The sequence below is a fragment of the Saccopteryx leptura genome, chromosome 2 (assembly GCF_036850995.1).
Source record: "Saccopteryx leptura isolate mSacLep1 chromosome 2, mSacLep1_pri_phased_curated, whole genome shotgun sequence".
NCBI classification, from domain to species: Eukaryota; Metazoa; Chordata; class Mammalia; order Chiroptera; family Emballonuridae; genus Saccopteryx; species Saccopteryx leptura.
In genome coordinates this window covers 93,376,709-93,520,887 of record NC_089504.1, presented here as the reverse complement: position 1 = coordinate 93,520,887, position 144,179 = coordinate 93,376,709, and the positions used below count along the sequence as shown (strand labels likewise).

At 42.1% G+C, this 144,179-nt stretch overlaps 2 protein-coding genes and 1 non-coding gene across 5 annotated transcripts; 1 reads left to right on the top strand and 2 right to left on the bottom strand.

Annotated features, from left to right (window-relative positions):
• Nucleotides 1-20,296: 20,296 nt before the first annotated feature.
• LOC136393053 (procathepsin L-like) lies at nucleotides 20,297-27,211 on the top strand. Of its 2 annotated transcripts, none has more exons than XM_066365717.1 (8): nucleotides 20,297-20,329; nucleotides 23,260-23,394; nucleotides 23,573-23,695; nucleotides 23,792-23,938; nucleotides 24,120-24,344; nucleotides 25,386-25,548; nucleotides 26,171-26,288; nucleotides 27,107-27,211. In XM_066365717.1, exons 1-8 carry the CDS (start codon nucleotides 20,297-20,299, stop codon nucleotides 27,204-27,206), a joined length of 1,044 nt encoding a protein of 347 aa, XP_066221814.1. In that variant the 3' UTR covers nucleotides 27,207-27,211. The 2 variants fall into 2 exon arrangements, with proteins under 2 accessions (XP_066221814.1, XP_066221815.1); XM_066365718.1 differs by lacking the exon at nucleotides 20,297-20,329 and adding an exon at nucleotides 22,667-22,746.
• An 11,133-nt stretch (nucleotides 27,212-38,344) lies between these two features.
• Nucleotides 38,345-106,284, bottom strand: ACO1 (aconitase 1). 2 transcript variants are annotated; one of them, XM_066368309.1, is made up of 22 exons: nucleotides 106,128-106,269; nucleotides 105,630-105,916; nucleotides 83,532-83,650; nucleotides 82,348-82,516; nucleotides 80,586-80,723; nucleotides 64,638-64,707; nucleotides 64,328-64,511; nucleotides 63,682-63,821; nucleotides 61,525-61,696; nucleotides 59,519-59,619; nucleotides 58,558-58,674; nucleotides 57,275-57,434; nucleotides 55,862-55,997; nucleotides 55,014-55,098; nucleotides 53,864-54,020; nucleotides 51,860-51,984; nucleotides 50,161-50,265; nucleotides 49,284-49,426; nucleotides 47,186-47,333; nucleotides 43,269-43,391; nucleotides 40,106-40,291; nucleotides 38,345-39,232 (listed from the first exon to the last, which is right to left on the bottom strand). In XM_066368309.1, the coding sequence occupies exons 3-22, from the start codon at nucleotides 83,626-83,628 to the stop codon at nucleotides 39,119-39,121; spliced, it is 2,670 nt and encodes an 889-aa protein (XP_066224406.1). In that variant the 5' UTR covers nucleotides 83,629-83,650; nucleotides 105,630-105,916; nucleotides 106,128-106,269; the 3' UTR covers nucleotides 38,345-39,118. The 2 variants fall into 2 exon arrangements, with proteins under 2 accessions (XP_066224406.1, XP_066224405.1); XM_066368308.1 differs by lacking the exon at nucleotides 105,630-105,916 and having other exon boundaries at nucleotides 106,128-106,284.
• LOC136396109 (small nucleolar RNA SNORA30/SNORA37 family) lies at nucleotides 101,115-101,243 on the bottom strand. The gene has a single exon (XR_010749528.1). It is a non-coding gene; the product is annotated as a small nucleolar RNA SNORA30/SNORA37 family (small nucleolar RNA).
• Nucleotides 106,285-144,179: the final 37,895 nt, after the last annotated feature.

Sequence of the window (144,179 nt, the reverse complement as noted above, 5' to 3'; positions counted from 1 at the left end):
ATACTATCACACTAGATTTGTTCAATCCTTTGAGGTATAAAACTTACAGGTAGGTTAAAGAATTATAAACTTTTTTCCTAGTGAATGGAAACAACTGAGAAAGATGCACAGAAGCATATACTTTCACAAGGACTGAATTTTAAATAGAAATCAAGACTCCTGCCAACAGCATTTTATCAAGGACAAAGCATTTTATCAAAGGATTGTTAGTTTGACTAAAATGTGATAATTTCAAAAACTAGCACCAACCAAAGTTATATGGCAAAGAATTGAAGATAGCAGAGTAAGAATAAGAACAAAATGGTTGGCCACGGTGTCTTTCTATAAAGTGTTATTTAACAGATTTTATATAAATATATGACACAATTTCTTGCTTAAATGGTCTTCTCACATATTTTTCTAGCATTTAGATATTTCTTGTCTTTCTAGATTTGGGACACATTTGATACAAAAAGAGTCTATGCTTTCTCCTGTGAATTGTATCACATTCCAGAAATAGAGGAGATGCCATTCTCTGGAGCGGCACTTGCTGCACATTCTCCCGTGAGGCTATTGCCTAAGGTGCAGGTGTTCATGGAGTAGCAGGTTTTCCCAACCTGTGCAATCTTATCAATCTGTAACCCAAGGGCAACTGTAAAACCATATATTAGAATATGTACTTAGATTTCTTGAATGATTGATTACATTGGACTGCATGGTATATTATAAAAAAAACCCCTCTAGTTATTTCCAATACAACATCCTTCAGTCTCTAGTTGTGTTTGAGAGAGAAAACCTTTTGTAACAGCAACCATTTAAAAATAAAAATAAATGAATTAATTTTTAAAAATTGTATGTGGTTGCCAGGACCATTCAATAAAGAAAAGGTAATTTTTTTTCAATAAATAAGGCTGGGAAAATCAAATATCCATATGTAAAAGAGTGAAATTGGGCCCTTAGCTGGTACCTGTGCAAAAATTGACATCACTGGATCAAAGACCCAAACATATGAACTAAAACTGTAAAACTTTAGATGAAAATATAGAGCCTCATGATACTGAATTTATTAGTAATCTTTGCCATAAGACATTAGAAGAACAGGCAACCAAAAAATACGTGTTTGATATGGTAATTTTTAAAAATTTTTCACCAAAGGTCATTATGGACTTCACAAAATGGTAACTCACTGAATTAGAAAAATATTTACAAGTTATACCCAATTTGAACCCTATGCAAAGCTGGTAGTAATGTAAGTGGTGCAGCTGCTATGAAAAACAAAAAAAGAAACACATAGACTTTGCATATCAAGTAATTTAGTCTGTGTCTGGGTATACACGCACAGAATTGTGAAAAGGAACACAAACACTGGTACTACAATGTGGACAGCAACATTGTTCAAAATAGTCCTCTGTGGAGAAACTCATATGTCCATCCAGGGATGACTTGAGAAATATACATGATACATTTACACAATTAATATTATTTATTTAAAAATAATGAAAATCCTGACACGTGCTAGAACATGTATGAACTTTGAGGATATATCATTAAGTGAAATAGCCTGGCACAAAAAGACAAGCATTACATGATTTCACTATGCGAGGTACTTAAAGTAGTCAAATTCATAAAAACAGAAAGTAACTATGTTTGCCAGGGGCTGGAGAGGGAGGAATGCAGTTATTGCTCATTGCAGACAGATTTTCAGTTTTGATGATGCATGTTCTGAATATGGATGGTGGTGACGGTTGACATCTATGTGAATATACAATGTCACTGAACTGTGCACTTAAAAATGGTTAAAATTGATATTTTTATGTTATGCCTATATCAACACAGTAAAAAAAATAATTGTGGTTCTAGAAAGTTTGTTAGTTTAATTGTAAGTAGCAAATAGTATACTTATATGCATGAACTATGATCCTATTTCTATCAAAAGAATTGAAAATTAGCATAGAAAAAAGTGATGTGGGAAGGGACAGAAGAATGAGTTTTAAAAAGTATTTTCTGTAATTAGTACAGATGTTTAGGTAATAGAAAAGAACAAATGCACAATATTTCTGGTTTGTGTTTCTTAAATTCTTAATTATATAAATTAGTATCTAATACAGAAATACATTTTCCTCCTTTTTAACCTTTTTCATAAAATATCCTTTAAATGCTTACATTAAATGTAAATCAAAGTAAAAATCATTGAAGTGAGGCCCTGGCAGGTGGCTCAGTGGATTGAGCGTCTGCCTGGCGTATGGACTCCCTCATTTGATTTCTGGTCAGAACACACAAGAGAAGCACCATCTGCTTCTCTCCCCCTCTATCTCCCCTTTCTTTGCTTCTTCCCCTCCTGCTGCCAGTGGCTCAGTTGATTTTAGCATTGCCCCAGACCCGGTTGCCGGGTGGAGCCCTATCCCCGTGCATGAGGAAGTCTGTCTCACTATCTCTCCTCCTCTCACTTAAAGAAAATCATTGAAGTAAAAGGCTAGAGATAATTTTTTAAATGAAATATCAAGAAAAGTAGGTCAGATGCTGAAGAAAACATAATAATCCAGGATGCAGAGAGTGGCGAAGTGAAAGCCATTTTTACTTTCTACCTTTTCCCATTTATTAGACCACATTCCTCTGTAAATGACCTCTTTCTGTTGATTTTGAGAAAGGCTTGAGAGGGACGAACACTTCCTGCCCAGAGCACACAGGAAAGCAATACAAATGCCAGCCCTCCCTGGACACCTACACAATGCGTCTCCTTTCCTTGCAGGGATTTGGGCCTTGACCATCACGCCGTGATCTGGGCATTGCCATTCTCCTCCAGGTTCTGCCCAATCCCAGCTGCGCCCTTCCCGAAACTGAGCATGATTCTGTCTGTGGCTCTGCCTTCTTCCACCCGCCCCTCCTTTGCTGTAGAAAAAACAGGAACTAGTAGACTAGATTACACCGTTCTCAGCCCTCTTGAGATTTTAACCAAAATCTCTAAAACTAAAATGACAAGGAAGGTTATGCTGAAACACCACTTGGGGCTCTCTGTGAACCACCTGCCAAGGGCATGAATTCGGACTAATTGGTTGATGTGGATTCTCTGGAACCCTCTGCAGCTCTGTTATGAGTCCTCCTAGCTAGTCACTTCCAGGTTTCACTAATGCAGGTAGGATGCCCAGGGACACGTTGGGACCTACTGAGCTTTGTCACTCAGCTGTAGTCCCAGCACTTGAAGGCCCCGCTCACAAGCCAGCATAGCCAATGAGGTGTGGGTAAGAGGTGGGGGTGGAGTTGAGCAGGCTGCTGCTGGTCCTTAAATGGGTGGCCTTAGGGCCCTAACCATGCATCAGAGACCAGAGACCGGTGGATCTACAGCGGCTCATTGCACCTGCACAGCTGCGTTGCCTCAGGTGAGCACCTGCAACATGACCTGGTTCTGTTCACCAGTCATGGGGGCCAAAATTCTAGGACCCCAGGAGGAACTGTTTCATGGCCTAGCTGGGCAGGGCAGAACAGCCTGACCACACCCCATGGGGTTGCTGTTTCCACTGTTCTCCAAGCTACTTCAGTATATGGTGGAAGAGGCAGGAGACAGCTGTGGGCAGGAAAGTAGGCTGCATCCCCCCTCCCCATCTTCCCTGCTGTTACACTGTCCTTTGCCCAAGCCAGTGATCTGAGCCCCAGAAGAGCCTGGCCCTGTTAGGGTGCAGAGACTGGTGTGGGTGTACATCGGGGGGAGGGTCTCGGGACCCATCATGCCAGGTGATCACTCCCCTGGTTTGAGGGAGGGAGTGTGAGAGTGGTGGCAGAAGCCAAGTGTGGGGGCAGCTGAGCTCTCCTGCCCATCCTTCCCTGGAAGGGTCTTTCAGAAAGATTCAAGAGTAGGTAGTTTGAAGGCTTCTCTCCCTCTGCTGTACAATAGTCCAGAAGAAAAGTGGTAAGTGGCCACCTAACTCCTAGAATCTCTGTCCCTACTTGGGATCAGGAGTCCTCATTAGTGAGGTTTTCCTGGGTCACTTGGTACTCATGGTAAAGACCTGGACCAACCTTTGCTTTGGTTCTTAGTTGTAGCCTCAAGATTCTGATCCACAAGCTCTCCTCTTACTCTTCTCCAAACCTAAATGATCCTTGCATATCTCTGTTTCCGTACCTAGAGTCCTTCTCCAGCTTCTTTTAATCTCAGTAGCTGAATCAAATACCTCAGCTTGGCCTCGTTGTCTCCACTCCTACGTTTGTCCTTCCTCTGCAGTCCTTGTATAAATGCCTGGGAGGATAAATTAAATGTTTTTACCCCACCTACTTTCTTTAGAAGAAATTATGTTATTTTTTCAGTAGGATTGGTATAATCAGACTCATTTATTTTTCCTTGCTAGGTTTTTAAAACATGAATCCTGCAATCTTCCTGACTCTTCTTTGCTTGGGAATGGCCTCAGCAGCTCCAAATCCCGACCACAGTTTAAGTCAACAAGCCGATCAGCGGATGGCAGCACCTGGAAGTTTATTTAACATGGTTGGTGACATATGAAACTGTTCAGAGGGACCCTGAGGAGACTGGTCCATGCTGTTGGGGATTTACAGCTGAGACTAGCTTCTTCAGGCTGACTCTTACTAAGGCCATAGCTTCATGGCCCCATTACTGACATGGTAGGGCACTCGTCCCCACTGTGTGCGTGCTGGGAAGAGCTCCCAGAGGCCTGGAGCCATGCCTGGCCGTGGTTTCCCTTCCACGCTGTCTGCAAATCTCCTTAATGCAGGCAACTTAGCTTTAAATGGAAATATATAAATATGACAGGTTATATGTTTGCTATAGATTACAGGTATACTCAAGAAGATAGTCACGAGCACCATTGGCAGTGTGATTAAAAAGTTCCTTCTGGGAGGACACCAAAAAGAAAAGAGTTTAATGACGGCACTCAATGCCCCTGGTGACATGGTGAGTGTGGCATGGATGACTAAGGTTTTCCTGTTTCCTAATCTTAATATTTTACCAAAATAATCTCTTACTTGACAACATCCTATTTCCTTTTTTTTGAAGACCAATGAGGAATTCCAGGTAGAAGATGAATCGACTCCAGAACCAGAAGCACAGAATGAAGAAAGGACCCTTATGGAGATCCCCTTCTATGTGGATTTCATAGAGGAGGACTATGTCACTCCAGCGATGAGGAAATAGCCTTAGGACATGCTGTCTAGGACATTCCTGTTCTACAGTGTGACAACTCTGCACTCGCCCAGAGTCCAGGCCTGGGATAAAAACCCAAGATTAGGGTTCCCATCCCACATTCCCACGTTGATGTTTCAGAAGCAACTTTTAATAAAACCACTTAGAATTGATCCCTAGAAGAGTTAATGTCTTTCATACAAACACCTTTGAAGCAATACATACTTGCTACCTGCTCTCTGTATCCTGTGGGGTGGGCTTGGGACCTGGGATGGAGGCGGCCCTTCCCCCAGCACTCTGTGCTCCTTCCCCTGCCCTTCCCCTCTCCTGGGATCTGTAAGTAATAAATCCTGTGACTTTGCTTCCTCTGTGTGAGTTCATTCAAACTGCACCTCCACTGAAAACAACCCCAGGGTTTGCACTTCTCCAAAGTGGGAGCTGGGTGGGTGCTGAGGGAGCCCCTGCTGACCCGTGTGCACGACGTGCGGCTCCTCACCCAGCAGCTCACACTCTGCATGTCCTTCCTGTCATACCTTGGCGCTGGGCCCAGCATGCCCCTGTGAAAGATCAGGTGTGACAACGTGCAGCAGCTCTCCCTCCAAGAGTAAAGCAAAAATAAAAAAAGGCATTATTCAGCCATAAAATGAGAAAACCCTACCTTTCGTGACAACATGGCTGGCCCCTGCAGGCACTGTGCTAAGTGAAATCAGTCTGCAGGGCAAGACAGATACTGTGTGATCTTTCTTATATGTGGATTCCCACAAACAAACCTACCATCTCAGAGAATATGAGGTCAAACTGTGGTTCCCAAGGTGGAGCTGGGGACGGGGAATGAGGAAAGTGGGCAGAGATTCAAACTTGCAGTGTAAGGTCAGTCAGTGTGTGGCTATATGTACGACATGACAACTGTAACCACAGCTGTGCGACGTTAAGGGAGTAAATCCTGAGAGACCTCATCTCAGGAGAAAGTGTTTTCCCATTATTTTATTCTTGTTTCCTGTTTTTGTGTCTGTGTGAGAAGATCATGGTAGCTGACTCTAATGTGTGATCCTGTCACAATATAAGGACATCAATCCATTGTGCTGAGTGCCTCAAACTAGTACAGTCACTGTGTCAATGACTTCTCATAAAACTACAATAAAACGTAAAAAGTTTTAAAAAACGGAATTGTGACCTCTCTAGGGTAGACCGTTGACAAATATGCAGTCTGCCATTATACACTGGAAGCTTTTTCATTTTGTTTCATGGTCAATGTGGTTCCCCTTGGGCTGTTAGTGCAGCTGGGGCCCTTGACAGGCAGTGTTCTGTACCATTCAAATTTCTCAGGGATAAATAATGTCTATGAGCTGGTAAACTGAGAGTGTCTCATTGAATAGACAACAGCTAGTTTTCCAATTTCAAACAGCCAATAGCATTTCACTTTCTGACGTACTTTGTAACAAACCTGACCTGGAAATATTTAATCTGCAAACTGTCTTGAACTCGTGTTGTGCATGAGATAGGTGGTATTGATCAAGTGTCCTCCTCTTTCTCTGTGAAAGGGTGAGTCCTGCAAATACAGGCCTCAGCGTTCTGCTGCCGATGACACCGAGGGCAGTGACATGAGTTCTCTCTCTGTGGATAGAAATGCAGCCAAGTGACCTTCCAGTTCTATAAACAAGGGAAGTACTTGTCTATATAAAAATTTAGTCAGAAAAAGTGGAAAGCCACCATATCATACAGCTAGATGGACTCTTTCCTATGTAGAATTCAATGCAGAATTTTTAGTGTGTGGATTTAATAGTTGTGTACTTTGTACATGCACAATTGTGCCTTATGTTTTCTTTCATGATTTTAAATGAGTCACATATACAATTGACCCTTGAACAACATGAGGTTAGGAGTGCCAACCACCCTTGTATTAAAAGGTTTGTGCATAATTATAACTTTCCCAAATCTATACTGAAAATGTACACATGATTGGAAGGAAGCCTTACCAGTAACATAGAGTTGATTAACACATAGTGTGTCTACGTCATATGTATTATAATACTGTGTTCTTGCACTAAGTTGAGGAAGAGGAAAGAAAATTTTATTCAGAAAATCATAAGGAAGAGAAAATACACTTATAGTGAAGTTGGCAATCAACAATAAACATGTTTAGGAATTGTATCAGAGAGTCTAGAGGGACAGGCATAGGTAATAACTAAATGTTTTATTAGCTTTGATAGCCCCATAACTTATAGAAAAATATTAAGAAAGTATGTTAATCATGTTCTTAAAGCCTGCGTAAAAAGCAAGTTACAGGAGAAATATTTAGAAGTACACTTTGCTTGCAATAATAGAAAATTATAGCTTTTTATGTACAAAACAATGAAAGCTTAAATAAAAATGGGTAACAAGACATCTAGTTTCTCATTTTTTCTTTAAGATAATGTCACTGATGCATGATTAGAGATATTTTGCAAAATCGTGGTTCTTTAAAAGAGCACCTCTTGTTCTCTCAATATAACTAAGTGCTGCTGTCCTATCGTTTGTCAAGCAGGAAGAGATAGCTGCTGGGTTTCGGAAAGAATTTGTTTTGCAAAAGGAATAAATGTCTTTAAGGAAGCTCTGACCAGCTCCCGACACCCAGTCTAATTGCATATAACGTGACTTGTAACTGAAGACACAGACCCCCTCTGGGTCCCCTGAACACCCTCCTCCCCCTCCCCCATTACTCCCGAGCTGCATGAAACTCCCTACTTTTCCTTTTGAGGGAAGATGAATTTAGGAGAACTTGCTCTCCCGTCTTCTCGTTTTGGCCAAATCAAATAAACCTTTGTCTATCTCCACGCTCTGGTGTCTTGGTGTTTTACTTCCTAAACTTCTGAGCACAGAAACCTGTATTTTGGTTGGTGATTCAGCAACAACAGTATTTATAGAAAAAAAAAAATCTCACTGTAAGCGAAACACACAGTTCAAATCTGTATTGTTCTAGTGTCAACTGTGTATTTAAATGGCTATACAATCTGATTTGGTATAGTTTTATTGATGTAAGAAACACTCAAGAATGCAGAGAATTCTTAGATTTTATTTGCTCCAAACTGATGGCAGAAGCCAGTAGCAAGATCTCAAATGCTCCAGAGTAGAACAGTTTTGTAGTTTTTTTATGCATTTGGAATTTAGGAGGGAACATAAGAAACTACATGGAGACAGGAAGGAAGGTGGGGATAAACTCCAGGATAGTTGCTCCCTTTGAGCATAGTCAGCTTTAGAAAAAGGGATCTGAAAGAGGTGTTTCAAAGTATGTTAACCTAGGTGCACAGGAACAGGGGCAGGGCTCCATTAAGGCAAAGATAAACCTTTTACTAAAATGAGATAGGCCTGGGGCTTGTCTGCACACCTGCCCAGATAGGAATTTAAGATCAGATCACTACTGAAGTTACTCTCCATAGAACCTTTTTTTTGTCCATATAAATAAATGATTAAAGCTAACAAATGAAGAAATGTTCTAACCCCCACTTCCACACAGACACCTTTCCGACCACACGAAGACCAGGTTCTGGCTTAGAATGCTGATCCCTTGCTGCTCCATGCTGTTCTCCCCTCCTCCTCCCAGCCTGGCAGCCCTGCATGTGGAGCCTCACAGCCACAGACCCCAGGACTCAGGTCAGCCTCCAGCCACACCACAGGGCACCGCATTGGGACTCACACAGGGAAATACCTCAAGGCATGAGCCAGAGTCTAGCTAACACCATAGTCCCAATTCTTCACTCTGTCAGTGGTACTACAATGCAGGCCTGACCATGGATGGACTTTCAGGCTCCTTTTCCAAAGAAATCGATATTCTCCCACAGTCAGAGAGAACCAGGAGCAAACTCATCATCTTCCACCTTCCCCGTCTGCATCAAAACCACAGTCTGCACTGCAGAGCACACACCCTTAGCTGGATGGAAGCATCCTCTTTACACAAGTGGGGACCCCACTCCCAGGCCTGCTTTGCCATCTGGTGGTCACAAGCAGGAATACTCCAACCAGCAGGGTGGGGAGAGATGTCTGAAACCTGGTATATCTATCTACCTCTGTGTCAAATTCTGTGTGTTCAGATTCTCCAAGGTTCTTAGTGAGCAGGACGAGGGATCAGCCTAAGGAAGGGGGTAGAAAGTTGCAGCCTTTGGGGAAGTTGTGAGTTCGCAATATGAGCTTCCTCCTTCGGTAGTGGGAAAAGTAACAGTGGCTCAGCTTGGGGAGATCAGCCATAAATCAGCGTCTCCCAGGATTTACCGCTGGAAGCAATGCAATGGTCCATTCAGATCAGAAGTCACACGGGAAGGAAAGGCAGGGGCTTACCTGTGAACTGCTCTTACATAGGTCACCTCATTTATACAACCGCCCTTTATTGAGCGTCCTACCTGAGCCAGGGGCAGGGCATGAGGGGTGGGGGAGCGACCGCTGATGGGTGCGGATTTCCAATTGGGTGCTGAAAACGCTCTGGAACTAGATAGCAGGGGTGGCAGTACAACACTGTAAATGTAGTAAAGCCTCTGAATTTGTACACTTGAAATGGTTAAAATGGTCAAAAGTACATTACGTGCATTTTACATGAATTTTTAAACACGTAATAAAGACACAGCCATGTGTATCTGCAACATTAATTAATAAAAATCACAACCCGAGAAGGATGCACCTGGGGTTTTGAATCTGAGAATTGGCACTGCAATTCGCTCAGTGCTTTCTCTCTTCCTGTGACTGACAGGTTCTCCTTCGCCGTGTTGAAACACACACCGCGGACTCTTCACGCAAGAACCTTGCCCCACCTGGAATCCAACTAAGCTGCACCGCCACCCGGGGCGGAAAACCTCCCTGTGGAAGTCTACCATGGGGGATGCTGAGGAGCTTATTCAGAAGATGCTGCCCACTGTGCCCCCCTCCCCAATCCACCTGCTCCGCCCTGCCCCTGGCTCCCAGGTTGCAGGTCGGCGCCTGCGCCCAGGCCCGTCTCCTAGTGTGTGCAACGTGTGTGCTCAAGAGTCAGTGTCGGGGATGAGCGGTGGCTCTGTCATGCTAGCTTGACCCTAGAGCTGACTGGATCCTGCTGCCTTGCTGGCTCCTGGGTGTGGTCGAGCCCAGCTGTGGGCCTTGTGTCCAGCACCTTCAAACTGCCTCGTGGATTGCAAAGGGGCTAACTCATGGGACAGACACGCGGTCCACAATTACAAGTGTGCAAACCACGCAATTGTGTGTGTTTTACTCGGGGACCCTGCCCTTGAGGACACAACGAGCGTGGGATAACCAGGTTCCAGACTGCACAGACCAAACGGCCCCCAGGATGGGTCTTCACCTCAGGTTTTCTCCTTGGAATGTGAGGGCACACCTGCCATATGGGAACACAGAGCGACAGCACTGGCTCCTGTGGAAGCACCATCACTAGTATCTTTTTGGGGGACTTGTAAACCTCTTCAGTGGTTCAGTGTTGGTGCCACCACTCACAGGGCCCCTTGTTGGGAAGCTGGCCGTGCTGGGCTCCCCCACCTACCTCACACACGATCATCCGGGACTCACCCCAGAACTGCAAGGTTACCTATTCTTCCCCAGGAGAGACACCGCAGTGAGCACGAGGACACTGTGCCATCTGGGTGCTATTTCTCTTGACCCTTCCCAGTGAGGGAATGACGTTCTGTGAAGTATAAATAGAGACCTTCAAAAAGTTTCTGAAACATTGACAATTGCGAAGTTTTGTGCCTGGATTCACTTCTTGTACATGATATTACAAAATTTAAATTTGGGGAAGAAATTATTACCAATGGATTTAAAATGAGTACAATTGTAATGTTGCTGACACACATTGTTAATCCTGATTGAGCTCCAACTGTGCCAGGACATGGACAAAATGTGGTGCATGTGACACCTCATTTCATCCACAGGAAAGCCTCACAGGGTATTTCTCTCACCGTTTTACTGAAGCCTTGGAGGGTCAAGGAGGCGGCCTGGAGTCACACAGGCGGCAGATAATGACGGATCTAATTCCCAAGCCATTGCTTAGTAATGATGCTTATAACCCTGAGTAGGGAATTTTTGAGCATGTTTTCCACTTTCTGCTGTCATTTTGGCTCATTTTAGGGATGTAAGATAGTTGGGACCTTCTCTGAAGGCAACAATTTTTCAGATTTAATGATTCAGTTCAGCTTATGTGTGTGGACCAGGCCAGCTTCTAGTTCAAGGTCAGTTCCTGGTGTCACCCCTAGAGGGAGTCTTTTCTCTCCTATGGTTAAGGTCAGTTACTAGGGTTTGAATCATACTGTTGGGGGTGGAGTAAGACTCTGTGTGTGTGTTTGTCTCTGTGTATTTGTGTTTGTGTATGATAGAAAGAAAGAGTAAGACAGTGAGGCAGAGAGAGATAGAGAGATCTAACCAGATCTGTGATCTTAAATTTTTATAAATCTAATTGGATATGAAGATTATGCCCCAGGAGCTCTTGAGCTAAACTGAAGGAGCTACAGTTCAGGTGGTATTTGGCTTCCCCTCAAGGAAGAAATCCTATGAGCTACCCAACCCTCACCTGTCAGGATTAATATCTCCATTTTTGTCGAGGCCGATTTTGCTCATCTGGAAGGATATGAAAGAATATTCTCAATAAATTGTGACACAGGATGGCTGGGTTACCAGCAATTCTCGCTGTGTGTGGTGGAGCCCTTCAGCCAGTGCTTGGCGAGGATACAGTCAGGGGGAGGGCCTGGGTGAGGATGGTAGAGATGTGTGACCCTTAGAAGCCTATGTTGCTTAACGCACAGGTGGCTGGTCTGTTCTAAGGAGTGGGTAAAGTTTCTATCTAAACAGTCCCTGGAAGAGAGAAGATTCATTTGCAGTTCAGAAGAGCCAGGAGCTCTGCTGCCAGCACTGAAGCAGGTCCTGCTCCTGCCCTGGAGTGGGGTGGGGGGGCTGGGGAGCAGGCAGGCCCTGGGCTGAGGGAGAAGCCAGCAGGAGGCAGAAACATGAGGGGCCTGGAGCCGCCCAGGCCTAGACAGGGCACTTCCTGGTCTTCATAAAACAGCATGAAGGGAGTCCAGGGAAAAGCAGAGCATGGCAGAAATCTGAGGTGCATGAGGCCCCCTGGGGAGACCAGACTGAGGGAGGCAGGGATGTCACGTGTGGGAGAGGTATGGTCCTGCGGAGGGGGTGGGATGGTGTTTCCTTGTTAGACCCCTGGGGAAAGGGCTCCCTGGAGCAGGGCTTCCAGGGAAGAAAATCTGGTTTTGAAAACAGCAGCATGGTCACTCCAGAGGGGCATTGCTAGTGCCTGGGGTCATGCATTTCTCTCCCAGCCCAGCACTCCGGACACTCCTGACCTCTGCTGGAATGGTCAGACCTTTTTTCTTTCCCATGAGCAATGTCCACATGGGCACATTTATGCCACTTAGACTGCAGGAAGGCTGTTGGCCTTTAGAAACTTGGTCTTTTGTGTTGCCCTCTCTTGACAGTGCTGAAGACTAACGGCTGAGTCACCTGCCAGGAGTGGGGACCAGGTAGTATGGGTGAAGTGAGGCCACCAGGCCAGCCTCTCAAGACACTTGATGTTCTCATTCACACTGCTGGTCTGACTGCCACACACACACACACACTCACTATCTGGAGCTGGTGTCACAGCTGCTGAAGAGTGGCTCTACCACAGGAAGGGAACACCCAGTGCAGTAGAGAAGCATGGTCTTGGAGCAGCTCGGCAGGAAGCTGTCCCCTGCTTTCAGCAGAAGGGAGCATCTGGGAGCAACTCTCCTCTGACCAGGGTGCAAGGGGTTCTTCATCCTGTCTGCCATGTTCCACCACCAGGGGTCAGGAGTTAGCAAAAATGTTTTCCTTGTATACTATCTCCCTGCAACTACGTCATTTTAGAATACTGCGTACAAACCCTGTCCTAACCTTTACCCTCCCCCCAAAAAACAGTCAGGGAGGTAAAAGAATGCCTATCATTGACCACATCTGAACAGTTCCCCATCAGCAGGTAGGATTCCACAGCCCACCTTGCTACTGAGACAAGGTTTGTTCTGGACAATAGTCATCCCAGACATAGGGTTCTTGGCACAAGAAAACAGCTAAAACCATTCTTGGGAAACGTAATAACTTTAGTCAGATTTGCACTAATATGGTGTGAGGAAATATACAAAAATGTCAACCACTTTGGCACTGACAGTTGAGTCATTTTTCTTTACATTTCTGTGTTTGCCAAGTGTTGTACCCAAACCCGCCCTCAGGTTAGACACTTTTTCTCCCCCTCTCTTTAACCTTTGTTTCTTTGGTTATCTCTGTTGTCCTTGTCCTCAGTCTGAAATCTTTGGTCTTTGAACAGGGGTTTTGTTGTGGGTGTTTGGATCACCAATTTTAAAAGTTAGATAACACAGGTGAAATGTTTATTTTTCTTAGCACCTTGCAATATATGTCATTATAACTGGTACCTGAAGGCATTAACTAAAGATTGTAATTCAGCTCACTAAGCCCCTCTCTCAAGGCATTTAGGGATCCCCAAACTTGTGTTAACTGAGTCCTTGCCTTGAACCAGACAGATGGACTGTGCCTTTACAATGCTGGTGAGGGTCTGCCATGAGAGACAGGAAGCCAGGAACCAGCATGACAGCAAGAAAACACTGTCTCTGCCCACACAGCTCTGGTGGGAGAGATAACAAGCTAGCCGGACATGTGATAGTGAGCAAGTTTTGGGGGCTGATTCTGGGGACACCTATGCTTTGTGCCTTGATCTATGAGACAGAAACACAATTCAGCTGCCCTCTTCATTTCCACCATTATTATTATTATAATATTTGTTAAAACAATTTACAATGATTATTACTAAAACATACTGAATTGTAAATGAACTAGTGATCCTAGTATCTTGCTACATAACCCCTGGCCCAGCATAAGCAACAGCCAGACTCAGTTTGCAGCTTGGCCTCACCTGGGCACCTCTGAGCTCAGTACATGTAGTAGCCACCAGCGGATCACTTTGTAGCTAATGCCAAGTGGCCTCGGGCAGAACACAGGCAGCAGCAGACCTTGAACTGCACCTCTTGGGAGGCCCCAGAGTCAGCACATTCAGTGGACAGCTTCAGATCACATCAATGAATTACCACTCAAATACCTCCAGAAGTGAAACACTTTAGGGGCTGACTCAGCAAGCACCTGAGCCTCTTAGAAGTACGTCCTGCTTTGTAGGGTGGGCCCTTGCACAGCTAATTCTCCATAGTCAAAGTTGGTGGTCACAGCCAATCCTTATGGCTGATTGTCCTGGGGGTAAATCCTTCCCATTGATGTGCCAATAGCAATCAAGTCTTAACTACAAGAAGAGGGTGTACACAGTCCACATGGGGATTGCGCCTCAAGTGTCTAGCTTGGAGGATTGAGGAGGCTGTGCCACTGGACCCTACAGAACACCTACTCAATTAGACTCCTCTACCAAACCTGAGAGACATGACAGCTTTGCCTAATACATAGAAAGAAATAAAAGGAGGTGGCCAAAATGAGACAAAGAATCACATTCCAAATAAAAGACAGAACAAAACTTCAGAAGAAGAATTAAACAAAATGGAGACAAGCAATCTAATAGATGAAGAGTTCAAAACACTGTTTATAAAGATGCTCAATGATTATTGTGAGAACCTCAACAGCATAAAAAAGGACCAGTCAGAAGTAAAGGATACACTAACTGAAATGAAGAATAATTTACAACAAGTCAGCAGAAGAGTAGATGAAGCCAAGAATCAAATCAGCAATTTGAAATATAAGGAGGCAAATAACACCCAATTAGAATGGCAAAAGGAATAAAGAATTTAAAAAATTGAGGATAAGGTAAGGAGGCTCTGGGACAACTTCAAGAGTACCAACATTTGCATTTCTGGGGTGCTGGAAGGAGAAGAGAGGGAGCAAGAAATTGGAAACTTATGTGAAAAATTAATGATAGAAAAGGTCCTTAAACTGATGAAGGACATAGATATACAAGTCAAGGAAGAGCAGAGAGTCCTAAACAAGATGAACCCAAAGAGACCCACACTAAGACACATCATAACTGACAAGGCAAAGGTTAAAGACAAAGAGAGAATCTTACAAGCAAGTAAACTTTTAGGAAACTAGCATAAAACTATCAGCTGACTTCTCAACAGAAACTTTGCAGGCAAGAGGAGATTTGCATGGAATATTGAAAGTGATGAAAAGCAAGCACCTACAACCAAGTCTACTCTACTCAGAAAAGCTATAATTTAGAATTAAACGACATGTAAAAAGCTTCCCAGATGAGAAAAACCTAAAAGAATTCATCACCACTAAAAAAGTATTATATAAAAAGTTTAAAAAAGATTAAAAATTTGAACAATAAAGTGGCAATAAATAGATTTCTATCAACAAATGAATCTAAAAAACAAAACAAACAAGCAAGCAAAACAGAAACAGATTCATAGATACATAAAGCATTTTGATGATTGCCACATGGGAGGGAGGTTGGGCAGGATGGGTGGAAAAGGTGAAGAGATTAAGAAGTACAAATTGGTTGTCATAGAATAGTCATAAAGATGTAAAGTACAGCGATGAGAATATGGTAAATAACATTCTGATTACTATCTATGAAGTCATATGGGTGTGAGATTTATTGGAATGACCATGCAGTAAGTTATATAATATTTAATCACTGGGTTGTACACCTGAAACTAATATAATAATATGTGTCAACTATAATTGAAAAATAAAAATGATTTAAAAATAAAAAATAGAAATAAAATAAAATGCCATATTATCAATGGATAAATTAGTCTGGAACCCACTGATCCATCTAATATTTCTGGAACTGAGACCACCAGACACCGCGAGCCTCTTGCTGTGATGTAATTAGGGGGCAAAAAATCTCACCAAAGGAATTCAAACTGAATTTTAAAAAGCCCCTAGATCTGGCCATTGGTTTTCAGAGAATTTAGGGCATATAGGAAATGAATAAATAATGCTGTGATAATTCAGTAAGCCAAATCTAAAATAGGGGAAATTCTATGGGACAAGCTCCTTTTCTTTCAACAAATAAGGAGCATGAAAACAAAACAAAACAAAACAAAAACTCAGGAGGAATTATCATAGATTAAAGGAGATTTAAGAGACATATCAACCAAATGCAGCACATGGGACCTTGTTAGGCTCCCGATTCAGTCAAACTAACCATACAATGACATTCAAGGAAATAACATTGGAAATAGAAATATATACTGGCTTATTGAACGATATTAGAAAATCATTGTTAATTTTGTTAGTATGTTGTGATTATTTTAAAAATCTTTATCAGTCTTAAAAAAAAGATTCAAGATACATGCTATAGCATGAATGAACTTTGAAAACATTAGGCTAAATGAAATAAGGCAGACACAAAAGGACAAATGTCATATGATTCCACTTATATGATATATCTGAAATAGGTAACTTTATAGATGCAAAAATTAGAACAGTGGCTACCAGGGCTGTGGTGAAGGGAGAATGTGAGTTATTATCAATGGGTACAGAGTTTCAGTTTTAGGTGGTGATAGTATTTGGGAGGTGGATGGATGGTAGTGATGATTGCACAACAATGTGAATGTACTTAAAGCCACTGAATTGTACACTTAGAAATGAAAAACATGGTCAGTTTTATGTTATATAAACTTCAGCACAATTTTTAAGAAATACTTAACTGTTGGATATATGACCAGAGATGCCTGTGATTTGCTTCAAGATAGTCTTCCCCTCTACTCCCCCAAGAGAAGTTGTGTAAAGAATAGATAAAGTAACTGACAAACTATTGATCATTGTTAAAGCTGGGTTATGGGTATATGAGGATATATGTGTGCATGTTTAAAATTTTCCATAAGAACTGAGGGGGAAATTAGAGAAGGGGAGCTGAAATCTTACACTATGAGTGGTCCTGCCTGGCTGCCCCAGAGCTTAGTGGGTGGTGGTCACCATCCTGCTGGGATGTGGCAGTGTAGAGGGATGGGGACATGCATGTGTCTGGACAGCCATTAGGATATCCAGGTCAAAACCTCACCCAGAAACACTTTGGGAAAACCAGCTGTACCCATAGCACAGGTGTAGAAATGCAACAGCTCCCTCCCCCACAACCTTGATCCCCGCTTGACACTCCTATTGCCTCCCTCAGCATAGGTGGCCTCATGGACCCCCCTTTCTCATAGTTCCTCTTATGTACTCGTGTGCAAAACTGCTAGTCAGCTATTTTATCTTACACCTGCAGTAAGCTGGCTCTGACCAACCTGAACAGGATGGTCACTCACCCGCAGAAGGTGAATTTAGTTACTATTTCACCAAAATTATAATTACATTTCATAGTGACTTGGACGGTCAAAATTTATATATATAAATTTATTTATTTATTTATTCAGTGAGAGGAGGGGAGGCAGAGAGACAGACTTCTGCATATGCCCAGACCAGGATCCACCTGGCAAGTTCACTAGGGGACGATGCTCTGCCCATCTGGGGCATTGCTCAGTTGCTCAGCAACCGAGCTCTTCTTAGCACCTGAGGCAGAAGCCATGAAGCCATCCTCAGTGTCCAGAGCCAACTTGCTCCAATCAAGCCATGGCTGCAGGAAGGGGAAAGACACACACACACACACAGAAGGAGAGTGAGAGAGAGAGAGAGAGAGAGGGAGAGAGAAATGAGGAAGGAGAGAGGAGGCATGGAGAAGCAGATGGGTGCCTCTCCTGTGTGCCCTGACTGGGAATTGAATCTGGGACATCCACATTCTGGGCTGACGCTCTACCACTGAGCCAACCAGCAAGGGCTGACATTTAATATTTTATATTCTGTTAAATTCCAAAAAAAAAGGCCCTGGCCGGTTGGCTCAGCGGTAGAGCGTCGGCCTGGCGTGTGGGGGACCCGGGTTCGATTCCCGGCCAGGGCACATAGGAGAAGCGCCCATTTGCTTCTCCACCCCCACCCCCTCCTTCCTCTCTGTCTCTCTCTTCCCCTCCCGCAGCCAAGGCTCCATTGGAGCAAAGATGGCCCGGGTGCTGGGGATGGCTCCTTGGCCTCTGCCCCAGGCGCTAGAGTGGCTCTGGTCACGGCAAAGTGAGGCTCCGGAGGGGCAGAGCATCGCCCCCTGGTGGGCAGAGTGTCGCCCCTGGTGGGCGTGCCGGGTGGATCCTGGTCGGGCGCATGTGAGAGTCTGTCTGACTGTCTCTCCCCATTTCCAGCTTCAGAAAAAAAAAAAAATTCCAAAAAAAATTTATACTAATTTGAGGATACAGAATCTCATCACTGTGAGTATGCCTACCCAAAGTAGGCAGCTTGCTCCCTACCTCTTTCCTTGTCAGGAGGAGGGTCTGTAGTAAAAGTGGGCTGTTCAAATGAGGATGTGAGTGTGAGCTGTATCATTATGGATGTACTGGAGCATAGCTCTTACTTCTGTGTAAGCAACATGATGGGTGTATGTTCTCTCCCAAGTCATTCCCTCTCACTCTTCTATTACCAGTATTTGGGTATAAACACACACACATTTTGGCCCTGGCTGGTTGGCTTAGTGGTAGAGCATTGGCCCGGCATGTGGAAGTCACAGGTTCAACTCCTGGCTAGGGCACACAGGAGAAGTGCCCAACTGCTTCTCCATCCTTACCCCTCTCCTTTCTCTCTCTCTCTCTTCCCCTCCCTCAGCCAAGGCTCCATTGGAGCAAAGTTGGCCTGAGCACTGAGGCCTCTTCCTCAGGCACTAGAATCACTCTGTTTGGAACACAGCAATGCCCCAGATGGGCAGAGAATTGCCCCCTAGTGGGCATGCGGATGGATCCCAGTCGAGAGCATGCAGGATTCTGTCTCTCTGCCTTCCTGCTTCTCCCTTCAGAAAAATACAAAAACAAACAAAAACCACACACACATTTTCATGTAGTTATAGCCATGTACATATATACACAGGTGTGGGGACTGGAGTGTGTGTGTGTGTGTGTGTTGTGTGTGTGTGTGTACTACTACTGGGCATATAAGTAGATAAGATAAAGATAGAGACACAGTATCATAATGAAGGTGTTTAGGAACATGGACAAGCAGATACAGATATAAGTAGATTATAAGATCTACAGACAAAAGGCATGAATAGAAACAGACACAAGCATACATAATGAAGATATGTTAGCATTTCATATGCAGATCCACACAGAAGCAGATCCCTAAATAAACAGATGATACCTGTCATGGCATGTCACCATTTCTACTGGGAATTCCTAAATGATAAGTAAAATTGTGTGATTGAATCTGGTGATGGTGTTTCACAATAGCCATTTTTATTTTCCTCTGTGGGAATTGGAGATGTCAGTGTGTGGGAATCCTCTAGAAATCCTGTGTATTTATGCTCTTATGAGTATTTTGCTGAAAATAAGCCTATGTATTATGATTTTACTCTGGAAAAATCCTACGAGACCCAGCTGAACCAAGGGTTGTTCTAGCTCAGTTTCCTGAGGTCTCTTGTGCCAGTTGAAGAACCCATAGTGAAGCTGAGACACCTCTGAGTGAGAGAGTGCCCTTTCCACTGGCCCTGCACATGGCTATGCTCAGATCCTACAGCTTGTAACTCTTAGTTGTGGTCACTGTGTTCCTCCTTTCTACCAGGAGATTTTCACTCTGGAAGTTTCCTGAGGCTCAGTGGTTCATTTGGTTCTGCGGGAAGGTTTTGCATCATCATATATTCTTGCTCCAATTCTGAGCAATAATTCCTTGAGAGCCATTTCTCACTTTCATGCTACACTTTACATTGTGGTCACTTCTGTTGGGTGTAGAGTGGATAAACTCCTTTTACAGTTACTACACCTTTATCTACTGGCTACATAATTTATATGCAGACTGTGATTTCTTTCATTCTGTAGTTTCATCAAGAATGCAAGAAAAGCCTGACCAGGTGGTGGTGTGATGGATAGAGTGTCAGGCTGGAATGCAGATGACTCAGTTTCAAAGGCCCAAGGTCACTGGCTTGAGTATGGGCTCATCTGGCTTGAGCGCAGGCTCACCAGTTTAAGCGCGGGGTCACTGGCTTGAGCGTGAGTTTATAGACATGACCCCATGATTGCTGGCTTGAGCCCAAAGGTCACTGGCTTGAAGCCCAAGATCACTCGCTTGAGCCCAAAGTTGTTGGCTTGAGCAAGAGGTTACTCCCTCTGCTATAGCCCCCCAGTCAAGGCACAGATGAGAAAGCAATCAATAAATAACTCAAGGTGCCGCAACAAAGAATTGATGCTTCTCATCTCTCTCTCTTCCCGTCTGTCTGTCCCTATCTTCCTGTTTGTCCTTCTCTCTGACTCTGTCAAAAAAAAAAAAAATGCAAGAAAAGGAACCATACTGACTGAAGGTATTACCTTGACTTTATTCTTAGAGGAGAGGACAGCATGAAATAAACTTTTGTTCTTTTTATACAATAAAATTAGCCTTTGTGGTGGAAATATATACATAGCTCTCAGTCACTTTTATTTAAAAAGAAGGTACTAATCAAATAAATTGGGCTTAATCACCCTCAGGGTGCCATCACTTTGCCTCTTTCTTATTATTTTTGTTTTGTTTTCTCTTAAACACTTCTAGAAGTGAGAAGTTATTTCTGTGAATTTCAGGAGTTTCTGTCCTGAGCCATGTCTGTGGATTTGCTGCATTTAGGGAGTTTTCTTGGTCTTGTGAAAGACATCTCTTTGGTCAGAGGTAGATCTCCCCTCACTGTGTACACAGGGCTGGTTTGGAGGAGGGTCTGAGAAGTTGCTTTGTGTTCTATGGTTGGTTCTGGTTTGCTTCTGAGAAACCTTTTTGGAGGCCCAAGAAATAGGCTCATACTGTTTTTGGCTGGGCTTGTGGCTTTTTTGAAATAACAGCACACTGGGGGCATGAGCTCCCAAGTCTGCAGGAAAGTCGCATATACACCTGGACAGAGGTCAGCACACCCCACCTCACCTGGAAAGGAGAGGCAGCCAGGAAGGAGGACATATATCTGAAATTATTCACTCTCTGTTCCCAGGCTTTGGCTATTGTTGAAAAACCCACTCCTAGTTGTCCTAATGGTCACTCACCCTGATGTCCTGAACATTCCTGATGCAGCTGGAGGTGAGTTTGGATGTGACAAAGGCATGTCACTGCTGAGAGAGTAAGGGACAGCCTCAGTCAGAGTCTTCAGCGAAAATACAACGGAAATCGTGTGAACCAGGATAAGGATTTAAAGAGATTAAAGCTGGGGGTGGGGGAATGGAAATTTAAGAAATGGTGGTGAGACAAAAGGTAAATCAGTTAAATAGATAAATGTTTAAAAAATAAATTTTTAAATTTAGAAATTAAAGTTTATTTTTAATTTTACAATGATTTAAAAAACCATTTCAAGTAGAAATTAGTGTACAAGTCCAGATAACCTGTGACATCATTTTATCAAAATAATTCCAAATATGGGCCCAGTCAGGTAGCTTAGTTGGTTACTGTTAGAGAATAATCCTGATATGCCAAGGTTGCGGGTTTGATCTCGGTCAGAGCACATACAGGAATCAACCAATGAATGCATAAATAAATGGAACAACAAGTAGATCTCTCTCTCTATCCCCTTCATCTTTCTCTCTCTCTAAAATTAATACATAAAATAAAAGAATTCAAAATACGAATAGAAATAGGTGATGTGGGACGTTACATGAGGTAATGATAAAAATTTATCTAAATTTTCCTAGAAGGTATTAGCAATTAAGTTATTATGTAATAAAAGAAGACAAACATGTATAATGTTTCTGATTTGTTTCTTAGTCTTAATTGTGTAATTTATATTTACTATATATATTCTTCTCCATCTAAAATATTTTTACACTGCCATTTATATAATGGTATTAAATGTAAGTTAAAGTAAAATTCAGTGAAGTAAAAGTCATTCAAGCAAATTTCTTAAAATCTCAAGGAAAGCTCATTTGTTACTGAGGGAAACATAGTAATAACACAGAGAGAGATGAGGTAAGAGCAGTTTCTACTTTCTGCCACTTTCCCTTTCATTAGACTACATTCTTCTGTAAATAACTCCCTCTGTTGGTTTTGAAAAAGGCTTGAGAGAGCAGATGACTCCCTGCTTGGGGCACACAGGAAGAGAGAAGTACAAATGCCAGCCTTCCCTGGACCCCACACGCCCTGTGTTCTGGGCATTGCCATTTCACTCGAGATTTCTTCCCAAACCCAGCTGAGCCCTTCCTGAAATACTGAACACACATTTGCCTGTGGCATCTCCCTTACTCTACTCATCTCACCTTTGCACGCTTAATACATTGGGACCACTGTTCTCAGCCCTTCTGAGATTTTTAACCAAAAAGTGTAGGACTAAAGGGCACTAGAGGTTACATTGAGAATCCACTGCGGGGGTAGTATCCCTGTAAGGGACCCCAAGTTTGCTTCCCCCCAGGGTCCACTTTAATAGGTATGACCAGCCCTGGGATCAGGTATGATAGACTGAGCCTTGACACTCACCAGGAACACAGCTCCCTTGTCCCGCCCCTGCAGGCCCCGCCCACAGGCCGGTTAAGCCAATCATGGCACGGGCAGGCGGTTGGGGCAAGGCCTTTCGGAACCTAATCTCTTAGTTTAAATCCGAGGCCTGGAGACCAGGACTCCGACATCGACATCGAGGTCCCTGGACCTACACCTATTGACTACACCTGTGCAACTAACTGCTCCTGCCACAGGTAAGCACCCAAGGACAGTGCCAGGAGTAGAGAGGGCGCCTTGGGAACCAGTTTGACTCAAGCCCTATGGGTCGAGGTTACAGGGGTCCCAGGAGGCAACGTCCCTGAGCCTGATAGGGTTTACACTGCAGCATAACCCTGTCTGCAGGGCTGCTGGCCGCAGCTGTGCAGCCCCACAGGCCATATGAACATCCTCTGGAAACTACTGGAGTGTGAAGAGGACTGGGACAGCCTTGCCGGACCCCGCCTGCACCATCAGTATTACTAGACCTTGGGCTGGTTCCCTGAGCCCTTGAGGAGCTGGTCCTGCCTGAGCATGGGAATGGGGGAGGGGAGGACCGTTTTCCTCCAATCCTTATCCTCATCCTTCCTCCACGGTCCTTGTGTAAATGCTTGCGAGGATACATTCAATGTTTTCACTCCACTGCGGAGGCTGTAACATCTCAGAAGAAACGAGGATGGCTTTTTAGAAGAATTGATCTAATCAGAGACTCATTTCTTTTCTCTTCCTAGGTTTTTATAATGAATCTTTCCTTCTTCCTGACCACCCTTTGCTTGGGAATAGCCTCGGCTTCTCTAAAACTTGATCACAGTCTAAATGAAGAATGGAACCAGTGGAAGGTGATCCATGACAAATATTATAACAAGGTTGGTAACACCTAAAAGTGTCCAGAGGGACTCCGCAGAGAAAGGTCCATGTTGGGAGTTTATAGCAGAGGGTAGCTTCTTGAGGCCGGCTCTTACCAAGACCGTAACTTTATAACCCCCATGACTGCCATTTCTTTCCATTTTAAATAAAGACCATAGCTTATCTCTCTGCCTCTAGAGTGAAGACGGGTGGAGGAGAGCAGTGTGGGCGAAGAATAAGAGAACGATTGAACTGCACAACCGGGAACACAGACATGGGAAACACAGCTTCACCACTGCAATGAATGCCTTTGGTGACATGGTGAGTGTGGCATGGGAGGCTCCATGGTTTGTGCTTCCTTCCCTAGTACTTTACCAAAATAATCTTGCTTGGCTACACTGTATTTGTTTTTTGAAGACCAATAAAGAATTCAGAACGATGATGAATGGCTTTCGAAAGGAGAAGCAGAGGAAGGGGAAAGTGTTCCGAGAAGCTCCCGATGCTGAGATCCCCCCATCTGTGGATTGGAGAGAGAAAGGCTATGTCACTCCTGTGAAGGATCAGGTATGACAGCACTCTCAACATTTTTCTCTCTGAAAATAAAGCCCAAATGAATTTTCAGCCTTTTGTGGTAGAATATGAAACAATATGCAGTTCACTAGTTTTTAAAATGAGTTTTCAGATGTATGGGCTGTTGTTAGTCTTGCTGTTAGTTTTGCAGACTGATTTTAAACTTTGTTTTTAGGGTCAGTGTGGTTCTTGTTGGGCTTTTAGTGCAACTGGTGCCCTTGAAGGACAGATATTCCGGAAAACTGGCAAACTTGTTTCCCTGAGTGAGCAGAACCTGGTGGACTGCTCTCGTTCTCAAGGCAATGACGGCTGCAATGGTGGCTGTATGAATTATGCCTTCCAGTATGTTAAGGACAATGGAGGCCTGGACACAGAGGAATCCTATCCGTATCAGGCAAAGGTAAAAGGTGCTTGTTATCGTGTTATTATTCCAGCTCTACTTTTGAAATTCAACACTTTTAGGGAAAAGAAATCTATTTCTGCAAACTGTCAGAACTATCCTTAAAATATATTAGCTTTGGACAGTTCTGTTAATATAGTTGAGATAGCTTTTTCTATATCTATGTTACATGATCTATGTTACATGGGGATGTATTGTACTTACCATTCTACAGAGTGTCTGTAAAGTCATGGCGCACTTTTGACCAGTTACAGGAAAGCAACAAAAAAAATGATAGAAATGTGAAATCTGCACCAAATAAAAGGAAAACCCTCCCAGTTTCTGTAGGATGATGTGGCAGCATGAGTGCATGTGCAGATGATGACGTAACACTGTGTATACAGCGGAGCAGCCCACGGCCATGCCAGTCGAGATGTGGACGGTACAGAGGAAAGTTCAGTGTGTTCTGTGGCTCGCTAAATTTGAATCCGTGACCAAAGTGCAACGTGAATATCGGCACGTCTATAACGAAGTGCCACCACATAGGAATAACATTACTCGGTGGGATAAGCAGTTGAAGGAAACCGGCAGTTTGGTGGAGAAACCCCGTTCTGGTAGGCCGTCAGTCAGTGACGAGTCTGTAGAGGCTATATGGGATAGCTACCTAAGGAGCCCTAAAAAAATCTATGCATGAGCCCACATCGAACTGCACTGAATAGGTATGAAACTGGGAGAGTTTTCCTTTTATTTGGTGCGGATTTCACATTTCTATCGTTTTTTGTTGCTTTCCTGTGACCCGTCAAAAGTGCACCATGACTTTACGGACACACTGTATATACAGTACAGATTTCTCCAGAGGGAATAATTTCTTATGATCAGATAGTGTCTCATTGAGTAGACACAGCAACTAATATTTTTAATTTCAAAATAAGTAACATTTTACTTCCTGAGATGTTTTATAACGAATTTGACTTAGAAATTATTAAGCTGACAACTGTCTTGAACTCTTGTTCCCCACAAGATGGATGGTAGTAATCATGTCTTCCCCTTTGACTTTGAAAGGATAAAATCTGCAAATATAAGCCTGAGAATTCTGCTGCCAAAGATGCTGGCTTCATGAACATTCACAAGCAGGAGAAGTCCCTTATGGCGGCAGTGGCGGCTGTGGGGCCCATCGCTGTTGCTATGGATGCAGGCCACTATAGCTTCCAGTTCTACAAAAAAGGTAAGCATTTACCTTTGGATAAATTTAGGCAGAAAAACTGGAAAAATCCATGACATACAACATTATTGACTCTATGGTGTGTAAAATTCAATATAAAATTCCTGGGTGTATGGATTTAACATCACTGTGCATTCTGGGTATGTAATATTTGTGCTTGATGTATCCATCTGACATGACTTGACACATACCTCCATGATGTTAAGCACTTCATAAATATATTTAAATGGTTATATACTTTGATTGATATAACTTAATTTTTTTTCTAATTGTTAGACCTTTCAAATATTCCAAATAATTTTACTTTTGTAATTAAACTGTAATTAATATTACTTCTGTAATCTTGAGCCAAGGGGCTCAAGTAATTTTGTGTTCTGTGCTGTTTCCTTAAACTGACATCCTAAAAGTAGAATGACAAGGTTTCAATGAATCGTCTCCTGATAAGTTGTTTACAGAAGAGATTTCATTTCTAGCCTAAGAAAAAAAATTTACTTTTAAATCTTATTTGGATTTCTGTTAATTTTACTGAACTTTGAGATGCTTCCTTTACCGAAGTCAATAGGCTGGGTTACTGTCATATATCACTAGGAGGTCCTCATCTCAGCATTGACTTTTATTTTCCCAGGCGTTTATTATTATCCAAAATGCAGCAATAAACATCTGAATCATGGTGTTTTGGTGGTTGGCTACTACTTTGAAGAAGCAGAACCCAATAACAATACATATTGGCTTGTCAAGAACAGGTATACAATGCCAAACATACCTTTATAGGCATATAGGTCCTTAAATTCTTGAGCACACTTCTGATAACTCAGTCTTTATACCAGTTAGGGTGAACACAGGCATATAAATATTTGATTATAGCATTGAGATGCTATCTCAAGCTTGCTAGGGTATTGATATAGTTTTGTACCATTGCAGTTCTAAATTTTAATTTTTTTCTAATTCTTAAACACGTATGGCTCCTAAGACTTTCCTTTTTCTTCCTTTAATTTTGTGGTTTTGTGGAAGGTTAGGGAAAAGAGTTATATGCAAGCTTAGAATTTAGCCAAGAACAAGAACAGCTGCTTCTACTGCATCTTTCTGATTCTATTTAGGATTCTGATGTTATTGACTGTTATTGTTAACAAACATAAATGTGTTGGCCCTGGACAGTTGGCTCAATGGTAGAACATTGGCCTGGTGTGTGGATGTTCCAGGTTTGATTCCTAGTCAGGGCACATAGAAGCAACCATCTGCTTCTCTGTCCCCCTTTCTCCTTCTCTCTCTCTCTCTCTCCCTCTCCCTCCCATAGCCATGGCTTGATCGATATGAGTGAGTTGGCTCCAGGCACTGAGGATGACTCCTTGGCCTCTGCATTATGTGCTAAAAATAGCTCAGGTGCTGAGCAATGGAGCAATGCCCCATATGGGCAGAACATGGCCCTGTACAGGGGCTTGCTGGGTGGATCCTGGTCAGGGAGCCTGTGGGAGTCTGTCTCTCTGCCTCCTCTGCTCTCACTTAATTAAAAATAATAATAAAATGTGTTGATTGTATAAAATAAAAAACCCTCTCTTTTCAGCTGGGGTACAGGTTGGGGCATGGATGGCTACTTCAAGATTGCCAAAGACCAGGGCAACCACTGTGGTATCGCCACCGCAGCCAGCTATCCTATTGTGTGAGATGGAAACAGAGAGACTTGAGAGAGACAGAATATCCAGAGGAGGAATTTTAACTCAAAACTAACCAGACCTGGTTGTGCAAAATAAAACATTTGAGTCGTTGAAGATCTAAGTTGTGGTTTGAATTCTGTGACATTTTACACTGGTAGAATACTTGTTAAATTACTGCTGTAAACAGCTTTAATGATTGACTTGCCTAGTTTGAATTATTATATATTACCTTTTCAGATAAAACTTAATTTCAAAGTAAAGGTCGAGTTTCTTTGTTTTTTAATACATTACTTTCTGTAGAATCAAAAATGTAATTGCTGGCACCCATCCTGTGTCCCGGCAGCACTGGCGCTGACGGCTCTAAAGGAGGAGCAGAGAGGACAATAAGAGCAAAGTGCAGGGACTTGGTGCCCTCTGGGGGTCAGCAAATGCCCCCAGCAAGAGACCTCTGAGCAAACTTCAAGATTTCATACTTGTCCCGTCTGGGATGGAGAAATGGGTTTCTCTTTGCTGCATTATATCATTTTTTTTTATAATAGCTTTTAATTATTTCTATAAAATAACAAATTTAGAGGTATATAATTTAAAAATTACAGAATTAGTAAATAAAAAAGAAGACTGGAAAACAGACCATCCTTATTCAACGGGTGGTATGGAGCTTCTGGAGCTTGGAGCAGCTTTGGCAGGAGAGAGTTGAGTTTAGTTTCAGAGATGTTAGGTTTGTGATGTCTGCAATATAGCTCATGCTGTCTTGCCTTCTCTCACACTTACGTTGCTTTCCTCTTCCTTTTTCTTTCACTTTGACTTAAGATTTATTCTATCAGCCTTCTAGCTGGTTTGCCTAACTCCACTCTCTTTTCCTTTCAACATCCATTACCAGGTTAATCTTCTTGGAGTACCAGTATTATCGTGTCAGCATTCATGTCAGCTCGAATCCCTTTGCCTTACAGGGACATAAGGCTCTTACCTGACACTCTGAGCCCTGCCCGCACAGTCTATTTATCGTTCATTTTACTTTCCACTCCTTACCTACTTGGGTCCTTTGATTCATTCACCTGTTCATTCATTCAGTGCTAGGCAGTGTGCTATGTGATGGGAACAGGGCATGGATTCTGGGCCATGGCCCTTGCCCTCATGGCATTTTGAGCCAAAATTACATAAGTAATAAAATAAAGCAACAGGGGACCGGAGTAAGTGGGTGGTGATCAGAAGGTGAGCTTCAGGCAGAGGAACAGCATGTACGAAGGCCAGGAGAGAAGAGTATGAGGACTGCCATTAGTCCTGTAAAGTGCAGGAAGGGGAGTGTCTACGGATGAGAATTGGAAGCTGGCGAAGCTGAGATCGCAGAGGACCATGTGAGTCAGGGTGGAAGTTTGGCCGAGGAAATATTCTCAAGGCTTTTAAACTGTGGGGTAGCATAGCTTCTCTTCTTTAACTTTGGAAACTGCCTGCTGAGCAGGGGTTGGATTGGAGGGAACAAGGCAAGAAGTAGGGAGACCAGTTAGGAGGCCATCATATTACCCACGAACAGTCTGACATGGTCTGAATTGGGCAAGTGGCAGAAGGGTGGGGAGACATGAATTACTCCTTCTTATTCCTTCCACCTCTAATGCTCTACTTCCACCTGTTCCCCAGCCAAACTCATTTCCAGATCGCTTATCCTATTTTTACATCTACCAAACTTTAAACATACTTGTTGATTCATCTAGTTTACTGCTGCCCACCTTGTTTGCAGTTGGAGTGATTAAGAATCATGTCAATGTCACTTGTCTGGGTACCAGTCTTTGCTCCTCTTATTAAAAAAGAGGTGCAATTTAACCCAGGAATATCACTCTTCCCAGTGAATTTTATTGTTCCGTGGCCTTCCTGAGGAGTCCTGGGAACTGGTCCTAGAGTAACTCACAGACTGAGTTGCTCGAGAGCAGGGCTGAGTCTTCGTTCTTCTATCTCCAGTACTATGCCCAAGCCCCAATGGCTGAAAAATCAGACTATTTCAGGAGGGAACTAGACTGTAGAGAAAGTAAGAGGGAAAATTAGAGGGTGAGGCACAGTTTAGCACCTTAAATGACTGCCCATATGATATAATGGAAACTGTTTTCCCCCTAGAAAATGTATCTTATATTCAAAACAAGGATTTTGGAACAGAGGAATATGTGAGTTCCATAGGAATGATGCTGATACGATAATACTGGTACTCCAAGATCAACAGATTGTTGCAGTTCAGAAAAACTGTGTGGTGTAATTGATGCTATACAAAAATAATGAGAGCAGGATCTTTTCCTTTTTTTAGATGAGGAGGGGAGATAGTGAGGCAGACTCCCGTATGCACCCCAACCAGGATCCACCTGGGAGCCCAAGTCTGGGGCTGATGGTTAAATCAACCAATCTACCCTCAGTGCCCAGGGCCAACACTTGAACCACTTGAGCCACTAGCTGCGAGAGGGGAAGAAAGAGAGAAGGGGTAGAGGGAGGGGAAGAGAAGCAGATGGTTGCTTCTCATGTGTGCACTGACTGGGTATCAAACCCACGACATCTGCACGCTGAGCTGACACTATCCACTCAGCCAACTGGCTAGGGCCTATCTATGGGATTTTTATATAAGAATGCCAGGTATAAATAGCATGTTCATGGAAGTTATATATAAATAATGAAGGATTAGAGATAATATGTATTTGTAAATATATATCCTTGGTATACTCAAATTACATTTATGAGGGTTTTTTTTCTATGTAGATCCACCAGATATAGATTAATGGGATAATCAAGAAAAAGCCTCAGTTGCTCTAACCCTATAAGCTTCCAATGTGTGGAGGGGGTCAGTGGGATGAGGCCAGTCAGAAGACTCTCTGAGAAGACTAGGCAGCTGCAAGAAGAGGTGGTGCAGCTGAAAAGTGAGGGAAAATCTTAAGGAACTTGGGCCCTTTTATGGAGTTGCTGTCAGCTCTAAGCAGGAGGAAGCTGATCCTTATACACAAGTTGGCCCCTCCAAACACACCCAGAAGACACAAACAGCGAATAGAATGGTAACTCCAGACGTGTAGCCCATGGCAGATTACAATGTCTGACATTAACCCATACCTGAAACCTGCTCTAGAGGACCCAGAACTGACATAACCAGTAGTGGGTGGCAGATAGAACTAATGCTACACTCAGCTACCCACACAAGTGACATACTCAAAGGAGTATAGCAAGCACCAGACCCTGCTGAGAATAACTACACCCCCTAGGACAGATATTGCACAGCATCTAATACATGTGATCAAGATTGACCCTTACAGCCAGCCAGCCTGAAGAGATAACTCCACCCATGAAATAGCCAATAGCATTCACCATGCATATACAACAGGAGGGTAAATATAACCCTCAAGAAACACTCTTAGAGCAAGGAGCTCGAGTGGCCTGGAAGTTAGTACCACTGAGCCCATCTTCTTAGTAAAGATGCCACAAAAACTTTTGGAGGCAGAGCAGAGCTACCAAATATGCAGACAAAATGAGAAGACAAAGAAATATGCCCAAATTGATCAACCAGAGAAATCACAAGAAAAAGAGAAATAAAATGGGAGTAACTGAACCACCAGACACAGAGTTTAAAATAATGTTATTAGGATGCTCAAGGATCTCAGAGTAAGAATGCATGATCATTAGTAAGAAGAGAACTTAGCAATCATTAAAAAGGACATTGAAACCATAAAAATGAACCAGTTAGAAATGGCAAATACACTCTCTGAAATGAAGACTACACTAGAAGGGCCTTGACCAGGTGGTGGTGCAGTGGATAGAACATTGGACTGGGACACAGAGGACCCATGTTTGAAACCCTGAGGTCGCTGGATTGAGCATGGGCTCACCAGCTTAAGCACGAGGTTGCTGGCTTGAGTGTGGGATCATAGACATGGCTCCATAGTTGCTGGCTTAAGCCCAAGGTTGGCTTGAGCAAGGGATCATTCTGCTCTGCTGTAGCCCCCCAGTCAAGGCACATATGAGAAAGCAATCAATGAACAATGAAGGAGTTGCAACAAAGAATTGATTCTTCTCATCTCTCTCCTTTCCTTCCTGCCTGTCCCAATCTGTCCCTCTCTCTGTCTCTCTCTCAAAAACAAAACTAGTTGTTAAACTAAACAAAACAAAACAACAACAACAACAAACACTAGAAGGAATCAACAGCAGTCTGGATGAAATGGATGACTGAATCAGCAATTTAGAGGACAACATAAATGTAAGCATAGAAGCAGAACAGCAATAAGAAAAACAGCTCAAGAAGGCTGAGAAAACTCTAACATACCTCTGTGACAACATAAAGAGAAACAACATTCGCATCACAGGGGTTCCTGAAGGAGAAGAGAACAAATAAGGGATAGAGAACTTGTTTGAAGAAATCATAGCTGAAAACTTCCCTAAACTGATGAAGGAAAAAGTCACACAAGTTCAAAAAGCACAGAGTCCCATTAAAGATGAACCCAAAGAGGCTCACACTTAGACACATCATAATTAAAATATCAAAGTTAATAGAAAAAGAAAGAATACTAAAAGCTGCAAGAGAAAAGCAATTAATTACCTACAAAGGAGCGCCCATAAGGCTGACATCCAACTCCTCAACAGAAACACTTCAGGCCAGAAGAAATTGGCAAGAAATATTCAAAGTGATGCAAAATAAGAATCTGCAACCAAGATTACTCTATCCAGCAAAACTATCATTTAAAATTGGGGGAGAAATAAAGCACTTCACAGACAAAACAAGGCTCAAGAAGTTCATTACCACCAAACCAGTACTGTAAGAAATGTTAGGGCAGCTGCATGGATAAGAAAACAAGACCTGTATTTATGCAGTCTACAAGAGACCCACCTTAGAAAAATAGAAGCACACAGACTGAAAGTGAAGGGATGAAAAAAATATTCCACAAAAATGAAAAAGAAAAAACAAAAAAGCTGGGATAGCAATACTTATATCTGACAAAACTGACTTTAAAACAAAGGGACAAAGAAGGTCACTAAATAATGATAAAGGGAGCAAACCAACAAGGGGATATAACCATTGTAAATATTTATGTACCCAATATAGGAGCACTTAAATATATAAAGCATATTTTGATGGACATAAAGGGCAAGACTGACAGCAATACAATAAGAATAGATTTTAATACCCCACTAACATCAATGGATAGATCTTCTAGACAGAAAAATAATAAAAAAACCCAGCAGCTTTAAATGACACACTAGGTCAAATGGATTTAATTGATATCCTCAAAACATTTTACCCCAAAGCAGCAGAATATACATTCTTTTCAAATGCTCATGGCACATTATCTAGGAAAGACAACATGTAAGGACACAAAAAAAGTCTCAATAAATTTAGGAAGACTGAAGTCATATCAAGCATCTTCTCTGATCACAATTGCATAAAACTAGAAATCAACAACAATAGAGAAAAATGTTCCTCCAAGTGTTTGAAACACTTGGAGGCTAAATAGCATGTTATTAAATAACAAATGGGTTAACAATGCGATCAAAGAATAAATAAAAAATTTTCTTGAAACAAATGAAAATAAACATAAAACAATCCAAAATCTATAGGACACAGAGAAAGCTGACCCGAGAGGGAAGTTCATAGCATTACAGGCATACTTTATGAAGCAAGAAAAAGCTCAATTAATCTAACCCTGAACTTAAATGAACTAGGAAAAAGAACAAGTAAAGTCCAGAGAAAGTAGAAGAAAGAATATTATAAAGATTAGAGTGTAAATAAATGATATAGAGGCTAAAAAAAATACAAAAAACTAATAAAACCAAGAGCTGGTTCTTTAAAAAGGTTAACAAGATTGATGAACCTTTAAGCAGATTCATCAAGGAAAAAAGAGGACCCAAATAAAATTAAAAATGAGAGAGGAGAAGTAACAACTGACATTACAGAACTACAAAGGATTGTAAGAATATACTATTAAAAACTATATGCCAAGAAATTGGACAACCTGGGTGAAATGGATAAATTCTTAGAAACACACAATCTTCCAACACTGAATCAGGAAAAAATCAGAAAACCTGAGAAGACTAATTGCAACAAATGAAATTGAAACATTATCAAAAAACTCCCGGCAAACAAAAATCTTGGGCCAGATGGTTTCACAGGCAAATTTTACCAACCATTCAAAGAATTAACACCTATCCTACTCAAGCTGTTACAAAAAATTCAAGAGGAGGGATGACTTCCAAGCTCCTTTAACAAAGCAAGCATTATCCTAATTCCAAAACCAAGTAAAGACACTACAAAGAAAAAAAACTACAGGCCAATATCCCTGATGACATAGATGCTAAAATTCTCAACAAAATATTAGCAAATCAGATCCAGCAATACATTACAGAGATCATACAACATGATCAAGTGGGATTTATTCCAGGGAGGCAAGATTGGTACAGTATCCACAATTCAAGAAATGTGATTCATCACATAAACAAAAAGGATAAAAATCACATGATCATGTCAATAGATGCAGAAAAAGCATTCCATAAAATCCAGCACCCATTTATGATTGAAATTCTCAGCAAAGTGGGAATACAGGGAACATACCTCAACATAATAAAGGCCATCTATGACAAACCAACAGCTAACATCATACTCAATGGGCAAAAATTAAAAGTAATCCCTTTAAGATCAGGAAGAAAACAGGGATGTTCCCCTTCATAAACTCTTTTTTTTTTTTTTTTGTATTTTTCTGAAGCTGGAAACAGGGAGAGACAGTCAGACAGACTCCCGCATGCGCCCCACCGGGGTCCACCAGGCACGCCCACCAGGGGCTACGCTCTGCCCACCAGGGGGTGATGCTCTGCCCCTCCGGGGCGTCGCTCTGCCGTGACCAGAGCCACTCTAGCGCCTGGGGCAGAGGCCAAGAAGCCATCCCCAGCGCCCGGGCCATCTTTGCTCCAATGGAGCCTTGGCTGAGGGAGAGGAAGAGAGAGACAGAGAGGAAGGGGGGGGTGGAGAAGCAAATGGGCGCTTCTCCTATGTGCCCTGGCTGGGAATTGAACCAGGGTCCCCCGCACGCCAGGCTGACGCTCTACCGCTGAGCCAACCGGACAGGGCTCATAAACTCTTATTTAACATAGTACTGACAGTCCGAGCCACAGCAATCAGACAGAAAGAAGAAATAAAAGGAATCCAAATTGGAAAAGAAAAACTCATTATTTGCTGACGACATGGCACTATACATAGAAAATCCTAAAGTCTCAGCCGAAACACTACTAGACCTGATAAATGAATTTAGCAAGGTGGCAGCAAATAAAATTAATATTCAGAAATCAGTAGCATTTTTATACACCAATACTTAAATGTCAGAAAGGAAAATTAAGGAAACAATCCCATTCACTATTTCAACAACAAAAAAATAAAGCAGCTGGCAATAAATTTAACCAAGGAAGTAAAAGACTTGTACTTAGAAACTTATAAGATAATGAAAAAGAAATCAAGGAAGATATAAACAAGTGGAATCATATACTATGTTCATGGATAGAAAGAATAAGCATCATTAAAATATCCATACCAGCCTGACGAGGTGGTGGCACAGTGGATAGAGCGTTGGACTGGGATGCGGAAGGACCCAGGTTTGAGACCCTGAGGTGGCCAGCTTGAGTGCATGCTCATCTGGCTTGAGCAAAAAGCTCACCAGCTTGGACTCAAGGTCGCTGGCTCGAGCAAGGGGTTACTCGGTCTGCTGAAGGCCCGCGGTCAAGGCACATATGAGAAAGCAATCAATGAACTAAGTAAGGTGTCACAAAAAACTGATGATTGATGCTTCTCATCTCTCTCCATTCCTGTCTGTCTGTCCCTATCTATCCCTCTCTTTGACTCTCTCTCTGTCCCTGTTTAAAAAAAAAATCCATACCACACAAAGCCATCTATAGACTCAATGCAATTCCTGTTAAAATACCAATGGCATACTTCACAGATCTAGAATAAATATTCCAGAAATTTATATGGAACCAAAAAAGAACCTGAATAGCCTCAAAAATCTTAAAAATGAAGAACAAAGTGGGTGGTATCATACTTGCTGATATCAAGCTATACTACAAGTCTACTATAATCAAAAGAGCATAAGAACTGGCGTACAGATCAATGAAACAGAACAGAGAACCCAGAAATAAGCCCATGCCTTTATGGAAAATTAATATTTGAAAAAGGAGGCAAGAGTATACAGTGGAGTAAAAACAGTCTCTTTAACAAATGGTGTTAGGAAAACTGGACAGCTACATGGAAACAAACTAGACCACTAACTTACACCATTCACAAAATGAACTCAAAATGGGTAAGTGACTTAAATGTAAGTCACAAAACCACAAAAATCCTAGAAGAAAACATAGGCAGTGCACTCTTAGACATCTCTCGTAGTAACATTTTTGCCAATATATGTCCTTGGGCAAGTGAAATAAAGGACAAAACAAATGGGACTATATCAAACTAAAAAGCTTTTGCACAGCTAAAGACACCATTAATAAAATAAAAAGACAACCTACTCAATGGGAGAACATATTCACCAATATGTCTAATAAGGGGTTAATAACCAAAATTTATAAAGAACTTGTAAAATTCAACACCAGGAAGATAAACAAATTTTAAAAATGGGCAAAGGACTTGAATAGACACTTCTTCAAAGAGGACATACAGATGGCCAACAGACATATGAAAAAATGATCAACATTACTGATCATTAGAGAAATGCAAAATAAAACTACAAACAGGTATTACCTCACACCTGCCGGAATGGCTTTTATTAATAAATCAATAAACAACAGGTGCTGGTAAAGGTGTGAAGAACCCTCCTGCACTGCTGGTGGAAATGCAGACTTGTGCAGCCACTGTGGACAGAGTATGGCATTTCCTCAAAAAATTACAAATGAAACTACCTTATGATCCAGTAATCCCACTTCTAGGAATATATGCTAAGAATCCCAAAACACTAATTCAAAAGAAGATATGCCCCCCATATTCTTTGCAGCATTTTTTAAAATAGCCAAGATCTGGAAACAACTCAAGTGTCCATCAGTGGGCAAGTGGATAAAAAAGTTGTGATACATTTACACAGCTTTGAAAAAGAAGGAAATCTTACCTTTTGTGATGGCATGGATAGGCCTGGAGATTATTATGCTAAGTGAAATAAACCAGGCAGAGAAAGACAAATATATGATCTTATTTATATGTGGAATCTAGTGAACACAATATACTGAAGAACAAAACAAAAACAGAGGCAGGATCCCAGGGAACAGCTGTCAGAGGGAATGGGGAAGATGGGATGGGATCAAAGAAAGTGAATGGATTAGCCAAATTATATATACATAAAATATAGATACAGATAATAGGGCAGCAATTCCCAGAGGGAAAGGGGGATGGTGGTAGGAGGATGAAGAAGCAAAGGGGGTAAAATGGGGACGGAAAGAGACTTTGCATAAGGCATGGGGGGCGTGATGTGGGGGTGGAGGGTGTTATATTGAGTGGGATACTTGAAACCATGTTGACACAACAAATTATAATATTTAAAAAATAGAACAAAGTAAACAAAAAATAAATAAAAATAAAAACAATTATGCTAAATGCAATGTGGTATAGTAGATCCTAGAACAGATAAAGGATACTAGAAAAAATGTAAAGCCTGTACTTTAGTTAATGGTAATATACCAATATTAACTTCTAGTTTTGACAAATGTACCATGGTATATAAGATGTTGGCAGGAGCGAAGCTGGGTGAAGGGTATACAGGAGTCCTCTGGGCTATATTTGCAACTTATTTGTAAATTTAAAATTATTCCAAAGTACAGTTTATTAAAATGATTATGAAGGTTATATAGTATAGAAAAAACTCCTAATGGTAAAATAATAAAAAAAAATCAAAGTTATAAATATGCTATAAGTATAGCACTAAGAAATAAAAGCAGCAATACCACCATCACTGCCCAGAAAAAATTTTAAATGTTGTACAGAATACAGGCTAAAGGAAATATACTAAAACGTATTAATATTTTGCAGTCAGACTCCATGGTTTTTCTCTCTAGGTACTATTTTATGTTTTCCAAAGTTTCTTTTGGGGTATTGGGTCATTTTTTAGAATAAAACAATGTTTTCTTTTTTAAAAACAATACATCTTCAGGTTAGCGTTCTATATATTTTTTTTCTTAAAACTTTTATATAAAAGATTGGAGAAGTCTCCAATGACAATAATTGGATGTAACTATTACTGCTGATGGAGGGGATGGTGCAGGGCCTGGCCTGGTTCAGATGAGGAGTCATTACTTTAGAGTTTTGTTTAGTCTTCAGAAAGCTGAAGTCTCTAACAGTCCAGTGTTTGAGCAGGAAGTGAGGGGACAGTGCTAAGTTACTGGACCTTCTGTATCTGCTTCTTTAGCTATAATGGGTCCTTTTAGTACCAATTTTGGTGATTTATTTCTTACTGAAAATGGCCCTTTTAGACTGTAAATTTGCCCTGTGATAGACTGTGTCCTCTCCATATTCATATACTGAAGCCTCTGCAGAGATGAGACCTCTAAGGAAATAATTAAGGTTAAATGAAGTCATAAGGGTAAAGCCCTGGTCTGATAAAATTAATGTCCTATAAAAAGAGACACCAGAGAGCTAGTTTTCTCTCCGTGTGTAGACACGCACTGAAGAAAGGCCATGTGAGGACATGCAAGAAGGTGGCTGTCTCCTAGCCAGGAAAGAGCACTTATTAGAAAAGGAATTGGCTGGAACCTTAACCTTGGATTTCTAGACTCCAGAACTATAAGAAAGTAATTTGTTTTATGTTCAAGCAGCCTCGTCTGATATTTTTGTTAGGGTAATTGGTGCAGTCTAAGAGACATGCCCTGAAACAACTTCAGTGATGGAATGAGCAGATATACTCCAGGACATGAAAATCAAAAGGTCATAATGTGCTCCCTACATGTACCTTAGTGCCTGCGAGCTCCTTGTCTGCTCCTAGGCGGGGCGGGGAACTTGCTGGCCCCTCAGCACTTCCATGTGACCCGCGGAGCACTGATGTGGTTGTGAGAACAAAAGGACTGAAAGGTCATCCAGGCTTCGGGAAGCTGGAGTCTGAGATTCACTCTGCTCAAAATAGCCCAAAACTATAGACACGTGCACAGCAGAATTCAATCCCAAAGTCAAAAAGTTTTCCTTGAAAATAGATTTAATTTTATTCAAATTAGAAATATTCTGTGTCTCTCTCTCCAAAACCACCTCCAAACAAAGTTACCCTCTTGACAAACGAAAAAAATTTTTCTGGGAAAAAAATTTTAAAGATAGTAAAAGAAAACGTCACATTTCTTTAATGTTGATCCATCAAAAGGTATATAATTGAAAAGTTTCAACATCCAACCTGTCCACAAGGTGTCCGGATCATTTACACCCAAAGAAAGGGGAAGTGGGGACAGTCGTAATCATTGATGTGATCTAAAGTGTGCAAAAGTTCATATCTTCCCACGTCAATTAACACTGATAATAGGCAAAGGCGAATGACCCTCAAGGGAAAGGTTTCACTGAGTGGAGGAGATCAGAGGAACGCAGAAGAGGGCGGGAAACACCTCCTAAGGAGATTTCTCTGTGTTCAGCTGACAATAAACAAGCTAAGAGTAAAAAAATCAACATTCTGTGATCAGTAAATTTAAAGAGGAGCTCAGTTCTTTCTGGCACTACTGGCATTCCCAACAGGCCAGTTTCAAAATTCTAGAAAAAGATAAAAAGATTAACAAAAATAGAGAATGTAGACACTGCAGATTCGGTGCCTAGACGAAAGGCACCAGCACGCCAGCGCTCCGCCTACAAGGCAGCGCCCTGCGCAGAGACGGGGCCACGGTCCGGAGCCCGGGCTCGGCCGGCGGACGGGTGGCGCTCCACACGCTCCCCGCGTGCTGCTCTCAGTGCTGGGCTCCTAAGGAACGAGGGTCTACTTGGCCATCTTGCGGATCATGTAGTTGAGAATGCCGCCGTTGCGGAAGTAAGTGAGCTCCACGTCAGTGTCGAACCTCATGACAGCCTCAAAGGTCTTCCCGGTATCCAGCTGCGACAACATAGAAAGAAGCAAAGGAGAATCACAGAGGGAGGTGACACCGCTCAGCCAGGAGGAGCCTGTGTCTAGCCTGCCCTCAGGCCTGGCCACGCAGAGCGCAGTCCGCACATCAGCACCACCCGCAGCGCCTAGGAATGTGCACCGTCCCATGCCCCAGCCCAGACCTGCTAGTCCCCAACAGACTCATATGAAAGGAAAAGCAGTGTATGCACGATAGAAGTGAGAGACTTCTGAGAATGAGAAATGGCCTCTCTGGGCAGCAGTGACTGGTGACCTTTGGGATGGTATTATCTAAAGCCTCTCTTGGAGCCCCCTGCAGGTAGAAGGGTCTTAGGTCAGCAGAGGTTTTGTTAAGGTTGTCCCTTAGGCGGCTGGCGCAGCTGCTCATCCAGAGACACACCTCAGGAGCTGCCTCTGCCTGAGAATCTAAATCTCCCCAGGGAACTTGGCACGGGCACTTCATCCTTACCTCACCTTGGGAACTGTCATTTTAGGTTAAGATTTAGGCATGGGGCGAGTGTGTCTGTTGTTCATATCATTATAATAAAAAGGGTGTTTATTACCTAATAATTGAGGAGAGCTTCCATCACTCTCCTCTTGGCTAAGTGAGATTAGGAGGAATGGAAGAAGGCTTGGAGGTAAGAATGGAACTGATGACAACTCTATGAATAAACAGAAATAAATAATAAATCAAGAGGTATCCTCCTCACTATGTTGTGAAGGCAGGTAAAAAAGATGCTAGCAGAACTCTTAAGTCTAATGCAGTTCTATTGTTTGTTTTTTTTCTTGTTCCAAAACTCACCAATTTGCTTCTAACAAGACTGTTTACAAACACAGGGTCCCTTTTAGCTGGCCCTGGCTTACCTTGACCTGGACTTTCATTTGCGGTTTGAGGTTTTCTGGGATGTTGATGGTGTATCGTTCCCGTCCTGTGAGACCCAGGGTGTCCGCCGTCTCCCCAGGGAGGTATTCGAGCGGTATCACTCCCATTCCGACCAAGTTACTGCGGTGAATGCGCTCGTAGCTCTCAGCCAGGACAGCTTTGATTCCCTGAGGAACCACGAAAAGCGTTTGGACACAGGTCTAATTTTTCTTTAGACTCACAAAAAGTTAACAGAAAGCTTAAGTCAAAACTCTTCTCACACCTAAATTCTTTATAAGTATCAATTAATTGTTTATATAAAATGTTACTCCCTTAGCTATAAATAACACAGCAGTCAGTATTAAATGATTGCCTACAAAGCACAGGTACTATATAAGCACCTAAATGATTTCTCTCATTCCCCTTCCAGCCCCTAGGGGGTGGATGCTATTATTGTTCCCTCTACCTGGGCAGTCAGGGGTATACAGTATCTGGTATTTTGAACCCATGCAGCCTGACCCCACACATCAGTCTGGAATGCAACACCTCTTAGCAAACTTTGAGTGTGACTGAAACCCACATCACAAAACAACATAAAGAAAATTCATTTCTTTTTTATTTATTTTTTGTGTGTGACAGAGGCAGAGAGAAAGAGAGAGGGACAGATAGGGACAGACAGACAGGAAGGGAGAGAGATGAGAAGCATCAATTCTTTGTTGTGGTACCTTATTTTCTCATTGATTACTTTCTCATGTGCCCCGACCAGGGGGCTATAGCAGAACGAGTGACCCCTTGCTCAAGCCAGCAACCTTGGGCTCAAGTTGGTGAGCCTTGCTTAAACCGGATGAGCCCGGACTCAAGCTGGCGACCTCAGGGTTTCGAACCCGGGTTCTCTGTGTCCCAGTCCAACATTCCATCACTGCACCACTGCCTGGTCAGGAAAAAAATTCATTTCTTTCCCTTCAATTCTATTATTGTAGGTGCATTGGCATACATGAAAGATCCAATCAAAAAACAGCTTATAGAACTTACTACAAAGAAAGTAATGATCACCTACTATGTGCTACTTTTATACTTCCTGTTTCAAGGCTCAAATTGTACTGAATATAATCTTGACATTAAACTTCCTTTAAGGTACATTTTATTGGTAATCTATAACTGGCATATATAGCAATGATCAATAAATCAGGATACTCAATAAAGTTAAACAACTCCATTATCAAATATTACTTAACTGTAACAGAATATTTAGATATCCCTAAAATGTCTCGATACCTAGGGTACACTTTTAAGATGCCCCTGAATCAAGGTCACTCAGGGAACTTGTTAATAATGTAGACTCTTGGGCACTACCCTAGATCTACTGCACGAGAACCTTATGCAGGGGGTGTGGGGCAGGAAGACAGTGGTTCCTGTGAGTGTTCTCATGGTTCATGAGAACCATGGCTATGGAGCAGTGGTTCTCAAACTTTGCTGCATATTATAATCACCAAGGGAGATTTTTAAAATCCTGACATCCAGATCTTTTCCCTTACCTGTTACACCATAATCTCCGAGGATGAGATCCAGGAATAGGGATTAAAAAAAAACAACTCACGGGTCTTTCCAAATTTAAAAACAAATTTATGGAGGAAGGGAAGATTCTTCAGGATAGTAGATATTTTGTATGGATATATGTATTATATATTTTTTGGGGAAGTGGGAATCTCTGTAAACGCCTACTATGCACATCTCTATGGATATATGTATTATATATTTTTTGGGGAAGTGGGAATCTCTGTAAACGCCTACTATGCACATCTCTAGCTCTGTATAAATGATGGTGCAGAGCTGTAGATACCACGGACCACAATTATCTAAACCTCTCCGAGTGACTTCGGCCCAGGACTGCTGAGTGGCCCAGGCTGGGCAGCTACAGAGTGAAGTGTATGGTGTCTGGGCAGCCGGGATTCAGGCACTCTGTAGAGAAGTCTAGGCCCTGGAGTGCCCTCCGGGTGCCGGTTCTCCTTACCCTCCCATAGATCTTAGTTGCCCACCTGACTGCTGCTTTCCTTGCTACTGTCAGTGCCTAGCTTCCTTCTTAAAATCCTGTCCTTCTTTTCTCTGGTTCTTTTCAGCAGTTCTAAAAAAGGCAGCCCCCCGACTTATTACTGAGTAATCAGAGGACATCTTTTTTTTTTTTTTTTTTCATTCCTACAGAGCAAAATGATTGATTAAAAAACCAAAATAACAGGTATGTGATATTAAAAGATTTTCAGAAGACTGGACAGTTGGGGGACTGCCTGCCAAACATCCACATTTTTACTGTACTTATAGATATCACTATCACTACTCAGTATTTCCCAAGTGCATTAATGGGGCTCGAGCCACATGTTATTTAAACTGACATCAGCTAAACACTTTTATACTACCCTGAGGATTAAAGCCAGGCAGCAGGATTCTTCTCGGCTTTCAGGGCAAGCAAATGCTCAAGGGGTCAGAGCTCTCTGCTGCCTGTCTGGCCCCTCCCACGGGGAAGCCTCCAGCAGGCCAAGCCCTGAAACGGCTGAAGGTTCTAAAGAGCATCCTGTCCAAATACAGAGGGAGCATCCTTCTATACTGAGCCTATAAGCAGATTTTCACAGGCAGTAAAAAGCAATTGTAGAAAGGGCTTTCCCTGACTTGATCCAAAGCTCAGGTTCCTTACTTCTTCCATCCCGTGAACCTGGCAGACAGATCAGTAGCAGCAGCAGCTCTTGATTATTCCTGAAGTTCACCAGGGAAAATGGCCTTAAATAAATTTGGGATCCTCAACTTCTGAGAACATTACAGAAACCATGACATTTTTCCCCATAATAAGAGACATACATACAACCTTTCGGATGTTATTTCAGCGATTGGACAGCTCCCCACCCAGCTGTTTTCCTGACACCCCCAAAGATCCATGGTTCCCAGGATATGTCTGATCTGAGGGAACAAGTTCAACTCCAGACTACCCTTCACTGAGAGAAGTGAAGCCAGAGCCACCAGAAGCAGGAGAGGAACAAACACCACACGCTCTTCTGAGCTTGCTCTTCCATGACGTCTTGGAAAGTTAACCATCAAGATTGCTCTCTGGGCCCCTGCCCAGCTTCCCTCCCGGTCCAGGGGGCAGCTGCCTTATGGGTTGTCCTACATCACACTCACCAGCAGGAAAGGGCCCTTGGCTGCCCAGTCCCGGGAGCTGCCAGAGCCGTACTCTTTGCCGGCCAGAACGATCAGGGGGAGGCCTGCCTGCTGGTACCGCTCAGCAGCATCGAACACATCAAGCTGAGGAAGAGAAAGGGAAGGTATTACAGACGCAGCAGAGGCACAGACTGGAGACACCGCCGGGGAGGCCTGGGGAGATGTGCAGGGTCAGAGGGTCTGTCATGAGCCAAGTCAACGTGAAGCCAAAGGAAAGGTCAGCCAATTGGATGTCTACCACTGAGCCAACTGACCAGAGCCAAATCTGGTCTACAGATTCCCCGTGAACTCCATCTGTCTGTATTTCCCAAATTGTATTTAATAGTCTTTTAACTGAAATGGCTAACTGCTGTCTTAGAAAAACATTAAAATCCTAAGGTATCAGGGGAAAAAGAAAGGTTAGATTTCTCCCTTTCTTTCATTGCTAAACTGTTTTAAAGCTTTTAAGGAGAATTCCACTTAAAAATCCTGGTTTGTGAAGGGTAGCAACACATGGCAAGGTAACATGTCTTGAAATTATATAAAATGCAATTTTTTTTTCTTTTCTTCTTTTCCAAGTGAGAGGAGAGAGAGAGACAGACTCCTGCATGCGCCCTGACGGGGATCCACCAGGCAACCCCCCTGGGGCTCTGCCCATCTGGGGCCATCCTTGCAACTGAGCCATTTTTAGTGTCTGAGGTGAAGGCTTCAAAGAGCCATCCTCAGCACCCAGAGCTGATGCGCTCAGAACCATCCTCAGAACCATTTGAGCCATGCCTGAGGGAGGGGAAGAGAAAGAGAGAGAGGAGGGGGGAGAGGGAGGGTGGAGAAGCAGATGGTCGCTTCTCCTATGTGCGCTGACCAGAAATTGAACCCAGGACATCGACATGCCAGGTTGATGCTCTACCACTGAGCCAACTGACCAGAGCCAAAAATGCAAACTTCTATTAGTCACCCTTCTACATGGAGGTCAAAGTAGAGAGAGGATAAACTGGTGGAAGTGCCCATCATTAAAGGACAGGGAAAGGCTAACACATATTTTTAGTAAATAAGAGAAAATCTCACAGAAATAGGTTCATTTATTTCTCACAGAAACTGAATATTCTGCTGAGGTGAGACTTTACAAAGACATCTGATGTCACTGCTGGTGGTACTGTAATTAAACAGTTGTTTTCCTTGGCTACTAGGTCAGAAAATAAAATCTCTCTAGTGAGTGTTTCATTTGAAAGGGGCTCTAGAAAGGTGTTTAATCAGACCCTCAAGCAAGCTTTTACAAATTACTATTTAGTTGGACTAATGGAGCCAGTGGTTAATGTCACATGGCATTAGCTAAATCTGGGTAGGGATCTGTATGTGTTCAGCTGGATCAGAGCTCATGAATATAAAAACTTAAAAAAAAACACACACAAAAAAAACAGTGAAAGCCTTCTCTGTCCAAATACCCTAGAGTCTTTCAAAGATCAAAAAGAAACATCCTAGCTGATATTTTCAGAGATATCTATTACTAGCTTTGGGTATAAGGATTTGGGAGTGTGTGTTTCAATGTGCTTTCAAAACTGTTGTAAAGCTGACAATCCCATGGCAAAGCAGGTCTTGAAACTCAAGACCAGAGGGACCATGCAGCTCTAGACCTCTGGTCTCCTGCCTGTTCTGTTATATGAGCCATGCTGAGGGTATCAGCCAGGTTATAAAGCAGGAGCTCCCCGCACTCTCCCCTCTTCTAAAGAAGACACCATTGTTTCTTGTGTTACTGTGCCTCTATATATTCTTGGTATTATGTTTAAACTGTCAGTTCTTCATTTCTCCAGTTTCATCCTATTTCCTAGATTGATGAGGATTTGGTTCTTTTAAGCACCACTTCCAAGGGTTCCCCTACAGATCCCCTCTCCCCAATCTCCCAATATAATTATGTCATATGGTGGGTATGTCAATATTTGGTGTTTGCATTATGATTGTGTAAATGCTACAGTATTTACAGCTGAGTTGTATAATGTACTATCGTTTTCTTTTCTTGGCAATTTAAAAACAATTTTCAGTGAAATTAATAATTTTCACTTTGTGTGTGTGCGTGTATGCTTACCTGTTTCTTTGTTCCTATCCATTAATTAATCCCCAATCGCTCTGCCTAAAGTATAAATCTTCTTTAAAGACATTCAGTTTTATCAGGCAATCTATCATCTACAAATCTTTCTCCTGGAGGTGACATCCCTGGAGCCCTCAAGACTGCTCCAGTTAGGCTGGTGGCTCTCTACATGGCATCCCTGTGACCAAGAAATCTTCCTCCACCACCGTCCCGGGGTTCCCAGAATCTCCCAGATGTCTCCTCTGACATTTTCCTCTATTTTGGTTTATTCCCTCATTTTGGCAGAACATATTCACTAAATAGCTTCCTGAGACATGGATTGAGGGATATTTTTAAAAAGTGTTTGAGTCTCTGATTATGTTACAATTTTAATTTTATTTGACTGGTAATATGAAGGACATAGAACTTTAAGGAAGACATCAGTCTAAGTTTCCAGTGTTGTTTTAGGCACATCTGCCCCCAGCATCTCTTGTGAAAGCTGTTCTTCCCTCTTGGAAAGTTTCCAGATCTTATCTTCATTCCTGCTGTTCTTAACGTCACAATGACATGAGTTGGCACGGGTCATCCTTAATCACTGCTAGGCAGTCAGTGGACCCTTCAATCTGAGCCTTAGATCTTGTAGCCGGGGAATGTCCCGTATGTCACTTACATCTTTGATAATTTCCTCTTTTCTCTGCAGTGTCTCTATTCAGTTGAATGCTGGACCTCCTCAGTTTAGTCTTTCATTTTTCTCATATTTCCTAATTTCTGCTTTGTCTTTCTGTTCTATAATCTGAGAGATTGTCTCAACTAAACAATTTTCCTTGTGAAATTTTTAGGTTATTTATTTATTTATTTACTTCATTTAAAGAGTTCTTTCTTTAAATAAATAAATAGCTAGCTAGCTCTTCCTTGCCCTCTGATTACAGCAATAGAAAACCATCTCAAACCCAGGCTTGTCTGACTCAAAGTGCAGGTTTCCCTCCCACCAGACCATTCCAGCTGTAACATGCCAACCGAATGGTTCCCTCTAGGACCCAAGCAGGCCTCCACAAGCCTCTGCGTTCCTTCTTTCCCTAGTTGTATGGTGAATTAAATTAAATGCTAATAAAGTCATAAAACAGCACTTTCTTGATAAATACCCTTTTTTTTTAAAGTAAGAAGAATGGATATAGTGAGGCAGACCCTTGCACACGCCCTGACCAGGATCCACCTGACAATGCCATCTGGGGCCAAGGCTCAAGTACCAAGCTATTTTTAGCACCTGAGGATGATGTACTCCAACAGAGCTATCCTCAGCACCCAGGGCCGATGGTCAGACCAATCAAGCCACTGGCTGCAGGGGGGTGAAAGGGAGAGGAGGGGACAAGGGAGAGAGGGAGAAGCAGATGGTCACTTCTCTTGTGTGCCCTGACCAGGACTCAAATCTGGAATGTCCATACAGTGGGCCAATGCTCTATCTACTGAGCCACCAGCCAGGGCAAAATACCCCCTACATTAACCTGGAATTTCCCCCTCAAATAGTCTGAACTCAGAGCATTTCAATCAGACTTTTAAAGCTGAACTGCCAGGAAACTAGATTTAGTTAAGCCATGAAGCACAATCTCTAAACAGGAAGAGGAGGTTTTCATAGTTCAAAGGGCAAAGGGCATCCCCGACAGTGATGGACTCTACACACATGGACACTTGCTTGGCAAGAGTGACTACAGGAAGCAAGAGGTAGGACGGGGCTGTGAAGAAAGAATAAAACCGAAAGGAAAGTGATTGAGTAAATGTCCAACCACCTAGAACCTGACAAATGCAGGCTTCTCGAGGAAGCAGATGGCACTGTACTCACAATTTCTCCAGAAGGCAGATGGATGGTCTGTGGTGCCTGCTTGTTCAAAAACTTGTTTAATAAGCGAATGTTGGCAAATGTCCCCCGGGCCATGATGGCATCGTTACCTCGGCGGGAACCGTAAGAGTTGAATTCTCGTGCAGTCAGGCTAATAAGGCAAGTGGGAGAGAAGCTAGTTTAGTGAACAGAGTGAAGAGTAAACTTAGCTTAAACCAAAAGAAGAAAACAAACAAACAAACGGGAACCTTGTTATTTCTCTAATCTATCAAGCATTGTTCTCCAGGGCAGAAAAACTATTCCCAGAGTTTCAATGAGGGCAGAGCGTGAGGTGAGCAGTGGTGACAAAGCGTAATTCAATGTTCTCCCAGGATCAACTTTCCATCTTATAAGTCTCGGTGGAAAAAGCAGGAGGAACTCTAATAAGACTATTTATTTTACTTATTCAGTAAGGTGCCCTATAAAGTTTCACAAAAAAAGAAAGTATTAAAAATGTACAAGAAAAAGAAGCAGAGACAATAATCAGGGTAACCCAGGCAGGTGGAGCCAAGAATGGGGGAAATAAAACATGTTCCATAAAGTGCCAGAAGGAATTGTAGAGTTGTCCCCAAGTTGCCAGGGCCTGACTGAAAGGGAAGACAACTGGCAGCACGATTTACATTTTCTTTTTTTCTTTTTTAAGTGAGAGGAGGGGAGATAGAGAGACAGACTCCCACATGTGCCCCAACCCAGATCCACATGCAACCCCAGTCTGGGGACAATGCTCTGCCCATCTGGGGCCATGCTCCCAACTGGGCTATTTTTAGTGTCTGAGGCAGGGGCTCAATGGAATCATCCTCAGTGCCCGGGGCTGATGTGCTCAAACCAACTGAGTCATGGCTGTGGGAAGGGTAGAGAAAGAGAGAGAGAGAGAGAGAGAGAGAGAGAGAGAGAGAAAGAGAGAGAGGTGAGAGGGGGAAGGGGGAAGGGAGAAGGGTGGAGAAGCAGATAGTTGCTCTCCTGTATGCCCTGACCAGAAATCAAACCCAGGACTTCACACGCCAGGTTGACGCTTTACCACTGAGCTAACTGGCCAGGGCATGGTTTACAATTTCATCAGCTAAAAATCAAAACAGTGCCACAACGGCAGAACAGCAACTTCTCTTGGCCCTGGAATCAGACAAACCTGGTTTGTGAGCTCCCCTGACAGTGAACGTTAGACTATCAGGAACACTTTACAATAAAGACAGTGACCAGGTCACTGGTCTGTTCCTTAAAATGCTAGGAAACGTGTGTGTGTTAACGTGATTTAAAGGTTAGCTCTAATTTGAGGATTGAGAGAATCTATAAATGGGTTTGAGGAGCAGGTGAAGTTATATTTGAAATGTTGTACATATGCACATTTTCCTGGGAGGGTATTGGCCTTCATTCAATTCCCCTAGAGTCCATGTCTCAAAGGGATTCAAACAATCACCAATCAAAAAAGATGCTGAAGTCTGTTCCTCAAATTGGCTCTAGACTCTGCTCCTGGGGAAGCTGACTCAGGAGGAGGGGATGGAACCGGGAATTTTTACCTCCCCAGACTAACTCATGGGAAGTCAGATTTGGGACTGACTTAGATTAATATGGGTATATTAGATAATGGGAGATAATACTGGTATGGTAACCTGCTAGAATCAGTACACGGCTAAAAGACTGGCGAAGGTGAGCACTGCTGATCCTCAAAGCAGTTCTCTGGAAGGAACGTGTCTGAAGCAGGGACAGCAGTGCATTTCAGGTCCTATCCCCGCTGCAAGTTTCGAGGGGAACCAGGCTCTGGCATGGGTTAAGGGCAGAGCCTTGTGCTTTAACTATTAGGCAAGCCGGGGTGGAGGTGACAGTTGAGCCTAATGAGTATAACACTTGCTCAAAGACGGTCCCCCCTCCACCTGCTGGGGCTCACGTACTGATGGATTCTCCCATGAAACATTCAAAGCAGCACACAGAAAGACTGACTGGTTTTCGAACCCCAGGGTGCAGTGAAAAACCACAATCTGATTCCAAAGAGACCAGAGAAAAGAGAAAAGCTGGCCTGTTCAGTTCACGTCTGCCTTTCATGTGTCCTCACCGCACTCACACTTACCCCCTGGTAGTTAAGTAGCGAGCCGCAGGGCTGTTTCTTGCAATATTTCCAGCAGGCGAGATGTGGTCAGTTGTTACTGAATCTCCCAAGTTCAACAGCACGTAGGCATCCACAATCGATTTAGGGGGCTGAAGGTCCAGAGTCTAGCAAAGAACACAACAAGTCAGTGCCTGCCCTGGTTTCCTCCAGCAAGTCACGAGAGAAGTCTCACAGCGGTGGTCCACCGACCTGACCAGGGGACAGCCTTACATCAGTGCACAGAAGAGTCCAGGTTTTTTTGGGTTTTTTTTCTTCAGTTTTATCAGAAGTGCTTAGAAAAGTAAGATGAATTTACTCAAAATAGTCACATCTTACCCCTGAAGGGAAGGCAAAATATTGGCACTGTCCCTTCAAAAGCAACAGGGATGCAGCTGCAAATGACATTCTCTCTTCACAGAACTCCTCAGATGCTGCGACGAGGGAATTCTGACTTCCCCACCACCTCCCCACAGGGACCCGGCAAGGGCAGCAAGGACTCCTTGTCAGCAGTTTCAGGGCAGATTCCCTTTGTCTGAATGGGTTTAAAGTTTAAAGATGGCAGGCCCTGGGAATGCTCGCTGGAGCAGTCCCTCAGACTTCACCGAGTCTACGTCCGGGGAGGGGGCACTTGGTCACCAGGGTGTCTCTACACAGCCACACACAACCCCTGCACAGAGAAGTGGTAGGCTCACTGCAGCCAAATATCCCAGCTTCCCCAAACTCTCCCCAGTATTACTGGCTTGAGTTTGTAGAGGTTTTAATGAAACAGGTAGTTAAAGCAAAGATGTGGGGTAATATAGATGTTACATGGAAAAGAACCATTTGAAGAATTCATTTTGTTAAAAATAAGAAGTCATACCAGGTTTTCAAAGAATGGTGGTGACTTAATATATGTAGATTTGGGATTCCAGTAATACAGCTTATCTGAGGGGGCTGCTAAGGCATTCCAGCTGTCATTCACAGTCTACAAAGAAGAAAAACAGGCTAATCACATTCTATCTAAGAAAAATTTAACACATAAACATAAAACATATATTCAAGCTAAGAGTATATTAAAAACCATTCCTATTCTAGCCATACAAAAGAGTTCATTTATACTAAGACAGTGTTAAGCTAAATAACAAAAATACATATGCATTGTGACACAGCCTGCAAGGACCCCACCCTCAGGGATTCAGACCCTAAAATGAGCCCTTCCTGCTGAGGGTGGGCTGAACCTAGTGACTCGTTTCCAAGATTAGGTTTTAAAGAGGCTATGCCTTCGATGTCTTTCATCCCCTCTCGCTTTCTGGCTTGCCTGCCCTGGTGGCAGCCCGCTGCCACGCTATGAGCTGTGAAGACTCACGCACAAGGCACTGAGGGAGGTCTCTGGCTAATGGTCAGGAGGAAGTGAGCCTCCTGGTCCAACAGCCTGTAAGGCATCTTATCCTGCCACCAACTACGTGTGGGTGCCCTTAGAAGTGCACCTTCCCCAGCTGAGTCTTCAGATGAGCTGCAGCCCGAGATGACACCTTGACTGGAGCCTTGTGAAGGCAGAAGCACCCAGTTAAAGCCACACTTGGATCCACAATAACTGTGACATAATAAATGCTTGCTGATGTAATCTATTAAGTTTTGGCATAATTTGTTTTACAGCAATATAGTTAATCCATATACTTTCAATTACAGCTTAAGAAATAACAACCCAGATTTGTACCTAAGTGGGAATTATTTACTCTTTGAGAAATGGGGAAGTAGACTCCCAAATCACATGACCATTGGATAGCAAATGACAGCTGTTTTGCATAAAAATTAGCTTAAATTCCCTCTACAGATCCAGTAACTCAGCCTCTGAATAAATGTACTAAATCCAGCACCGACCAACCTCCCAGGCCACTTCTCAATGAGCCACTTGTGGAAGGACACAGTACATGAGTGTGACCCTGTTTGACCTTTATTTCAAATCCAAGACCATGCCAGCAGCCTTTGGGTCAACCTAACTTAGAAACCATGGAAAGAATAGAACACTGAGCCCTATACATTTTAGCCCTATGTGTAAAATGCACAAAAAGTTATTTGTTTAAGCAGTTTGATGTTTTCTGAGTGGTTTTTATTTGTTTGCTTGTTTGTTTAAATATTTATTTTTAAGCATCCAAATAATTCTGAGAGGTGCACTCCACCAATTGATTCCACCTCAGTGACACATGAGTGACATGGTGGGGGAAGGCAGTGTCTTCAACCACAGTTGACACAACACCCCAGGGTGTCTGAAAAAAGAAGAGTTATGGAGAACTGACCAGGAGTCACATACAACCTGAGGCCTTTCTTCTTAAGGCTCCTGCCCACCTGTCCAAACCTGGGAACATCTGGGGAGTGTGGGGTCCATACAATGTCAGTCACAGGAGGAAACGGACTGAGAACCACCAGCCTGGTTCTCTGGAGAGGAGTAACAAACCCATCCCTTTCTGTAGTTTACACCCCCATTAGCCTCAAGGTCTGCAGAGAGGCCACAGGAAGCTGTCTCTTGGATTCCTGGGGGCGGGGTGGGGCGGGGCGGGGCGGGACAGGCAGGACCTCACCTCTATCTTCTGATAGACCTCCTTAAACATTCCCGGGATCACATACTGACGCTCCACAGCCTGGATCTCTTCTCTAGTCGGCCAGATATCTTTCAGAAATACCTGCTGTCCCTTTGCATTTACCCCTGGGAAAAAAAAGTGTTTGTTGATGAGTAAAACTTCATTTAACACCCCTTTGTCATTATTGCATAGAGTCACACCTTGTTCTTCCTGGGAGTTTTGTTCTATACAGTCTTGTAAACACTGTGGCAGTGGACATGGACTCCCGACCCGAGGAGACACAGGGCTGGGTGTCTGAGAGCCTCTGGGCACAATATCCCCGTCAACTGATCAGTATATAACCCTGCTTTATGTTTCCATTTACAGACACCTTATTTAATATACACTGTTGATGCATTAACACTGAACTCATTGTTGAAAGCCCTATTCTTGCCCTGGCCGGTTGGCTCAGCGGTAGAGCGTCGGCCTAGCGTGCGGAGGACCCGGGTTCGATTCCCGGCCAGGGCACATAGGAGAAGCGCCCATTTGCTTCTCCACCCCTCCGCCGCGCTTTCCTCTCTGTCTCTCTCTTCCCCTCCCGCAGCCAAGGCTCCATTGGAGCAAAGATGGCCCGGGCGCTGGGCATGGCTCTGTGGCCTCTGCCTCAGGCGCTAGAGTGGCTCTGGTCGCAATATGGCGACGCCCAGGATGGGCAGAGCATCGCCCCCTGGGGGGCAGAGCACCGCCCCTGGTGGGCGTGCCGGGTGGATCCCGGTCGGGCGCATGCGGGAGTCTGTCTGACTGTCTATCCCCGTTTCCAGCTTCAGAAAAATGAAAAAAAAAAAAAAAAAAAAAAAAAAAAAAGAAAGCCCTATTCTTTATGCCTGAATAAAGTCTATTTTGGCACAAGGCCCATCACAGGCCTAATGGGTTTAGGAACACTCTATAGCACATTAGCACCATATCTGGTCCCCAAAGGGAATGATAGGGACAAACAGGAAGGGAGAGAGATGAGAAACATCAATTCTTCGTTGTAGCTCCTTCGTTGTTCATTGATTGCTTTCTCATTTGTGCCTTGACCGGAGGGCTATGGCCGACAGAGTGACCGCTTGCTCAAGCCAGTGACCTTGGGCTCAAGCTGGCGACCTTGGGGTTTAAAACCTCTGCATCCAAATCTGATGCTCTATCCACTGCGCCATTGCCAGGCCAGCCTGAGGGCCATTTTCAACAGTGAAATCACCAACAAAAAGCACAAAAATGACCATGAACAGGATGCTATGTACAGGGTGACCACTAAAATAAGAAGGCAGAGGATTGCCTTGTTTGACTTAGCTGAGAAGGTGCACGCTGAATGACTCGCTGTTTCCCCTGCTCTGGGCATGCACATGAATGACCCTGGAGGCAAGATGAGCATTGATCTGGGGTAAAAATACATTTCAGTGAACAGGCCAATTTACAAGTATGGAATTTCCATATAATGAGGATCACCCGTACCTCTGGAGTTATAATTTCTTAAAGGCAGCTTGAAAAGGCACTGTTTTCATATTATCTGACTTGCTTAGAATGAATTCAAGAGGGGATGGGAAGCAGGAATACCAGAGGAAAGAAGACAAAGCACCATTTCCTCTGAAATGGGAGAAGTTCAACTATCTGGAATGCGTTCCAAAGGGGCTATATGGACAAGACCGGGCGCGTTCAGGGTGGTATGGCCATAGACAGGGGCTATATGGGAACAATGCCTATCGTTAGGTTAAAGCGGGAGACAGAAGAAGGAACTGGAGAAGAAGCGGAATATCAAGCTCTCTATTCCTTTTTATATTTCTTTGCCTTATGTCACCACTTCCCCTTCAGTAAATCTTCATTCACTGCAGTTGTCTTAGCTCTGTACTGGGGAATAAAGGACTCTCCTTCTCATGTTCCCTTGGAAGTTCCAGGCTTCGTTATTTATTAAGGAGAGTACAATTTTCTTCTAATGATATTTTCAAATTAATTGAAAGAAAAAATTGTGACCACACAAAACCTTACCCAATGGCTCTTTCTCAAAGTCGATCTTGATGGTTCCAGCAATTGCATATGCTATTACTAAGGGCGGAGAGGCTAAATAGTTGGCTCGGGTATTAGGGTGAACTCGACCTTCAAAATTCCTGTTCCCAGAGAGTACTCCAACAGCTACGAGGTCTCCCTGTGTAAGGCAAGAGAAACATCAGGGCATGAAGAAAAGAGATTGCCTAGGCTGTTCATTTTAGACCATTGGCCAAAGTTTTCCCATCATCGGGATGTAGCTCCTTCAGTTTCCCTGTTGCTGGTCCTCTCCTTTGTAGGAGAGCACACAGGCGTGTCCCTGTGACAGACGCTCTGGGTCAAAAGCCACAGAGAGACATGTCCAATGGTTTCTGCTCAAGAGAACACGTAGGTCAGAAGGGAACATCCTAGTTATTTTGCCTCCTGGGGCCTAAAAACAAGTGGAAAAGAATAACAGTTGAAAGCTAAAGGAATCCACACTGACTTACATTGATTCTATATTTCACACAAAACCCGTAAACTGGTATTTCTCAATGCTACAGAACTTAGGGGACAAAAATGAAGCCTAAAATGTAGTTTAGGTTCATGTGTACGCAGACTTCTCTGACTTGGATCTGGTCTTCAGATGATCAGGAACTAAGAGTTCTGGAGCCCTCTGTAGACAAAACCTGGATTTACTGAGCACTGGGGTCCAGGCTCTTTTTTTTAAGGTTTTATTCATTGATTTTAGAGAAAAGAGAGAGAAAGAAAGGCAAGGAGAGGAATGGGAAGCATCAGCTTGCTTTTCATATGTGTCTTGACCAGTCAAGCCCAGGACCTTGAACCGGCAATCTCAGTGTTCCAGGTCACCGCTCTAGCCACTGCGCCACCACAGGCCAGGATCCACACTAAGTCTTTTGTGACCATTCTCATACGATGCTCACAGTCTATGAAACAGGTACTAATATCATCTCCAGTTTAAGTTGTAAAAACTCAGGTAAAAGGAGGTTAATTAACTTGCCCAAGGTTATCTAACTAATAAGGTTAAGCTTGACTCCAAAGACTGCACATCTAACCACATCCCCTGCTTCCCTGAACCTTCTGAAAATTTTGGTTACATGTCACATGCAAAGAGACCACAGCTCCAAACGCCCACAGGCTCCTCTGTAATTACCTGCGTGATGGCTTCTACCACAGGTTCCGGCAAGGGCCCGCTGTTGCCAATGCAGGTCATGCAACCGTAGCCCACCACATCAAACCTAGGCGCCAAAGAGAAGCACAGGACAGAGATAATTCTCAGTGAGCCCCTCTGTGAGTGACAGCTCCTAGAGACCACTGATTTAAAGGGAGCAGTACGTCATGAAGTAAGTTTAGTCCAGTGCTGTTCCTATAAAGCTTTCATTCCTGGGAGCATTCTGATATATTATTCATTCATTCTAGACCATTCCATTAAGCTTTTTTTTTTAGTAACTTATAAAAATAAGTCTAATGGAATGATCTAAAATTTTTAAGTTGAAATCAGATACGCGGTTTATTGTCTAGTCCCTACTTTGAGTCTATAATCCCAAGGACTTCTGACTTTAATTATGCATGTGAATAAAATCTGTCATCTAAAATTAGGAATAATGGGGAAGTTGGAGAAACTGTATCTGGTAACAAATGACTAATCTAGCTGAATAATGAGGACATTCTTAGTAATGGTAAGTAATAATTTTTACATGAAAGGGCAGACTCTCGGTTGCAGAACCAATGCTGGCCTACCACATAGCACGTGCAGCACCACACCAAGGCACCGGCTGGATTTCAGCCCCTGCCCTGCCCTCCACAGGCATCCTCATGTGAGGAGCAACTAGCCCAAGTGGCCACTTTGTTGGAATGTAAGGGTTTAAGTGCACTCACCATCCGATACAGACTGTGCAGTTAGATGCCATCAGATAAGCTTACATCTGTTACAAGGTGCACACAAGATACGTATGGAAGATCATACAACAAAAGCAGTGGTGTACAAGAAAACTCCCTCACCCCAGCTGAGACAGATAGGGCATGACCCCGCTCTCCCGCAGGTAGTAGGTGACCACACCACTCCCAGGAGACAGGCTAGTTTTGATGTAAGGCTTCACGGTCAGGCCGGCATCCACAGCTTTCCTTGCTAACAACCCTGTGAAATGGGAAACACAGACATGGTGTGGGTGGCCGCCTACTCCAGGTACCAGGAAAGACACTGACATTTCAGTCTGAATTTCCTGCCACCAAAGCTCCACTCATGTTGGCACTTTCTGCTGCCTAATAGAAATCAAAAGCTCACTGGCCCAAAGTCCATTGACATGTATGCAGTAAATTTAAAATTAGTCTTAAAAATGAACATGTCTCTCTCTCTCTCTCTCTTTTTTTTTTTTCTTTTCTTTTAAAGAGATAAACTTAAAACCATTTTGGGATATATTATAGAATGAGTTTTTAGTTTGGGGAGAAAAAGCAATCTTCCTAATTATGTTTTATTTGCATAAAAATTATAATTGGAAGGGCCCTCTGAATAGAGTACTGGCTGGTAAGGAACACAGCCAGTCTACATGTAAAAATCCAGTCCTCGGATATTTCTGAACTCAAGAGCTCCTGGGCCACCCGACTTCTAGCAAATACAGGCAACTGCAGAGACACCAGGTGCTCTGTCTCAGGACGTCTCATGGAAGCAGAAAAGAAATGAGGAGTGGGGGGCTATAGGCAAGTTGGTGACTTGTCTTAAGGAAACTGGTTTACACCAGACACAAACAGCTTAGTTGGTGATAGATGAATACTTGGATAAAAGGACAAAGAAGGTTTTGCTTATACTCTGTCCGCTTCATAAAAGGCTGTTGTACCTCCGTGATCTATGGACACAAGAGGCACAAGAGAAACTATAGGGGATGCTAAAAAATTTGGAAACTAGAGACCCTATATTAATGAAACTCTGTATATAAATACTGACTACTTAACCAGAAATGCATACACAGCAGGTGGGTTCCATCAGCCAGTGCCTGAGCCCTGATTCAGATGCACTTGACAATACCTGTCAGACAGACTAAATTCCACTGTACAAAAAGGCCTAGTAGGGGTTTTACAGAGAAGAGTCTGGGACAAAAAAAGTTTTCTCTTCTAAAGTCTGAAACAAGATTCTAGACTTGACCAGAAATTTGTCTTTTTTTTTTTTTTTTTTTGCTGTCTTCAACTTATTTTCTGTATTCATTCTAAAGACTATTATGCATTATATATTCTACTTTAAAGACTTTGCTTGGACACTAGTTACTCTGTAAACATCTCTGGGACAATAAATCCCTACATCTGGAAAAAACAGGGTTCAGGGAACCATATGTAGAACTGAGGTAAGCCCCTGGATCATGTCTTGGGAGAGTTCCACCTACATGTCCACATGGCCACGAGGAGGGTTTCATATGCACTTACCTGCTCCTAACATTACAGACGGATTACTGGTGTTTGTGCAGCTAGTAATGGCAGCGATCACCACAGACCCATGAGCAAGGGTGAATTCACTGTTGTTATAGATAAACGTCTTATGGTCATTATGATGGTCTGGAGCAACCTGGAATCCTTTAAACCCTTGCTATAGGAAGGAAAAAGTTTGTGTGTGTGTGTGGGTGGGTGTGTACACACACACCCACCCACACACACACACACCCATACATATTCAAAGTTATCACTTTAAAAGAAGTAGAAATACTTTGGCAACAAAACATAAATATCTTGGCCAATAAAGTCTGAAATGCTACAGAGAAATTAAAGTTTTCTTTAGCTTTTAAAAATCTTTATAAACTGCAGGCATAATTCTGAATCTTACTGTGCTTTGAAACGAACAATTCCTTCCTACCTAAAAAAAAAAAAATGAAAATGCTAAAATTAAAAATTCAGTCTAAGTTAGCCTAAGTAGAACTTGATGACATTATTATAGAGTTTAATGAATATGGACTGAGGTCACTGATTCTAACCTGATGGAAATTTAGAAAAAGGTGCCATATTCAACTAATAGGGCAAACAAAGCATAGTTGAACCTTTGGTATGATGCTGGTGTCACAAGGATAAAACCCATCACACACCAGAGATGCTCATGGACCACCTACTGCATACAAAATGTTATACCAGGTACTCTGTGGGATAGAGGGGACTGTGACACATGTCTAATCTGCAAATACACAGTCCCTAAGGGATATCAAGATGTGTAACTAATATAAAGTGCCAAAAATATAAGTTAAAGAATATGGAATGACATCATCAAAGGGTTTCAGACCAAGTGCCAGGAAGGTTCAGATGAAGAGGAGCTGACTTTCTGCTCTGAGATCTGAGGCCACAATGTGGGAGGAGCTGACAGATCAGGACATACACAGGGGAGGAGACATGCAGGCAGGGAATGGAATGAACGGAAGTACAATGGCCAGAGAAGCCTGGGCAAGTAGAGTGAACAATGTGGTGAGAGTCATGTAAAAAGCAGACATGCTTTTAAAAAGGTGAGTTCAGTTATGCGCAGGATGATCAAGTGCCCTGAGGCAGCTGTCCAGCTCCTGGCTAATGGGGAGGCACAAAGGGCTTCAGGATGCAGAACCATCCTCGCTGCCAGGCTTCAGGAAGAGCCATCCTTGAGTGGGGGAAGATGAAGCCTGGGCACTAAGAAGCTGAGGATGGGGCAGGTCAGGGTTGGAGAGGATTTCTACCTGCCTCTCCTGGGCACTTACCTTGGCTCCAAGGCAGCTCTCAAAGTCCTTTTTCATGTCGGACACAGCGACTTTGTCCTGAGGCCTTTTGGGTCCGCTGCAGCAAGGCACCACTGTTTTCAAATCCAATTCTACCACCTGTCCTCCAAAAAGAAAAGGAAGTGTGGAACTGACATTACACCCACAAAGAAAACACATAAGCCATGCCAGAACATTTAAAACACTACGACGATAACAACAAACTAAATCACCACATTCAAAAACAAGGAAGTCAATGTTCTAACACTTAAGGCATGATTTCCAAAGATGAAGATGGTCAGTTAAGGCGCGTGGGACAGCAGGCAGCCTGGCCACCTCTTAGGAAGACCTGGCGGGCACTGTAGCTGCTGCCCAGTGTTGTCCACACATCCACCTTGGAAAAGAAGCTCACACATCCCTTTTATCTTACTTTAATTTAGTCTGAGGCGGGTTTTCTATTGAAATGATACATAAACCACTGTACTTTTTCTAAGATGATTTAGGAGGGATGCAGCCGTAAGTCCCCAATGCCAGGAAATAGGCTTTAGTGTAATGTAATATGAAAGAAGACGAGGTCCCACATCCAGTGGACCCTCTAATCTTGGCTGCTGAGAAAAGCATGGATTTGGTTTGCACCCTAGGATGTGAATGAAGAGTAAGTCACCGGATAAATCAGAAGTAACTGATATGCTTCTTTCCCCATCTTTAAAAATGATGAACTTTTAAATAGCTCTGGTCCTTCTAGTGAAGTTCTTCCAAGGTCCTCTACACAAGAGGAGCACGTCAGTTGTTCAAAAAGGGGAGCATAGCCAACCTGACCTCATGGCCAGGAGGACTGCAAAATATTATAGTTTTGTTATCTTTATAGTTCCTGATCTTTTTGATTTTTTAGCTCTGAACCCCCTGTTCTCCTGAGATGACTTCAGGAAGGGGAAACGCATGTTTGGTAAAGGCGTTCTCATACCTGGGCGAAGTCTGGGTCCTGAGTGGAGTCACTGAAATCGCGAAACATTCCCACAGTCTGAAGATATTTTTTAATGTTCTTGACCTTCTCTTCATCACGACCTAAATAGGCATTTTAAGAGGTAACAATAGATGTAATAGAGGTTAATATTTCCTGGTTAAATATAGACTCTAAGCTACTGCCTCTACCAGCAATTACACAAGTCGTATGCATTTCATTCACACACGACAGCTCTGCTGATACCTCAGCACTCAGGTGAAGAGTTCGACTTGCTGGCTGACCTGCTGTTTATTAGGGGCCACTAACTGATCTAAGAACGAGACTATAATTCTAATCTTACCTATAAGCATTCCCTTTTCCCTTTATTATGCTCCTTAATTATGAGGACCCCAGGTCTCCTAATGCCTCTGACCTCAACTGGCCATAGACTCTCAACATTCCACATTATTATTGTTAAAATAATAATCCACCCCAACTCCCACCACAAATCACCAGCTGTGAGCACTTCTTGGGTGCCCTGCACAGTGTGATAAACGTTTTGAGTGCATTATCTCAATCTCTAATCCTTTATCATCAACCTCATAAGAAAGCTACTGTTATCATTCTCATTCACAGATGAGGAAATGGTGGTTCAAGAAGATTAAGTAATGTTCCCACGGAAGACAGCTAATAAATGACAGAACCAGGATCCGAGTCTGAGTTTGACTCCAACGTCCAAAGTCTTAACTCATAATGCTGTATCACCAGGAATGTGACCCTGACTGCTTTGCATTTAGTCATAAGACCCTGGCTGTGGGAGTTAATTCTCACCAAATATGCCCATGGATATGCAGTCTACTCATTTTTTCTGACTGTCTGAAAGCTTGAATCTTGGACCCACAATATATTGTCATTTTTTGCTGGTTTGTTTCTTTTTTAACTGAATTGTAAAGGGCATCAGCTTTCATCTTGGGCCTCATCAAAGTAACTGCGCTTTATTAACATATTTATTATGACTTGTTGAGCCCACTGTTCATTACCTCCCATGCCATGCCCTCATAAAGATACACAGGAGAATTTTCTCTTAGGAATGAGTTCTACTTCTCTGAGGAGTTCCATTTAATAGATGCTTCAAAGTTGGTGCAAGGTCACTAAGTGTAGTGGCTGGATCTAGAGCCCCAGAAACTCACCTTGGCTCCAGGTATGCCAGGCAGCTGTCCCTGCCCCCTCCCTACCATCCCATCCCTTCTCTTCTTTAGGTTCAGTCCCTCAATTATTTATTTTGTCCTTTCATTTCTGTATCTTTTCCATTTCAAATCCTTTGAAGCTCAAGGGAGGTATCAACTAATCATTTTCTTTTTTTTTTTTTTTTTGTATTTTTCTGAAGCTGGAAACGGGGAGAGACAGTCAGACAGACTCCCGCATGCGCCCGTCAACTAATCATTTTCAATGTAGTTGTAGTTAGTAAAACTTTATTATTTATTTATTTTTCTTCTTTTCCAAGTGAAAGGAGGAAAGATAGAGACAGACTTTCTGCATGGGTCCTGACCAGGATCACAGCCAGCAACCCTCATCTGGGACCATGCTCGTAACTGAACTATTTTTAGTGCCTGAGGTGGAGGCTCTATGGAGCCATCATCAGCGCCCAGGGCCAATGTGCTCGAATCAATCGAGCCATGGCTGTGGGAGATGAGGGTGAGGGGGTACAGGAGGAGTGAAGAAGCAGATAGTCATTTCTCCTGACCAGGAGTCAAACCCAGAACATCCATATGCCAGGCCAATGCTCTACCACTGAGCCAACAGGCCAGGGCCAATAAACTAATTAAAAAAAAAAAGCTTTCTTATTACAATCTTAACTATATACTTCACGAACATTTTACTCAGGAAAATCAGGGAGAGGACTCGAGGCCTTATGAAGGGATGTGCACCCCGCTTTTACTGCTCCTATTTTAAAGGAAACACAGCCATTGCAGCGAGCACTGGAGGTGGATGAGAAGGTCCTCTGTTGTGCATGGTGCTACTCTTACCTGTCTGCACCAGGTACTTGATACTAACTTCATCGACCGGGAAAAAGGCAGCAGTTGCTCCATACTCTGGACACATGTTGGAAATCGTAGCGCGGTCAGCAATGGACAGCTGGGCTACTCCTGGCCCAAAGAACTCGACAAACTTGCCCACTACCCCAACCTGGCGGAGGTGCTAAGCAGAATGAAAAGGTCTCAAAGTTGATATAGCATATCTAAAATGGAGAACTATCACCTTATCATCACCTTGCAAATCATACAAACTAACCCTGTGAGTAAACAGAAACAGTAAGTTAGTTCAACATGTTTTTGATCACTTAAAAAAAAGAGCAAAACTTAAAAAGCAATGCCAACTAAATATAACCTGGTATCTTGGACTGGAGACTGAAACAGAAAAGCGACATTACTGAAAAAACTGGCAAAGTTTCTAGTTTGGTTAATAGTGTCATTCATAACAATGTCAACAGCTGTATTTTGATAAATGTACTATGGTCTGTAAGGTGACATTTGAGCAAACCAGGTAACAGGCTCTTTCTATAAATTATGTCAAAACAGCTCTTAGAAAAAAAAGTAACATGATAAATATAATTAACAATATTAAGAAAAGTTTTTTAAAATGATAAACACTCCTACTCTCTAATTAGATTGTTGGAAATGCCCAGAAATGCTAAAAATAAAATTCTTTTAACTCAAATAACCTGTATAATTATGTTAACCAGTGTCACCCTAATAAATAATCAATTTTAAAAATTATGACTTATACTAGTTGAGTAAGTAAATGACTGCTTTCAAGGGTATAAAGAACAAGTTTCTTAAATATAGGTATAAGTTAAATGTAACCAAAAGATCCAGACAGCCTGGTTCCTGTATCTTTCCCAAGCAAGCCACTAGCGAGGGCGGGAGACTTAGGGACTGACCTGGCCCTACAGGAAGCCAGTTCCATGAACTGTGGACAACCGCAGAGATGGGCTCTTTGGATTACATAAAATTTTGCCAAATTTTGTGTACAAGCCTTATATTATTTCAAATTTGAAGAACAATGCAGGGACATCTAAGATAAGCAAGTATGTTCAAATAAATCCAAATCCAAATTCATAAAGATGAAATCAAAGAGAAACTTTTTTTGGTCTTTACCAGTATAGTATCTATCCTAAATACCCCAACCCTCCAAACTATAATCAGAAAAAATTATAATAAATTTGTGATAATAAAAAAATTACTTTCCTAATAATCTTTCAAAATAAAACTGCCTTCTTTTTGCAAAGCAAGCAAATCACACAAAAAAAGACTATTTCCTAAAAGGATTAAAAAAAAAGAAATAAAAAGTTTTTTTTCCAATTTTGAGAAATATCTGTTACAATAATGTAACTTACAATACAGAAAAGAGAATTTAAAATGTCCAACATTATTCACAGGAAAAGTTTGTTATTTACATATAAAGAAGAACTGTGGGGGAAAATGTAATAAAAATGTAATTAGATGCATGGGAATGATTCTTCCAACCCCAGGATAGTGGTTATTTCTAGGAATGGGGAAGATGGCTTAAACCATTACCATACTTTTCGCTCCATAAGACGCACTCCCCCCCCCCCCCCCCAAAGTGGAGGGGAAATGCCCATGTGTCTTATGGAACGAAAAATACAGTATTTTATTAAATATTTTAACACACCATTTGGTTCAGAATATTTTTTATTTTTATTTTCCTTCTTAAAACCCTAGGTGTGTCTTACGGTCAGGTGTGTCTTATGGAGCAAAAAATACGGTAATATTACTTAAAAATTTTTATTTCTTAAAAAATATACAGAGAAAGCTCTGAAGCGTATGTGGCAAAATGTTACCATCTGTTAAATCTATGTGGTAGGCACATAAATGTCATTTTTAGCAGTACTTCTGTGTATTTGAACTATTTTACAACTTCAAAAAAATTTTGAAAGAAAAAGATCCATGCAGCAATCAACACAAGAGTAAAATGACCATAATTACCTAAGACTTAACCACAGAATTCTTCTTTATCTCATCTCATCTCATTTTAAACTTAAGTCATCAACATAGTTTTCTAGCATTTCCATAACATAGGAGATCAAGACAGACTCCACCATGTATTTCCTCCCTGTCTGTCACTGTGACTCTCCAAGCCCATAGAAGAGCAGCATGTGTTACCTTGGTAATGGTGAGCACAATGTCGGTGGATGTTACCAGAGAGTGGGGGTTTCCCATCAGCCTGTAGCCAATCACCTGGGGAAGAACCATGCTGATTGGCTGGCCCAGCATGACAGCTTCTGCTTCGATACCACCCACACCTGCAAGGAGGCATGATAAAAGAATGCTTTCATTATTTCTCACCGTATCCCTCAGGCATGACACTTAATTAACGGGTAATAAGCGCAGTTACAATGTTGTATGAGTGCAGAATTATGTTTCTAAAAAGATAATTACACTTTTTCTATTTCCCTCCAAGAAATTTTAATGTGTTTCTCCAAAGGTGGTCCCCAAACACCTGTATCAAAATCCCTGTATCAAAATCCCTGTAATTCCACATCAAGTGGACTAGGGTTCAAGCATCTCCATTTTTAACAAACACCACAGGTGATTTTCATGTTGTCCTTGATGCCTTATTCCAGTTCATTCTTCCAAACAAAGGCATGAGGCATTTTTCTGGGCACTGGAAATTCAGCAGTGAACAAAACAGACAAAAATATCTCTTTGATACTTGTGGTCATGCAAATTCACGCTCCTGGGATGTAACAGTACTACCATAAATTAAGATACGTGCTATATATAGCACAGCATATAAAAGAACACTCACCCCAACCGAGCACGCCCAAACCGTCAATCATAGTAGTGTGTGAATCTGTGCCCACGAGGCTGTCTGGGTAAAAATATCCATCCTGATCAAACACCACTCTTGCCAAATACTCCAAATTCACCTGGTGGATGATTCCTGAGCCCGGGGGAATAATCCGCATGTTGCGAAAAGCCTGAGAACCCCACTGGGATTGGAAGATGGAAAGAACACCGTGAATGCCCACGCACTTCTCTCGCTCACCTCCCTGGCACCTCGCCCACCTGCCCACACACATACAGAATCAACCAATGGAACTAAGCTCTGCTCATACCTTTAAAAATTCAAATCGTTCTTTATTTCTTTCAAATTCCATGTCTTGATTCTTCTGTAAACTGTCTGCCCTGTTGGAGATAAAAAACTAAATGTATAAATTTTAAGACTTAAAATGTTATTTGTCAAATTTATTGGTGATGAATAAATAAAATGGTAATTTTATCTGTAGTGGTATTATACAATATCTGGGTAGTATTATACATTCACTCACATGGGAAAGGGGAGCTAATGGGCAAAGGTAAAAAAGAACAATTATTATTTGACTAACGTGATTTTTATAATCTCTTTAAACATGGTGAGTAGGAAACATGAAGTGAATTGAAGTTAAAAGTAATTCAATCATAAAGTCAGACCCATAGGAACAGAATGAAGGCATTTATGATAACACAGCAGATGAGATATTTAAGGAACCCTTGCTTCCCTATTTCTTCTCATCCACAACCTGGCTGTAACACCGCCTGGGCTGAGCCATGTCTGGGCTGGCATTTTCCTCTGTTTATGTTGGAAGATAAGGAGCAAATGATGCAAGAGGGACAGGGATTTACAGAATCGTAATCTCCTATCTCTCCAACAGAGGTTCACGAGGAGGATGAAGCCACCCGATGATGTGTGTGAAGTCCAGACCGTATGCTGAGGTTCACTCAAAGTCATTCAATCCATCGGCAAGGACACTGGTTTTGACTCAAGGTAGAGTACGTCATTGTTGCGACTTCGCAGGTTTGGCACACAGAAGGCACTCAAACTATGTATCTCAGACTGAGTGAACATAGCAAAGGATAGTTAAATTAATGGCTAAGACCCAACTCTGACTTCATTAATTAACACTGACATTACTAGGAACCAGCCACTATTCTAAATGCTTTACATTTATTTTCTCATTTAGTCACCATAATAACCCTTTGAGTTAGGTGAAACTAATATCCACATTTTTTCAAAAGAAAAAAAAGTGAGACACAGAGGATAAGAAACTTGCTCAGGACCACACAGCTAGTAAACGGTGGAACTAGAACTGAAACCCAAGCAGTCTGACTACAACGTTGATGCTCTAAACCCCTGAGCCATACCTCCCTCCTGTAGCTGGTTACAGAAACGGTAGCCACAGTGGTGGTCGTGGTAACCACCACCAGAGTAACACAGAAGCTGAAGCGCAAGACTGTCACAGGGGCTAAGCAGTGCTTTACACACACAAACTCATTCGGTCACAACCCTTGACATAGGTACCACTAATACCTCAGTGTGTAAAAGAGGAAGCTGACACACAGAAAGTTTAGGTACTTTGTTCAAGGTCAGTTGTACGTAAATTATGGACCTGAACCCAGGTCGGATGGTCCCGGGGCCTCTACTTTAACACAAAATCTACTTCTCACCCGCCCTTTTACTTCACTTATTAATGGTACAGAGTCTACCTTGTGCCACATGGTGCTCAAGCAACACAACGGTGCAAAAGCAGCAGATGCCTTGGCCCCTGGAAGCTCAGAGCCGGGTGAGAGCTAAAGAACTCAACCAGGCCATTATAGGAGTGTGACTGTCAATGTCACGGTTTGGGAAATACACTGCGCTGCCAGAGCACTCAGACCGGGGTGCAGGAATGCCTTCCGAAACGAAATGACATCGATGTAGTCTGAAGGATGAGGGGAGCCAATGTGATAAGTGCATAGGCACTCTTTGTGAAGAAAAAAACTAGAGGCACTTATAACTTACTCTACAAAAAACACACTCAGTTTCCAAGCTGATTGTTTTTACCCCATCTTGTTCTCTTGATGTGACTATCCTCCAAAATAATATTAGTGGTTTTAATGGAATCAATCCCTGAGAGTGCCTCACATCAGGGGTCCACAAACTAAAGCCCATAGGCCAAACACAGCCCAACACCTCTATGTTTGGCCCTCAAGCCAAGAATAATTTTTACAGTTTTAAAGGCTGAAAAAATATATATGAACAGAGACAGTATGTGGCCAGCAAAACATGAAACAGTGACTCTGCAGAAAAGTCTGCTGATTCCTGACACGGAGAATGACTATCTACGAAGGTGCGTACGGGTTAGAGAAAAGCAAAGGAATAAAGAGGCCCTAGTATAGAGGAACAAGGCAGGATACCACTGCTGACCCCAGGCCAGCAGACACTGTGGACCAGGTGTAGCTATTCCTCAAGGTGTCATCTCCTCTGAGGGAGGTACACTGAGGGTTCCATCCTTCCAATGCCCACCTGTCCCTTCAGGTGCAGATCCCCATGCTCTATGTATCTTGGGCATCTGCATCAGGAACATCTCAGGCACCACAGACTCTATGGGCCAACCCTAATGGCTGCCCTTCGTTCCTACATCTTGTCTTCGGGACTGCCTGTCTTTATCTAATGACCTCCTGTCCTACCACTTAGCAGCTAGTCATCAAAGTCTTCATTCCAGAAAGCTTCCTCACTGGTTTCTCTGTCAGTCTCTTCAACCTATCTTTTGTAATGTCACCAAAATCAGTTTCCTAAAACACTGATCATAACCCATCCTGAATCTGCCAATGGCCTCCCACTTTCTAAATAATGTACAAATCTCTTCCTTTAAAAAAGTCCTTTAATCTGTCCTCAGCCTTCCTTTGTAAGCCCTCGCCTCTCCTCCAGTCCAGACTCTGAGCTTCAAACACAACACAGCCCCCAGCCTCCCCAAAGCCCCTTCCTCATGGCCCTGCACACTCTTTCAGTGTAGAATGCCTCTTCTGGCTCTTCTCTCTGTTATAAGCACCCTTCAGGTCCAGATCAACTGACACTGCTTAAAGGACCTTATAGCCCAAGTAAGGGTGATATGTCCCTTCCTTGTGGCTACTATATTTACTAACATCATTAAAGTTGTGTGTTTACTAATCTCATCTTATAAGCTGACCTGTTTCTTGAATAAATACTGTAAACAGTAGGTCTGCTTATTCTGAAACATATGCAGACCCTGCCTCTGGTGCCCCCATCACTGAGCACTGGTGAACCACCAAGTCCACTTTATCTTTGCCTTCTCGCCTACAGCACCAGAAGGGTATCAGAGCTTCTCACAACAGAAGCAGGGATGGAGCAGAACATTTACCTGAGATGCTGGCAACCTCAATTCGATATAAACAGCACATTTACAGGACAAGAAGTCAAAAGTGCTTAGCCTATTTTATGATATATTAATTTCAGGTAAAAAAAAACCTATTTACTCAAAAAAACAGAACATTGATTATGCTAACCTTGGCTCAATTACCTTAATTCTAGCTAGTGACATGAATAAACAGACCTACAATTCAGCACCACTGAGGCCTTTCCAAATTCACCCAATCTAGAGAGCTTTCAATAAGGGCTCTGAATGCAGTAGTCGCTCAGACTAAAAAGGAAAGTTTTCCTTAGTTAGAGAATTTGAATTATTTGGATGTATTTCCAAGTTTCTGAGTATACTATTTAATGGTACTCTAAAAATTCACAAACAGTATTTATAGAGGGGACAGTTTTTTCACACTCATGAAATCTGGTCGGAAATTGTTCCAATATTCTTGTTGAGACTTAAATGGTTATTTCTGAGATAACTTTGTAAAACATTACAATAATGGCCTAGTTAGATACTGAATTTATAAAGATGGTGGGAGGTGAATTAATATTATGTAAACCAAAGAGTTTAACTGAGGAAATTTCCTATCCTACCACCTCTTACCCTGTTTTTCTATTTCATTTCTGGAAACAAGCCCACAGCACAGTTTCACAATGGTTGAGACATTTAATTCCTTACAAACATGAGCAAAAAGACTGAGGGGTCAAACTGCAAAACCAAACTCAAGAAATTAAAATAAAATATCACAATAAAAACATTTCTAACAGGAATTTTCATTTTAATCACAAAAAATTAAAAAAGTGTTTGCTAGATTTGGATATCAATTTGGAATCTAAGTTTATCCCTGGACTTTGCTATTTCCAGAATAATGTATTCTGTGCTACAGTGGAAATGAAGAATGTTCATAAAAAAATTAAAAACCAGTGTTGATGGTTGTCAGGTTTTATAGAGTAAAAAAAGCACATTGAACTTGATGATAACCAACATTAACTGCTTAAGTCAGGAACCCTATGGATTGTGAGTCCAAAGACTTTAGACATAAAAGCAATTACAGTTCTTTCTCCACCAGCACTTTTACCTCCCAGGCCAGCAAAATGAGATAAATCCATCACACCAGTGAGAGTTTCCAAGAAAGATTAAGTTGGTCACGATTTTGTGAGGCTACTTTTTATTACTTCTGAAGTGTGACTTTAGGAAACATCATTAATCTCAAACAGGATAACATTTTGTGTATCTATTTTTAACTTTTCCTTTGAAATCAAAACATTAAATTAGGCTCATGTGATAAAAGAAAAACAAAATGTTGCCTAAGGACGGGTTTAGAGTCCCAAGGAAAGAGCTGGCAAGCATCCTGTCTGTTTGTTCCAAGAACTGTCAGTTGAGGATAAAGCAGATTTCTCTTTATCTTGAATTTATCTGGCTTGGATTCTGGCAACATGAATTTCAGAATGACCAGTGTCTACATTTCTTTTGAGGCTGCATGGAACCTGTTTAAATCCCCTAGGAAGCAAATAATGGTTTCCTTTACCCTTTGAATGGATCATTTCATATTATTAAATGAGGTTTAATTACAAAACAATAGCTTCTTATTGTAAAAATAAAGAACAATTACAGTCCCAGAAATAATTGCAGAATCCAACCTCACTTTCTAATCTTTTAATTTCTGCATAACTTTTCACCTAGCTGAGATCACTCCATATATGCAATGTACATCTGGCTCATTGAGCTTTATGAGCTAAGCAAGTTCCAAGTGTTATGTGGCATATTATAAACATAGCTGTAAAAGTTACCTAATAATTCACTTGAGGAGCATACTATAATTTAATAAATCATTCTCCTTCATTGTACATTTAAAACACTTCTAGATTTTCATTATTATAAATAATACTTTAATGAACACTCTTAAGTCATGAAGCTTTTTTCTGTATCTTTAAGGCTAAGCTTGGAAGTGGAAATCCTAAGACAAAGGCTATCACAGTTTCCAAGGCTCTTGATATCCATTGCTTTCATCATTTCTGAAATACAGTGCTATCGGCATTGTCTGTGTCTCCTTCATGACACCTTTATAATTTATAATGTTTATTTTCTAATCTTAACTATATTGATGAGAAAATATCTTAAAAATTAATTTTTTTTATGACGTATACAGTTGAAAAGGCTTTACATAGCGCTTATCATCTGCATTTTCTTTTACTGTAAAATGTCAACTTTGCTCATGTATTCAGTAGATTTTACTATAATTTTATATGGATTATACAGACTTTTTTGGAGGCGGTTGTAGATGTATATTTTTTATTTTATTAAATTTACTGGGGTGATATTGGTTCATAAAACTATATAGGTTTCAAGTATACAATTCTCTAGTATTGATACATTATCTATATATTGTATTGTATTGTATTGTGTGCTCACCATCCAAAGTCAAGTCTCCTTCTGTCACCATTTATTTGACACTCTACTAATCCCCCCACACACCCTTTGTTGATGAATTTGTTTATTTCTCATTTGTTAATTTGTTGCTTTCCATTTTATACCCTACATTTGAGTTAAAATCATGTGGTTCTTGATTTCTTCCATCTGATTTACTTCTCTTAGCATGATGTTCTCAAGATCCATCCATGTTGTCACAAACAGCAGCATCTCATCTTTTCTTATGGGTGAGTAGTATTCCATTGCAGATACGTACCATATCTTCTTTAACCAATCATCTGTTAAGGAACACTTCGGTTGTTTCCATGCCTTGCCCAACGTAAACACTGCTGCCATGAACATAGGTGTGCGCCTATCTTTAAGAGTAAATGTTGCTGGCCTGACCCGTGGTGGCGCAGTGGATAAAGCGTCGACCTGGAAATGCTGAGGTCACCGGTTCGAAACCCTGGGCTTGCCTGGTCAAGGCACATATGGGAGTTGATGCTTCCAGCTCCTCCCCCCTTCTCTCTCTCTGTCTCTCCTCTCTCTCTCTCTCTCTCTCTGTCTCTCCCTCTCCTCTCTAAAATGAATAAATTAAAAAAAAAAGTTAAAAAAAAAAAAAAAAAAAAAAGAGTAAATGTTGCCAAATATTTGAGGTTAGAGAGCCAGAAGACAGACTGCTAGGACATATGGTAAATTTGTTCTTAATTTCTTGAGGAACTTACATACTGTTTTCCATAGTGGCTATGCCAATTTATATTCCCACCAGCAATAAATGACAATTCCTTTTTCTCACAACCTCTCCACACTTGCTATTTATTGTCTTACAGATAATAGTAATTCTAATAAGTGTGAGGCAGTATCTCACTGTGTTTTTTTTTTATTTTTTTATTTTTTTTATTTATTTTTTATTTATTCATTTTTAGAAAGGAGAGAGAGAGAGAGAGAGAGACAGAGAGGGAGAGAGAGGAGAGAGAGACAGAAAGAGAGAGAAGGAGGGAGGAGCTGGAAGCATCAACTCCCATCTGTGCCTTGACCAGGCAAGCCCAGGGTTTCGAACTGGCGACCTCAACATTTCCAGGTCGACACTTTATCCACTGCGCCACCACAGGTCAGGCCTCACTGTGGTTTTGATCTGCACTTTCCTAATAGCTAGCTGAGCATCTTTGATATATCTTTTGGTCATCTGTATGTCTATTTGGAAAAAGTGTCTGCTCAGGTCCTCTGACCATTTTTTAAACTGGATTGTTTATTTGGTGTTGAGTTATATATGAGTTCTTTATATATTCTGGATATTAACCCCTGAATAGGGGATGTTATCTGTACTTATCTTCTTCCACTTGATTAACTGACTTTCATTTTATTGCTGGTTTCTTTTGCTGTACAGAAGCTTTTCAGTTTGATATAGTCCAATTCACCTATTTTTCCTTTACTTCCCTTACTTTTCAGGTCTAAATCATAAAATCTTAGAGCAAAGGTTCATAAGTTTGGTACCTCTGCTTTCTTCTATGTATTTAATTTTTCCAGGTTTCATATTTAGGTCTTTACCTATTTTGAGTTTATATTTGTGTATGGTGACAAACAGCAATCTAGTTTCATTCTTTTACATGTGGCTTTCTAATTTTCCCAGCAGCATTTATTGAAGAGGCTTTCTTTTTTCCATGTTTTTGGCTACTTTGTTGAAAGTATTTGGCATATACATGTAGGTTTACCTTTGGGTCTTCAATTCTGTTCAATCAGTCTCTGTGTCGGTTTTCTGCCAATTCCATGACGTTTTGATTATTGTTGTTTTGTAATATAATTTGAAGTCAGGGAGTATGATACCTCCAGTTTTGTTCTTTTTTCTAAGGACTGCTTTGCAGGCTATTTAGGGTTCTTTATGGTTCCATACAAATGTGACAATGTTTCGTTCTGTTTCCTTTCAAAATACCATTGGAATTCTGATGGGGATTGCATTAATTCTGTGTATTGCTTGGGATATGACCATTTTAACTATGTGGATTCTTCCAATCCATGTGAAATATCTTTCCATTTCTTTGTGTCTTCTTCAATTTCTTCAAATAATGTCTTGCAGTTTCCAGTGTATACACAGATCCTTCACATCCTTTGTTAAGCTTATTCCTAGGTATTTAATTCTCCTTTTACTGCAATTGCAAAATAATTTTTTTTTCATTTCTTTGTCTAAAATTTTATTGTTAGTACATAGGAACACAATGGATTATTATACATTGACTTTGTAGCCTGCAATTTGTATTTGTTTAATGTTCCTAATTGGTTTTTAGTGGAGTCTTTAAGGTTTTCATAAAGAATCATGTCATCTGTAAAAAAGTGACAATTATACTTTTTCACTCCCAATATGGATGCTTTTTATTTTTTTCTCTTGCCTGACTGCTCTGGCTAGGGCCTCTAGTACTGTGTTGAATAGCAGTGCTGACTGTGGGCATCCTTGACTTGATCCTGATTTTAAAGGAAAAGTTTTCAGTTGTTCATCTGAGTACATTAATTAGCCAAGGGTCTGTCATATATGGCCTTTATTATGTTGAGGTACTTTCTTTCTATACTAATCTTATTGAATATTTTAATTATAAATGGATGCTGTATCTTGTTAAATGCTTTTTCTCCACCTATTTATATGATCATATTATTTTTATCCTTTATTTTGTTAATGTGGTGTATCACATTAATCAGTTTGCTCTGTTGAACTATCATCATTACATCCTGGAATGAATCCCACTTAAAGATGATGTATTATCTTTTTAATGCATTGTTGTATTCAATTTGGTAGTACACTGCTCACAAAAATTAGGGGATCAGGAATATGCAGATACTCCTGTACTTTCAGCCTTTTGTATAGTGCATTTTCACCAATGAGATAAAAGTTGGTTTTGCATCTCAATTGCATAATCAAACAACTTTCTTTGACTTGTCGGCTTTTCTGATGTTCTTATTTAATAAAAACAAAAACAAAATGCTTTTTTTAGTTTCATATTCAATTTGAAATAGCCCCTAATTTTTTTTTTTAAATAATTTTATTTTTTTAATGGGGCGACATCAATAAATCAGGATACATATATTCAAAGATAACAAGTCCAGGTTATCTTGTTGTTCACTTATGTTGCATACCCATCACCCAAAGTCAGATTGTCCTCTGTCACCTTCTATCTAGTTTTCTTTGTGCCCCTCCCCCTCCCCCTTTCCCTCTCCCTTTCCCCCCTCCCCCCCCCCCCCCTAACCACCACACTCTTATCAATGTCTCTTAGTTTCACTTTTATGTCCCACCTACGTATGGAATAATGCAGTTCCTGGTTTTTTCTGATTTACTTATTTCACTTCGTATCATGTTATCAAGATCCCACCATTTTGCTGTAAATGATCCGATGTCATCATTTCTTATGGCTGAGTAGTACTCCATAGTGTATATGTGCCACATCTTCTTTATCCAGTCATCTGTTGACAGGCTTTTTGGTTGTTTCCATGTCCTGGCCACTGTGAACAATGCTGCAATAAATATGGGGCTGCATGTGTCTTTATGTATCAATGTTTCTGAGTTTTTGGGGTATATACCCAGTAGAGGGATTGCTGGGTCATAAGGTAGTTCTATTTTCAGTTTTTTGAGGAACCACCATACTTTCTTCCATAATGGTTGTACTACTTTACATTCCCACCAACAGTGGATGAGGGTTCCTTTTTCTCCACGGCCTCTCCAACATTTGAATAGCCCCTAATTTTTGTGAGCAGTATATTTTGTTGATGTTGCATCTGTATTCATCAGAGATATTGGTCTATAGTTTTTCTATTTTATGTTATCTGTGAAAAGTTTAGGTATCAGGGTTATGTTAGCCTCAAAAAAATGAGGTAGAAAGTACTACATATTCTTCAATTTTTCTGGAAGAGTTTGAGAAAAATAGGTATTAAATCTTTTTTGGATGTTTGGTTAGAATTCACTAGTGAAGCTATTTGGTCCTGGAATTTTACTTTTGATGGTTGCTTCAATTTCCTTAGTGTTGATTGGGCTATTTGGATTTTCCAGTTCTTTATGATTCAATCTAGGAAGGTTATATATCTCTAAGAACTTTTCCATTTCTTCTAGGTTATTAAACTTGGTAGCAGATAGTCTTCCTTAGTACTCTTGTATGGTCCTTTGTATTTCTGGGGTGTCCACCATAACTTTTCTTCTTTCATTCCAATTTTTTGTTCATTCGAGTCTTTTCTCTTTTTTCCTTAGTCCAGCCAGATGTTTGTCAATTTTATTAATCTTTCCAAAAACACAGCTCTTGCATTAATTTTCAATTGTCTTTTTCTTCTCTATTTCATTTAATTCTGCTCTAATTTTTATTATTTTCCTCTTCCTGCTGATTCTGAGCTTTGTTGGTGCTAGTTCTTTAAGATGAAATGTTAAGTTAGTTGGAATTTTTCTTATTTCTTAAGATAGGCCTCTAATGATATAAATTTCCTTCTTATTACCACAAAAGTTTTGATATGTCGTACTGTCACTCTCATTTGTCTCTGTGTTTTTTGATCTCTTCTTTTGTTTCTTGTTTGAGCCAGCTGTTGTTGAGTTTGCATGTTGTTTAATCTCCACATATTTGTGGTCTTCTCACTTTCTTTTTGCAGTTGATTTCCAATTTCAAAGCACAGTGGTCAGGCAATACGCTTGTATGATTTCAATTTTCTTAAATTTGTTCAGGCTAGTTTTGTGTCCCAAAATATGGTCCATCTTTGAGAATGTTCCATGTGCAATAAAGAAGAATATATAATTTGGTGTTCTGGATTAAAATGTTCTATAAATGAGATTATTTTCATTTGGTCTAATGTATCATGAAAGACCAATATTTCCTTATTGGTTTTGTTTGGATGGTCTATCCATAGCTATCAATAGGATATTTAGGTCCCCTGGAATAATTGTTTTTATTACTTTCTCTCTTTAGCTCTATTAATAGTTGCTTTACATATTTTGGTGCTGCTTGACTGGGAGTATACATATTAAGAAGTATTTTGTCTTCTTGATGTGCTTCCACCTCAACATTTGAAAGTGTCCATCTTTGTTCTGTTACCTTTTTTACCTTGAAATCTATTTTGTTACATATAATTATGGTTACACCTGCTTTTCTCTGGATGCTATTTGCTCAGAGTATCATTTCCATGCATTTATTTTGAGTCTATCTATACTTTTACTGGCATTGAGATGTGTCTCTTGAAGGCAGGAGTTTTTGATCCAGTCTGCTACTCTGTGCCTTTTTATTGGGAGTTCAGTCCATTTATATATAAGTGATTATGAATGTATGAGGATTTCCAATAATCATTGTATTTTTTGTTTTCTGGTAGTTCTGTCTCCACTGTTTCTCCCTTGTGTTTGTTATTTTAGTTTGGTGGTATTCTATGATGTTTTCTTGTTTTATCTTTTTGTATGTTCTAGATTTGTGTGTGTGTGTGTGTGTGTGTGTGTGTGTGTGTGTGTGTGTGTGGTTCCCATTAGGTTTACGTAAAAGAATGTTTCATATATATAGTAGTCATTTTTCTTCTGGTTGCATCTTATCTCCATAACCCTATGCAAATTCAGACCTTTAATTGTCTTCTATGTTTTTGTTGTTACAAACTATCCCTTTTTATGCAGTGAGTTCATTTCCAAATTGCAGTAGCTATGTCCTCTTCTTCTCTTTAAAAAAATGTCTCTAATTCTTTTAATCTTTATATTACATTTAAGTGTCTAATACCCTATTCTAAACAAAGATTGCAATTTCCTGCTTCTGTCTGCCTGTGGGTCATCTCAGACATGTCTGTCTGTTTCAGTATACTCCTCCAGTATTTCCTGCAATGCAGGCCTTTTGGTGGCAAATTCCGTCAGCTCCTGTGCGTCTGGAAAAGTCTTTATTTATTTCTCCTTCATATCTAAAGAATTCTGTTGGATATATTATTCTTGCCTGGTAATCTCTCTCTTTCAGAAGTTTGAATATTTGATTCTACTCTTTTTAGCTTGCAGAGTTTCTGCTGAAAACTTCAATAATTTAATGGGATTTTCTTTACAAGTTACCATCTTCTTCTCTCTGGCTGCCATGAGAATTCTTTGTCATTCTTTGAGTTTTAATATAATATGCCTTGGAGAAGGCCTTCTTAGATTGAGATAGTTAGGTGTTCTGTTAGTTTCTTGGGTTCAAGGATCCAAATCTTCCCATAGGTTTGGGAAGTTCTGACTGTTTTTTTGAATAGGCTCTCTGTTCCCTTCTCCTACTCTTCTTCTAATATCCACTATTCTTTTTTTTTTTTTAATTTTTATTTATTCATTTTTAGAGAGGAGAGAGAGAGAGGGAGAAAGAGGAGAGAGAGACAGAGAGAAGGGGGGAGGAGCTGGAAGCATCAACTCCCATATGTGCCTTGACTAGGCAAGCCCAGGGTTTCGAACCGGCGACCTCAGCATTTCCAGGTTGACGCTTTATCCACTGTGCCACCACAGGTCAGGCATACCCACTATTCTTATATTGATACTTTAGATGGAGTCAGATAGTTCTCATAGAGTCCTCACCCCTTTTTTTATTTTCAAATCTCTCTTCTTCCATCTGTGTCATTTCTAGATTCCTATCTTCAATGTTACTATTGTTTCCTCCATCTGTTTAGCTCTTTTTCCTAAGCTCACTAGTTCATTATTCATCTCCATTGAATTCTTCAGCTCCAGAATTTCTATTTGGTTCTTTTTTTAAGTTTCAATCAGTTTGGTAAAATACTCCTTTTTTTATTGATTTTATTTCTGAGTTCATTAAACTGCCTGAGTTTTCTTGTATCTTGCTGAGTTCTTTCAGAACTATGATTTTGAATCCTCTGTCATTTGAGTCACATATTTCTATGTCCTTATTTTCTGGAGAGTTTTCATTTTCTGAGTTGCCATGTTACCTTGGTTATTCACAGTATGTGATGGATTATTTCCACACGTAGGCATTTATGGGAAAGCAATCTGCCCTTTTGAAAGAGTGGTTTAGCACTTCTCTATTTAGCAGGTTGATTAGAGAGGTCTTTCTTTTGTTTTCTGGTTGGTGGCACTGATGTATATTTTTATTTTCTCCTGAACTGCTTGGGTTTTCTGGATTCCCTGGGAAGGTGGGTGTTCCACCTGAACCAGGTCACGTCAGTCTCAAGGCACCGCCCCCATGGGTAATGTGGTGGTGATGGTGTTCCAAGCTGGTGAAATCCCAGCACTGCATCTGCAACTAAATGCTGCCAGCAACACTGTACTGACGAGATGAGCTATCCCCAGGAGCCTCTGCTAGATTCAGCTGCCATGGGTCAGGGAGGGATGGCTGGAAAAGGCTAAGTAGTTCACTTGGGGTTTTGTTCTCCTCCCACTAATGGCAGCTGCCAGACCTTAGCAGTCAGAGGTCTGTATTGCCACCTGTCCATCACTGAGATTAGCAACAGTGTGCACCTTCTGCTCAGAGGGTAGTGTTTCTGCTTCTCCAGTTCTCAGGGCTGCAGATACTGTGCTTTGCCACTGAACACTCACTCCTACAGCTTCTGCTGGTGGCAGCTTTGAGCTATGGAAGTTGAGGGCAGTTAGCCAAGTTCTGTGGCTTTAGAGCCTGGCAATGGCAGCTGCTTGTCCACAGCTGCTGTACTTCTGTGTTCTGACTGTGCCCATTACTGGGTTCAGCTGTGGTGTGTGCTGACCACAGGCAGAAATGTTAATTGTATCCCTCTACTCCTCAGGAATGCAGTGTGCCCACTGTAACCTGATTCTCCTGCTCCCGAGATCCTCAGTGAGCTGAGGCTGCATCTGTGGCAACTCTGCTCTTCCCCTTCCCTCCTCCTGTTCGCTCTCACTCACCCACCTTCAGATGCTCCAATGTGTAGATCTTGCAGACACGTTTGTGTGTTAAGTAGAGGATCTTTGTTGAATTATAGCTGTTCAACTTCAAGGGGAGAGATCAGGAGGACCTCTCAAGTCCCCATGCTGCTGACATCACTTTCTATACACTCTATAAATTAAGAATATTAGGCCCTGGCCAGTGGGTTCAATGGTAGTGTCGACCTGGTGTGTGGATGTTCTGCATTCAATTCCTTCTCAGGCCACACAGGAGAAGCAACCATTTGCTTCTCCACCCCTCCCCCTTCTCTCTCCCTCTCTTCTCCCACAGCCATGGTTCAGTTTGACTAAGTTGGCCCTGGTCGGTGAGGATGGCTGCATGGCCTCACCTCAGGCGCTGAAATAGCTCATTGCTAAGCAATGGGATAGCGGTCCCAGATGGGCAGATCATTGCCCTTAGGGGGTTTGCCGGGTGGATCCCATTCAGCACGCATTCAGGAGTCTGTCTCTGTCTCTCTGCCTCTCACTTAATTTAAAAAATAAAAGATTATTATAACCCTTTGTCATATTTGTAGCAAATATTTTTCAAGTTATTTTCTGTTAAATTGGAAGTCATTAAATTTATAGATTTCTCCCCCATTTTTGTTTTATTTATTGCTTTAAAATTTAGGAAAGTCTTTCTCATCAAGACATTTGACACATATATTATTATTTTTTTTTTTGAGAGACAGGAGAGAGAGAGAGAGAGACAGAGAGAAAGGAGGAGCAGGAAGCATCAACTCCCATATATGCCTTGACCAGCAAGCCCAGGTTTTTTTTTGTTGTTGTTGTTGTTGTTAATTAATTTATTTATTTTTTACAGAGACAGAGAGTGAGTCAGAGAGAGGGATAGACAGGGACAGACAGACAGGAACAGAGAGATGAGAAGCATCAATCATTAGTTTTTCATTGTGCGTTGCAACACCTTAGTTGTTCATTGATTGCTTTCTCATATGTGCCTTGACCGTGGGCCTTCAGCAGACCGAGTAACCCCCTGCTGGAGCCAGCGACCTTGGGTTCAAGCTGGTGGGCTTTTTTCTCAAACCAGATGAGCCCGCGCTCAAGCTGGCGACCTCGGGGTCTCGAACCCGGGTCTTCTGCATCCCAGTCCGACGCTCTATCCACTGCACCACCGCCTGGTCAGGCGACACATATATTCTTGAATTTTCTCCTAAATTTTTTAATGGTTCAATTTTTTATTAATGTTTTAATTAATATGAACTGCTCCTTCTACCAAATTATTAATTTTCCCAGTATTATATGCAGAATCACTATTTCTTTGCTCACTGATAATTGATAAGCACTTTATCTAGTTATACTTCTAGGTTAAGATACCAGCCTTCCAGCAGGACCTGGCTGCCATCCCTGGTGTCATCATGCAGTTACTTCTACGAAATACAGAAAGTACTTCCCTTCACCCTGCCCCCCCCCCCCCCTGCCTTTGGACTTGATTGTGTCACTTGCTTTGATTAATGTCCTTGTGACTAGAAGTGACCCTATTCCAGTCCCAAGCTAGGCCTCCGTATACTGTGGGTTCCTGCTTGTCTTGCGAGGCTCTGTGAATAGCCGCCTTCTCCTCCAGCCTGGGCCGCAGCAGAGACACACCTGGCACGGTGCTGTCCCAGCTGCCCTGCAGAAGTGCAATGTCAGCCGTTCACCCACCTAGGCTGGAGGAAGCACAGCCGCCCACTGCACTCAGCTTAGATCTGTTGTAGATGTATAAGAAATAAATTCTTATAGTTGACTGCCACTGAGACTTGAGGGTTATTGGAAGACTTTTGGCAGGAAGAGTGAATCAAATACCCCAAACATTACAAAAAAGAACAAAGGAAAAGAAAGGCACAAGTATTAGAGGAAACCTCCATGGTGAGAAGGAGATAGCCTGATATAAAAATCACTTGGGATCAATAAAAAGAGTAAAGACCCAGTGGTTAAAACAAACAAACAAACAAAACCTATAAAGGCAAACATATATGGGGTTCCTTGGGTTACGACACAGTTTTGTTCTTATGACAGTGACGTAATCTGAATTTTGGTGTAAGACAAAAAATACCCTAGCCTAACACAAATGGAACACCTGCACTTTTAACAGTCCAAAATGGTGTAGGTAAGCGTGCTGGGGGACGCCAGCTCCCTCACTCATATACCGCATTACCACATGTTCTTCTGCCACACGCAACTAAACTAGTTTGCCCACGTAGTCCATAAATACGACACTAACGGCGTAAGTTGAAACACTCACGTCTCAATTTTTTTAAGTTTTTCTGGGAGTGAGCATCAAAAACTCAAAAGGTCATATGTTGAGACTGTCGAGAGCTGAGACCTACTATACTTGCATTGACAAACTCTTATCATAGAAATTCATGTGAATGTTTTTCACCCAAACTTTCGTTTAGATTTAAACACTGGCAGTTCATCCCAAGAAGTAAATAGAAAAAAGAAAAAGAAAAAAATTTTTTAAAAATATTTATCCCCACTTCTCAAAAAAAGAAAAAATCTTCACTGGAAAATCTATATTAAATCTGAGTTTTCCTAAATATAAGTTTTAAATATTTTTTCATTTATTTAACTATATACACACACAAAATAGACTTATACTATTTTGCACAAAGCAGAAAACCCCAGTATTCATCTTAATCTCTTACCTTCTATTGAAATCAACTTGGATGGAATGATCAATTACAAGGTCAGCAGGACAGACAGGGTTAATTTTCTCTGGATCTCCTCCTAATTTCTTCACTGCATCGCGCATTGCAGCAAAGTCAACCACAGCTGGCACGCCCCTGAGAAAAGAAGGAATTAAGCAGAAAGTAAATCTTTCAGACACGTGTAATTGAATTTTTCAGCTTTTGTTTCCATTGATAAAATTGGCAATGAAGCTCTCTTATCCGTGGAGCGAACAATGAATGGCTTAAAAAAGTAAGTTTCTGAGCACATTTCCTTGAGCATAAATCACACAGGTAGTAAGTGCCATGACTGGGGTAAGTCTATATGCATTTTCTTTATTTTAAAATTTTATTTATTTATTTATTTATTTATTTATTTATTTATTTATTTATTTATGCACTTCAGGGGGGTGGGAGAGAGAGACAGAGAGAGAGAAGAGGGGAGGAGGAGCAGAAAGCATCAACTCCCACATGTGCCTTGACCAGGCAATCCCAGGGTTTTGAACCAGCGACTTCAGCGTTCAGGGCGACGCTTTACGTACTGCGCCACCACAGGTCAGGCCTCTCTGTGCAATTTAATCACTGCATTAAAGTTAACATTCAATATGTTCTAAATGAAGAAACTGTGGGAAAGCTGGCGCTTAAAAGTCTCTGGAAGGCCTATTGCTGTGACTGTTTCCCAGTCACATGGTGGGCAGACAAAGCCCTGGAGAGGGCAGATGAAGACATATTTAACTTCAGACCAAACTTAAAGGAATGGATATAATTCAGATAAGTAGGCTGTGAACCAAAGTTATAAGTGAATCCTTCCTTTGTATTATATTAGAGTATAAAATTTGGGTGTTCTTCCCCTAGAAAAATAAAACTTGGTCTCTAGAAGAAATAAATTAACGTCATTTAAAAATGGAAAGATAGCACTATCTCAAAAAAGAAGCTGGATGGGGAGCAAAGATTCCTGTGAATAGCAGGATGTGAACTGAGGCTTGACAGCAACAGGTCAGGCTTTGAGGCCTACACATCACCCTGCAAGGGACTGCACATCTGTGTACAGCTGTTTGAAACCCGTCTCCCAGGGACAGGACGTGGGGGAGAAGATTCCAAGAAAGTACCACTCCCATTTCTTTCACCTCTCACTAGTATATTTTGGACTACCATCTTCAAGAACAAAACAATGTCCTTTACCACTGGAAAAGGTGGAATGATTACATATACCAGTTTGTAATTTATATAGTCATTATTTTGTTTGTTTGTTTGCTTTTAAGCTTTCTTTAAAGTCTGACAAGGGAGGCCCTGGCTGGTTGGCTCAGTGGTAGAGCGTCGGCTTGGCGTGCAGAAGTCCCGGGTTCAATTCCCGGCCAGGGCACACAGGAGAAGCGCCCATCTGCTTCTCCACCCCTCCCCCTCTCCTTCCTCTCTGTCTCTCTCTTCCCCTCCTGCAGCCAGGCTCCATTAGAGCAAAGATGGCCCGGGCGCTGGGGATGGCTCCTTGGCCTCTGCCCCAGGCGCTAGAGTGTCTCTGGTTGCGACAGAGTGACGCCCCAGAGGGGCAGAGCATCGCCCCCTGGTGGGCAGAGCATCGCCCCCTGGTGGGCGTGCCGGGTGGATCCCGGTCGGGCGCATGCGGGAGTCTGTCTGTCTGTCTCTCCCCGTTTCCAGCTTCAGAAAAATAAAAAAAATGAAAAAAAAAAAGTCTGACAAGGGAGAGAGAGAAGAGAGCAAAGTGTCATGAAGTGAGGCTCACGTGAAGTCCTGCAGGATGACGCGGGCAGGCTTAAATGGCACTTCTATGTTCTTGTGCTGCGTGACATTCCAATTTAGGATATTTTCAATGTCAGTTTTCTTCACCAAAAACTGGTCGCAGTTCCGAATGGCTGCTTCCAAGAGGACTCTGATAGAAAATGGTAAGCGTCCTAGGATAAAAAAGAAAGCATAGCATAACACACAAAAACCATGACACCTTATTATCAGCTCCTTAAAGCTGATCTCTCTATACAAACTTGATACAAGGCATCAGACTAGTCTTCAAAGAGGGTAAATGTAAATATGATCTTAAGTTTCAAATATGAACATATTCAATGGTTTAGGACACGTTCAGTATTAAAAAATATAGACTAGGCAAAAAATATAATATTATAGTTAATTCTTTCACAATAAATGGTTATCTTGCCTTGGATTCCATTAACAGGGTTTACCTTAAAGTCATCATGCAAGAAATCAGTGTGGATATTTACTGTATTATATGTTATCAAGTACACACACACACACACAGAGTAATACATATTTCTAATAAAAAGTAGTGTCTAAGAAATGAGAGAATAACTCCTTTACATTATTGTAATTAAGACCAAAGTACAATCACATACATCTTTCAAAGGAAATAAAACCCTAAATAGCATATATATAGTGTAGCTACCGGTAACTGGGATTTCTAGGATAAAACAATGGTAATTCATAAGAAAAACTACTTTGTTTATTTAGAAAGAAAATGTTCCATTCTGATACATGGAAATTAATCATCAACATTATCTATAAAAGACAAGAGTGTAAAGGTAGAAAAGCACAGGATTTGAAATAAAAGGATGTGTTTTTGTCCTATTTTGCTACCCACAGAGTTGTTCTTTGATCGTGTCATTGACCCTCTCGGGGGACTCAACTTCCTCAAGACTTCTGACACTATAAACATGATCTCTAGGGTTGTTATTTAAATTACATGATGCAGTATGTATGGACATTCTATACACTTTAAAATGCTATATGAATGCTACAGGTATATAACCACTATTACCAACTTTAAAATGAGCAATGTAAGATGTGAGTGTCTGTAAAGCATAATCCAAGATCAGAATTAATTACATAGCCTGATTATTATGCAAATGTGATACCAATTTCTGTCAAAGCATCTACATCACAGAGCCATGTACCTACCATATCTTGAATCATCCAATTTATTCAAATTGAAGAATTTCTTTCCTGGTTGTGCAGGGTCCAAAGGCTCAGCAAGGTAGGCAAATGGGTTGCTCATGGTTCCTGATGGACTTGTGTCCCTGAAAAGAAATGCGAACATTTAATTTCTACTCTCAAAGCTGGAACTCACTTATTTTGATGGGTGTTTGCCCTCTACAGCAAGTCTGGTACACACTCACTTCAAGAAATCACTCATCCTTCCAGGGGAAAAGGTGTGACATAAATGAATGGAAGAACGTTATAGTCTTAGCAAATAAACTGGGCTTCTGTGATGCGATTGTGCAAACTAGCATTCACCTCTCAAGGGAACATAAAATTCCAAAGTTCTTTCATCTTCTTTCCACAATTTTCTAACTTTCCCCACTGATATAAAATAGGAAGAAGGGAAATAAAGGCTGTGTCTCACGGTAACTCTTGAATATCTGAGCAGACCTTTGAGCTGGACCCATTTCTTGCTTGCTAGGAGGTAAGAGATTCATAGCAAGTGATATTATGCAACTGTATAAAACTTGAACTTTGGAAGTGGGGATTTAAAAGCAACAGCTTTCTGTTGTGAGTCTGTGCAGCATTTTAAATAAATGTGTTGGTTAGATTCTTCCTGACTCACTTTTGTATTTGATAACAACAGTGTTCACATCACGGAATCTTTAAGATAACAACGTGGCCCGAACCCCAGATATGTTTACAGGGGACTCTCTATCCCAGCTCTGGGAAGAACTTCTCATGTATCTTTTTTATAAATTATAAGCAGTGAGCAAAAGAGGACACTGTTCCTGTCCTTCACACAGATAAACAGTGATTTCAAGTAATACACAATGTAGACCTGAACTCTTTGGATGGGAGTCAGGAGACTTACTCTCTCTAATCTTAATGCCTGGGCAAAAAATCCTTTAATCAATCCATTCCCCAACAGTTTTTTGTTTTTTTTTCAGAGAATCAGAGAGAGGGATAGATAGGGACAGACAGACAAGAACGGAGAGATGAGAAGCATCAATCATTAGTTTTTTTGTTGCAACACTGTAGTTGTTCATTGATTGCTTTCCCATATGTGCCCCGACCGCGGGCCTTCAGCAGACTGAGCAACCCCCTCCCCCTCCCCCGCTCGAGCCAGAGACTTCGAGTCTAAGCTGGTGAGCTTTTTTGCTTGAACCAGATGGGCCTGCGCTCAAATTGGCAACCTTGGGGTCTCGAACCTGGGTCCTCAGCATCCCAGTCCGACACTGTATCCACTGTGCCACCGCCTGGTCAGGCCATTCCCCAACAGTTTTAATTTAAGGTAAGAATAATAACATTTCCCTGCTTAACCCAAGGTTTTCATGACCCATTTTAAACACTCAACATAATTTTGGGATGATACAAAATAATCAACATATTACTGTAAAATGGGAAAAAAACATATAGGAAACAATTATGGAGAAAAAACTTACAAACAGGCTTAATCTCCACAAATGGGCCCCTATATTCATAAAGACATAAAAGGAACTGCTTCCTTTAAGGACAGAGGCCCTGAATCACAATGGGGAGGAAGATTAAGTTTTCACTATATAACCTTTCATATTGTTTGCATTTTTAACTGTGTACACATATAACTTCTTGAAAACTCTTCAAAAGTTTCAAAGAAATAGATCTTTGCACACCTACTGTGTCTAAAGGCCCGCACTAGTTAGTTCTGGGGACAGCAGCTGGCTGAGAAGCACCCGCTGACTTTCTGGAGTTACCAGTGAAGGAGGACAGCCAGACACCTGGACGGGGACGAGAACCCAGGACAGAGAGGCTGCGGGCCGGGGCCCCTGCGGGGAGCCGATGCTCCCCCTAGTCCTGCGTGGCTCTGTCAGAGCAGCCACCTGTGGGGCAGAGGAAAGGGAACTGCTTCCATTCAGGCCCATCAACTGCCTTTTTTAGAAATTCTGAAATTGCAACGAAAGAAAGGCTAGCAAGGTGCATGGGAACATGCTAGAACTGTGTTTATGTAAGTATGTGTCCTAGAGTTACCTGGGGATCTTTCTTGTTAAATATATGTATTTCTGAGAGTCTTCCCTGAGCCACCAAATCAGAATTGATTGGGGAGAAAGGAGCAGAAGAAATCAGTCTTTTATCTTCCAAGTGTTGCTAACACCCCTGCAGTTTGAGAATCACTGCCGACACTGTGCAGTGCTAGGTAAGAAACACACTTACTTCACGGGGCAGCCATGTACCATGAAAGGGGAATGGAAAAAGGAATGCCTACATGGCCCAGGCAGGGAACCCACATAAGTGGGCAGGCTGCAGAGGGAGCGGGCGGCCTAGGCAGTGTATGCCCGTTGAAGGGGCAGCAGCCTCTGGCCCCAGCCGAGGTCTGCATGTAGGAAGGCTGGCCCACTGTTGACAAAACCATTTTTTTCAAGCGAAGCTGGTCATCTGGATTTTTCATGCACATTCTTGATTTATAAATGTTGGCAAGTAAATGTTGATAAACTACCACGTGGGCCTGCAACATGATGGCCAAACCAAATACGCCTGTGGGCCCTATGTGACTGGTCGGCCACCACCTGTGACCTGTGTCCCAACCTAACCTGGCAGATGTAATGGTCCAGAGGAATGGCAGGGTGACCAGACTGAGGACTCTATGGAGAGGGTGGATCGGAGACAGGTCCTGGGTGGGCAGCTGGACGGCAGCTGTTGAAATGGACAAGTAGGAGTGGACGGATTCAAAGCTGAAGAGGAAAAATTTAGAGAAAACAGCTGCTGAGTGGACAGGGAATCACATGGGAAGAAAGACACCTGAACTCCAGGTATGTAGGTATAAAAGATGTCAGGGCTATTTTGGAGGAAAGATTGTGGCTTTAGTTTCTGAGGAGAGAATGCATTTAAGATGAAGTGGCAACAAATGCAAGAGGTTTGTTATTAATCCCCACTAGAAATGAAGGCAGTCAGGAGGGAAAAAAACCTGTATGAATACACTATTTGGTAAACAACAGGCTAGCTTGTCTACAGAAAGAGAAGTTTCAAATCTGTGGGCTCAGAAAATGAGACAATCATCCACTGACTAGAATTCTGCAAAAGTAAATTTAAAGAGGCAATAATGCTACTATCCCTTTGATGCTACTGCCCCAGATTTAAATTTTCCACCCCTAACAGTAGCAACTAAGATGGTAAAACTGCTGTTTTGCCAGCCTGGAAAATGAATCAATACAAGAGTGTCCCTACTGCCAGGGGCCATGGGCAGGGAAGGTCATTTAGGTCTTTAAAAAGCTTGACATCACTGAATCACCCCTAGCGCTGTGTTCCATCTTACAGTAGCCAGCGGCCTCAAGTTTGGTGAAATGCTATGGCTAAACCAGTTGCTAAGTTGTACTGACATTTGCCATGATGTAGCGAGGATGAAATATGTCAACTTACTTCTCTGTGGCTTACCAATCCCATGGGTATAATTTTGGAAGCTTTACACAGTTCCTGCTGTCCATCTGACCCTACAAATCCAGGTGGTGTTTCAGGATGGCCCAAATGGCTCTTGTAGAAAATGCATCAGGTGCTCTGCTGTCTTCCTCCTCTTTTCCCTAAAACCTATATAACGTCTGGTTTCTCTATACATTAATGAAGCAAATTCCACTTGTAGAAGTTAGGGGAGGGAGGAACCAGGTACTGGTAACTAAGTACCAGCACACACCCAGTGCTGTACACAAACTTTCTAACTCTAACAACATCTCCATGAATTAAAGCATATCACTCCCATTTAACAGTTGAGAAACTGTAGCTCATGAGGGCATGCATCTGTAAGAGGCAGAGTGAGGCTCTGAACTCTGGCTCTTCCCACCCAGCCCCCACTGCCTCTCCAGGTGCTGCAGCTCCTGTTCTGAAGGTGATGCTGTCTAGAGGTCAAGAACCAACCTCAAGAACTGAAAAAATCCAGAAGTATCTAATAGGCCTAAGAAATCCTCCCATAAGTCTCAATTTTGAAATTGGAGTCACCTTTCCTTTTTTTCAAGGGTCACCCAGCACCTTGGTCTGAGCCAGCCATTGTTACATGTTCCTGCCACCCTTTACTGAGCCACAGGTCAGTAGAAAGAGCAGCAGCTGGGTTCTGACAACTTCAAAAAGAGATTTGTTTGGAAGCTGGGGAACAACCCCTCCGTGTGAGCCTAGAGAGTTCTGGAAATCAGAGTCACTCCTAGGTTCCACTCCTACCATGACCCTGGTCCCAAATGCCCTTACAGAAGTTCCCAGTGCTTAGTAATCCCAAGAGAAAGCCAAGCACAACAGCATTCCAAAGAGGCTATGAGGGGCAAGGCCTTCGGCTTGGGAATGGTCCAGATCCAAAGTAGAATGTGGGCATCATGAGTGCTTTCTCGACCTGCCTCACGCTGTCCGGAATCCTACCCCATCCCAGCCCTGAATAGTGCCACGGCTCCTGCTGACTCCAAAGTTATCCCAAGATTGGGCTTTTGTCTAGGAACCCTACCAACTGGCCAGGGAGCCCTGCCTACTTCCCACACTCACATAAAGCACAGATCGGGTTTCAATTCCTTTCTTTTCTTGTCCCCCATCTTCCTCTGTTAGACTTTGTCCTACATTTCTCTGTCTTATCTACTCCCCATTCAATACTGATAAAAGAGAAAGTCAGTGTGACTTTTCTGGGAGAAAGTGGAGTGCTATCCTTTTCCTTTTTTGGAAGGGGAAGAGTTAGTATTCACAGAAATATGTTTGGGATGCTGCCTTATCTCTTCCATAGAATGAGATGGTACTGCCTGAAGGGAAAGAAAAAAAAAATAAAGAAAAAGAAGGAAAAGGAAGAGAAGAGTGATTTTTAAACAGGAGCCGGGGAATGACACCTGTTAAGCATTGAGGTTGGAGCTCATTCAGAACCTGTCCTTCCCGAATTCTCTGACCGCTGACCAGTCTATCACGTCAGACATGCGAACAGTTCTTACACAAGAAGAATAAAAACAGACTCTTGCACTGTATCCAAAGTCCCTCACCATAACTAGTTCACCTGAAAGTCAAGACAATTAGTTTGTAGAGAAACAATGTCTTTCAAAGCTAAGCCTGAAATACCCAGCTAGGTGTAAATATCATGATCCTCACGGGTACAGTTCATACACAGAAGAGAGGGTGTGGGGAAGAAGAGTGCCCAACACCAGATTTTTAAGTTAAATCTGAAAATATACACAGACACGTAGATCTGAGATAATCAACAAATGAACCAGGCTCCCAGCAAAAAGGTAGAGAGAGTTCAGAGCTGGTGTTCCTCCCTAACTAAATGCAGTCTTGCTGCCAACTGACCTGTTGGCCTCAAGTTAGGACACTTGCAGGTTAGGACACCTGCAGGTGACTTCCACAGGCACCTCCCGCCATGCTCCTGCGGCCTGGCATTAACCCATCACAGCACCCAGAGACACGCTGACTTTAGGGGCTAAGGCAGCAGTGAGAGGGAATCAGGGAATATGAGCCTTCTGTCAAGATTCCCCTGATGAGGAAAGAGAGGCCCTGAAAGGAAAGTGACTCCCTGGGGGGGGGGGGGGGCGGAGGAATATGGGAGAAAATAGAGCTGATTTTCTATCCAATGAAAGGCCAATTTCCTGCAAGGGAAAAATAACCCTTAAAAATCCTTTATCAGCAGAGTTGAAAAACGTACCATGTAGGCATATCACAGCCTTCTGGCACTTCTGTGATTTAGTTCTATAATCATTTACTGAATCTTCCATGTGGTTCAGAATTACAGAGAACTGACTGATAGCTAAGCGTTGGGAAAACAACCTATGGTTAAGTTTTGACAAATGCCCTGGGTGACCACTTTATTCCAAGAGAGGCAGAGGAGTAAGGGTAAATCAATATATTAACATAAATATCAACCATAAAACTCCCCACTCAGATTCGACATAAGAAATGTGAACCACCTGTTTGGTGGTAGTGTAGTAGATAGAGCCTTGATCTAGGATGCTGAGGACTCAGGTTTAAAACCCCGAGGTTGCCAGCTTGAGCACAGGCTCATCAGCTTGAGTGCAGTGGTCCCAGCTTGAGCATGGGATCATAGACATGACCCCATGGTCACTAGCTTAAAGCCCAAGGTCACACTGGCTTGAGCAAGAAGTCACTAGTTTGGCTTGAATCTCCAGTCAAGGCCCATGTAAGAAGCAATGAATGAGTGACTAAAGTGACAAAACTCTGAGTTGATGCTTCTCATCTCTCCCTGTTCCTGTCAGTCTCTCTCTCTCTCTTATTCACTTAAAAAAAAAAAAAGAAAAAAAAAGTACCTGCCCAGGTGGTGGCACAATGGATAGAGCATCAGCCTGGGATGCTGAGGACCCAAGTTCGAAACCCCAAGGTGGCCAGCTTGAGTGTGGTTTCATCCAGCTTGGGTGCAAGGTGACTGTCTTGAGCCCAAGGTCATTGGCTTGACTAGAGCACACCATCCCCCCTCCCCCGCCCCTGCAGGTCAAGGCACATATGAGAAAGCAATCAATGAACAACTAAGGTGCTGCAATGAAGAACTGCTACTTCTCATCTCTATTCCTTCCTGTCTGTCTGTCCCTGTCTGCCCTCCCAACCCTCTTGCTTAAAAAATAAATAAAATAAAAAAAAAGTGAACCAAGACTCACATTGACAGTAACATGAAAATGTTTCACAAAATATATACAGTAGAATCAAATTTAAGACTCTTAGTATGTATTCATTCATAAACACATACCATTGTATGTGAAAATGCACATAAAAAAGAAAGATATAAAACTAATATTGATTATTCCTAAGTAGAATGAATACACCATACAAAATGGTTGTGGCTTTATCTTTTTATGTTATTTAACTCTGAATATAATCCAGATTTTATTTTCTATAAGCATGGGCTCATTTATTCTTTACCCTTTTAAAAGTGGAAGCAGCAGCCCTGACCAGATGGCTCAGTGGATAAAACGTCAGTCTGGTGCACCAGAAGTCATAGCTTCAACCCCAGTCAGGGCACGTAAGAGAAGCACTCAATGAGTGCACAACTAAATGGAACTAAGTGAAACAATGCTTTGATGCTTCTCTCTCTCTCTTTTTCTTCCTCCTTCTCTCTCTCTCTCTCAAATCAATGGAAAAGTTAAGAGCTGAAGCAGCCATTTAATTTTTGTAACTTTATTTATTGATCTTAGATAGAGAGGAAAAGAAAGAGAGAGAGGGAGAGAGAGAGAGAGAGGATGCAGAAATATCAATCTGTTCCTAGATGTGCCCTGGCTAGGGATCGAACCAGCAACAACCTTTGTGTATTTGGACTACACTCAAACCAACTGGGCTTACATAAATATCTTGAGAGGACATTTTATGTAGAAATGTATAGTGTCTCTTTAGAGTCATACCACATAGTGCTAGCCCAGGAAAAGGTCAAAATTTAAAATCTGAAGTATTGTTTCTACTGACTGTGTATCGCTTTGGCACCATCGTAAGTTGGAGAGAATCTGTATTTAGGTTGTTTCCAAATATTTACATCCAAACAATGCTGCAACCATTGTACACACACCTTTGAAGAGGTTCTTAATCCATTTCCTTAAAATAAATTCCTTGCTCTCCTAGAAGTTGTCGTACTTGGGGTGAAGGAATTTGCCCATCTCCCTTTGCCACACAGCACTAGGCGGCCAGGGGAAGGCTGTGCCCATTTTATGACTTTTGTCTGAAGCAGTGAATGGAGTTCCCTAAACCAGGCAACATAATTTCAGCTTTACCCTTCGCCAAATTGAGAGATTAAAAAACTAATTTTGGGTATTTCTTTAATTGTTAGTGAAGACACACACTTTTCTATCTGTCTGTTAGACATCTGAATTTCTTTCGTAAATTGCGTGTTTGCTAGACAGGCCAAACTAAGCGACACAAAGATGGCCTCTGGTGACCAAGTGTTCTCATCTCCAAGCAGATTTGACTGAGCTAATAATGTGGATGAGACACTAACCCTGGAGAAGCAAGGACTGTCTTTGGCTTCTCTCTGATTGATATCTTGAGACATACAGTCTATAAGATTCCCCTTTATATGAAGGGCACCCTAAAATCTTTAGGCAGCCTTAAAATCTGATGTACAATCTCACCCCACGCTCAGGTTTATTGTGAACCTAGTTGGATACTGCAATGTGAGTGGCCAATGAGCTTAAGTCACAGCAAAATCCCTATCTGGGTCAATGAGCTTTGCTATTTGTAATCCAGACTGAACACCCAAGCGCAGGCAGCAATCTTGCAAATGGGTTTGAGAAGGGTGCCTGACTACAGCATAGGGACGGTAAGTACACTGCTAAACCATCACTCCCCGTAGAAGACCATCTCAGACTCTACACTACACCCAGTGAATGCCACACAGTGAGGCTTATTCAGCACAGCCAGATCTGTAGAGAGTTTTGGAATGTCGACTGACTGTAGCTAAATACCAATGATCAAATAAAACAAGATTCACTTTTTCGGTTCTCTCTCCTGCCTATGGAGTATAACAGTCCAAGATTTAGCTGCTTCTGCTGTTGAGAGTTGAATTGTCTTCGGCTGCCTTGTAATATAAAAAAAGACAAAGATGTGAGTGGGCCCTATAACCAACCACAGGATTTCCATGCTCCTTTTGGAAGGAGCAGAGAAGAGGAATAACCCTGAACAGCTGAATACCGGTCAGTAATGAGGTGAGGAGGCCAGAGCTATCTTGGAGGGGAGGGTAGTGTGGGGAGTGTGCGTATTAGTTTCCAGGAGAGCTTTTATGGTTTGAAAGAGCTTTCAGGTAATTAGTTGAGAATCACTGCTCTAAGGTCTAAAGTACAGACAATAAATCCTCCAGATTGTTTGTTTAGCATATCTAAAGACACGCAAGAGTGGATTTTCAAAATCTATGCAAACAACAAAAAGAGGTTTCTTCCTTATTTCATATGGTTTACCCACATTTCTTCCTATCTTCTCACTTTTTAAATATACTCATCCTACATTTTCATGGCTGACAGCTCCTAAGTTAAACATCACTGCATCTCTAGAGTTTAATTCAGTTCACTATGAAAATTAATTATGGTTCAATTTTTGTTGTTTAAAGAGAAATTAATTGGTCCCACTCCTAAACTGACTGTCATGTATCTGAACATCATTCTACTTATAAACAACTTCTTGACAAAAGTGAGATTCCAAGGATGTCTATGTGAGTATAAACAAGACTGAGGTCAGAACCACTCAGGCCAGCAAGCCGCCAGAATTCATCGACTTGTTTCTTTCACAAAGTAGAGACCTAGGAGTTAGTTGTTTGCTTTATGAGATGCAGATGCATCTGGAGAACTGGAGTAACCCAGATATATCTGGGTTTTAACCCAAAAATATCTGGGTTTTCCCATAGACCAGATTACCTCTGGGATCCCTTTTAAATCATAAGACTTAATTTAAATGAACAAAAACAAAGCAAAAATCTCTTAAACATGAGACTTGTAACCAAAAGTTTTCAAGACAAGTGATACAAGTAAGCCATTGTCAGTTCCCATAGAGAATGAAAAAAAGTAAATAGCGCAGAGGAGGGTCTTGAAGAAAGAAATGGCTTAATAATGGTATAACCAAAGCCATCAACATATTTTTGTTTCCTAATTACCTGCATGGTGTGCTTTATGCTATTATAAACAAATAAGACTCTGCCCTCTATATCAGAAAGTTTTGCTATCACAAAACACAACGTGTCTCTTTTGGCTAAATTTTTAAGTTCATCTGTTTCCACTTCCTCTTCCACCTTATCCTGCACAGCTAACCAGAATGCTCCACATCTATTCCTAGAATTTTTTTATTTTTTATTATTTTTAAATTTTTTCTGAAGTGAGAAGCAGGGAGGAAGTCAGACAGACTCCCACATGCGCCTCACCTGGCAAGCCCACTAGGGGGTGATGCTCTGCCCATCTGGGGGATTGCTCCATTGCAACCGGAACCATTCTAGCGCCTGAGGAGGAGGCCATGGAGCCATCCTCAGCACCTGGGCCAACTCAGCTCCAATGGAGCCTTGGCTGTAGGAGGGGGAGAGAGAGATAGAGAGAAAGGAGAGGGGGAAGTGTAGAGAAGCAGATGGTCGCTTCTCCTGTGTTCCCTGGCCGGGAATCAAACCCAAGACTTCCACACGCCAGGCCGATGCTCTACCACTGAGCCAATCATCAGGACCCCTAGATTCTTTTAAAACAGCTTTTAAATGATTCGTTTTCATTTAGAATTAAACTTTATAACCTTTCTGTGCCTCAGTTTCTTAATCTGTGACATAAGATCAATGATCTAAAAAGTCCCTTCTGAGTGAAAAAAATTCCATGATTCATTCATTCATTCAATACATATTGATATTAACCATCTAATATGTGTCAGGAACTGCTTTAGGCATTGCGGATACACCCAGGAACAAAATTGGCAATGTCCTTGCCCTCACCACACTTCCATTTTAGTGGCAGGAGACAGACTAAACAAATATTAAATATACAGACAGAACGTCAGACAGTGGCCAACTGGAGGCATAAGCAGAATGAGCGTGGTAGGGAGTGACGGGTAGGATCATGTGCAAAGGCCCTGAGATTTGTCTGAGAAAGGCCAGAAGGCCAGAGTGAATGACTGAGTGCAAAAAAAAAAGACACAAGGAGAGCAGAGTAGGCCAAATTACAAAGTTTAAATTGTAGATTCCTAACATTGGAATTTGTTGTTAGATAAGAAATTAATTTGTAATATGAAAACATTAGATTGCCTTTAAAAAAGTGGCCACTTCCTTAATTTCTAACCCTTCTGTTTTCCTGAACTTCACTATTAAGTAACAGTGGAAATTTCCAGGATGTATCATAAAAATGACCATGACTCACCCGGCAGATGTTCACAGCCTCTATCAAAGGCAAAGGTCAAGATTTACGGAACGGGGGCAATGGCTGCGGTACTGTCTGATCCAGCAGCCCATTTATGTCTGGCCATACTTTATGGCCAGAAGTAGGAGCCCCTGCCTCTCTGAGGCTCCCCAGTTCCAGGCTCACTGGCCAAGACACCACAATGGCATACACAATTCCCAAAGGAGAAAGGCTAACCTGACCCATCCCCATTAAGCTCATTTTATAAGAACTGTATTAGCACAAACTCAAAAGAACAGAAATATTTGGCTAATAAAAGCTGACGTTCATAACAAGTTTGGTGAACTTGAGCATTTATAATTCTAGTGATGCACTGAGAAAAGGAAGTCCTCGTGGGGTCAGGAAACATGTGGCCAGGAAGTAAAGGAAGAAGCTGGACAGGCCCCTCAGAACCAGGCGTCCTGACCCAGCCCAAGCTCTGCTCCTGACCTCCTCCCTTTCCTCATTAGGATCAGTCCTCAGCTCCCTCTTAAAATGTGGGTCTCTTACCCTGAAGCCACCCCGCATCACCAGTGGGGTTTCAAAAATGACACCTACTCAGATCCCAACCCAGTCCTACTGCATCCAAGTCTTGAGAGCAGAAGCAGGGAGAACAGGCAACTGGAGCTGGCTGAAGCCTTACAGAGCAGGCTTAGCTGATACCCATTCTGTAAGATTGATTTCCTCAAGCTCCTGAACTACAGTCATGGATTCTTGGGCACAAACTTTTCTTTCTTTTTTAAATTAAAAAAAATTTTTTTAAGACTTTATTCATTTTAGAGAGAGAGAAAGAAGGGGGGGGGGGAGGAGCAGGAAGCATCAAGTCCTATATGTGCCTTGACCAGGCAAGCCCAGGGTTTCAAATAAGCAACCTCAGTGTTTCAGGTCAATGTTTTTATCCACTGTGCCACCACAGATGAGGAGGTCATGTACTTTTCTAACTCAAATTTTAGAAAAGAAAGGAAGAGAGCCACCACTAAAAGTTGGGTGTTGGGTTGCCAGAGGTCTCACAAAGCAGCATTTATCTCTATGAATTCACCAAATTTGTAAGGTCATCTACTCCTACCCACATCAGAACTGCTTGGACTCAAGGACGATGACTCATATGACAGTCCAGTCCCAGAAGCTTGAGGAATAAACCCACATATTTATTGATTTTCCAGAAGAAAGGCAACTCCCAGGAGGACCTGATGCTCCTGTCCTCTGACCAGTGTAGCTGTAGGATTAGGAGCTGTAATCTGAAGCCATACTGCACATGTGCTGAAAGAAAAAAATGGAACTCACACACAAGCCCACCAGACTCTGAAGTCCAGCTCTTATGCAACTACACACTAGTTCATCTCAGTGGTACACACATCACACAGTGGCATGACATCTATGTGCAATGGCCACTATACTGGGTCAAAGACGTGACAAGTAATGCTGTGGCATTAGACCAGTGGTTCTCAAAGTGTGCGCCAGGGTGCACTGGTGTGCCCTAGAAGATTTCCAGGTGCGCTCTATGGTATTCCAGAGAAATATGTGCCTGTTGGGGACCAAAAAACCAACAGGGTTTTTGGAGTTTAGAAATTTGGGGGACAGAGGTGTGGGGAATTGGCTGTAAGCTGACAGTCTGCCTAAACCCCCATCTCACTTGCCTGATTAGGTTGCAAAAGACTGTTAAACTGTGGTGCTGGATTGTTTACACTACCCCCCATGTTCCCTGGAAAGACTGGAGGCAAGTTTCTTCTATCCTTTGTTTGGTGTAAAGTTAAAATGATATTTTGATTTGCTAATGGCCTCACTTTGTCCTATAAATAAAGTAAGATGTGGTTTTTGGGCATGCTTTGTTCTTGCCAGCAGCAATTACAGGGCCCTCCAGACTCTGTATTTTCTTAATTCCACATATTTTCTTAATTCCGCACCATTCCCACTTGGGACCTGGAATTACTAGCTGCGCTGGTTCGCAGCATGTGCCCAGATATAAAAATAAATTACTCTATTATACCATTTCATTATGGAAATACCACTCTTTTTGTTAACCCATCATTATTATATTTATTATTAACATATCATTATATTATTTTTAGATAAATACTGCCAAATAAAATGGACAGATTTCTCAAAAAGAAGCTTGATATTGAAGAATCTGATTCTGGAAGTGAGCAAAAGTTAAGTGTAAATAAAATAGGACTTGAAGGCTGATGAGCAGAATTTAATTTATAGCATTTTCCATCACTTAACACTGAACAATACAATTGGATTAGAAACCCATTCATGGAAGCTTCAAGGATTTTGGTTTAACACTAACAGAAGAAGAAAAACTGGCAGCTATATCCACTGATCGCGACTGATGGTTAACATAAGGAATCGTCTCTTGAAGCCTTTTGAATTTCTATAAAAGAAGAATATGTGGCAATATCTAAAAAAGCTTTGACCATTTTACTACAATTTTCAACATCCTATTTATATGAATTAGAATTTTCTACCCTCAACACAATTAAGAGTAAAAAGAGAGGAATTCTTCAATGTATTGACAGGAAAATGAGAGTTTGCCTTTCAAATATATGCCCAAACATTGAAGAAATCACTAGGACACATCAGGCTCATGTTTCTCATAAACACAAGAATGAAACACTTAACACATTTGTGCCGGGATCTGCCGAATTTACTAAATCTTACTAAGAATGTATCTATATTTATAAAAAGATAACTTTTTTGTCATTTTTTAATTTTTTAACCCCTGTGTTTTACAAATCTAAAAAGGATAACTCAAAAATGTAACATAAAAATGTTTTTTAATGTCAGAATAAATTTAATTTTGTTGTATTTATTTCATCTAATTACTGTAAAAGCATGCTTGGACTTTATATTTTTTCTTTAACATTTGACTTAATTATTATAACATATTTTTCATAAATTTGTATATAGTGTGCCTACAATTATTTGTAGGATTTTAAATGTGCCCTGAATTCAAAAAGTTTGAGAACCACTGCCTTAGACCATGACACATCTGGTAGCTGGGTGTTGAAGACCAAAGACTGATGCAGATTCACTTATACTTTTGACATTCATGGATCACCAGGATAAAGGGATGCAAGTACCCCATGTCTCAGTGACGCCCAGGCTGTCAGTGACGGAGATGGAGGGTGCCAGGGAAGCCTCTAGGGCGAGGCCGTAACCTGGCATGGGAGGTGGTCAGGAAGGTACAGGCAACACCACACATGAGCCTTCCAGAATGACACAGAGGGGAGTCAGGGAAAGAGTACTCTGGGCAGAGAGACAGCACATGGGAAGGCATGGCAGCGTGCCCCTGCGGGAGTTTACAGGGCTCAGAGGAGAGAAAAAGGGAGGGCAGGGTCTGTACCTCGAGGGACTGCACAGAAAGGTCCAGATTTATCCTGAAGACAAAAATGCACCATTAAAGGACTCTTAAGTTAGAATCTTTAAGACCTGATTTGATTTTCAGAGATAACTCTTGGCAGCAGCGGGGACCGACTCAAGGGGAAGGATGCTAAACTGGTGTCAGGCAGGGAGGGAGGTTATGGTGCTATTACAGTCAATGTGGGGACAGAAAGCAGACACTATAGGTCCCAGAGAGAGCAAGGGAAGCAGAGTGAACTAAGGGTGAGTCCTGAAGAAAGAGAGGTCAGGATAGCTCTATGTTCCTCATCTAGGCAAACTGGCAGAGCCCATGACAAAGACAAGAACCTGATGTTGGTTTCAGATATGGTGAATTTGGGATGACGACATCTAGCAGGTAGCTGCATCCATGGGACTGGAGCTCAGGAGTACTGGGCCAGGACAGAAGTTCAGAAGAACAGCAGCAATTATCAGTCCTTATGCCACAGGTGCCACCTCATTCCATAAGCACTGAGCCCGATGACACATGCTGAGTGCCTGTGCAATGCCAGGCACCTCACCCACATTACTGCAGTGCAGTCCCTCAGCGACTCTGTGGGAAAGGCACCACCATCCCATTTTATAGGTGAAGAAATGAAGATCCAAGAGGTTAAGTAACTTGGCACGGTCTCGTAGATAGTACACGGCCAGGTTGGGAATCATGGCCAGGCTGGGAGTCAAACCCAGGTCCCCAATACCAGAGCTGACTCTCCTGCACCATGCTAACGCCCAATGGGCAGCACAAGTGATAGCATTTTACAATCACCCCTCACAAAAGGACTCGAATTAACCAAATGGATTTTAAACAATTAAATCTCACTTTAAAACAATCTTTACATATATGTAAAGGACATATATGAGGACTAGCTAGTTAACCCCCTATTTCACCTAAAATAGCCTTAACTTTGTCAAAATGTGTATGATAGATAACTAAAACAATGGGTTGGTGCTGGTAGTATGGACGCCACCAGCAATAAAAACGCAACTGATTCCTTATCTGAGGAAATAAGGGTTTTATGAAACATCCCATTCTTAGAACCAACCCTGAGGCTGGTCCTGCCCCACCTCTGTTACAGAATGTACTTTTGGGACATCTGCCCTAGCACAGCCCTAGCATAACACTGCCAGCAATGACTGATTCACTCCCTCTCAACCAAAAGTTTAGGAGGTTGCTTTCTTAGACAGCTTAGAAGAGGCAGCTTCTTCATGAACTAGACCACCATGTGGAGCATGCTTTCTAATTTTACAATAACAGTCATAAAAAGGATGAGAATGAGAAGGAATAATTTAGTCTTCCACAAACATATGTTTTGGGCCACACCCAGGTAAATCACACTCTCCAAAGATGGGCTTGCCCAGAGTTCTCCCGAGGTCAAGAAAAGAGAGTAAGGATCGCACCAGCACACATGCACTACTAGCCTTGCGAACTCATCAAAGGTGAATTAACTCTGAAAACAAAGACTAAAACAGAACGTGAGGAATCTGAGAAATGACTGGTTCAGAGTGTGACTCTTTAGTAGTTCTATGACATTAAAGGATACATGCTTACCTGCTTACCTCAGGAACCTGATATGTTTCCCAAAGACTTATAATGCTTAGAAAGAGTTTCCTGTCTTTGCACGTTTGCAATATCTAACCTCAAAGCCCCCTGGTTTCCAATCAACACTTGAAGTCAGACTGCCATTGTCTGCTGCAGAAAAGATTCACTTACCTCCCTAAACCTCAGTTCATTTCTTTGCAGATTTAAGGTGAAAATACCTGCTCTGCCCGGCTCACAATGTCTGCTGTGATAGCTCCACAAGGTAACAGATGAAGCACATGCACAGTAGGAACTTTACACCTGGGAGCTGCCACTATTCATGAGATTGAGACTCACTTACTTCATGGGGCAGGTGGGCCCTAAACGGAGCCCATTTCCTTGAAGATTCAAATCTACATTTTAAAACACTACAGATGCTCTCAAATACAGCCAGAGCCACCCACCTTATTTGCTGGGGGGAGAAATATTATGAAATCAGAGAGGACCTAAAGGCTCCATACATATATAATATTTGAAAAAAATGACAACAGACCATAAAGAAAAATATTTTCCTCAAAAAGCTGGCATTTTAGATTGGCTCAAATGGAAGATTCTTTTTTGTCACAGTTTTTAAAAATGATTTAAAAATCCTCACAGGTGAAACCAAATGTTCTTGGTCCTAGGCAGTATCTGTAAATTCTTCTTTCAATAGGATCCATTTCTTTTATGATTAAAAATTTTCCTCCATTTAACTTAATTGAAATAAACATAGCATCTATTTTTGAGCATCTCCTTTGCATGAAGCTTTGCTAAGTAGTACAGAAGATAAGGAAAACACTCCTTCACTTTAAAAAAAAAGGACAATCCAGCCCTGGCTGGTTGGCTCAGTGGTAGAGCGTCAGCCTGGCGTGCAGAAGTCCCGGGTTCGATTCCCGGCCAGGGCACACAGGAGAAGCGCCCATCAGCTTCTCCACCCCTCCCCCTCTCCTTCCTCTCTGTCTCTCTCTTCCCCTCCTGCAGCCAAGGCTCCATTGGAGCAAAGATGGCCCGGGCGCTGGGGATGGCTCCTTGGCCTCTGCCCCAGGCGCTAGAGTGGCTCTGGCCGCGACAGAGCAACGCCCCGGAGGGGCAGAGCATCGCCCCCTGGTGGGCAGAGCGTAGCCCCTGGTGGGCGTGCCGGGTGGATCCCGGTCGGGCGCATGCGGGAGTCTGTCTGACTGTCTCTCCCCGTTTCCAGCTTCAGAAAAATACAAAAAAAAAAAAAAAAAAAAAAAAAGGACAATCCAACCAGGAGACTACGGTAAGCACACAAGTCACTACAGTAGGATAAGAATCCTAGGAAAGGAAAGAGACAGCCCTAACTAGGGGAATGGAGCAGTGGCAAAGGAAAGAGGGGAGAGTGATTCCACAGCAGAGCAAGTGCAGCCACGGGGCAGCACAGCAGCAGCGCAGCAAGGGGTCAAGGTTCACTGGATGATTCAGCTGGGCTGCTGCCAGGGCAGAAGAGGTTGAAGATTTTGCTACAGCAGTCAGTCCATGCTTGTTATTAAAAAGACACAACAAAGAATTTTTTGTTGTTAATGTATACTGTTGAAAATCAAGATGTCAACTCCTGGCAGAGGTGGGAAAAGAAGTGAGTATGAAGAAGAAAGGTACACGTGGAACAAAATTGGCCAAATGTCCATGCTCCTCATTTTTGAAGCTAGAGGTTTCTACTCTACACTTCTTTGTACACCTGAAATCCTCCACTGAAAATAGCTAAAAAAAGAAATGAAGGCCAGTCGATCTAGGGAGATGGTCAGGTCAGCTAATGGTGCTAATCCTATAAAGAACTTTTTTTGTCCTTTCTCTTTCTGTGCCGTAGTGTGACAGCTGCCACTGGCACAGTCCCAGGGCAAGGATGCGATCAAGGGTCTTCTTTTAGCACCAGGTACCAAATCCTGGCCCTGCTGCCTTGGGGAGGACCTGTGAAAGTGCTGGTCTAATGAAGAACTGCCTAGCCTCTGTGCTGATTGGAGGGCCAGGCTGGGCGGAGGCTGCAGCCTCCACCCGGGAAGGAGACACAGCATAATGTGGCAGTGGCCTGTCTGCTGTCCGCTGTGCCTGTTCTTGGTTTCCCACGCCTCTCACTCTGCTCTTGCTTCCCCACTTCACACCGGGAGAAAGGGAGTAGCAGGGGTCCGTTCCTGGGCCAGCTGGTGGTAGGTCCATCTAAGAAAAATGAAGGCAACTGTGTTGTTCTCAGTGAGCTACGTGTTCAAGTAATTGTAGGGGGTATTTTTGGTTATGTCTAATTTAATACTTGTCCTATCAAATTTAATACCTGTTTAATATAGCTAGAAAATACTAATCAGTAAAGTGAAGCAAAGTTACAAACCAGCTGTGCCCCAGCCCCCAGAGGAAAGTACTGTGTCTGGCAGAGGCTGTGCCTTGGTCCACACATGTGCACACCCACACATACAGTTACCTGCTTTCTCTCCTCATAAAGACAGAAGCACAGGGAAACAGATGTTGATAATATGTTTTTAAATTTTAAAAACTACTTCCAGGTATTTTGTGAAATAGCATTTTACACCACCTAAGGGCTACATGATAGTTCACTAAAGAACACTTTAATCTAGGAATTAAGTCAAACAACACTGTTTAAAACAATGTTCTGATCTGAGAGGGCTCTCCCTCAAGATTATTTTGAGTTAATATAACTACTATCATATATACTTTTTGGAACCGTTATGTGACAATTAACATAATTGTTCTGGGGGGTTTTTGGGAGAGAGAGAGAGAGAGAGAGGGGGAAAGACAGTAGGGAGAGAAATGAAAAGCATCAATTCGTAGTTGTGTCATTTTAATTGTTCATTGATTGCTTCTCATACATACCTTGACCAGTGGAGCTCAAGCCAAACCAGTGACCCCTTTGCTCAAGTGAACGACCATGGGATCATGTTGATGGTCCCACGGCTCAAGATGTTGACCTCGGGGTTTCGAACCTGGGGCTTCAGCATCCCAGGCTGATGCTCTCTCCACTGCGCCACCACAGGTCAGGCAACATAAATTGTTTTATTGGGGGTGAGGAGGTGGTAGTAACATTCTTACTGGAGAAATAACTATTTTCCTTTTAAAAGTATAGGTTGTTGGGATTTTAGTTTTCAGTTTTGTTTTTATATTGTAAAAGCCATACATGAATGATGCAGGGTAGGCAGACATATGGTATTACAAAACATAACAAGTAAAAATCTCCAGTCTCCCCTGCAACCCATTCCAACCCAGAACTGGCTCCAGTTAATAGTTTAGTATGTCTGTCTTCCAAACATTTTTAAGTCAATTTTAAAATACATGGAGTATGCTATCACACATCCATACAACTTAGGTTCATATATAGATACAGGAATACTCATATATACATACATACATGTACACACCATTACGTATACAGTATATAATATATATACATATAACAATTTTCCTTTTTCTTTCTTTTTTTTTTTTCTTTAACATTTCCTTTGTCCCTACTCCTGGAGTCAGAACAGCTTGGAGATACAACTGATTTTTGCTTAAGAACACCCAAAATTCACACTGGGTTAGACTGCAGAGCCATCCATCCGGGTATTTCTGAGATGGCTCCAGACAGGCCTCCTCCTCCATCCACGGCCGTGTCCTCCTTTAAACAATCTACTATGGATTCCGCTTTGATTCAAACCCTTTGCAGTTGTCACTCCAGCTATGTCTATCATGGAGTTTCAAGTCCCTGGTAGTCATTCACTCATAAAGTCCTAAAGAATATCCTTTTCCTGAAACTCCCTCCTTGAAAAATGGTTCCTGTTCTGATATTCTAGGACAGGGGTCTGCAAACTGCAGCTTAGCACCTGTTTTTGTAAATAAAGTTTTACTGGAACCCAGAGGTGCCCATTCCTTTACATATTGTCGATGGCTGTTTAACAGCAGAGCTGAATAGTTGCAACAGAGACTGCAGAGCCCACAAAGTGTAAAAGACATCTGATCCTTTACAGAAAAGTCTGCTGATCCACGTTCTGGAATATAGTGGGGGAAAAAGCCTGTTTTCCCCCCTATCAAAAATCTGAAGAACTTGATTCACACACTCCATATCCAGTGTGTTTGTCCTGGCTAAAGAGTTTGCTTTGTATCTCCCTGGCTGACAACAGCAATGGTGTGCTGGTAAACTTTTAACAACTTGCTGAGAGTGGAGGAGCCCTGACTTACAGCATTTGCAGATTTGCACGGTGTAAGGATACCCATAATGGCTTACTTAAAGCTAAGAAATGTGATGACACTAAACACAGAACTGAGATGAAATGCAAACAAATGCTAGTGCAAATGAGCTGCAGCAAAACACTGGCTCCTTCAGGCATCTGCAATGTCCCAAACTGGGACATCAATGGCCCAAGTCCTCACTTTAAAGATGTATATATAGACTGAGGTTCAGAGAGGGAAAATTGCCTTGCCCAAGACTGGCCTAGTGACTGGGACCAGGCTGGAGCTCATTTCCCTAGAATCGGCCTGCCTCACAGAGATTGATTTCCTCCATAAAAGAGTGGAGAAAAGAAAGCAAAGGAAGTTCTATGCCACTCACGTGGTAATAAATGTTGATTTTATTATTATCTTCACAGTGTGGGACTCTGGCTTTCTCAGCACACGCTCTTTAGCACACATCTGGAAGGGGTATTATTCTGCACACAGGACCACGTTTCATGTGAACACCGACAGTGCACTGACTCAATTTACCAGCAGTTCCCTAACTGACCAGACTGTACCTTCTGGAGAGACAGGGGCCGCATCTGTTTCTGCTTACTACTTTTCCCAGTGTCCAGTGCAGAACTGGGCACTCAATAAGCAGGTGGTAAGTAGGAGGTCAATAAATATCTTTATATCAAGAACAGAGTAGGTGCTCAGAGATTAGATCCACTGGCTTCTCTGTGGACAGTGTAACTACAGATGCAACATACCCATGTGCTTGCAACATTTCCAAATTGTAGGCTGCAGTGTGGAGCGTGAGAGGCTCTATGGATGGAGGAGCAAAAGGGAATTCAGAGTAGAGAACTACTTTTCTCTGACATATATAATTTCTGTCTGGACTTGTGCTGACAGAACATGAACTCAAGGAAATAACCGAGTGAGGGTTCCCCCTACCACACATCAGGACGCAGGACAGTGCTTTCTGGCAAGGGCTGAGAAAGGGCCACTCACTGTGACACACTGCTGAGAGTGGAAAGTGCAAGAGCACCAAGACTGGGGAATCAGATTCCAACAAACTCAAGGCTACACAACAGCAAACAGAAATGAGAATGGAGGAAGCCAAAAGCATGCATACATCCCTTTCCATCCAGAAATAACTTCTGGTAACTCAGACAAACTCTTATACGCTTGATGCAAGATCCCAGTGGGCTCTTCTCTGAAGCCCCTGGTCCTATCTGACACATCACTGCTGCAATCTGGATGCACAGACAGGTCCACTTTGCAGGCACAGAAACAACCAGAGCCTCCTGTGAGCCTTTCTAAATTTGCAGGCCAGCAGGGCTCACCATCGCTTATGTGGGGTCCCAGCACTTGGTTTCCAAAGTCAGGTTAAGGCTGGTCCCAAATAGCAAAGGTTAACTGTTCACAGCAGGGGATGATGTGTGTTTTCACTCAGAAGAAGGATCACAAACATGAAGTAGGGTCAATCACTTAAGCCTCAAAAGCACTTCCCCACACCAGTGGTTCTCAAAGTGTGGTGTAGTGCAGAGCACTCTGGGAATCCACAAGTTGAAAACCTCTTTTGTAATAATACCAACGTGCTACCTGCTTTTTTCATTCTCCTGTTTTCAGGAGTTCACAGTGAAGTTCTCCAAGGCTACATGACCTGTGATATATTGCTACAGACTGAGTGCAGAAGCACATCTAAGAATCTAGCTGCCCACTGTGAAATCTGACATCAAAGAGATTTGCAAAAATGTACAATGCCGCTCTTCTCAGTAACCTTCTGTTTTGGAAAATAGAGCTACTTTCATAAAAATGTTATGGTTATCTATAATAGGCCCATAATTCTTTTTAAATGAATTAAGTATAGTACAAATTTCTGTTCTGTATGCTAAATACCGAAAGATAACTCATGTAAACAAAAGCTCCTCAGCATACTAATTTTAAAGAGGGTAAACGGGTTTTAAGTCTTCCCAAAAGTTTGAGTACTGCTATCCTAGAGGCTGTGCCCCGACGGCCCTGACCCCCAGGGGGGGTTCTGTATGTGCCATTCTGACGTGCTGGCCGGCACAGGAAAGGCAGCCCGTGCTCCCTCCTGGGACTTAGAAGCAGTAGTGTAGGCTGTGCCCAACCGGTCCACCGTCCACCTTCCACCGAGGGGTCTTTTCGAACCTCGTCCCATTTCCGTCTCCTCTCTTGGTTTGGACTGCCCAGACCGCCGGCACCTCGGGGAGTTCTTCCGATCGGGCCAGCCAACGCTCGGCGAGGCCTACCCGGCAAGGCCCGCACACCCTCCTCGGAGTCCGGACTGCCCGCTCCGCTGGCCTGCAGAGCTCGGCGAGGGATCGCCACTGAGGTCCGCACACCGGCGACGGGTCTGCGGGCGGCGTGCACACCCCGCAAAGAGGGACGAGGAGAGCGTTTCCAAGTCCCCGACCCCTGTCCCCGCGCGGCACGGCCTGGGGACAAGGCGAAGAGATCAGTCCCCAGGGAGAACGAGTCCCCAATTCCCCGCTCGGCCTTCCCGGTCTCCCGCCGCGGGCGCTCTGAGCGACTCGGCCGCACTCGGGGAGCGTCCCGGACACCGCAAAGGAGGCTCACGCCAACTGCGGGGACAGGGCAGCCCGCGCGCCGGCCCAGGGACGCCGGGTCGGCCTGGGCAGTACTCACCGCGGACGGCACGGCAGGGCTCGGACCGCCAGGCGGACGCCAGGCTGCGGGGCCTCTCCAGTACGCTGCGGGGAGCGCTTCCGTGAGCTGCGCGGTCCCAGCCACAGACCCCGGCGCGCTCCTCCCCCAGCCGCCTGGCCCTTCGCCGAGGGGCGGAGCAGGGGCGGGGCGCAGGGCCCGGAGCGGGTCCGAGCCGGGGCCCGAGGGGGCGGGGCGGAGGGCTGGCTGGGAAACCGAGCCGTGGCCGCAGGGGCGGAGCGGAGTTTGTCCCCGCGGAAGGGACTGCGCCCTTGGTGGGAGTGGGGGTTGCTAACCTGGTCGCGGCAGCGAGCAGACCAACTTCCTCTTGGGCCCCGGGTCCGTTCCTGCGTGCCCAGAACCTGGGACCAGGGTGACTTTAGCTAACTTTGGGACCTGGCGTGCGACTGCCCAGATCACGCTAGCAAGTGAGTCGTAAGGGGAGGGGAAGAAATGCAGCCAGCTTTTAAAAACGATTTGGCCTAGAGCACCCTAAGGCATCATTATTTGGCTGCTCGGGTAGGTGTGATGGTCTCACTCGTCCCCACGGCTTAGCCTTTGTTTCACACGCACACATCCACCCACCCCCTCCCAAATGCCATGCAAAGCATGCCAAATGGGCATCGGGTCAGGCTGTCAGGATAGAACCTCAATGTTTCCATGGTTACGAAAGCAAATTTTTTTATGTGTAATTTTTTTTTTAAGTGTGAAAACATTTTATAATGCATGCTATTCACCGGTCTTAAGGTAGAGACTGTCTGAGAGTTGACACTGTGGGCTTTCTTTGCAGGATTTGCTTTCAGTAGATTGGTTGGAGTTGTGCCCGCTTAAGCAAATGTGAGTCCAAAGAAGTGATTAGATCTTTTTAGATGAAAGGTGATGAGCTCTTCTTACCCGACTCATACGGAAAGTTATTGTAGTGTTTTGTTTTCAATATAATGTTATATTAGTTTCAGTTTCAGGCGTGCAGCATAGTGGTTGTAGTTTTCTATCTTGAGTATCTGAATAAACAGCTTATTGAATGAATAATAGCTAATACCGACTGCTACCAGTTACCATGCTCCTACTCTGCACAGGGTCCTCTGATTGGATCGTTACATCTTTCGTAATTCAGCTCTTCCAACTGCCCTATGAAGTGAGGAATATTACTGCATTTTGCAAATATGTAGTGTCCCGTAGCCAAGATTCAGTCCTCAGGCTTGTCTGACTCAGAAGGTCACATTTTTTTCCCATCATCATCATGCATGCAACACTATAAAGTACAGCTATTTAAGTTTGAAAAGGGATATTTACTATACGTATTTCCAATATGGGAAAAGACTTTCTTCCCACCCACTTTCTAAAGTTGTTCCATACATATTCATTGCAAACTTTCCTTGAGTGTTCACCATATGCCAGAAGTTCATGACTAACTCTGAAAAATAATACAGGAGTCCAACCCCTCCTTGGAAGATCGTGAGAGTAGGGGGACAACAAGAGTGGGTGAAACACTGGAGATAGGAAGAGAACACATCCAGCTAAATTTTTATTCTTACTGAGACAGCCCTTCAAAAAGCAAAATTGCTTTTTTGTTTTTAATTTTTTTTAGTGAGAGGAGGGGAGGCAGAGACAGATTCCCACATGCACTTAGACCAGGATCCACCTGGCAAGCCCACTGGGAGGCAACGCTCTGCCCATCTGAAGCTCTGGCGCCGTTGCAACCGGAGCCATTTTTTTTTTTTTTTTTTGTATTTTTCTGAAGCTGGAAACGGGGAAAGACAGTCAGACAGACTCCCGCATGCGCCCGACCGGGATCCACCCGGCACGCCCACCAGGGACGACGCTCTGCCCACCAGGGGGCGATGCTCTGCCGCGACCAGAGCCACTCTAGCGCCTGGGGCAGAGGCCAAGGAGCCATCCCCAGCGCCTGGGCCATCTTTGCTCCAATAGAGCCTTGGCTGCTGGAGGGGAAGAGAGAGACAGAGAGGAAGGAGGGGAGGGGAGTGGAGAAGCAAATGGGCGCTTCTTCTATGTGCCCTGGCCGGGAATCGAACCCGGGTCCCCCCGCACGCCAGGCCGACGCTCTACCGCTGAGCCAACCGGCCAGGGCCGGAGCCATTTTTTAGCACCTGAGGTGCAGGCCATGGAACCATCATCAGCACCCAGGGCCAACTCGCTCTAATCTAGCCATGGCTGCATGAGGAGAGAAGAGAGAGGGAAAGAGAAGCGAGAGGGGGAGGGATGGAGAAGCCCATGGGCACTTCTCCCGTGTGCCCTGGCCGGGAATGGAACCCAGGACATCCACATGCCAGACCAACACTCAATCACTGAGCAAACCAGCCAGGACCAAAGGCAAAATTTCTTAATGTTCAATGATAAGAAACATATAATATGAATAACTGATAATCCTTAACAGGAAACGATTAAATCAGAACTACGTATATAAAAGGAATTGAAATTTCTTAGTTAACACTGTGGCGAACACATGTGAAAGAAATAGTCCCTATATCATTCCACTGTTGTTCTTGGGAATGTCACCAGTGACAGTGTGAATGATTAGAGGCCACATGCTGAACCTGACAAGCTCCGGGAAAGCCTGCATGGTAGCCGTACAGACTCAGAGGCCTAAAGTAGCCACAAAAGATGATCTGAAATTAAAACTTTCCAACTAAAAGCAGTTCATGGCAGGTAGTCATGCCCCAGGGGAGGTATTTTTCTCTAACAAGGGTCAATGCTTACCTTAATCTAGCCTGTCATCTTGCATTTACAATACTTGTATTGTATTTGATAACATGCAGGTAATCTTCTTTTCCTGCTCCTCGCCCCAGGGTAAGTGTCCCACCAGGGCAGGAACCCACAAGTCCTCTTCTTGTTATTGTTATCATGTTAATTAACTATGAACTATCTATTCCTGCCTATGTAAAAGAAGTTTCAGTATTTTTTATTCAATCCCCTAGATTTCCCTGCCTTGCTTTCTCCCACCTTCCTAATCTATCACCAATCCAATCAATTTCTTATACTGTAATCCCCTTACGTCTCTGTATAAAATAAGTGGTGAAATTGCCATTTTCTGAAGCACTTTCTCAATTGAGATTTTGCTTCCCGGCAATGGTTGACAGTTTGGCTCAGATAAACTCATTAAAAATTCTTATGGTTTGGGAAAAAAAAATGTATTTATTTTTTACATTGACACATGCCTGTTACAAATGCAGCAGCGTCTCTTCTGTGCTTGTCCTTGCTGACTGCTCGGTGGTACTTGACACTGGTGACTAGCCTTCTCTGAAATTTTAATCTCCTTCTGGCTTTGGAGTGCTCTGCTCTCCCGATTTACCTGTTTCTTAGGTCCTTCTGCTCTCTGTACTCTCACTTGACTATGACTTTTGACACCGATGAGTTTTCTTTTCTCTCTAATGCCAACTCCCTGCCACCTGTGCCAGAAGCTTGCTGCATCTCCTTTATTGATCTTAGCCCTCTTCGGATCTCTATTTCCAGCCACTTGTGGGGCATCGCCAACTGGATGTTCCAAAGGCACCTGGCATGCTTCCCATCTGAAATGGGAATTCAGTATCTTCTCTATCTGCCTACCCCTTCTCCCCAGGCAGTTTTCCCCTCATCTTGAATACCACCTCTTGAACTGGGATCTCATGATGTGTTGTGAAAGCTAAACATCTAAGAGGTTCAGAGTTATATTGCTATGCTCATACAGGGTCTGCTTGATATATATTCATCATAACACAATATATTCTGCAAGTGGCCCAGAGTTGTGTATGTAATTTACTGACCTTCTGAGAAGGAGCCATTCAGGTGAGGTAAGGGCTCACCACCACAGACCTGCGCCCAGTGACAGAAGGGTCTTCAGTTGAGGTAACAGTGTCGTTTTTCCTAGCAGCCTCAGCACCAGAAGCTTCTGCTGAGAAAGGAGGGGTAGGCCCCTTCTTCCCTGAGAAGGAAGAAATGAAAAGAATACAAGGGGTAACTGGGTCAGCCAGTGATAAATTAACTATATTCCATAGTTAAAATACAGAGCAAGAATAACAGGATCTGTATGTACCTATGGCCAGTGATCTAGAAACTCCTTCTCCCTTGCTGACCCCATTGAAATTTCCCCTCCCCTCTCATTGAGTCCTGGGAAACCTTAAACAAAGAAATCACATACCCATTGCTTAGATACTGTAATATCCTATAAGATATTATATATAACCTGTAAGAAAATCAACTTCGGGGAGCCCGTGGTTTTTTTGTTTGTTTGTTTTTAAAGATTTTATTTATTCATTTTAGAGAAGGGGGGAGAGAGGGGGGAGGAGCAGGAAGCATCACCTCCCATATATGCCTTGACTGGGCAAGCCCAGGGTTTTGAACCAGCGACCTCAGCGTTCCAGGTCGACGCTTTATCCACTGCGCCACCACAGGTCAGGCGAGCCCGTGTTTTGAAGCTACAATCCCACGTGCTCTGCCAGCTTTCATAAATCCTACTTCCTTCATCAAGTTGTCTGGGTGTTTTTGTCCTCCTTTGATTCCTGCAAAATATGGTGCATTGGCCGGGAACCAAAGAGGAAAGATGCCCACAATTGGTGGATTTCAGGCATCCTGTTGGGGAGCCCCCAGCCGCCCTACAGATGTGCCAGCTGAGCGTACACCAGGGATTTCCCCCTATGGATGCCTCTGTAGGATGGGGGATCCCCTTCACCAGTCCCAGCAAGGACCAGACAACAAAGGAATGAGGAAATGAGGGCGCATGAGAGCCACGGTAAGGAAAACCGGGCAAGAGATGCTAGCTAGGGTCCTGACCCACTGGGCAGAAGGGAGGCCTGATCACCCTCCAGAGAGTCACCAATCGCCCTCCATAGGTTAGGAGCGGCAACTGTGCACCCTCCACAGGTGTGGGGAGTGGTCCCCACAGGAGTGGCGACTCATCACCCTCCATAGGTTGTGGGGAACGGGCCCCATGGGTTAGGAGTGGTGACTCATCACCCTCCACTGGTGTGTGGGAGGTTGTGTGAAAGAGAAAGAGCGGAGTGAATGAGATGGACACTGGCAGAGGGTTTTGACTCTCTCCCACAGGGCTGAAGCAAGTGTTGGGTCCTAAACCGTGGTTCTGTAGGGTGCCTCGTACAGCTAAGAGGCAGAATTGCATGCTGACATTTTATGTCAGCCTGCCATAAGCCAAGAGAGCCCGCCATTTCTGCGAGGGGAGCGGCTGGTGACAGACCGAAGGGAGTGGCGTCCCCTCTAAGTTTCCCCTCCCCTTTTCCCATTCCTTCTTGTGGTGTCACTTGTCTGTCATAGCAGGTCTGGGAAGTTCACAGGGAAAACCCATTCCTTTAGCCATGATGGTCAAGAATTTTAAGAAAAGGTTCTCAGGGTATGTCCCCAGGGAAGTCGAGGAATAGCCTGCTTTTGGGGTAGAATGGCCGACAGAAGGAAGCTTGGATAAGACTGTTGTACAGAAGGTATGGTAGGTAGTCACTAGAGATCCAGGCCACCCTGACCAGTTTCCCAATATAGACACTTGGCTTACACTAGTTTTGCACCCACCCACTTGGCTTAGAGGTCAGGCTTCTACAGTATTGGTCGCTAAGGCAGGGAAGCATTCCACCAGACCCAGAAAGCCACTGCAGCAGCCAAAGCCAGGAATGTTAACCCCTAGTGAACCAGAAGAAGCAGAAACTCTGACTCTTCCACCTTATGTGTCAGTGAGGCTCTACCCATCCATACCTGACTCTCTGTTCACCCCAGAGACTGCCACTGACTCAGGCCTGTCATTTCCATATTTATCAGGTCCTAGCATAGGCTCGCCCGAGCCCGAGCTGGAGGTGACTCCCACTGCACCACCAGAATCAGGCCCAGGCTCTCCTCCCCTAGCTGGGAGGTTTCAACTGGTGCCTAAGCCCCTAAGCCTAGGCTTGTTCTAACTCTTACCATTCCCAGAGAGGAGGAGTAGAGGGTTTTTGCTATTGCATCTGGGAAGCTGCCAAACCAAAAACTAATTCAAAAATACCCTGAAGTCTGGACTGAAGAACCCCCACCCCCACCCCCAGCCTGGCAATAAACCAAGTGCCAGTGCAGATAGAGTTAAAACCTGGGGCACTGCCTGTCAGCCAGAAACAATGCCCTGGTTCCTAGGGAAGCCTTGGAAGGAATCCAGGTACATTTACAAAGGCTCAAGGAACATGGCATTATTATCCCGTGCCAGTTACCCTGGAATACTCCTTTGCTCCCTGTCAAAAACTGGGAACCAATGATTATTGGCCAGTACAGAACTTGAGGGTTGTAAATGAGGCAGCAGTGACTCTACACCCAATGGTACCAAATCCTTATACACTCCTAAGCCTCCTCCCTGCTCAAGTCTTATGGTTCACTTACTTAGACTGAAAAGATGCCTTTTAGTATAAGGCTGGCTCCTTAAAGCCAGGAGCTATTTGCCTTCCAATGGGAGGACCCAGCTACAGGGCCTCAGGTGCAGTATACCTGGACTAGGCTCCCACAAGGGTTCAAGAACTCCCCTACCATCTTTGGGGAGGCCCTTGCTTGGGACCTCGAGAGGTTTCCGGCATAGGACATAGGATGTGTCCTCCTTCAGTACGTGGATGACCTCATGAGACTCCAAGGAAGTGCTCGAGGAACAGACAAGCTTTTACGCCATCTAGAGAAGAATGGATACAAGATCTCAAAGAAGAAGGCCCAGATCTGCCAAAAGCAAGTAAAATACTTGGGATTCATTCTCTAACAGGGGAAAGGAGGCTAGGGGTAGAACAGAAACAGGTTATTCAGAACATCCCAGTCCTTATCACGGGGAGATAAGTTAGAGAGTTCCTGAGTGCAGTAAGATTCTGCCATTTATGAATCCCCAACTTTGCAGTACTGACCAAACCCCTCCATGAAGTCACAAAGCAGGGAGAAAAGGAGCCCATGGACTGGGGGCCGGAACAGGACTGAGACTGTACCTTTCAGACTCTTAAAAAGGAATTACAAGTTGCCTCAGTGCTAAGTCTTCCTAATCTAGCAAAACCTTTTGTCCTGTATGTCTCAGAGAGGAGCAAGACAGAAGTGAGTGTATTAACCCAGGATTTGGAGTCATGGCCTAGACCGGTAGCCTACCTCTCCAAGCAACTAGATGGGGTTGCAAAAGGCTGGCCACCCTGCTTGAGAGCTCTAGCAGCCACCGCCATGCTGGTGCAAGATGCAGACAAACTAACTTTAGGACAAGACCTGAGAGTGTGGGTGCCACACGCAGTAGTGACTCTGATGAATGCCAAAGGACATTATAGGCTTACAAATGCCCACCTCACTAAATACTAGCGTTTATTATGTGAAAACCAAAGACTAGTAATAGAAGTGAGTATCACTTTAAATCCAGCGACACTGCTCCCTGTGAATGAGGGAAAGCCGCAGCACAATTGCTTAGAAGTACTTGACTCAGTATACTCCAGCTGGCCTGACGTGTTAGATCAACCCCTGAGGGAGCCCGACTGGGAGCTGTATGTGGACAGAAGAAGTTCCATCAACTCAAGGGGAGAAGCAGGCAGGGTATGCAGTAGTAACTCTAACAGAGACTATAGAGGTGCGGCCTCTACCCCAAGGTACTTCTGCTCAGCAGGCAGAACTGATTGCCCTGACTGGAGCCTTAGAGCTCAGTGAAAGGAAAAGAGTGAATATCTTTACAGATTCCTGTTTGCCTTTCTCACTCTCCAAGTGCATGGAGCAGTTTACAAAGAGAGAGGACTCCTAACTGCTAGGGGCAAAGATCTTAAATATCCAAGAGAAATTCTCCAGCTGCTGGAAGCAGTCTGGAAGCCAGAACAAGTAGCAGTGATCCCCTGCCAAGGACCCCAGAAGGGAGGAACGGTAGAAGCCCAGGGAAATGCCAGAGTAGATGCAGATGCAAAGAGGGCTTCTACCCTGCCCTACCACAAGGGTGCTATAGCTCCTCTCATCCCATGGGCCCTGGAACTTGTATCCGAATATTCCGAGGGAGAGAAAAGGTAGAGAAAGAGGGAGCCAAAGAATTAAAGGACGGCTGGATGCCACTGCCAGATGGTAGAGTTGTTGTTCCCCACCTGTTGGGCCAGCAGTAGCCCAGGCTTTGCATGCTGCCACCCATCTGGGACAAGAAAAGACAGAAACACTGCTAGGGAGATATTTCTATATCCCTCTCTTGGCAACCCTAGCCAGGAAAGTAAGCCTGCACTGCTCAACCTGCCATCAGAATAATGTGAAACAAGGACCTTCAGTACCCCCGGTATTCAGTCTTACGGGGCAGCCCCCTTTGAGGATATACAGGTGGACTTCACCGAGATGCCCAAGTGAAGGTTACCAGTACCTGTTGGTGTTAGTGTACATCTACTTAGGATGGGTAGAAGCCTACTCCACTCAGACTGAAAAGGCTAGAGAAGTAACAAGGGCATTGCTCAGAGAAGTAATTCCAAGGTTTGGACTGCCACTTCGGATAGGCTCCAACCATGGCCTGGCCTTTGTGCTAAGATAGTACAAGGGATAGCTCAAGCGTTGGACATCACCTGGAAGCCTCACATAGTATACAGACCTCAGAACTCAGAAAAGGTGGAACGCATGAACAGGACTCTGAAGTTAGGCTTAGCAGATTATGTCAGGAAACAGGTCTTAAATGGGTACAAGCTTTGTCTCTAGTATTGTTTAAGGTTCGGTGGACCCCTTCTAAGAACACCGCGTATTCACCTTATGAGGTGTTGTTATACAATAGGCCTCCCCCAATATTATGTAGCTTGCCAGGGACTCCCCGAGAATGAGGAGAAACAGAACTACATAGGCAATTAAAAGCTTTAGGCAAGGTAGCCGGTGCCATATCCAAGTAGGTGCTAGATAGGGCTCCCATCAGTTTGTTTGCCCTTGTCCATTCTTTTTCCCCAGGAGACCAGGTGTGGGTCAAGGATTAGAATCTACCTCCCCTCTGACCGAGGTGGAAGGGACCCTACACTGTGATTCTAACCACTCTTACTGCTGCCAAGGTAGAAGGCATACCTGCCTTGATTCATCACAGCTGGCTGAAGCCTGCAGCCCCAGAGGAAATACCTTTGTAGACAGCAGAAACTGACCCTGCCAACCCTTGTAAGTTGACACTGAGACAGACAACATGCCCTGCTCCAGCCACAAACCAGGAGCTGGCTGGTCCACAAACATCTGAAGCCTAAGGAATCTCGCTGTGGGGCTCCTTATAATTGGACTCTGGGGAGGAGGGAAACTGGGGCAGAGGACTGTGAACTGTGTATCTATGCCACCAAGGAAGGCCAAAAGGTCTCCACCACCTTGCTTTTCTATAGCTTCTATGAGTGTAAGGGAACTCAGAAAGAGACCTGTACCTATAATCAGACTCAATATTCAGTGTGTGACCTAGGGGATAACCAGACCTATGTCTATTATAATCCTACAAATCCTCCTACTACAACAATATTTAAAATAAAAATAGCAGCAGGAGGATGGGGAAATGGATAGAAGGACCAACAATAGCCCAGAACAAAGTTAAAGGAAACCCCAGTAGCCTTTTTGGGAGATAGTTCTCAGCCTTTAGTAGGTTTAAAACCCTTATAGGAGCAGTGTTATTACTCCTAGGAATTTGTTTAATAGGTCTGTGTTTGTTGCTACTATTAATAAACAGCATAAGGAACATGATAGAAGCCACAGTACAGCAACGAACTACGGCCCATGTATACCTTACTCACCACTATCAGGCCTTCCCCTTGGGACCAGATAAAGAATGTGAGACTCCAGTATAAAAGAAATTCTGAAATCTCAAAGGAGGGAATGAATAAGGAGGGACAAGCCCCCTCTTCCCTGAAAAGGAAGAAATGAAAAGAATAGAAGGGAAAGGAGCCATCTGGGGTAACTGGGTCAGCCACTGATAAATTACGTATATCCCATAGTTATAATACAAAGCAAGAATAGCAGAATCTGTATGTAACTATGACCAGTGATCTAGAAACTCTTTCTCCCTTGCTGACCCCACCAAAACTTTCCCTCCCCTCTCCTTGAGTCCTGGGAAACCTTAAACAAAGAGATCACATGCAAATTGCTTAGATACTGTAAAGGTATATAACCTGTAAGAAAATAAACTTCGGGTAGGGTCACAAGGAGTCCAAAGGTAGGGAAAATGCAGTCCCTCAAGCTGATGCCAAATGGATATCTTGGCACGCATCAGACCCTATTGGGGTGAATACAGCTTTGTGAAGTCAACCCCCATATGGCAGCTCATACACTGTGATTAGGATTGATCCTCAAAGACAGCTGGAGGGACAACCCCATCCAAGGACAGGCTAACAATAATCAAGAATCACCTACAAAAGGAGGGCTCAAATAATTCACATAAGGAACATTGCTGGAGTACCTAGCACAAGTGATCTGGGACACTGTGCCATGGAGCCCTACAAGACACCTACTCCATAAAGCCACCATACCAAGACTGGGATACACCGCAGATTTACCTAATACATAGACTCAAGTACAGAGGCAGCCAAAACGGGGAGACAAAGAAATATACCCCAAATTAATGAACAGGAAAAATCCTCAGAGAAAGAACTAAATGAAATGGAGGCAAGCAACCTACCAGAGACAGAGTTTAAACAATGATTACAAAGATCAAGGAACTTAGGGGAAGAATGGACGAACTCAGTGAGAACTTGAATAAAGAGATAGTAAGCAGAAAACAGGACATAGAAACCATAATAAAGAACCACTCAGGCCTAACTTGTGCTGGCACAGAATATAGACCTGGAATGCTGAGGTTGCCGATTTGAAACCCAGTGCTTGCCTGGTCAAGGCACATGTGGGAGTTGATGCTTCCCCCTTCTCTCTCTCTCTCTCTCTCTCTCTCTCCTCTCTAAAATGTATAAATAAAGTCTTAAAACAAATTGAAAATAAAAAAGAACCAGTTGGAAATGAAGAATACAATATCTGGAATGAAGAATTCAATAGAAGAAAACAATAGTAAGATGAAGCAGAGGAATTAAATCAGTGATTTGGAAGCCAAGGTAGCAGAAAACATCCAATCAAAGAATCCAACAAAAAGAAAAACGAACTTTAAAAGATGTGGCTAGTTTAAAGGACTTTTGGGACAAAATCAAGTGCAACAACATCTGCATCATACAGGTACTAGAAATAGAAGAGAGAAAGGAATTGACAACCTATTTGAAGAAATAATGACTAAAAACTTCACAAACCTGGTAAAGGAAAAAGATAAAGAAGTCCAGAAATCACAAATCGTCCCAAACAAGATGAACCCAAAGACCCCAAAACAAATAATAATTAAAATGGCAAAGGTTAAATACAAAAAGATAATCTTAAAAACAAAGGAGAGGCCCTGGCCGGTTGGCTCAGCAGTGGAGCGTCAGCCTGGTGTGTGGGGGACCCGGGTTCGATTCCTGGCCAGGGCACATAGGAGAAGCACCCATTTGCTTCTCCACCCCTCCGCCGCGCCTTCCTCTCTGTCTCTCTCTTCCCCTTCCGCAGCCAAGGCTCCATTGGAGCAAAGATGGCCTGGGCGCTGGGGATGGCTCTGTGGCCTCTGCCTCGGGCGCTAGAGTGGCTCTGGTCGCAACATGGCGATGCCCAGGATGGGCAGAGCATTGCCCCCTGGTGGGCAGAGCGTCGCCCCATGGTGGGCGTGCCGGGTGAATCCCGGTCGGGCGCATGCGGGAGTCTGTCTGACTGTCTCTCCCCGTTTCTAGCTTCAGAAAAATACAAAAAACAAAAAACAAAAACAAAACAAACAACAACAACAAAAAAAAAAAAAAAAAAGGAGAAAAACAGTTACCTACAAGGGAGCTCTCATAAGACTGGCAGCTAATTTCTCAACAGAAACTTTTCAGGCCAGAAGGGATTGGCAAGAACTATTTGAAGTAATGAAAAGCAAGGACCTACAAATGAGAGTACTTCCTCCAGCAAGGCTATCATTTGAAATTGAAGGAGAAATAAAAAGCTTTCTATACAATAAAATTCTAAAGGAGTTCATTACCACCAAACTAGTATTACAAGAAATATTAAAGGGACTTCTTTTAGAAGAAGAAAGAACAACAACAAAAAAACATAATTATAAAGAAGACTGGCAATAAATACATATCTATCATTGTTACACTTTAAATGTAAATGGATTAAATGTGCTAGTCAAAAGGCATAGGGTAGCTGAATGGATAAGAAGACAATACCAATACATATGCTGTCTGCAATATACCCATTTCAGATCAAAAGACATACACACTGCAAAAAAAGGGATGGGAAAGATATTTCATGCTAATGGAAACCAGAAAAAGCTGAGTAGCAATATTTACATCAGACAAAATAGACTTTAAAACAAAGGTTAGAATAAGAGACAAAGGAGGACATTACATATGTTAATGGGATCAATCCAACAAGAAGATATAATCCTTGTAAACATTTATGTACACAAAAAAAGAGTACCTAAATGTATAAAGCAAATATCGATGGACATAAAAGGAGAGATGGACACTAATACAGTCACTGTAGGGAGTTTTAATACCCCATTAACATGATAAATATATCATCCAGACAGAAAGTCAACAAGAAAACAGAGGCCTTAAATGACACATTAGATCAGATGACTTTAATTGATATTTTTAGAATGTTTCACTTCAAAGCAGAAAAATATAAATTTCTTACAAGTGCACATGAAACATTTTCCAGGAAAGACCACATATTAGGTCACAAAACCAGTCTCAATAAATTTAAGAATATTGAAATCATATCAAGCATCTTCTCTGACCACAATGGTATAAAACTAGAAATCAATCACATGATTAAACTGAAAAATACCTCAAAACTAAATAACATGTTACTAAACAATAACAACAAGATTAAGGGCAAAATCAAAAGTTACCTCAAGACAAATGAACATGAGAACACAACTACCCCAAAATTACGAGACACAGCAAAAGCAGTCCTAAAGAGGAAAATTCATGGTGTTACAGGCCTACCTCAAGAAACAAGAAAAATCTCAAATAAACAATCTAAAATTACACCTAAAGGAACTAGAAAGAGAACAACAACAGCAAAAATCCTAAGTGAGTAGAAGGAAGGAAATAATAAAGATCAGAGAGGAAATAAAATAATAGTCTGAAAAAATAATACAAAAGATCAATGAAAACAAGAGCTGGTTCTTTGGAAAAATAAGACTGGTAAATCTTTAACCTAGCTCATCAAGAAAAAAATGATAGAAGACCCAAATAAATAAAATAAGAAATGAAAGAGGAGAAGTAACAACTGCCACCACAGAAATATAAAGGATTGTAAGAAAATATTATAAACAACTATATATCAGCAAATTAGATAATCTGAAAGAAATGGATATATTCCTAGAAACATATGAATTTCCAAGACTGAATTAGAAAGAAAGAGAAAATCTGAACAGACCGATTACAATTTATGAAATTGAAGCAGTAATTAGTAAACTCCCAACAAACATAAATCCTGAAGCAGATGGCTTCACAGGTGGATTTTATCAAACATTCAAAGAAGAACTAACACCTATCCTCCTCAAATTATTGTATTCCGAAATATTCAAGCGAAAACTCCTAAGCTCATTATATCAGGCCAGCATGATCTTATTCCAAAACCAGATAAAGACACTACAAAGAAAGAAAAATATTGGCCAATATACCTAATAACATAGCTATAAAATCCTCAACAAAATATTAGCAACATATTAAAAAGGTTATACACCATGATCAAGTAGGATTTATTCCTGGAATGCAAGTTTGGTACAATATCTGCAAATCAATTAATGTAATATACCACATAAATAAAATGAAGGATAAAAATTATATAATCATATCAATCAATGCAAAAAAGCCTTTGTTAAAATCCAACACTCATTTATGATGAAAGCCCTAAGCAAAGTGGGAATAGAGTTTACATTCCTCCTCATCATAATAAAAGCATAGATGACAAGCCCACAGTCAACATCATTTGCAATGGTGAAAAACTTAAAAACGTGTTCTTTAAGATCAGAAACAAGACAGGATGACACTTTCACCACTATTATTTAATATGATACTGGAAGTCCTAGTTACACCAATCTGACAAGAAGAAGAAATAGAAGGCATCCAAACTGGAAAGGAAGAAATATAGCTGTCATTGCTTGCAGATGACATGATACTGTATATAGAGAGCCCTAAAGATTCCACCAAAAAACTACTAGAACCTATAAAGAATTTTAGTAAAGTAGCAGGATACAAAATAAATATCCAGAGATTAGTTGCATTTTTATATGCCAATAATAAACTATCAGAAAAGAAAACTATGATACCAATCCCATTTGCAATTGCACTCACCTTGTAAGGGTGGACTTTTTGGTCAATGTACCATTGTGTTTTTCAGTGCTGAATGTATAATTGATACTTATGTTGTACATCCTTGTACTGTGAATGCTCATGAAGTCCAGAAGGTTTTCGTCCATTCAGGGTCCCTGGCACGTAGAGACTTAACTCTGGTCCTCTTCCCCATGGTCTTGGAAAAAGAATGAAAAAAATCTGAAAAGAAATAGAAATTACAGCTTTAGTTCAAGACTTAACTGCTACGAAACGCAAAGGTAATTTCCTAAAGCAACACTGCCACCTTCCGGAAGCAGGCACCAACTACACATCTTTTTTTTTTTTTTAAACAGAAGGAACAAGAGACTATCATTGAATGGAAACACCTGAACTGTACTAGAGGCCTGTGACACTGCAGCCTGATGTCCCCATTTTGGGGTGCAAATAAGAATTGACAATTAATAAGGAAAAGGCCCAATACATCTTATTTGTCAAATGGAAATTGAAAGATTATGTGACCTGCTTCTAGCAGCATCTCAGCTTATATGAAAAAGCAGCAGCCATTGCTTTGGGGAAACTTTACTTGCATTATGCCACTTGAAGTAAAGACACTGGCTCAACATTGCCCTCGATTCACAGTGGCTCACCTTAGTTCCTGGGCCTGGTTCACTGATGGTTCAACTGAGTTGAAACCTATTAGTGCCAGTGGGCTGCCACCCTGAAAACTGCTGTGATAATCCTGTTAGTGGGTAGAGCTCAAGATCATTTTAGAGAGAGAGGCAAGAAGGATGAGAAGCATCTACTCATAGTTGCAGCAGTCTTAGTTGTCATTGATTGCTTTCTCATATCCATATTCATACTCATATTCCATATTCATATTGAAATATTCCCTAATTTTTGTGAGCAGTATATATGCCTTTACCAAGGGGCTCCAGCTGAGCCAGTGACCTTCAGGATCAGGCCAGTAACCATGGGAGCACGATCACACGCTCAAGTTGGCGACTCCATGCTTAAACTGGCAACCCCACACTCAGGCTGGTGAACCAGTGCTCAAGCCGGATGACCCAACACTGAAGTCAGCAACCTTGGGAGTTCGAATCTGGGCCATCAGCATCCCAGGCTGGTGCTCTATCCACTGTGCCAACGCCTGGTCAGACCCCAGGAGATTCTTATAACTCTGGCTAATCTTCCCTATGATGAAAGCTGTATTTTTTACTGACTCTTGGGATATTGCCAATGATTTAGCTGTCTGGCCTGCTCTCTGGTCCAACACTTGCAGGCTGAGAGATTCAACAACCCTGGCATCTTTGGTGGGGAACACCTTAGACCTCAGATGTACAGTTAATCATTTCTTTGTTGTCTAGATCCAGTACTGCCACTTGTCAAGTAAGAACCACCTGACAGTGAGGACTTGGCTGAACCCGAATTATCCTGCTCTGCCTGATGCCATCAACAGCAGTTCCCAACTTGGACCCCTTTAAACAGGTACAAACACATGGGCTGACACAACCTTGTTTCATTGTGACTGTTACAAATTCACATGATTCTCTGATGGCTGAGAGTCTTGGGTTATGCTATGTATGAAGAGGAAAACACATCCACTTAGTGACATTGTCCATGTGACTTCAGCTAACCAATGTAAATGCTGGCCCAGATCACGTTTAATGGCAAATCTCAATAGGAGTTACCTGTGCCTGTTTGGGTTATATGTTTGTATATGGTTGGAAATGGGCCACAGAATATTTATTTCTCTATTGGGGATGGAGGTAGTTTCTTGCCCAATTATTGCCTCCAGTAATTATTGGCAATGACACCAACGATGGGCAGGTCGGTGTAAACCCCCTTGCATGTGTACAATGCATAAAGGTCTGGCCTTAAGCTAGACTACATCCTGACTGTCTGAAATAAAATGTCCTGGTGTCCTCTGGGACAGTTGTAGGACTCCAGGACCCTGGAAGGCATAGTTGAGGTCAACATTGCAGCTTAACTTCATCTCATTCTTGGAGTCCTGATGATGGCAGCCTCAATTAAATGCTCCATGAGACGAATTAAACAGATTAGACAGGACAGCTATGTTGGTTAAATTAATCAGAATGGCCAACAGACTGACATACTCTTGTGAAAGTTTGCCAGAAGCCAAGAGGTGTAGGGATAATGGGTGGATTGATGGGGAGGCAATCTTCCATGGCTCAGGCATTCCTGCACACTTTTGCTGGTTGTGCCAAAACTGCTTTTGACCCATGCCATTCCTCTGGGTTGTGCTTACAGAGAGCAACCCTAGGGCTGGAATTATTAAAGTCAGGCATTTGCTTCAAAATTATTGGATAGGGAGAAAAACTAAGTAAGGGTATAGATGAAACAATATCGTCTAAGAATTTATAACTTTTGAGTCTGGGCCAAAGTACATTCAGGATCAAAGTGCAGGCTTTCCTACCACTCACTGTAAAGTGGTAAGTTCTTAAACTCAGTGTCTCTCATCTGCAACAATCCCATTGCATGCATTACATTCTTCTGGACTCCAGCACGTCATCCCCAGGGACCTGCCACAAGGGGATTGATGCTCGTGCTGCTTGCTGTGCCGTAATCATGTCATTTTCTATAACCTAAGAGTTTCGTGTCTTCTGCCAATATTCATAAAATAGCAACCCCCACATGCCAATATTCATAAAATAATAACATTGTTATTAGCTTGTAGTTAGGGTAAAATTCCAAACGCTGACAGATATCTATTTGTTTTCTAGGGAGTAGGGGCTGGAGGGTGTTTTTTTGAAATGACCAGGCACAAATTTAGAGTTGTAGAATTTAGTTTTTACATTGAGAAAAAATATTCAATTTATTACACTTGTCTTGCAACTGCACCAAACTTTGCCAAACAGGAAATTTAGAACTTCAGTAATTTTTAAAGCTTTATTTAATAAATTTTAAATTATGAATAATCTCAGCCATCTATAGAAGTAGAGAGATTAGTATAATGAGCCCCTGTATAGACACCACTCAGCTCCCGTTAATTATCAACTCATGGCTATCCTGTTACTTCTATCTGCCTCCAGTCCCTACTTTGAAACACATTCATAAAATCACATCATTTTATTTGTCATGTTCTGTTTTAAAATCATTGACTGGAATTTGCATTGTTTTATAATTTGCAGTCTTTGTATTTCTCAAGAGCTATTTTGTGAACATTGGCTATATTGCTGAATTAGTAACAGTTTTTTAAAAAAAATCACAGTTCTCCTTCTCCCCCACTCCTTAAATATTTTAGAAGTAACCAAAGCTGCACTTAGTGGTAAATGCATAGACTTAAGTTCTGTAGTTATTAAAAAAGAAATTAATAAAGTTAGAAAAAACTAAAAATATAAATTAGTAACAAATTATTAATACACTATAAAATATAGAGAATTGACTAATTCTGAGAACTGTGTCTTTGAAAAAATAAACTATGCAAGTCTTTGAAAAATCAAATTAAAATGAGGTGAAATGGCCCTGGCCGGTTGACTCAGCGGTAGAGCGTCGGCCTGGCGTGCGGGGGACCCGGGTTCGATTCCTGGCCAGGGCACATGGGAGAAGCGCCCATTTGCTTCTCCACCCCCCCCTCCTTCCTCTCTGTCTCTCTCTTCCCCTCCCACAGCCAAGGCTCCATTGGAGCAAAGATGGCCCGGGCGCTGGGGATGGCTCCTTGGCCTCTGCCCCAGGCGCTAGAGTGGCTCTGGTCGCGGCAGAGCGACGCTCCCTGGTGGGCAGAGCGTTGTCCCTGGTGGGCGTGCCGGGTGGATCCCGGTCAGGCGCATGCGGGAGTCTGTCTGACTGTCTCTCCCCGTTTCCAGCTTCAGAAAAATACAAAAAAACAAACAAACAAAAAAAAAATGAGGTGAAATATGCAGACACTTATTGAGATGTGTAATTACAAATATAGGTGTTAAAATAATTTAATGAAATGTTGTGAAATACTTTATGCAAATAGTTTTGAAACTCAAAGAGACAATTTCTGACAAACATCTGTCTGTCTGACCTATATTGGTTGTAGCTTCTAGCTCTCAGAGATTTGGTTGATTTTGGTTCAGATGCCACTTCTATTTTCTTGTGACCATCCAAAGACCTCGTGCTTTGAGATGTGTGACTCGGTCATATTTTCCCTGCAGCCACACTCCCCATCACTGTGGACTGTCTTTAACTTCGCAGCACCAGCAAGTGGGGAGCAACGTGCCCCTGCTCCCATTTTCCACATGAAACTCACTGGATCACAGCAAGGCACCATGGTATGGGTTGGCAGCTTTTTAAAGTTGTTGTAGGCACATTACTCTTTCTGCTCCTCTTCTTATTTTTACAACCTTTTAAAAATGTAAAAACTTTTCTTAGCTCTCAAGAATCCAGCTCATCTGGCTGCCCTGAGGAAGGAGATGCTGAAAAGTTACACCTACTCCGCACGTGCTGTGGATTCCTACTTGTCCCAACCGTCACCGGCGCGGCAGCGGGATCTCCCTGCCCCTCCCTCCCAATCCGGTTTGAGGTCCGGGCTGGCATGGATCTGAATGTGAATGGACACCATCCATGGTTGAGTTAACTGTGCCAATGGGGCTGCCTGTCCTCCCCTTGGCTGTTCGTTTAGCACCTGAATGGCATCTGCTGGTCATGTTGTCCAACCCTGGAAAGCGTGTCAGTCCATAAAGCATCCTTCAAGAGGTCATTGTAACGCTCTATGAGTTCAGCCTGATCGGGTTGTATGGGAGATGAAAGTGCCAGTCAATGAGGAGGGCTTCAGCCCATTTTTTGTACTAGCTGTCCAGTAAAGTGAGTCCCCTGATCGCTGACTCACTATCAATGGCTTCTGGGGTACTGTATGAGGCACACTGTTGTTGCTTGAGCCCCTGAATGGTTGCTCTTTGGTTAGCCTTTCCACTCGGGTAAGCCTGTAGAATACCTGTGATGGTATTCAATCAGGTTAAGTCAAACAGGACCCCTCACTGTGTGGCTAGGGTTCAATGTAGTCCACCTGTCACTGGGTCAGGGGTGCCCCACCTTGGCATATCTTCCTGCTGTCACAGATGAGGGGACGTGGTTATCGCTCAGCACACATTGCTGACATGCAGTCACTTACCTCTGTGTATCTGAGTGGGAGGCCCCAGGCCTTAACAGTTTCCCACATGGTTCTTTAACCTGCATGTGTGGTTTCGAAGTATCCACTTGGCAGTGTCTGCTGCTGGAGCATCTTCTAGCCAGTACATTCACACCAAAGCATCTGCTTTGTTGTTGCCTGGGCCCTGCATGGGTTGGTGACCTCTGACATGGAATACAGATATTCAGGATAGCTCCCCTGTTAGAAAAACACCATCTGCATCAAGTCTCACAGGCATAAAAGCCAGGCAACACCTTCCTGGGGCACTTTATTCCAGTTCAACCAGCTCTGCCTGAGTATACGGCTGAGCCGTGGTGTGGATGACCTGCTGGGTGGGGGGAGGCTGAGCCTCTCCTAGCAGCCTTGGTTGCTGAGACTTAATCTTCTGTATTACCACCAGGCAGGCTGACAGGGGCGCCTCTGCCTCCTCCTCATCAATAGCCATTATTTCACTGTCACCATCAGAGTCAGAGTCACTCTCAGTGGTCAGGTCCCACTCCCATGGGTTCTATCTGCTTTGAGAGACCACTCTGACCTGGGCTGGAGCCAAGGGGCAGCCCCGACTGCAGGCAAAGTGGCAGGATAGTTCTGCTAACTGCTCACTAGTCTGTTCCAGATGTTTCCCCAAAGCCTCCTTACTACCAGCTTGCATAAGCCGCATGTCCCTTTCTAGCTTAAGTTCTTCTTCAAACTCTGTACTTTTGATTTGACAGCTAACTGTTCCTGAGTTATGGTGCACAAAGCACCCAGGAGGGGCCATGTAAGTACCCCCGTGGCTCTTCTTAAGTCCTTCCTCTTACTCAACTCCACATGGCCCTCCACCACCTTCAGAGCAGCTAGGACACTAATGGGACTTTCAGGGGTGTGCCCAACATGGCAATATCATGCCACTGGCAGCTAGCTGACCAGCTTGGGATATGCACCTCCCCCCCGCCACATTTTCTCACTCAGCATGTCACTAGGGGCCAACTCAACATGGGAGTTGCTTGGGATTGCATAATATTGTCAGCTATGCCAATCATAACGCTGGAGGTCCAGACCCAGAAAATCTATCTGTCTGGCATTGTTGCAAGATCCCAAAGAAACCACAAGGAAGATGATATGGAGAAGACAGAACCTTTATTAAGTACATACAGGGGCAGCACTGATGGCAGCAAGTAGATGAAAGCTTTGCACCCCACTGAGGGGGAGGGTTGTGGTGTTTATAGCTAAGCCCTGAGCATTGGTCAAATGAAACTCTTTGTCTATGGGCAGTGATGCTTCAGTAGGCAAGCAGGCAAGCAGTGGGTAGAGGAGATGTGTAGGGGCTGTTTTGTGCTGTTTCTGCTTGATAATAATACCTGGTGACTCAGTTCCTTTGTCCTTAGTAAAATCTGAGCTGCAGTTTTATTATTCTCTCTTCCATAGCTTGTGGCCATGATTTATGACCACGGTGCCAAGGACTGAGGAGGGTAGAAAGGGACATGTCCAGCATTAACTTTATACTGGCCTACAGTATAATAACTAAAAAATGTGATCCCAGGAATCAGTTGTCTTTCATCCTGAGTTTTATTCTGATTCTACTTTTACTACTATAGTTGTGACACATGGAAAAAATATTTCATTTTCCCGTACCTCAGTTTCCCCATTTTGAAAAAAAAGTGGTAATAATTTTTTAAAATTTATTCATTTTAGAAAGAGGAAGAAGAAGAAGAAGAAGAAGAAGAAGAAGAAGAAGAAGAAGAAGAAGAAGAAGAAGAAGAAAGAGGAGAAGAAGAAGAAAGAGAGAGAGAGAGAGAGAGAGAGAGATGCATTCATTTGTTGGTTCACTGAGTTGTGCATTCATTGGTTGATTCTTATATGTGCCCTGAACAGGATCAACCTACAACCTTGATTACAGGGAGCATGCTCTAACCAACTGAGCTACTGAGCCAGGGCCTAATTCTTACCTCTTACAGTTGTAACAAAGATTGAATGAGCTAATGTGTATACAGTGCGTAGAAAAGCTGACTGGTGCTTGACCAGGTGGTGGTACAGTGGATAGAGTGTCAATCTGGGATGCTGAGGACCCAGGTTTGAAACCCCAAGGTTGCTGGCTTGCGCACGGGCTCATCTGGCTTGGGTGAGGGTTCACCAGCTTGAGCGCGGGGTTGCTGGATTGAGCAAGGGGTCACTGGCTCGACTGTAGTCAAGTCACATATGAGAAAGTGAAAGAATTATATAATAAACTCCCATGTTCCCATGACTCAGACTCCACAATTATAAAGTCTTGGACAATATTGTTTCTTTCCTATCCTCACTCAATTTGAAGAAAATACCCAGCTTTATACAACTAAATGTATCACATATTCATATATTTTGTTTTAAAAACATAACCACAATATTATGATTATATTAACAAAGTTAAAATATTTTTTAAATGTCATAAAATATCTTATTTGTGTTCAAATATTCCTAACTGACCTACAATTTGCTTTGTTTACATTAGGTCCACAACTTTTTCTCTGTTAATTTACGGATTTGTACACTCTATTTTTTCTTACAGTTTATTTGTTGAAGAAATAATTGTTTGTTCTATAGTGCTCTAATAACTGTCTTTTGTTAAGTGCATATTCTTGATTTCATTATATGTTCTTCTGTCCCCTGCAAAGTAGATACAGTATGTGTATCCTGAACGTTGGTTATGTTTTCATGTTTTGCACAAGAATACTTTATAGATGATGTTGTGTACTTTTATTAGGAGGTACCTAATATCTGGTTGTTGTTATATTTTTTTGTGACCTGAGCAGGCATTGATGTTCATTGGCTAAACTCATTAATTATAAGTGTTGCAAATGAAGATGCCCCGATGGAATCTCTTCAAGTGGCTTCTTTGTTGAAAATTAGCTGCCCATATACATGAGGAGATGACACTACCTGACTGGTGATGGTGGTTCTGAGTCTGAAATGTAGAGCCCTGTGAACTTGTGACTCTGATCTTGAAGAAAAAGGTGACCAGCTGATTCTGATGTCCCTGTGGAAAAAGGAGTTTGCAAGTATGGGGCAAACTGAAAGCAGGCAGGAAACCCCCAGGAAACAGACAAGAACAAGCAAGTCCCTTCCTCTTTCTCTAGCCTCTCAGACTCCCTCTGGTGCCCCTATTGACATATACTAACCTAGAGCCACCTGACAAACAGGAAGTGGTGGAGAGTCCTTGTCCCAGTATCAAGAAGCATAGTATGAAAGAACACAGAGCTGAGAGGCAATAATTTAATAATCTCTGCAGGTGCTGTCTCCATAGGTGTGGTATGACTGGTATGCTTTTCAACCACTGGAGTATCTATTTCACTGCAGCCTCAGCAAAAGATTACTTTGTCAGACTTTTAGATTTTTGCCATCAGATGGTTCTTTTAAACAACAGGTAATTATTATGCTTAATAAACTGTTCTAAGTACAGAAAAAGATGGAAGATGTGAGTGTTCTTATTGGTTTTATGTTTATCATATATAATGATTATAACAAGGCTTGTAAAACACTTCACAACTATACAGAAATACAACTGACACAGAGTAATGAAGAACTCTATGATGACTGTGTAGAACAGCTGAGACCGTCTGTTGGAAAAAGTGAACAGTGGCGTCCTTGCTGTATTCTTGACAATTAAAACATATGGTGATAGAAAGTGTTTTGACTTTGGGTGATGGGCACATGACACAATGCTATGGAGATGTCTACTTGAAACTTATATGTTCCTATGGACAAATGTCATCCCATTAAATGTAACTTCTAAATAAAAAAAGAAAATTGGGAATCTTTTGTGTTTTTATTCCTCTGAATTTTATAGTTTATCTTGTTCAGATTTAACACAAGAACGGATTTTGCTATAAAATAAGGTTCTTGTTGAAAAGTTCTTATTTCTTGTTTAAAATTATGTACATAAAAGGGAATATCTAGAAAACACCTTCTTATGTTGTTTACATTTTATATGTATATTTGATATTCATACATATTTTATGAATACCAATTACTCATTTATGATTTTTATACCTTTTCTGATAATTGTTCCTCAACTTTTCTCTGGTTAAGAAACCCAGTCATTTAAATATATTGAGGATTAAAATATGCTCCCCACTGGGGAAAATCACTTAGAGAAACATCCTCTTGAATTCTAGACACCTTCTTCATTAAGTTTCCAAAATATGCTCTCCACTGGGGAAAATCACTCAGAAAGACGTCCTCTTACATTCTAGACACATTCTTCACTGGGTTTTCAAATCTTTGATTGAAATCTGCAAAGGTTAAGTCATCATATAAATAGCAGTGCTATTAACAATCGTAAAATTAATGAGAATAATAATGAGTTCAAGCATGTAAAATGCCAGAGTTAGCATAAACCTTGTAATGACTCTGTGTATGACATTTCTGTTTTGCCATAGGGAAAAGTTCTGTGAGCCAGTTTCCTAAGTAGAGCCGATATGTTATTACTGAAAATAAACTGCTCATTATCTAATTTGTTCTTGCAGCAACTTTTGGAGAGAGCAAAAAGAGGTGTTCTTGAAGGAAACATTTATTGCTATGCATTAAAATCAAAAGAATGGTTTTAAACAAAGGTGAAACTAAGAACATTTCTGTACATCACTTTCATTATCATTTTAAAAGTGAAACATGTTCATACAGGAACTTTAAAAATATACCCAAGTTCATGCACATGTGTGTATATTAACACATAAACAAACACATGCACACATACTCCATTAAAAACCACCCATAATCTTACCACCCATGGATGGCATTATTGTTTGTATGTTTAGTTCTATCAGTTTCTGTCTTATCTCAATAAGTGGGGAGCACACAGTAGGTAGTTTTATATGTTGCATATTTTCTAAAACATCAAAAATTTAGCTTAGACTATTGAAAGTTAATTGTTGAATAATATTGCACTGTTGTGGCAACAATGAACTGCTCAAAGACCAGATGACATGCTCTGAGGAGCCAAGAGGAGGCAACAGCCCTGGTCAGCAGACCAAAGGACTGAAGTCTTGTCCCTAGCCTGACTCAGATATCTATTATCCAGTACAAATAACTCAAGGAAGCAGATGGAAGAAGCTTTCAGGGAGTGAAATAAAGTGCAAGGAACATGCTGACACCTAATCTCTGTTCTGAGAGCCTTAAACATTTCTTGTTGCTGAGTCTTATCCTGCTGTTTTGCTATTTCCAGCGTGCACTGTTTCTAGTATGGGTCAGAAAGGCTCTGGACTCTCATCTGTTCAGGGCTTTCACCCTACCGTGCCTTGCTGTTTCTAATTGTCATTCTAACTCTGCATATTTTCATAGCATATTCCTATATTGCACCAATCAATAGATTGTATTTTATTTAACCATTGGCCACCCCGCATTTTCAGTTATTTAAAAATTTTCTTATTTTCTCACATAAAGGTGAACATTTTTATGCATAAAACTTTGACCATATTTTTAATTACTTCCTTAGCACAAATTCCTAAAGAATTGCTGTATCAAAGAGTAAACATTTTTTAAACTTCTAAAATATGTTTCTAAATTGTCCTCCAGAAAACTTGCTCAGTTTAAATTTCCACTGGCTAAGGCAGAATTACTGCCTTTTGGGATCTTTAACAATGCTGGATGTTATTAAATTTTTGTTTATTTGATGAGAGAATTAATAATTGTTATTCATTAAAAATTTATAGATCTTTAACATTAATTTTTAAATGAAATATTCCTGATTTAGCCTTAATTGAAATTATAGTTAAAATCAGAGGCCACAGATTCAGTTTCAGGAATATTGAGAATAAAAAATAATTATTTGTAGAGGCCCTGAATAGGAACATAAAACAGGGACAAATTTCAGTGCCCTGGTGACTGAGGACGATTTGACTTTGAGTGATGGGTATGCAGCACAATCAAAGGTCAAGATAATCTGGAGATGTTTTCTCGGAACATATGTACCCTGATTTATCAATGTCACTGCATTAAAATTAATAAAAATAAGATTAAAAAAAATATCAGTGCCCTGAGGCAAAGGCCATAGTGGCTTTAATGACAAAAGTACTGAACACGATACTGTGCTGAACACAGCACAATAGAGACAGAATTAGCAATTCTGATTAATCAATAGGTGGAAACATTTGAGCTACTTCACTTGCCCTTTAATCTGCTCTAAAGATGTTCCCCTTTCTGACTTCCTCATTCTTGTTCCTGCTTCCATTTGTCTGTATCAATAAACACTCGTGCAGACTGAGGGTCAGGGCAATCTCATGAAACCTGTATAGGGGATTGTGAGGCAGTATCCCCTGGTCCTTTGGAGCAAGCCATGTGGTCTCCAAAAAGTCATTGTCTTCATGATAATTATTGTTGCATGGTTTGAAAGTATAAAGCACTGATATAGTCATTATGATGAAAGCAATGTTAAACTTGACTTTTTAGAGTATAACTATTTGCTAGTACTATACTGTTTTGATTACTATAGCTTTGTAATATAGTTTGAAATCAGGACATGTGATGTCATCTTTGTTGTTCTTTCTCAAGATTACTTTGACTATTTGGAGAGTTTTGTGGTCCAGATGAATTTTAGGATTGCTTTTCCTTTTATGGTGAAAACTGCCATTGGAATTTTGGTAAAGATTGCATTGAATCTCTAGATTGCTTTTGGTAGTATGAACATTTTAACAATATCCTTCCAACCTATAAACACAAAATATCTTTTCATTTCCTTGTATATTATTCAAATTATTTCATCAATGTCTTATTGCTTTATTTGCTTAAGGAGTAGATGTTGTGCTCTCACCACACACACACAAAAAGGTAACTATTGAGATAAAAGTTGTGTTAATTAGCTAGATCATGGTAATAATTTCTCATTATATACATACATCAAATCAAAATATTGTATACCTCAAACATATACAATTTTTAATCTATTAATTATACTTCAGTAAAGCTGGGAAAGTAGTTTAGCTCTTTGGAAAAAAGTATAAATGTTACTTAGTTTTATTTAATATATGTAGTAGATAATTTATGTTTAAATTTTATAATATTTCACTAGCTGATTATGGCTTTATTCACCTTATTATAATTAAATAGACCATATGAAATATTATTTTGGAAATAAATGTGTTATACAGTAAAAATATATGGTGTTTAAAGTAGAAACAATTAAAAACAAAATACAAATTCAGGTAATAATAAGTGTTAATGAGAATGTGAAAAAATTGGAACTCGTATACATTGCTGGTGTGAATGTAAAACAGTGCAGCCACTTTGAAAATATACATAGTTTGGAAGTTTTTCAAAATGTTAGAAACATAGTTACTATATTAACCAGCTATTTCACTTTTAGGTATATAACCAAGAGAGATGAAAACAAATATCCATATAAAAATTTGTACATAAATGTTCATAGAAGCATTGTTTATAATGGTCCAAAGGAGAAACAACACAAATATCCATTAATTGATGAATGTATAAACAAAAAGTGATAGATCCATACAATGGACTATTATTTGGCAACAAAATAATGAAGTACTGATACATACAACACCATAAAAAACATTATGCTAAACAAAAGGAGCCAGTCACTAAAGATAGCATATTGTATGAAATATCCAGAACAGGCATATCTTTAAAAAGAGAAAGAAAGAAATAAAAAGAAAAAGCAATCTAATATATCAATACATAAGATGGATTGTAAATTATGAACAAAGAGATTTATCTCAGGAAAGCAAGGCTGGTTCAACGTTTGAAGATCAACCAGTGTAATTCACCTAATCAACAGACTAAGGAAAACTATAATTACCTCAATAGATGGAGAAAAACCATCTGACAAATTCAACATTTATTCTTAAATAAAACTTTAGCAAACTGGGAACAGAAGGGGACTTTCTTAACCTGATAAAGGGCATTTATAATAAACTTACAATTAACATCATACTTAATGGTGAAAGACTGAATGTTTTCACCATAAGATTATAAATGAGGCAAGATGTCCACTGTCATCACTCCTAGTCTTTTTTCTAGGTTCAAGCCAGTGAAATAAGCCAAGAAATAGGATAAAAGGCATACAAACTAGAAAAAAAGGAATAAATCTGTATTGTATTTGCAGGTGACATGACAACTATGTAGAAAATCCCAGAGAATTTACAAAAAAATTACTGGAACTAATAAATAAGTTTAGCAGGATTTTAGGATATAAAGTCAATATAGAAAATTCAGTCACATTTTTATATATTAGCAATGAACAACTGGAAATTGAAATGGAAGACCAATGCTACTTATAATATCACAAAATTATACAATACTTAAGTACAAATCTAAAAAAAAAATGAGTGGGATCTGTATGCTGAAAACTATAAAACACTGATGAATAAAATCAAGGAAAAGCTAAATAAATGAAGGGTCATACATGTTCATGAATTTGAAGTCTTAATATTATAATGATGCTGATTCTTTTCAAGTCGAACTGTAGATTCAATGCAATACCAACCAAATAAAGCAGGTTTTTGGGGTAAAAATTAATGAACTGATTATAAAATTTATATGAAAGACAAATGAAATGGAATAGCTATAGCAATTTTGAGAAAGAACAACTAATCTGAAGCATTTATTCTATCTGATTTCAAAACATACTCTAAAACTATACTATTCAAGACAGTGTAGTATTGGCAAAAGGGTAGACACCTAGAGATCAATGTGAGAATAATCTGGCAATAAACCTTCATATATATATATATGTGTGTGTGTGTGTGTGTGTGTGTGTGTGTGCGCGCGTGTGTGTGTGTCCCTATAAAAGACAATTAATTTTAACAAAGGTGCAAATGCAATTCAATGGACAAAAGGTTGGAATGATTAAGTATCGTGTGTAGGAAAATTAACTTCAACCCATACCTTGGATCAGAGCTAAAAATTACTCAAAATAAATCATATTCTTAAATTTAAAATCTAAAACTATAAAATATCTAGAGGAAAATGATGGAGAAAATATTTGTTGCTTTAGGCATACATTTCCTAGATAGGACAGTAAAAGTAGATACTATAAAAGAAAAATATCCAGACACTCTCCTCCCAGCCACATTCTGTGACATAACCATTTTGTCATTTCCTTGACAGCATATATCACCATATGCAAGTATCTTTTATATTTTATTGATTATTTTCTGTCAGAAAATTTACAGGAACTTAAAAAAAATGAATACATTTAATATTTTAGAGCCATTTTAGGTTCACAGAAAAATTGATTGGAAAGTACAGTTCCCATATTCTCTTTGTAGCTCCTCACACCCCCTTCACCCCCATGACTTTCCCCATTCCAAACATCCCACATCAGAGAGATATTTTTTTCATAATCGATGAATCTACATGGACACATCATTATCACTCTAAGTCATTGTTTTCGTTAGGGGTTACTCTTGGTGTTTTATGTTCTATTAGTTTTGGCAAAGGGATACTGACCTGTATCAACCAGTGTAGTATTATCGAGAATAATTTCACTACCTAAAAATCCTCTGTGATCCGCCTATTCATTCCTTCCTCTCTCCAAATCCCTGGAAACCATTGATCATTTTGCCGTCTCTATAGTTTTGCCTTTGCCAGAATGTAATAGAGTGGTATGCAGCCTTTTTAAATGCTCAAGGCTGAGCATTTTGCATAAATGGAAGAAATGGGATTTAAGCTCAGATCTGTAGGATAACAATTCAAGAAGTGTACATATAAATAAATTCACAGCAAATGTACAGAACCACATAGAAAGCTGCAACATTACAAAGATTTTGAGAACATGTTATGCCTTAAAATGTTCCGGGGGTGATGTATTCTGTTTATAAGAAAGTGGGATTGTCATCAGATAAAGGCAATGATTTACTCAAAAGAGGAGAATCTTAAAAGCAGCAAGAGAAAAGTAGTTAGTTACCTACAAGGGAGATTCTATAAGACTGTCCACTGATTTTTTATTTTAATTTTTGGTGGTTACCAGAGGGAAGAAGGGGGTTGGGGGCAGTAAGGAGGGTCAAATATATAAAGACAGAAGATGATTTGACTTTGTGTGATGGGTATACAATGCAATAAACAGATGACATATAATAGAATTATACACTTGAAACATATATAATTTTATTACCCAATGTCACCCCAATAAATTTAATTAAAAAACACAGAAAGCGGAAGCTCCAGATAAAGGTGCTGGAGGCTGGGGTATTCACACTCCCATCATTAGCACTAGACGAGAGCCACAGGTTGGATTCCGTGAAGGAGGAAAGATATGCTTGGAGTAGAAGAAAACCAGAAACACACAACAGTGAACAAAAATATTGTCTCTTACCCTCACTTGCATCCACTGATTATCATGCCCCACAATCCTGAACAATGAGAGGTTGAGAGAAGTAGCAGGGACAGAGATGACCAGTTTGTACTCCTCACCCATCACCTCTGGCTGTCTGCTGCATTCCTTATTCCTTGCCTTTTAAACCTGCCTGGAATCCTCAGCTGGTGTCTGGGCTGGAGGAGACCCCTGTAGCCATGAGGCTTACAGCCACCAGCTGAAGAAAAGCCCAGGAGTTTGTCCCTGCAGTAGTAGCACACTGAGCTGCTCTAGTTCTGCTTAGTTAACTTTGAGCATCTTTTTGTGAGGAAAAGAACACTGTGCTGGTTGAAGCTACTTTTTTTTTTCTTTAGCAAGAGAGACAGACAGACAGACAGACAGGAAGGGAGAGAGATGAGAAGCACCAAGCACAAATTCTTCTTTGGGGCACCTTAGTTTTTCATTGATTGTTTTCTTATGTGCTGTGACCAGGGTCTTCAGATGAGCCAGTGAACCCTTGCTCAAGCCAGCGACCTTGGGTTTTAAGTCAGCAACCTTTGGGCTCAAGCCAGCGACCATGGTACCATGTCTATGATCCCATGCTCAAGCCAACTACATTGCACTCAAGCCGGATGGACCTGCGCTTAAGCCAGAGACCTCTGAGTTTCTCACCTGGGTACTCTGCATCCCATGCCAATGCTCTATCTACTGTGCCACTTCTTGGTCAGGTTTAAAAAAATTTTTTTTAACTTCAAAATAACTAGAGTTTCACAGAGAGATCTTGTGTATCCTTCCCCCAGCCTCTCTCAGTGGGAACATCTTGCAGAGTTTTAGGACAATATCAGTACCAGGGGATTGACATTACAATCCAAAGGTCTTATTCAGATTTTGGTAGTTTTACATGTACACATGTATGTAGAGTTTTGTGCTATTTTGTGATGTAGTTTGTGCAACTGCCACTGGAATCTGTTTGTTACCACAAAGACTATCCCCAAAGCCACCGTTTTAGGGATGCTTGAAATGACTGCTGCACCTGATAGGTGGTTATTACTTGAATGTTAAATTTTTCATGAAACGTGAGGACCTACAACCAAGATGACCCAGCAAGGCTATCATTTAGGACAGATAAAGAGCTTCTCAGACAAGGAAAAGCTCACTGTCACTAAACCAGGATGATGTATACTATATATACATGGAGATTTTTTTTTAAGTGCACACAATTTTTTATTTTTATTTTATTTTTTACAGAGTCAGAGAGAGGGATAGATAGGGACAGACAGGAATGGAGAGAGATGAGAAGCATCAATCATCAGTTTTTCATTGTGACACCTTAGTTGTTCATCGATTGCTTTCTCATATGTGCCTTGACCGTGGGTTTTCAGCAGACCGAGTAAACTTTTGCTCAAGCCAGCGACCCTGGGTCCAAGCTGGTGAGCTTTTTGCTCAAGCCAGATGAACCCGTGCTCAAGCTGGTGACCTCAGGGTCTCGAACCTGGGTCCTTCCGCATCCCAGTCTGACGCTCTATCCACTGCGCCACTGCCTGGTCAGGCTATACATGGAGATTTATTGGTGAGGTATGGAGTCGGGTTTCATCTCAATAGTCAGTTTTGGTCTATGATACATACTTACACGATTGACTGTACCTTTTGAATGTCCATGAGTTTTGTCACTTATAAGCTATATTCCCAATGAGGATTGAAATGTTGGCCTGTCCAATGTTTCAGTCAGCCTTTAAGCCTTTAAAAATTTAAAAATGATTATCACATCTTTTTTTCTATTGATTCAAATTTATTGTTTACATAGATTCAAGTGTCCCTTCCAAATACACCCCCCCCCGTGTTCCCCTCAACATCCCCTTTGCCCCCTCCCCTCTACACCCTCCCCCTGTCCCTCCAGGATTTGCTTTTCTGCTCTCTATAATGCTGTGTTATGTATATATAATGATTATCACATCTTAACCTGGTTTAGATTAACTATGCTTAATATTTCTTTATTCCTTTATCTTTTATTTTGAAAGCTAACTTGACTTCCTTCAGGAGGTACAGATCATGATGTGAGAAGTCCCTCGGCCCAGTGGTAATGCCATAAATTTAATTTTCATAGCTTCTTAAACCCTGAAGGTGAGAAGCTTACTACAGAAGAAATGTATTTAATATTTGACATTGGGAACTTTCTAAGGGACTTAATGGTGGTGGGGGGGAGTCTTCACAGAGTACTAAGGAAACATTTGATTTCATGATATTGTTTGCAATATTAAATTGTGCCAATAGATGGAGAAGTTGTTCCATATAAATAAGAAGGCTTGGCTCCCTTACGAGGAATGAAGAAATTCAGGTTTCTGGCAAGCTGAAAATGGCTTTTACACAATAAGAATGTGAAGCAGGAAAACTGGGTTACTTATAAACAATCACTGGAAATAGTTTTAACAGAAGAGAGGAATTTCACTTATTTCAATTATATGTACATGAAACCATTATTACCTGTGTTGTACTTGCAATTCGGCCATAGCACTTTTAGATGTGTACATATGAATGTATGTATGTATGTGTTTGTACCTGATCTTGTACAAAGAGGGTTTTAAACAGTGTACAAAATTTTATAGAATAAAATAATAAAACATAACTAAATTTTAAAAAATGGAGCAAGCAAGAATGGAATGAAGCCAGGGGCATAGCATGCCTTGAGTGGGGCACAAATCTGACTTGGAGTTTCTTACCAGCTAATGCAAGTAAGGAAAGAGAATCAGTTGCGTAATATAATGTTTCCAATACAAAAACAGACTGGGTGCTAGGAGAGCTATAATAATTCTTAATACTGAGATCAGGAGTTACGTTCCTAGAGGACTCAAGAAGATACTGTGTAATGCAATAGATAATATCCTTGCATTAAACACAATGATACTTTTCACCTGATTGCTTCTTACAGTGTCAGTTGGTGGGTAATACAAGAGCGCTATTCAATTAAAGCAGAGATTTTCAACCTTTTCATCTCGTGGCACACATAAACCAATTACTAAAATTCTGCACCACACCAAAAAATATATTTTTTCCAATCTGACAAAAGAAATAAGTATAATTTTAATTCATTCACATGAGATGGCTATTGTTGTGTTGACTGTTGTCATTTTTTAAAGTTGACAATCTAAGGGAAAAGAGAGTGCTCCTGACTAAATAGTCAGGTATTGCATGTTTTAAAACTTCTTCGGGCACACCGGTTGAAAACAGTTGCATTAAAGGGTTTTGAGGTGGGGAGAGGAGAAGCATTATATACCCCAAAACATTTCTATTGTGTAGCCTTTCTGATTTTATAGTTTACTTGAATGACACAGTTTAGAGTCCATCAATCCTCAATAAATATTTTTCTCTGAGTAGGTTGATAAGGATGCAGGATTGCTGTGAAGACTGACAAGATGTTGCATGAAGAACACTTTGCCCTGAGCCTGGCAGGTACTGAGGCCTCACTAAAAGCCATTGTGACCAACCCGGGCCAGGCACAACCCTCAGCCAAAGAACGCAGAATACTTGTTGTGGCTGTATCTCATGGATATCTATGTGGTCTGTTAAATGCAGTGATGTGTTTTTCAGAAGTCATTTGTAGTCTTGACATCTCCTTCTGGAAGGATTCCCTCCAACTTCATGTTTGCTCATTGACCCTGTTTCAAAGTTCGGTGTGCAAAGCTTCTATGTCCTCCTAGTGTTTCTAGACTACCTCTTGACATCTTCTCTTGGTTGGTTCTTTGCTAGGTTTCTTGGGACCCTCACTGTTTGTAATGTTCCAGAGAACACTGATGCTCTCGACCCTGAAACCCGAGCCAGACTCCCACCATTCCAACCTTCGTGGAATGCTGTAGCCCAAGTCATGTTTTCCTCCCTTTTTAGACAAGAAGATTAGACCATAACTATTAGGTTTTATGGCTTCGTTCTATATTAACTTTCCCTGGTATCTGTGAGTCTGTGACACATTTATAGAAATTTCAGAGCAGCTTCTGGGTTGGAAGGTGATTTGAGAAAGTTTCTACAGCTCCATGCAGTCACCACTTGGTTTATCCACATCCATACTCTCTGCCTTCAAACATGGACTCTTTGCCAGTGACAACACTCATTTTGACCACCTGCCAATCACAGATACAAATGCCTCTCTACATCTAGCCTCTCTCTTTCCTCCATTGTATTGATTGTAAATTCTACTCAATAGAATGCTGCAATAATTTTGCATTCTTTAGCCTGAGGATATGCTAACAGTGTATTTTTGCTCATGTTTCTGCACGCTAGTTGAGAGAATGTGCTCGAATTCTGTTTTGTTTCCATTAACCTTTTTCTGAGAAATTACTGACCCTGAATATCAGAGCTGCAAATGCATTCCTTTAACAAGTATCCTGTCAGGATGCAACCTCTGTGTATTATGAGGCTTTTAGTCTGCAAATGCTTCCTCTTAATGCATGGATTCCCTTAAGAAGTATTTATTGGAGTGACTTTTCCTGTATTAGGATTTTAGGAGCGTTTCTATCTCTGTGTTTTAGGAAACATACAGTCAGGAGAATTACAGTTCACTTATTTTTACAGCTAGCAGAAGCTATTTAAAACCTTGCCTCTCTTTCCTACCAGCTTCTTCTGATATCTCCATAGACCTGGTCTTAATCCTGTGCACTCTGTCTTAAGTGAGATGTTTGTATTCTGACGCATTTTTCATGTTTCTGTTGTCTTTGAGAAAATTGTGCAGACTTTTTCCTAGTTAAGTGAAAAAGCAGAGTTGTGCCACTATCATATAGCTTTGAGTTAGAGACTGTGTGTTAAGATAAAGCAGCAACATGGTTTTGATCTTATTATTATTCAAATGGGAGCCTTTTGCCATTCACTGCAACACTGATGTCTGTACAAAAAGCTCCCCCCGTGTTACCATTAGAGGACCAGTCAAGACTGGTTACACTTCTAGAAAGCAAACTGGTGAGTAATCCCAACATGCAGTCTTGGGTTATTCATTATTTTCCAGTGATGTTGCTCACACCTTGGGACCCTAAAGCAGCAAGCCTGCAGAGAGAAGAGATCTATGGGGCTATCCAGCTCTCTAAAATTTTCAGAGGTTGGGTTTCACCAGGTTTGTGGGGATTTGTCCTCATTATAGCTCTATATGTCTTTAAATCTATTCTTTTTTTTTAAGAGAGAGAGAGAGAAAGAGAGAGGGACTGACAGGGACAGACAGACAGGAAGGGTGAGAGATGAGAAGCATCAATTTTTCATTGCAACACCTTAGTTGTTCATTGATTGATTTCTCATATATGCCTTGACCAGGGGGCTTCAACCAAGCCAGTGGTCCCTTGCTCAAGCCAGTGACCTTGGGCTCAAGCCAGTGACCTTGGACTCAAGCCAGTGACTTTGGGGTCATGTCTATAATCCTGTGCTCAAGCTGGTGACCTCAGGATTTTGAACTGGGTCCTCTGCATACCAGGCCGATGCTCTCTCTGCTGCACCACTGCCTGGTCAGGTTAAATCTATTCTTTATTTTCTATTATATACATATTAAAAACAACAACAAAAGGCCCTGACCTGTGGTGACGCAGTGGATAAAGCGCTGACCTGGAATGCTGAGGTTTCTGGTTCGTAACCCTGGGCTTGTCTGGTCAAGTCACATATGGGAGTTGATGCTTCCTCCTCTCTAAAATGAATGAAGTCTTAAAAATATGTTAAAACAGCAACAACAAAAGACTTGTTATAAACAGCTCTTGGTTCCTATCAGTGAATAGATTTTGAAAATTCTTGGACTCTTGGGTATATATTTTCATGGGGGAGTGTATGCATGTGTGTCTGTGTGAAAATTGGGAGGTAGGCAGGGCCACAGAGAAGAGACAGGAGAAGCTGAAGATGCTGGAGTGGAAAAAGAATATAATCAAAGTGAAAAATAAATGTTCCCTAAAGCCTTGCTGGAAAGTCAGCCCAGAAGGCAAAATGAATGGCATTTCAGACTGTCCCCCGCCCTGCCTCACTCTAAACTGCTTGCAACGTTCTGCCTGCTAAAGCTGGGTTACTGGCGACAAGTGAAATTAGGCAGCCTGGTTTCTAGCTAGCAGGTTCGACTGCAGTGAAAGCACCTTGGCCTTTGTCAGAAAGCTGAGCAGGGCTGACTCCAGATGGCACCTGTAGGGTGCACCGTAACCTTTCTGCACACATTACTTGTGTTTGCACTTGTGAGGTAAAACCTGTTGTGAAACAAAATGCAGACTGAGAGGAAAGTCTCTAGGAAAGACCCATTAGCATAACAATCTCATGTTGTTTTGGGCTGAACTGGGAACAAATGGTAGCTGAGATGTAGATAAATCTAAAGTCAGGGAAACAGCTTGCACTCAGTCAGGGGAATGTGTACTTTTGTGTGGCAGCAGCTAGTGGGTTCTGGATGGGATAATTTTCTACCATCTCTGTATTTTATGGAGTGGGAATTTGTTCATTTTGGTGCCACTGGCTCCTCCATATGGCAAGAACAGCCTGAGTGAGCAAGCATGACCAAGGCAAAAAGGAAGGGGACCCTAGATACCAGAGTGATCCTTACAGAAAATGAAGGTGAGAAACCACTAGTTGGTGGAAGAGACCAGGGTGAGAAAGGGAAGAGGTGCAGTGAACAAAGGGAACAAAAGAAGCGGGAGATCCAACAGTGACTTACAAAGACAGCAGTAATAAAGGTAAGGTAAGAGAGAGCAGAAATGAAAGACAAATATTCAAAACAAAAAATAAAATATTCAACACCTTCTTTAATAAGAGGTGATAGAAACAAGTGAAAATATGGTGAGTGTGATTTCCGGTCTCACAAGACTGAAGAAGAGGCCATGAAATATAACTCAAAAATTATACACAGGGGAACACTGCACAGAAAATGGTGTTGTGTGTCACCCACGTTAACACCATTAACCCTGAGTTTGGACCCGACACTGCCTGGAAACAGAGCAGAAAAGCGCCAGCAGGTGGCGGTTGGGAGGCTGAGGCTTGTGTTGCCCACACCTGAGCCCTCTTCCCTGGCAGAATTGGCCTTGGAAGATCTGCCCTGAGACCTGTTTCACAGGGGCACTGTGGCTGGTTGGCAGAGATATAAGGAGGTGATGGAAAGTGTCTCCGTCTCCTTGGTATGCGGATGCTCTCAGGTGAGGAGGAGAAGGAAAGGAGGGGCAGAAGAGAGAGGTCAAGTGGTTTATCTGTAAATATCTGCTTCCTCATTTCTAAAACAATAAAATGTAATAATACCTAACTCAGAGAGTCCCTGTGAAGATTAAGAAAGTCTTACATTAATTAAACAAGGATGCAGTTCGACTGATACGGCTGCAGTCCCATGGTAGCCTACATAGCCAAATGAAATCTAAGCCTCTCAATACTTAAAGTTAAATGGAAACCTAAGGACAACCAATCACACCTAAGGACAGTCAAGTAGGCTTTAAGCTGGAGCCAATCAATAACTTCCTTACTTTGCTTTGATCTTTTCTCTATAAAAGTCACTCCCAGCTCCTGCTGGGGGAGTACTCCTAACTACTTCCAGTTTGGCACTGCCTGAGTTGAATTAATTTTTGCTCAAATAAACTCTTAAAAAATTTTAAACCCCTCATTTTATCTTTTAACAAGAGCTAATACAGCAAGGTTCTTGGCTCAATCGATGTTAGCTATTTTTAGCACCCATAAATATGGCCTTTTAAAAATGTACAAAAAATAACATTAATATAGCAGTTTTCTCATGTAAAAGCATTAGTTACAAAGTACTACTCACAAGAGAAAATACACACACACAAACACATGAATGAAAGGAGGATTTGCACTAAAAAAATTTTTTTTTTTTTGTACTTTTCTGAAGCTGGAAACTGAGAGACAGTCAGACAGACACCTGCATGAGCCCGACCGGGATCCACCCAGCACGCCCACCAGGGGGCGATGCTCTGCCCATCCGGGGCGTCGCTCTGTTGCCACCAGAGCCATTCTAGCGCCTGAGGCAGAGACCACAGAGCCATCCCCAGCGCCTGGGCCATCTTTGCTCCAATGGAGCCTTGGCTGCGGGAGGGGAAGAGAGAGACAGAGAGGAAGGAGAGGGGGATGGGTGGAGAAGCAGATGGGCGTTTCTCCTGTGTGCCCTGGCCCGGAATCAAACCCGGGACTTCTGCACGCCAGGCCGATGCTCTACCACTGAGCCAACCGGCCAGGGCCTGCACTAAAAATTTTAAAGTGACTTACTTTTGGTAAGTGGTTATTGCTCATTTATTTTTCTTCCATGCTTGTCTGTATACCTACAGTAAACATTAGTAACTTTGTAATAAGAAACATTATTTTTTAAACAGCTGCAAGAATCAGTGAGAACAAGGAACATTATCAATCCTTTTTTCTCACTTTCCCACATGGGGATTCAAGACAGTCCTTAT

Bases quoted from the DNA above. Each gene is read 5' to 3' on its own strand.
- ACO1 (XM_066368308.1), bottom strand. From the start codon at position 83,628: ATGAGCAACCCATTTGCCTACCTTGCTGAGCCTTTGGACCCTGCACAA. The intron at 80,724-82,347 runs GTGAGCCTCACT...TTCTTTTCTCAG, and splicing joins GTCATCCTGCAGGACTTCAC to GGGCGTGCCAGCTGTGGTTG. The intron at 55,998-57,274 runs GTAAGTGCATAT...CCCATTTCACAG, and splicing joins GTCTGTAATGTTAGGAGCAG to GGTTGTTAGCAAGGAAAGCT.
- LOC136393053 (XM_066365717.1), top strand. From the start codon at position 20,297: ATGCTTCTCATCTCTCTCTCTTCCCGTCTGTCT. The intron at 23,395-23,572 runs GTTGGTAACACC...CTCTGCCTCTAG, and splicing joins ATGACAAATATTATAACAAG to AGTGAAGACGGGTGGAGGAG. The intron at 25,549-26,170 runs GTAAGCATTTAC...TTATTTTCCCAG, and splicing joins CTTCCAGTTCTACAAAAAAG to GCGTTTATTATTATCCAAAA.